The 144179-nt window shown below is 33.4% G+C and overlaps 3 protein-coding genes and 1 long non-coding RNA gene across 15 annotated transcripts; 1 reads left to right on the plus strand and 3 right to left on the minus strand.

Moving 5' to 3' along the window:
• Positions 1-7609: 7609 nt before the first annotated feature.
• On the minus strand, positions 7610-72824 carry LOC149989701 (uncharacterized). Its single transcript, XR_016501876.1, has 2 exons — positions 72664-72824; positions 7610-7778 (listed from the first exon to the last, which is right to left on the minus strand). It is a non-coding gene; the product is annotated as an uncharacterized LOC149989701 (long non-coding RNA).
• A 5436-nt stretch (positions 72825-78260) lies between these two features.
• LOC112278582 (glucose-1-phosphate adenylyltransferase large subunit 1) lies at positions 78261-82486 on the minus strand. Of its 4 annotated transcripts, none has more exons than XM_073532102.2 (6): positions 82345-82486; positions 80797-81139; positions 80392-80535; positions 79679-80179; positions 78939-79565; positions 78261-78822 (listed from the first exon to the last, which is right to left on the minus strand). In XM_073532102.2, the coding sequence occupies exons 2-6, from the start codon at positions 81061-81063 to the stop codon at positions 78721-78723; spliced, it is 1641 nt and encodes a 546-aa protein (XP_073388203.1). In that variant the 5' UTR covers positions 81064-81139; positions 82345-82486; the 3' UTR covers positions 78261-78720. The 4 variants fall into 4 exon arrangements, with proteins under 4 accessions (XP_073388203.1, XP_024367955.1, XP_024367954.1 ...); XM_024512187.3 differs by lacking the exon at positions 82345-82486 and adding an exon at positions 81541-82298 and having other exon boundaries at positions 80392-80529; XM_024512186.3 differs by lacking the exon at positions 82345-82486 and adding an exon at positions 81445-82295.
• A 26962-nt stretch (positions 82487-109448) lies between these two features.
• LOC112279180 (uncharacterized) lies at positions 109449-113505 on the minus strand. Of its 4 annotated transcripts, none has more exons than XM_024513373.2 (9): positions 113284-113505; positions 112613-112826; positions 112109-112320; positions 111561-111842; positions 111168-111290; positions 110798-110960; positions 110293-110519; positions 109928-109964; positions 109449-109664 (listed from the first exon to the last, which is right to left on the minus strand). In XM_024513373.2, exons 1-9 carry the CDS (start codon positions 113467-113469, stop codon positions 109540-109542), a joined length of 1569 nt encoding a protein of 522 aa, XP_024369141.1. In that variant the 5' UTR covers positions 113470-113505; the 3' UTR covers positions 109449-109539. The 4 variants fall into 4 exon arrangements, with proteins under 4 accessions (XP_024369141.1, XP_024369140.1, XP_090100575.1 ...); XM_024513372.2 differs by having other exon boundaries at positions 109449-109673; XM_090244449.1 differs by having other exon boundaries at positions 112613-112971.
• Positions 113506-120770: 7265 nt separating this feature from the next.
• LOC112275879 (putative arabinosyltransferase ARAD1) lies at positions 120771-126002 on the plus strand. 6 transcript variants are annotated; one of them, XM_090244455.1, is made up of 9 exons: positions 120771-121085; positions 121286-121363; positions 121756-121894; positions 122108-122193; positions 122538-123364; positions 123973-124067; positions 124246-124444; positions 124742-124837; positions 125079-126002. In XM_090244455.1, exons 5-9 carry the CDS (start codon positions 122804-122806, stop codon positions 125487-125489), a joined length of 1362 nt encoding a protein of 453 aa, XP_090100581.1. In that variant the 5' UTR covers positions 120771-121085; positions 121286-121363; positions 121756-121894; positions 122108-122193; positions 122538-122803; the 3' UTR covers positions 125490-126002. The 6 variants fall into 6 exon arrangements, with proteins under 6 accessions (XP_090100581.1, XP_090100594.1, XP_024362384.1 ...); XM_090244468.1 differs by lacking the exon at positions 121756-121894 and having other exon boundaries at positions 122538-123157; positions 123333-123364; XM_024506616.3 differs by lacking the exon at positions 121756-121894.
• Positions 126003-144179: the final 18177 nt, after the last annotated feature.

Below are 144179 nucleotides of genomic sequence, written 5' to 3' on the forward strand. Positions count from 1 at the left end.
GAAGTTGAGAGTGTTTTTGAGAGTTAAAACACTAGTTTGTTCACAAAGAAGGATTCTGTGATTTTAAGGCAGCAAAATCTTCTTGCTGATTTTGAGAGCATTAAGACTTCTTCCTACAATCTTTTTTGATACAAATCTTCCTATGACATGGCTTCAAGTGAAGGTGAAGGATTGAGACTTATTGAGAAGTTTAGAGGTGAGAATTTCTAACATTGGAAGGTAAAAATGGAACTTTTATTGGTGTCTTTGGATCTTTGGAATATTGTAGATGAAAGTGAAGAGGCCCCAAGAAAAGATGCTGATATGAAGGAGAAGAAGGAGTTCAAACGTCGTGAAAAGAAGACTTTTGGATTGATTGCAACTAATGTAGATGAAGCCAACTTCTCCCACATTATCTCTTGCAAAGGACTAGCAGAAGCATGGGAGACTCTTTGCAACATCTATAAGAGCAAAAACTTATCCAACATCATTTATACAAGGAAGAAGTCCTTCATTTTCAAGATAGAAGAAGGTGAAGACCTCATGGCTCATGTCAATAAGATAAAGGCTCTAGCAAACCAACTAGCAATTGTTGGCAAGCCTTTAAAAGAAAGTGATATTGTCATGACCTTGCTAATGAGCCTTCCCAAATCCTACAACTATCTTATTATAGCATTGGAGTCCATCAAGCTAAAAGAGCTTACAATGGACTATGTGACGACAAGACTTGCCCATGAAGTAACCAAAAAAAAAGAAAAAGAGCCTCAAAATAAAGATTCAGCATTCTACTCACGTCAAGGCAAAGGCAACTATTCAAATCAATGAGGTAATGTCAAATCTTACTTCATTTGTGGCAAAGTATGCTATTTTGCTCGAAATTGCTATAAAGGCAAAAAGATGGAGAAAGAGAATACAAATAGTATATAAGATGAGTTTGGAAGATAAGATTATATATTCATGGCAACAAATGGAACCTCTATGGCTCCCATGTCAAGATGGATTGTGAATTCAGATTGTTCCATGCATATGACACCTTATAAGTTTTCATTTGATACTTATGAGGCTATTCCAATATCAAACGTGGTGTTGGCAGATAGTGGTACATGTGAAGCCATTGGAATTGGCTCTATTATGGTGGAGGTGGTTGTAAATAGACAAACCAATAGAATCAGTCTCAAAAACGTCCTTCATGTACCTAAGATGAAGCAAAATCTATTTTTAGTGAATAAACTTGTAATAAAAGGTTTTAAAGTTCAATTTGACATGAATGGATGTTTTGTAAGAACATTGAGTGGAGAGAAGATCTTCAAAGGCTTGAAAGAGGGAAATTTGTACTACCTCATTTGTAAGAAGGTGAATGGAGTAGAGGTAGTATTATTTGCTAAGTTTACATCAAACTAAGACAAGTTGAATATATGGCATCGTCGCCTTGGCCATTTGAATGTGAAGAGCATGAGAGAGCTCAAGACTATGGTAAGTGGCTTAGATCTTAGGAATACAAGCCAAAATATAAAATAACTTGTATGTGAAGGATGCATTTAAGGCAAACAACAAAGGGCCTCATTTCCAAAGAGTGTAACAACACGTGCTATCAAATTACTGGAGATTGTCCATTCGGATGTATGTGGACCGATGAAAAATACAAGTATTGGAAGATCAAGGTATTTTCTCACTTTCATTGATGATTATTCAAGAAAGATTTTAATCTACATTCTTAAAGCCAAGAGTGAATGTTTTTGGAGGTTTAAGGAGTTTAAAGCACTTATTGAGAAACAAAGTGAATATAAGATGAAGGTGCTACATATGGACAATGGAGGTCAGTACATGTTTAAGCAATTTGATGTTTATTTGAAGAATGAAGGAATTGCTAGACAAACTACAACTCCATACACTCCACAACAAAATGGTGCTGTTGAAAGGACAAATCAAACCATTATAGAGATGACAAGGAGTATGCTTCATGTTCAAAACCTTGATTATGAGTTTTAGGCGGAAGTTGTGGTGAATGCAATGTATATAAGAAATAGGTGTCCAACAAGTCTTCTTGCATCAATGACACTACAAGAAGCTTGGAGTGGGAGACAATCTTGCATTTCTCATATGAGGACCTTTGGTTGCATTGCATATGTAAAAACACCAGATTCTATGAGGTCCAAACTTGATGCAAAAGATACAAAGTGTATATTTCTTGGTTATTGTGAAGGTACTAAGGCATATAGGCTAATGTACTTAGAAACCAAGAAGATCATCAAAAATTGTAATGTTGAATTTTTGGAGCATAAGAGTGCTTGTGAGCACTTGAAGATGTATCCAAGTGGGAGTAATGGTGTGTTTGTGGATATATCTTTGAATTCAAAAAAGAAACAAGAAGATGAAGATAATGAAGATGATAAAGATGAAAAGCCAAAGAAAGTTGAAAAGATGAAGGCTTTTATAATTGTTAGGACTAGCAATGAAAGAAATGAATATGTTGAAGATTAGGATGATGATAATGATGAAGAGTATCAATCATTGAGTGAGAAACGACAAGGTTTAAGAGAGAAGAAGGTTGGAAAAGAACAAGAAGTGCAACAAGGTAAATATTCTTCTATAAGTGAAAGGAGATATCTTTTGAGAGAAAGAAGGCAACGTTGTCGTGTTGTAACACGAGTATACAGTGAAAATAAAAAGAAAGGGGAATTTTATTAATATTCAATTACCTCGAATATTGGGAGCATCGACCAACTCCAGTACAAATACTGAGTGGTCAGGTTCAGTGACTCCGTTACAGTCAGCCGGGGCATACTGGAATGCCCCGTTCGATTCCAATAACGGGAGTCAGCAGGAAGAGAAGGACCAATTCACACGACGGGTTCGAGGAGCCAATTGGATCCAATTTCGATAAACCAATCCGGGTCCTCTTACCCAATATGAGACCTGTATTGGTGGGGCAACCCAATGCAGTCTAGTTACGGGAAATCCAGGTCTTACTACGGGTCTTAGCCAATCTGACGCGAGGACCAATTTGACCCAATTACGGGAACATCCAGGTTACTACGGGCATCTTTCTCAATATAGGACCTGAATTGGTCGGGCGACTCAATGTGGTCCCGATTACGGGATTCGATTCTGTTTCAGGCTGTCCTGTTCTCTGTGCCGTCTCAGGGAACGTTGTTTTCGGTAAATGGATTTCTTAAAGGTAAAAACGGAGGAGAAAGCTTGGCGGCGAGAGCCAATTTCGAATCCAAGTTGAGGTGAGAGCCAATTTCGGATCCAAGCTTGAGGTGGGAGCCAATTCCGGATCTAAGACGGAAGATTGAAGAAATTCAGAGGATAAGGTTAGGGGGGATATAGTTTTGGAGTGGTGTGGGTTTTTTTTTGAAGGGGAAATCGGGAGGGGGAAGCGAGTTTTTCAAGCTTTTGCAAGGTTACCTGTTTGGTTTTTTCATTGGAGGTTTTTGAAGATCAAGGGAATTAGAGAGAGGAGCTTCATGCTTCGGGTCGGGAAAGGAAAGACATAGAATTTGGATTTTTCTTCTTCGTAGAGTTTTGGGAAGACTGAGGCAATCGCTGCTGAAGTCAGTGTTGTAATGGTGAATTGGGATTTTTAAATGAAGTGGGTTTGAATACTCTTGACTGTTTTGTGAAATCGAGTTACGTCTGTGATTGAAGGATTAAAAGGGTGTCTATAGGATTGAGTATGCGGAATGAATGAAATTTACTGGATTAATCTAACAAGACAGTCAGTGGATACGAGATCGTAAGTACAAAGCAGTATTGAAGGTTAACAGTTTGGGTTGTACGGGGTTCTCTGTAACGTCTAGAGACCTACCGGCTGGGGCAAAAAGGACTTCGACAAGCAGTCGAAGAGTACCCGTATAGATTTACGGTACATTGTTGCAGTCGTTTATATTTCAGCAGTCAAAAACTGATAGACTGCTTGACTATCGGCGAATCTCCATACTACCTTCTACAGCCAGACGCCCGGCGCGTTCTCGAGCAGGAAAGCACGTAATACGACATAAGTAGTGAACCCGACGTGAAAGCTTGAGGTAGAAGGTATTGGATTTCGGTTGATTTTATCTTTATTTTTTATGGAAAACGAAAATAAAAATTTTGAAGGATTTTTGGGAGAAATTTCTGGTGGGGAGTCTTCTAAAGGACAAGGTATGCACATGGATCCGTCTATTGCTAGTTTGTTTCAAGCCTTCTCATTGTCAATGCAGCAACAGCAAAGCAATGATCGAAAGGAAGCTTTGGCAACCAAAGCATTGCAAGCAGTGGTCAATAAAATTGATCAATTTGATGGGAGGAATATTTCAAGGTATTTAAGATGTTATGTTCGTGAAATGGAATTAAATCGGGTTTCTGAGAAGAAAATGGTTGCACTATTTGGACTTGCCACGATACCGGAGATAAGGGACCACATTACATCGATTACGGATCGTTGTGGGAATTCATGGGAGGATTTTTCACATGCATTGAAAGACGAATATTTCTTGGAGGATGAAGATTGCGTTACTAAGAAGCTGTTTCTGGAATGGATTGAATGGCCCAATAAGAATTTGCAAGCAACAAAGCTACTAAGGGAATTTGAGAGGCAGTACTCTCAATTATCGAAGGTAGAAAAATTGACATTGGAGCCGAACAAAGTTGATCTATTTCTTCAAGCTGCTGATGGAGAATTGCAAGAGAAATTAGAACCCCTTCTTGAAGACAAAGAAGAAGATGAAGGATTGACAACGAAGTGGAAGAACGTTGAAGATGCGGTGGGGTTGCTTACAAAAAAAGAAAGGAGGAAGGATAGGAGCAATATTCCGAAAACAGTACAAGCACCCAAAGCTCCAGTATGTACTACACCACCGACAATGCCTACAGTTCAACCTTCGACATCCTTGTCAAAGAAAGCAGATATGGGTATGGAAGAAATTATACGAGGAATGCGAGATCTTCAAATCAAATTGGCAAGACTTGAAGAGAATACTTCTATAAACAATTCAAAGAATGTTTCAAAACAAGGATATGTACAAAGATGCATTTGGTGTGATGATGCTTCACACACTAGAAAAGATTGCAATGAATTTAATAATATGATACGGCAGGGAATTATTTGCTGGAAAGATGGGAAGATAGCATTGAAAGATAGGGAGGATCTTCTTCAAATCAATTTTGGCAAGGGAGGAATGAGAGCATAGGTTCAAGATTACTTAAAAGGGCATGAAACAGTAGCACGAGAAAGTGCAAGTTATGGTGCTAGAGTAGATGATGAAATTGGTGGAAGTACGGAAACTAGTGAGTTTTGGGCTTCTGCCGTTTCTACATTGCAAGAAGGGAAATTACCTCGAGAAGCGTTATTGAGAACTGCAGCTATAATACGAGGAAGAACACGTTGGGAGGATCCTGTTGAGTCTCTTTCAGTTCATGCATATATTGCTAAGAGCCAACATGAAGCTTTGATGGAAGAAAAAAGACGAGGAAATTTTGATGATACTAGAGAAGGAAATTCTTTTAAGAGGCAAACTCGAGGAGACAAGGCTCGGGAGGCAGCTTCACAAGAATTGCCTATAAAGGATACCTCAGCATCATTGGGAGAAATAACAACGGAGACAAAAGATAAGGGCAAATCAATTGCTTATAAGCTACTTTCTGACATTGAAGCGGCAACAAATTTGAAAGGGGTGTTGGAAGAACGTATATTAAACGCTAAGGTGGAATTCACATTGAAAGAAGTCTTGGAAATTGCAAAGAAGGAGTTTCATGATATTATCATTGACAGCATTAAGCGAAAGAGGCAATTAATGAGCGAAACTGGAATGAGTCATGCTATTGATGCAAGAATATGTAGAGATGAAGAAGGGGTTGATATTGATTACAAGCAACCAACAAATGAAAAGAATGGGTATAATCATTGAGTACGTTTCGAAGATTCTAGTGATAAGGGAATGGAAATTTTGAGCCATTATACTCGAAAGCATTGGGCAAGGGCAACTACCGAGGTATTGGTGAAGGTAGGAGATATAGAAGAACCAATAGTTGCCTTGGTGGACCATGGTTCTGAAATAAATCTCATGTCTAAAGATCTTTATAAGAAGCAAAAATGGCCAATTGATATGGAACATGGATGGGCAATATGAGCAGCTAATAACACACGAGGCGAATTATATGGAGCTTGTCCAGATGTCAAAATTCGGATTGGGGATGTTGCTACGGAGCAACATTTCTTCGTTCAAGATACAACGTCTTATCCGTTGATTTTAGGACAACCTTATATCACGGCAACACGGATGGAAACAAAGGTACTTGACGATGGTTCTGCTTATGCAAGGGTACGGAGCGAAGATGGGAGGAAAGCTGTACAATTTCTAACAGTACCTCCTAACCATGAACGGAATCGAGATAGGTTGAGGGAGAAACCATTGCCAAAGATTGTTGAAGGATTTAAGGATTTTGGGGAGGTACCACTGTAAAGCGAGATTATGGAGGTACAAAAGAGGAGGTACTCTCGCGAGATGAAGGTGCCTTTGATGCGAGTTTTATTGGTATATTGGAGAATGGAAATATTATGTATAAGAAAGTTGATGATTTTAAAAGAAAAGAAAAAAAAAGATTATATGATATTGAAGGACAGTTACGCAAGATAGGTACATTGCAAGATGATGAGAGGATTTTGGGTGTTTATGAAGAAAATGGGCTGGAAGATTCATTGGAATTGATTACATCTATTGGGTTAGGGGATAATGATAAGATTGTTGAGATTCATTCGAGAGAGGTTTATACCATGCTTGAATCTTTTCAAGCACTAGAAGTCACAGTAGAGACGAGATATAAAACGGCAGATAAGAAGGTAAAGCCTGTTGCCGGACCATTACCAGAGGATTCTAAAGAACAAATGGGAGAAGCATCAAAAGAAGCAAGTTTAAGAGATCCAATGAGTATTGGACATCAGTTTACTGAAGAGACTTTTGAAGAATTGAAGATTGGTTCTGATGGTTCTTTATTGCCGGAGGAAATTACTTGCTTCAAAAAGATGTTGGCTAAACAAGGTAGATCGTTTGCCTTCGAATCTCATGAAATTGGGTGTGTGGATCCAAATATTATAACACCTATGGTTATCTTCACTGTACCGCATGTACCTTGGAATGTAAGACCGATTCCAGTACCGAGGGCACATTTACCTAAATTGGTGGAACTATTGAAAGAAAAGATAAAGATGAAAATATTAGAACCTTCATTTGCGCCGTATTCTAGTCGATGGTTTACGGTACCTAAGAAGAATGGGTCACTGCGGTTTATTCAAGATATGCAGCCGATGAATGCTGTAACTGTCAGGAATGCAAGAATTGGACCTATTGTGGATGAATTTGCTGAGGCGTTTGCTGGAAGGGCGATCTATTCAATGGGTGATTTGTATTCAGGTTATGATCAGTTTCAACTTGCCGAAGGAAGTAGAGATATGACAACGATGAGGACACCGCTTGAGTTGGTTAGAATGTGCACTCTTCCTCAAGGTGCGACCAACTCAGTTGCGCATATGATGAATGGGATGAATAAGGTATTGAGAGATTTTATCCCGGAAAAGACTATGCCTTTTCTGGATGATGTTCCTATAAAAGGGTACAAAGAAGGAGACAAGGATGAAACTTTAGATACGAGGGGGTGTCACAGATATGTTGTTGATCATATACAAGATTGTGAAAAGATTTTAACTCGGCTTGGAGAAGTTCATCTTACATTATCGGGTATGAAGTCCGTATTTGGAGTGCGAGAGGTTGTAATTGTTGGACATTTATGCGGATCTTATGGAAGAAAACCAGATCCGACTAAAGTTGATGCAATTGGAAGGATGAAAGAGGATTGTGGTTCTTTAACAGAGGTTCGCAGGTTTTTGGGTGCATGTGTATTTTATCGAATCTGGATCCCTCATTATGCTCACATAGCGGATCCATTATATGAACTGTTACGCAAGGGTTACCGATTTGAATGGGAAAAAAGGCATATTCAGGCAATGCAAAGATTGAAGAAATTATTGATGTCACCTCCAATATTAAGGAAGGTTGATTATAAGTGCAATAGACCAGTGATTCTTACTGTAGACGCTAGTCCAATTGCCGTTGGATGGACTGTGGATCAAGATGATTCGAATGGGAGAAGATTTGCAGTTCGATTTGGGGCTAAAGTTTTAAGTATTCGTCAGCGTGTATATTCGCAAGTCAAAAGAGAACTTTGGAGAGTCGTTTCGGCTATGAAAGCTGAAAAGGACTATTTGATTGGAGCAGTAGTAGTAATTGAAACAGATTGCTTGCCATTGCTTGGAATGATTATTAACTGTTCAACGCCAGATTTTGCAATGTTGAGATGGATTGCTTATATTAAGTCACTAAATCCAGAATTTAAGCATATCATTGGAAAGGACAATTTAGTAGCAGACATGCTATCTCGAGCAAGATACGAGAGGGAGGACGAAATGGTTGAAGACATTGATGATGTCGGATTGAAATTCTATTCAATATCAAATCTCAACAGAGAAGACAAGCTATTTCTTGAAGAATCTTATGAAAGAGAATTATTGGATATTGGTCATTATTTGAATACCTTGTCTAAGTAGGGGAATTGGTCTACAGAAAAATTCAAACAAATAAGAAAAAAAGCATATGGATTTTTACTTCGAGATGGATTCTTATGGAAGAGACCGAAGAAAGGAATTGGGATGCCACAACGAGTGATAGGCAAAAGGGAAGAAAAACTAAAATTATTAAAGGAGTTTCATGATAGTTTATGGGCAGGGCATAGAGGAATCTGGGCTACTTTTGCTAAACTCAAAGAACGATATTGGTGGAAAAATATGTATCAAGATGTGCTCTCATTTGTAGAGTCATGTGAAATCTGTCAATCGTATTCTAATATCCGACATCGAGATAGTCTTCATCCTACGTATCCTCTGGCTATTCATTTTAAATGGGTTGTTGATTTGGTTATTATGCCGGTTGGGTTATGGCAGATGAGATATTTGGTTTTAGCTCGTGAAGATTTATCAAATCAAGTAGAACGAAGAGCATTGAGGAAAAAATCTACAGAGGGGATTTGTAGGTTTTTGTTTGAAGATGTCATTTGCCGCTACGGATGCGTAGGAAAAATCACTGCAGATTGTAGAGAATTAAATGCACAAGAAGCTCGTAAGTTCTTTGAAAGATGTGAAGTTAAACTATCACTTACTACTGCTTATAATCCGGAAGGGAATGCGAAAAGCGAACGCGGTCACCCGCCGATTGTGAAAGCATTGGTTAAAGCTTGTAATGGGAAGGTTAAAGAGTGGCCACGGCTTTTGTCATTTTCATTATGGGCTGATCGAACAACACATAGTTCGGTGACAGGATATATGCCAGTAGAACTTATGACAGGTCAAAAACCAATTATGCCGATTGAAGAAAAGGTACTTACTTGGAGTATGCTACCATGGGAAGATGGATTGACAAGAGAAGAACTTCTGCCTATGAGGATTCGACAATTGGAGCAAAGAACGGAAGATGTCCAGATAGCATTGGAAAGGTTTAAAAAAGCAAGGTTACAAAACAAGGCGCGATTCGATAAGCAACATCGATTGAGACCAAAAGCAATCGAGAAAGGTGACTGGGTACTTGTTTATGACAATAGTTTGGATAATCAACATAGTACTTTGCGGAAATTTTCAAAATGTTGGTTTGGACCATATGTTGTAACAACTGTTCATGATAATGCGACTTACTCATTACGGGAGTTAGATGGTACAAAATTGAAAATACCAATTGCAGGGAAGCGAGTAAAAATATTTAAATGAAGACATGCGAAGATGAATATGGAAGACCTTAATGAAGGTATAGAGATTCCGCAGCAAGAAGATGAAAGTGATATGGATAATGAAGGTGACGAAGACGAACTGGACAAAGACGTAGGGGATATATTCTGAATCTAACAGCAATTGGGTAAATTGGTGCATACCGAAGGATGCACAGGTTCAGAGGGGGTGGATGTCGTGTTGTAACACGAGTATACAGTGAAAATAAAAAGAAAGGGGAATTTTATTAATATTCAGTTATCTCGAATATTGGGAGCATCGACCAACTCCAGTACAAATACTGAGTGGTCAGGTTCAGTGACTCCGTTACAGTCAGCCGGAGCATACTGGAATGCCCCGTTCGATTCCAATAACGGGAGTCAGCAGGAAGAGAAGGACCAATTCACACGATGGGTTCGAGGAGCCAATTGGATCCAATTTCGATAAACCAATCCGAGTCCTCTTACCCAATATGAGACCTGTATTGGTGGGGCAACCCAATGCAGTCTAGTTACGAGAAATCCAGGTCTTACTACGAGTCTTAGCCAATCTGACGCGAGGACCAATTTGACCCAATTACGGGAACATCCAGGTTACTACGGGCATCTTTCTCAATATAGGACCTGAATTGGTCGGGCGACTCAATGTGGTCCCGATTACGGGGTTCGATTCTGTTTCAGGCTGTCTTGTTCTCTGTGCCGTCTCAGGGAACGTTGTTTTCGGTAAATGGATTTCTTAAAGGTAAAAACGGAGGAGAAAGCTTGGCGGCGAGAGCCAATTTCGAATCCAAGTTGAGGTGAGAGCCAATTTCGGATCCAAGCTTGAGGTGGGAGCCAATTCCGGATCTAAGACGGAAGATTGAAGAAATTCAGAGGATAAGGTTAGGGGGGATATAGTTTTGGAGTGGTGTGGGTTTTTTTTTGAAGGGGAAATCGGGAGGGGGAAGCGAGTTTTTCAAGCTTTTGCAAGGTTACCTGTTTGGTTTTTTCATTGGAGGTTTTTGAAGATCAAGGGAATTAGAGAGAGGAGCTTCATGCTTCGGGTCGGGAAAGGAAAGACATAGAATTTGGATTTTTCTTCTTCGTAGAGTTTTGGGAAGACTGAGGCAATCGCTGCTGAAGTCAGTGTTGTAATGGTGAATTGGGATTTTTAAATGAAGTGGGTTTGAATACTCTTGACTGTTTTGTGAAATCGAGTTACGTCTGTGATTGAAGGATTAAAAGGGTGTCTATAGGATTGAGTATGCGGAGTGAATGAAATTTACTGGGTTAATCTAACAAGACAGTCAGTGGATACGAGATCGTAAGTACAAAGCAGTATTGAAGGTTAACAGTTTGGGTTGTACGGGGTTCTCTGTAACGTCAAGAGACCTACCGACTGGGGCAAAAAGGACTTCGACAAGCAGTCGAAGAGTACCCGTATAGATTTACGGTACATTGTTGCAGTCGTTTATATTTCAGCAGTCAAAAACTGATAGACTGCTTGACTATTGGCGAATCTCCATACTACCTTCTACAGCCAGATGCCCGGCACGTTCTCGAGCAGGAAAGCACGTAATACTACAACGTGGCGAATGGTGGAAGAATTACATCTTCCGTCAAGTAAGTGAAGAACATGCAAATGTTGTTCTTCTTGCTGATCCATTATCTTTGTGTGATGTTATGAAGTATAAAGATGCAATCAAGTAGAAGAAGGCTATAGAAGAAGAGTATCAATCTCTTATGGACAATGGTACATGGAAATTAGTACGTCTTCCAACAAATCGATCTAATGTTGGTTGTAAGTAGGTGTTTAGAACTAAAAGAGATACAATAGGTGTGGTGGTGAGGCACAAGGTAAGATTTGTTGCCATAGGATACTCACAAGTTGTTGGAATTGATTTCAATGAGACTTATGCATCCATTGCAAAATTCACCACCATTAAGACCATTGTAGCAATCGGGGCAACAATGGATTTGGAAATACACCAAATGGATGTGAAGATAGCATTTTTGAATAGAAAATTGCAAGAAGACATCTACATGAACCAACTTCAAGGATTTGTACAAGAAGGTAAAGAAAATCTTGTATATAAATTGAAGAAATCCTTGTACGGATTGAAACAATCATCAAGGGTATGGTACCAATGAATTGACACATTCTTTGTTAATAAAGGGTTTGTGAGAAGTAAGGTTGATGATTCATTGTATGTGATGCAATCTAGAGAGTTCTTGCTGATTGTAATCCTTTATGTTGATGATTTGATCATCTTGGCTAAGAATATGGAAAAGATAGATTGGATGAAGACCAAATTAGATGAGAAATATGAGATAAGTGATTTGGAAGAGTTGTACTATTGCTTGAGAGTGGAATTTGTAAGAGATCATGGTAATAAGACCATTACAATGAGCCAAACCAAGTACATTGAAGAAGTGTTGAAACGATTCAACATGGAAGAATGCAAGCCCATTCAAACATCCTTGGAGGTAAATTTGAAGTTGATGAAGTTCACGAATGAGGAGTTTACAGAAGTTGAAGGTGAGATGCAAAGTCTTCCATATAAAGCAGCAGTAGGCTCACTCATGTATGCAATGGTGGCCACAAGAGTGGATCTTATATTTGCAATGAGTATTGTAAGCCAACACATGTCTAAGGTTGGATCAATGCATTGAAAAATAGTAAAAAAGATATTAAGGTACCTAAAAGGTACAAAAGACTTCAAATTGTGCCTTAGTGGTAAGAACATTGATTTATAAGGTTAATGTAATGCGGATTGGATTGAGAATGTAAATGATAGAAGATCTACAATGGAATATGTCTTCATCATTGGAGCAGGAGCCATTTCATGGAATTGCAAGAGACAACCTACTATTGCAAGATCAACGATGGAGGCAGAGTACATGGCAAGAAGTCATTGTACAATAGAGGCATGTTGGATAAGGCAACTCTTAGAAGATATTAGTCTAGTACAATTAGAAGCAACTCTAATTATGTGTGATAATCAAGAATGTCTTGTATTTGCCAAAAATCCAAAATACCACTCAAGAACTAAACACATTGATGTTCAACATCATTTCATATGAGAGAAGATTGAAGATAGAATAATAGGTATGAAGTATTGTGCTACAAATGATATGCTTGCTGATGTGTTTATAAAGACATTAATGAAGGATAGACATCATGACTTGATTCGAAGAATAGGATTAAAAGCCTTTTGAAAATTAGCAAAGTGGGAGTGTTGAAGATCAATAAGTTCTTACTTAGTTGCCACCACATGAAGATTAATCATAGTAAGTTGCTAATAGTCAAAAGGTAGCAAAGGATTAAAAGAAGTTACTATGGCAGCTGCTAAGGTTTTAAGATGGCGGTTAGGTTAAGATGAATTTAGATCTAGATCTAGATTGAAAGGATGAACGTGACTTTGGATGAAGTCTATGTAGTTGGGATGTAAACTCTACCTATAAGTAAAAGGTATTAGAAATAAGAGACATCTTTTTCCACACTTCTCTTAGACTACAATCCTTGTTGATGCTAAGTGTTTGTAGTTTTTAAACTTCTTTTTTTCTATAAATATTACTATATTGGATATAAAATAATTAATAATCATATCTAATAAAGATAAATAATCTATTTTTATAACTATTAATGTATCAATTAAATATTATTTTTTATTTTTTATAGCTATTACTATATTTCATAATTCTCTTTTAATTTGTACATATGCCATCCACCTATCTTTCAAAATCTTTATTCCAAATCTTATTATACATCATCTTATCCAATTGTCCAATTTATTTTTATTGGACTCACATCAACTGTTAATATCATTGGCCTTCCACATTCATAATTTACTTTCTTCAAAGTTAAAAGTGAAGAAAGTTCTTTCAATTTTTTTATAGTTTTCTTTGTTCTCCTTTCTATTGAAATGTTTGATTCTTTCATAACAATTCATACAATGGATCTGCTATATATGTAAAATGAAATATCTATATATGATAGAAAATACATGCTCTTAAAAACTTCAGACTTTTATTGTGTTTGCACATTCTTTCATATTTTTAATAATATCAATTTTTTTCATACTTGGCTTGCGTCTATATGATCCACACATGTGTCCTACTGTCAAAACTTCTTTTACTCCAAATATTGATTTTGTCTCCAATAAGGTTAAATAAACTTCTTCTAATCTTGTCAAAATATTCTTACAATCATCAATATGATCTGCGACAAACTTCTTATATTCCTTTGAATCCAATGCCTCATCTCTTTTTTCTTCTTTACATCTTTTAATTAGTATATTACTTTAAAAAGATATTATTATATTTAGAATAAATTTTCTTAATAACTTATGCATTCCATTCATTATGTGTACCATTGAATTTGTAGTTCTTTGTAATAATGTATACATTCTGACTAATCCTTATGGTGTCTTTATAGTTGTCAAATTCCTACTTTGTATTACCAATTGAAATTGATTATAACTTAAATAAATATCATCTATTGAATAGATAGCTCTTCCAAAAAATGCTTCTATAAATTCATCCACAATTGGACTTGAATCTATATTTCCACAAGTTGCATGTCTTGTATAAATCTCATTATTCTATTTTTTTTTGGTACTATAAACCATCAATTAGAATAAGGTGCTATAGACGGTTTCAAAATTTCTATTTTTATTTTTACATTAAATAAATCTATTAGCTTAGGTACTCTCAATATTAGAATTGGTTGCAAATTCCATGGTTTATGAAGAATAGTAAAAATAACCATAGGTGCTATAATACTTGGATCAATACATCTAATTTCATGTGCTTCAAATGCAAAAGCCTTTTGATATTGTCCAAACATATCTTTAAAATATTTTTTTTCATATTTTGTCAAAAATCTATTCTATTCAACATTTAATCCATCTAATGTAGCATCTATAAATTCATACCCTATCTTCTTAGGATTCCTTAAATTTGGTTGTGTAGATGCTCCACTTATCCTTTCTTCAAAATTTGATGGTAGTAACAAAGCCACTAATTTGACCTTTTATGCCATTGATTTATATTTAGTTTCAATATGTACTTCTTGGTAACTTAAATTTTCTATAAATACATGAAATTATCATAAAATTCTTTAGAAAATACATTAATAAGTCTATTCTCTCTTTTCAATCCATCTTACAATAAATAATTTAATTCTTCCATAGTATCTACAAATCCAACTTCTTCAAATGCTCTTAAAATAAATTCATTTTCAATTTAATTCTCTATTTATTTTTAATTTTTGTTCAATATTTTTAATATAATATTTTTTCATCTTCTTCATCTTGACAATAGTCTTAAAAGATAATACTTAATCTTGTGTCAACCCAATAAGTCCAATAGATAATATCTTCTTTTTTATACTTAGTAGAAGCATTTTTTTTTAATCCATTACAATCCTGCCTTACAATGGTATGTGGTAAAAACCCTCAAGGTCTTCAAATTTTTCATTTGATAATGGCTTCTCTCTAAACTTATCACAACTCTTTTCATGATTGGCAAAAATAATTAAAAATTAATTCTTTTCATCCTATCTTGACTTTTTATTTTTACGCAAGCTAAACTATCACCTATTACTTTTGTTTCTATTTGTGAAGAAATAATATATGCTTATTTCAATATAATAGGATATGTAGATATATCTTATACAAAGAAATTTTATTCATAAATAACATCTCCTATTGTTATTTTGATATTTAGACAAGCTCCATATAAATTTATTTTTAAATTATTTTCCGCTCTTATCATCCACTTGTGATTAATATCAATAGGCCATTTTCTTCTTTCATATAATTCTTTTGATATCAAATTGATTTCAAAACCATGATCAATCAACATTATAATTGGTTCTTCTAAATCTCCCAATTTTATCAAAATTTCCATAGTAGCTCTTGTCTAATGACTTTTAGAATAATGACTAGAAGCTTAAATTATATCTTTTCTTTTTGTAAATCTTATTCACAAAAAATCTCTAAAATTTTTCATTTCATCTTCTTCATCTTCATTGCTTTCCATTGCTCTTGTTCCTTTTGTATTTGATGCCATAGTATCTCCTATAGATTGCTAATTTTTTTTTATTAAATCAATAATAACTTCATAAAAGTTTTGCTTTGTAATTCTTAGAATTTCACCAATCATGAATTCAATCTTTCTACTTTAATTTTTTTCTTCCAATACATTCTTTAAATTTGTAGCAACTTCAATATTTTATTGTAATTTATAAGTAAGGCCTTTATTTTTTTTTCATAATATTTTTTTAAAGAAATTTACTTTTTTATCTTTGTATGCATAGGATCTTTTTGTTGTTATGCCTTTTCTCCCCTAGTAGTTCTTTTTGATGGCCCTTCATTATTTTCATCTCTTATTTGTTTTTTTTCTATTAATACTTTATGGTGACTCTTTACAATATGAGCATGAATCAATAATCCATCTACTAGATCATTCTACCTTATAATTTGCTTAATGTTATTTCCAACACACTTTAAATCATCTCTAGTAAAATTTCTTCTTTTAGTATAACTCATTGCATTTGACCACAAAGAATTAGATTTTTTTTTAAATTCTAGATTTATGCTTAAATATTTGCTTAGATTTGCTTCCACCCAATATGTTGATACTTCATTCTTTAAGATTATATACACTTTAAAAGCATCTTATATAAACATCTTCATTCTTCTTTTACAAAAAAAATTTTGTAGTTTTTTTCTACTCTCTTTTAAATGTATCATACCATCTTTAAAAAAAATAACTCTTTTATGTATTACCTTTGTAAAATCATCACATTCCCTTCTTGAATGATCTATGCTATCACATCACATGCACCAATGTATTATATCCCCCATTGCTCTTAAATTTTGTTTTGTAAATACTCTTGATGATTGTTTCTTTTTTTGAAGTTTTGTTAATTTTATTTGCAAGTCTTTCATCCTTCACATGATTTCATCAATATCCATTTCTTCTTTCTTTGATGTAGCTATTGAAGGCTGAATCATAGATGTAGGATGGATAATAGGTATTTTTACCTTAGATGCTTGCAATGGTCTTTGAATATCATCCTATCATTTTTCCTTTCTCTTTTTTCAAGCAATCATATTGTCTCTTCTACTTCTTTTTAATTTGATGTCAATTCTTCATCTTCTTTTTTATCTTCCAATAAGACTTCCAACTTTTCTTGTAACTCTGTATTAGCTACTTGAAGAAAAAGCTCCACTTAATTTTGCTCCAATAATTGTCTTTCTTTCTTTGATAAATAAGAATATTACTTTTTAAACTTCCTTAATAACTCTGTTGCTAGAAGATCCTTCTTTGGCCTTTCAATCTATTCAAAAAATGACTTCTTTGTAATCCTATCACTATCTTCTAAGAATTTTCTTAAATATTAAAAGATCTCCGGTGCAGTAGCTAGTTTAAATAATTGAACCATCTTCCTTTCTAGAACATGCTTCAATTGAAGCACCATCCATAGCTTCTCCTTCAACTTTCTTGTCTTCTTTTTTCATAATTTAAATAATTAAAGAAAACCAAATACCTTCTACTTCAAGCTTATCATATTGGATTCACCAAATATGTTATATTATGTAAATTCTTGCTTAAAAATACATTGGGCACTTAATTGTAGAAGGTAGAATGGAAATTATAATAACAAAAATTCTAATTTTAATAGAATATTAAATAAATTCTAACTAAGTCTTAATAATGCTAAATAAGCTTTAAATAAATTCAAAAGAAACCTTAAAAAAATTACAAAAGAAATAATAAGAAATCTTAAGAATTTCAAAAAAAATACATAATAAATCTTAAAAGATTTTCTAAAAAATCCTAAAGAAATAATAGAATAATCACAAATATATCTTAAATAAATCTCAATTAAGTCTTAATTTAATCCTAGTTGAAATCCTAATGGACTTCAATCAAATCCTAGACCAAATCCAAAATCCTAAGTAAATCCTAAATTCTACTCCAACTTTAAATCTTAACCAAATTTTAATCAAATCCTAAATCGTAATCTAATCCTAATCCTAAACAAAATCTTGACCAAAATCTAATCAATTCAATTTAAACTTAACATAATTTAGAACCTCAATATTTATTAATTAAAATATTTATCTTGATTAAAATTTTATATTCTTCTCAAAAATTAAATTAGCAACAATTATACAAAATTTGAAAATAATTGCAATTATCAAATAAAGAAAAAATCCTAAAAATTGCTAAAGTATTAGCTGGCTTCCTACTCTAAACTAAATGTTGAGTTTCTAGCACCAATATCTCTCTTTTAAACCATTCAACTATTCTCAAATTTTACATATGTATAGAAAATCAAGTCTATTATTTTTATGCATAATTTCTATTCCAATCCAACTAGTAAATTACTAAATATCTTAGAAATTCTAAGTACCTTTCAATGTCCAATCTTCAAGACCTCAACCTATTTGAAATTTAATAACCTTCAATTCAACTATTTGATCAAGCTCAAACTAATAGAATATACTTTAAACAACTATTTATATAATTTTTCAAAATTTAAATTATAGATCTATTATCAAACTTAAAAAATTCTCCTAAATGTAATATTTTTTATTTTATAAATTCTAAAATCATCCAAAATAACTGTGACTGTGTAAGGTTTTCACAAAATCATTATACATTTAAATCTCTCAAAATTAATATTTAAAAAAACTTTTTTAATTCTTTTTTAAAATTCCACTCTCTAATCTCCAAAAGAACTCTTAAATTTCTGTATGTACTCAATTTTGCACCTCAAAGTCTAAACTCGATCCAAGTTGATAACTTATCTTCTCCAAGTATCAAATTTTTCTCTTTTGAATTAATTTTTACTAAAATAAACTCCTAATTCTTTCCTACATATACTCATATTCTTGATTTTTCTAATCTATCTTATTTTGCCTTATTTATGGTCTTACAAAGTAAATAGAAGCCTACTTTATAAAAAGATAGTATTTACACCTTTAGTTTTACTTTCTTTTGAACTACTATCTATTTTCTAAGAAAATTTATTATAATATTTGAAATAAGATCTTCAATAATATAGTAATTTCTTCATCTTATTCATCTATTGGTTGTATTATATCACAACAATGTAGTAAAATAAGTTGAAAAGATCTTGTTGATGCTCTTTCAATTCATGCATATATTGCTAAGAACCAACATAAAGCCTTGATGGAAGAAAAGATACAAAGCAATTTTGATGAGATAAGGGAAGGAAATTCTTCTAAGAAGAAAACTTGAAGAAATAAGGCTTGTGAGGTGGCTTCACAAGAATTAATCACAAAAGATATGTCAATAATATTGAAAAAAAAAAAAAAACAAAAGAGATTAAAGATAAGGATAAATTGATAGCTTATAAACTAATCTATGATATTGAAGCAGTAATAAATTTAAAGGGAGTGTTGAAAGAACATGTATTAAATACTAAGATCGAATTTATATTGAAAGAGATTTTGAGAATTGTTAAGGAAGAATTTCATAATATCATTATTTATCATATTAAAATAAAGAAGCAATTAGTGGAAGAAATTGGATTCAATTATACTATATATAAAGAAGAAGAAGAAGAAGATGTATGTATATATAAAGAAGAAGAAGAAGAAGAAGAAGAAGAAGAAGACGAATTTGGTATTAATTGCAGCCAATTAGCAAGTGAGGGAAGTAGTCATAATTAAAGATTATATTGTGATGATCAAAGTAATAAAGATAAAGAGATTTTAAGACATTATATCCAAAAATATTGAGCTAAAGCAATAATAGAGGCATTGGTGAAGGTTAGAAATAGGGATGAGCTAGTTGTTGCTTTGATTGACTATAGTTTGAAGATAAATCTTATGTCTAAGGATCTTTATATGAAGCAAAGGTGGCTAATTGATATAGAGCATGGATAGACAGTATGAGTGTGAGTGTAAATTTCAGCCTTCTATCCAAATTATAAGATGGCCTCAATTAAAAATTGCTTGTAATAGGTAGTGTGAAGTGGAAGATGCAATGAACAAGAACAAAAGAAAAAACAACATAAACAAGTAAAAGGAATGTATACAAGCAAATACACACTCCAAAACTCGGTCATAGTTTATTTACGGAGTTTTTATCTATTAAAAAGTAAAAAATAAAAGTAAAAAGTATATTTTTAGAAAATTCATTCTTTAAGCTTTCCAATGATGTAAGAAACATATAAATCCAAATTACGATGAGTAAGTTATGTAGGTTTAAAAATAACAAGTAAATAAATAAAAGTTAAGTGGAAATGTTTTATCTCAAGGGTAACTTGCTTATAGGTCAAGAGTTCGAGCCTCACCAAAGCTCACATATAGTGTATATCAGTTGTCTGCAGAGGCCTTGAGGCCTTAGTCTTATTTTCCTACCTATACCCAAGGTGCTACAACCCATATGGAACTTGTACACCTTCCTTCCTACAAGGACTAGATTAGCTGCTAGTCCTCCTATTTTCTACTAGTAAAACTCATTTTTTTATATTTTTGACTTCACCATGGTATTTAAAAACATCCAATTAACTTGAGCACTAAATGTGGCCTTCAAATCTTACTCTCATTCTTTATAATGGCTTCCAAAGTGGTAAAACTTATTTTTACCAAGATCTTAAATATTGCTCTAAAAATTCCTAAAAATTTATAAATAAATTCTAAATAAATTCTGAAAAATCCTATAATGTTTCTATAATACTAATATCCATATAAAGCTATATTTTCCTACCTTCTTGATTTTTAATAATAATAAACATCAATTCAAATCCATTATAAATCCTATTTTTTATATCAATAACTAAAATGACATGAAATTCTTTCTCATGCTTCTTCTAACTACTAACATTTATAGTTTTTATAAATAGTACATATAGATAGAAGAAAAATATAAATATTGGTCTTAATAAATAATCTTTAATATTCAAAAATGAATAAAAATACTAAATCAACGAAGATAATTGCCACCAAGACTTACTAAGATTCCATCTCTACCACAAATATTTTAATTTTCTATTTTTCAAATGATTTCTATACTATTCATTATATATTATGATTTAAAGCATTTTCAGTGCATATTTTTATCTTAAAACAACAAATGAGTCAATTTTATGACTGTCACATAGCAACCATCTGGGACAACTTGTAAAGGAGAAGAACCTAGAATAGACCTTCTAAAATGCTATTGAATATAAAGAAGATTTTTCTATGGAAGTTCTTAACAACTATTCAAGATAAGAATGAGTGACTTGCTACTAATTTGAAGGAACTAAAGTAGGTATTATTTTATAGAATTAATCAAGGATGACAAAAAAATTAAATTTAACTTACGAATTGATGATTATATTTATATATATAAAAGAATTAGAGCTAAAAAAGTGATATTTTTAGATTCTTCTTTAATATGAGAGGATTTTACTATCAACCTTCTAAGGCATATATTGCCGTGAGGTGTTAAGGTTGGTCTTTTCTTGGACTAACACTAGCTCATTGAGATAGTCCATTTTTTCCAATCGGATTCAAACCCGAGGTAGTCACTTAAAAACCTCTTATCTGACCAACCCTTCTATACTCTTTGGATGTTTTCTAAGATATATTCTTACAATTTATAATAATTTATTATTTATTTATTTATTTATTTATTTATTTATTTATTTTATGAAAGTCTCTTCAAGTACTTGTCTCCTTCAGTTAGAATATCTCTAATTATTTGGTGAAGGAACTAAATTGAGAGGAAGACAAGATAATTGAATATAACTACAACTTATCTTGAAGTCCAATGTTTTAGGTGCTAAATTCTATCTGGTTTTGATAATTTGCCACTTAAAGAATTGAATATAGGTGAATTTGAAGATGAGCCATTTGACTTTGTATATGATAAAAATCAAACTCTATATTCTTTATATCTATTTCTAAATGTTTTGGTTGGAAATTTTTTGCCGTTGAGTGTTTGTAGCCAAATTGAATTGTTTGGAAAGACTTCTTTAATCAAATAGGTACCTAATCATACAATGTTATGATATAATACGACTATGTGGTGAAATTATAATCATAATTAAATTTTTAATTAATATCTAATTATCTTAGTTTAGTTATAATTTGAGGTATCTAAACATGGCTTTACTTTCTTATCTTAATAGTTAGTAGGTTACAGGTTAGTTAATAATTTTACCTTTTAGATTATAGAGATTCTTCTACTACCTTAAAAAGACCATAAATTGATAAAATCGAATTAGAAGAGGTAAATAATTAATATAATTGATACTAAGATTAAATTAAGAGTAGGATTGGACTAAAAAATCCTTAGGATATTATAGATTGATACTCGGGGATCGACCTTTTGTGAGACAGGGTTAAAATCAAACCACAAGCGACTAAAACGATGACCTAGGATAAAATAGGATTTCATTCAAAGATCAAAGGATAGTATTTGAGAGCTAGCTTCAAGTTCTTTTCAAAGGCATAACAATTGTTTTTGGAGGATTTTTTAAGAACTTAGCAATTATTGTTCAAAGTCAAGGTTTGTATTGGTGATTTTGATTTTATATAATATAATTAGAACTAGCAATTTTGGCTACTTTGTGCAATTGATGTAACATCTATAGTTGAAAATTTGGTACTATTGTTATGGACACAGAAATACAAACTCAAGATCTAACAAGAAGTTCAAGAAGAACTGGCAAGAATTAAATTAATCAGATGAATACAAGAACAACACCAGAGGTGTGAGCCACAGCTCCAAGAGATGTGTTGTCGAGACTGAAGAACTCTTCAGCCTTGATTCCAATATATACTCCTATTTACAAAGCTTCTCCAATAACTTCTACTAATTAGGAAGCTTCTAAAAGATTCCAGAGACTTGCTTCTAGAAGGTTCTAGAAACTTGTCTCTAGAAGGTTCTAAGGACTATGTCCCCTAACATCACCTCCTTCTTTAGCTTCGAGGTCTCTGAGAAGCAATATTATTGTTAATCCGTACGACTGCAAGAAAATGAAGATCTGTCGCATAACGTCTGCTATGAACTCCAACTATTATTCACGAGGTAAGTGATTCATCAGCCCTTAAAGCCAACGGTAGTGGCCCACTCCTTCAACTTTTGACCAAGCATGAACTTCTATGTCCTCATTGTGAAATTATCCTACAAAAATGCCTTCTGGCTGACCATCGTAAGCACGTTCGAACTCAAATACAATCACTAGTGATCGGTTACTCAGTATCCTTCGTCGTCATCATGGTATAGGCGATTCTTCATCTCGGGATCATCTTCATGAGCTAGTCAGTTGAAATAATCTGATTGGCATAGTATCTATCTCTTGGCTATCCATATCAGAAGACCAAACTATGGCTATTGAAAAAATTCTACTTTATCTTGGAGAAAATAACTACATCAACTGCGAATTTTAGTGGTGCTCTCCTCTTTTCTTATATTTTTGGATGAGCAAGCTTTAGAAAGAAGCTATCGTCGAACCGGCTTAGATTTATGAGGATGTTATTGATGAAACTTTTGTACCTTTTGCAGCGCATTGGCAAGATTTTCAGCTCGCTCCCACGTTCACTCGTTAATATCATAGCCGCACCAATGAACAAGATACTCCAACTTGCCCCACCTTCGCCGTGAATCCAATACCTTTTCAACCTCGTAATCCTCATGGTTCTCAATCTCAATACTAGGTGGCGGACATTGCACTCTTCCAAGAAAAGATGACTCTCGATAAGGCTCCAACAGAGAAATATGAAAGACTGGATATACCTTCATAGAAGCCGGTAATTTCAGATGATACGCCACTAGATTGATTTGCTTCAGGATGATAAATGGTCCCAATCTTCGATAGTACAACTTATCACATAGTCGCTTGGTCTTGATATTCCGTCAAAGAAGCCATGCTTTATCTCCAATTTTGAAAGTAGGTGCTTGATTCCGAAATCTATCTGTACACGCCTTGTAGGATTCTTGAGCGGATTGTAATTGAAGCTTCAACATATTTTGAAGCTCTGATAGTTGTTTCGCAAATCTTTAAGCTGCTGGATTGTTATTTGTTGACGAACTCAATAAATCAAGCTTCGGATGATACCCATAGTTAGAAAAGAATGGTGTGTATTGAGTTGATGCATGGAGGGTGTTGTTATATGCAAACTCGACTAGCGACAGATATGTGGTCCAATCATCTTGCTGATAGTTGATGCTGCATCTTAAGTATTGTTCCAAGACTTAGTTCACCCATTTCGTTTGGCCGTCAGTTTGAGGATGAAAAGTCGAAGAGAGCTTGATATCCACCTTTAGTATCTCAAAGAGAGATCTCCAAAACTTTGATATGAATTGGGTTCCTCGATCTGATATGATATCATTGGGTAGTCCATGATATCGATACACATTATGGAAAAAAAGCCTTGCTGCGACTTCATTGGACAATGTCTTCTTGCAAGGGACAAAGTGTGCCATCTTTGTAAGCCGATCTACCACGACAAAGATGCTGTCAAATGAGTTCGATGATGGCAGGTCCGTGATGAAGTCCATGGAAACTGAAGACCATGGTCAATGTGAAATCGGTAATAGCTATAGGAGTCCATAAGGGCGATGTCGAGGATTCTTGGATCTTGAACAGATGTCGCAAGAGATGACAAAATCTTTCACATCCTTCTACATTTGGGGCCACCAAAAATCTCGAGAAATAAGCTCCAAAGTCTTGTTGAATCCAAAATATCTTGCAGTTAGAAAATCGTGGCGAGATTGAAGAACTCGGAGTCGTGCTGGTCCTTTTGGGATATACAACTGCTCTTCAAAGTATAAAAGATCTCTCTCCACCTTGAACTTGTCGTCATTGGCATGCTACTTAATATCAATGGCTACTGAATCTTCAATGGTCACGGCACGTACCTAATTTAGGAAGTCAGCATCAATTGGCACAATAGTAGCACAAAGCTAAAATTTCTCTAGCTTCAACAATGTCATACATTGTTGATCAAACGCTGCTTCTCCAGCCTTTGATATAAGATACGATCTCCTCGATAAGGCATCAAATAGTCCTTGCTACTTTCCAGGTCGATAAGTGATAACAAAATCGAATCTAGATAGCAACATACTCCACCGAGCTTGACGTCGATTTAGAACTCGAGCCGACATGAAATACTCCAAATTCTTATGATCTGTATATATGGTCACTGGGTGTGCAGCTCCAAGAAAGTGACGCCATTCTTGGAAAGAATCCACTATAGCAAGAAGTTTCTTATCGTGGATCTCATAATTGATTTCAGCAGCAGAGAACTTTTGAGAATAGAATGCAACCAGATGGAGCTTCTTGTCTTCTTCCAAAGCAAAATCCGATGCATCAGTTTCTAAATGAAAGGCCTTTGTAAAGTCTGGATGTACTAAGATTGGAGCCGTAGTAAATGCGGTCTTCAGGTCTTAAAATTCTTATGATCTGTATATATGATCACTGGGTGTGCAGCTCAAAGAAAGTGACGCCATTCTTGCAAAGAATCCACTATAGCAAGAAGTTTCTTATCGTGGATCTCATAATTGATTTCAGCAACAGAGAACTTTTGAGAATAGAATGCAACCAGATGGAGCTTCTTGTCTTCTTCCAAAGCAAAATCCGATGCATCAGTTTTCAAATAAAAGGCCTTTGTAAAGTCTGGATGTACTAAGATTGGAGCCGTAGTAAATGCGGTCTTCAGGTCTTGAAACGCCTTCTTTGCTAGAGGTCTCTATTCCAGCTTATCCTTGCATGTCAACCGAGTGAGAGGAGCAGCAACTTGAGAGTAATTCTTGATGAAGATCCAATAGAAGTTGGTAAAATCAAGAAAGCATTGTACGTCTTTAACCGTCTTCGGAACCTCCCAAGACACGATTGCTTCCACCTTCTTGGGGTCCATATTCAAGCCTTCCGTAGTCGCAATGAATCCCAAAAACTCAATCTCTATTTGGTGAAATAAACACTTCTCCAACTTGGCATATAGTCCTCACTCGCATAGTTTCTCCAAGACCAAACGAACGTGCTTTTCATGCTCTTCCTCATTTTTGGAGAATATCAAAATATCATCCAAATAGATGAAAACAAAATCATCAAGGTGCTCTCGGAAAATGTCATTCATCATATATTGAAAGACCGTTGGAGCATTGGTAAGACCAAAGGGCATGACATTATACTCAAAATGGCCATACCTTGTATGGAACGCTGTCTTCCACTCATCTCCTTCCTTGATTCGTATGAGGTTGTAAGCTCCCCTTAGATCAATTTTTGTAAAGATCCTTGCATGTCCAAGTTGTTCTAAGAGACCAGAAATCAAGGGTAACGGATAACGATTCTTCTTTGTTACCTTGTTGAGGCCTCGATAGTCCATGCACATCCGCAATGAGCCATCTTTCTTCTTCACAAATAAGATGGGTGCTCCAGCTGACGATTTTGAATGACGGATAAAGTTCTTTGCTAAATTCTCGTCGATGTACTTCCGCAACTCTGCCAACTCTATCTGCGATAGATTGTAGATTAGGCCAAAAGGCGGTTGTGCTCTTTCCTGTAAGTCTATGGCACAATCATATGGTCAGTGTTTTGGTAGCATGTCGGCATTCTTCTTTTGAAACACGTCTTTAAATTCCTTATATTGCTCAGGTATACTTGTTGTCGAGATCTTCTCCTCAGTAGTTGGAGCCGCATAAATGACAAACGATGTGCCTTCCTTGGATGATCTTATAAATGTTCTTGCTCCAATGAATAAAGTTTTTTCTATTCGGGGTTTTCTACTAGGCTTGCTCTTGGGTGGTTTTGTGGGAAAGGTCATCTTTCACAACCTCCAATCTATGGATGAGTTATGCTTTTCCAACTAGAAAAGACCAAGAATAACAGGATTTGATGGGGTTCTAATAATATTAAAAATAATATGACTACTATGGCCCTTTAACGTCACTTCTATAGATTCTGATTCATGGGTAACACTACTAGACAATAAAGGTTGCTCATCTATGACCTCAACGTGAATAGGTTTGGATTTTTGTACTAAAGGGATCTTATGACGCTTTGCAAATTCTTCGTCTTAAAAACAAGCAGATGCTCCTGAATCTAATAATGCTAAGGTTCTCAGTTTTTGAGGGCCAATAAGCAAAAGGATCGTAAAACAAAGGGCAGGTTGAGTAGAAAGAAAGGAATCTGGTTGTTGTTGTGATATTTCATTGTTTAGCTGCACGGTTCCTATTGTGGCTGGACATCCTCATTTTCCAGAACAAACGTGCCCCTAGTCCTGACAATACGTCGATTTTGCTTCTTGGGGTTGTTTCCAACTTTGTGGCCTTCTTCATCGCAATACAAGCATAGACCTTCCTCCATGCGCTACTTTTTTTCTTCTAGAGTAAGGAATTTGACACGTACTGCATCAATTTGCATATCTTCTACCTCTGAATGTGAACTCACGCTACTTGTGGACATAATTGGGATGTGGCGAACCATATGTTGTCTTGAATGTTGGTCTTGGCGGTGTTGGAATAGGCGATTATCGCACTTCATAGCTTGGCTAATAGCTTCATTGAGCGTTTGCGGATCAGGAAGAGTTAATAGCAAATCCTTCACATCATCCCTTAAATCCCAATAGAATTGACTCATCAATGCTTCTTCGTCCCAATTGATATCGCATGCTAATTTCTTGAAGTCCGATGCATAGACTGATGTAGAGTGCATCTCTTGTCGTAGTGACCGGATCTTTGTTAAAGTCCATCGAACCTTGTCGTGTTGACCAAATACTTCCGCAAACGCCTCCAAAAAGATTTCAAAGTTGTTTAATATGGACGATCGTTTCTCAAACAAAGGAGCAAACCATGATAGAGCTTGTCTTGTAAGTAAGGTTCCAACAAGCCCAATACATGACTCCTCTGTTGGATAGCGTTCGGGCTGTAAAACTATTATCAACTTGATTTGATTGACGAATCCTCAAAACTTGAAATGCGTACCATCGAACTTGTCCGGAAGGCTAACTCGGGGCTCCTTATGTTATAGAACCAGCAGTGCTTCTCGAACCTGAGGCAAAGTTGCTTTTCCAAGTGCAGAAGTTTGAGGCTGGTGCAACCTAGATTGTGCCATCTCAGATGCTCCATCATTATGAAGCCTTCCTACGACTCCTTCAATCTCTGCAGTTCTTTGCGATAACGTAGTCAGGGCATTCATGATAGCATCCAATTTGGACTCCAAACTTTTCGTCATACTAATGTCTTGGCCTCCAACCATTTTTAGAGAAGGACAGAAATGACTCTACAAGAAGACAATATTGGTTTAGAGGAGGGTACTCTGCAATGCCTAAAATGCCTTAAGAGCTTCAAGAAAAGGGGTAATCCACTCTTTCCAAGAAGAATAAGACTCCAATATTATAATAAATGAAGTATCAGTTTAGAGGAGGGTAATCCACAACCTCTAAAATGCTAGTACACTTCCAAGCAGAGGGATAATCCGCACTCTAATCAAGAAGAAACTAGCTCTGATATCTGAGGTGAGTGAAGTCTCGACAAACTGTCTTGGACATAGAAATACAGACTCGAGATCTAACAAGAAGTTCAAGAAGAACTGGCAAAAACTAGATTAATCAGATGAATATAAGAACAATACTAAAGAGGTAAGTTAGAGCTCTAAGAGATGTATTGTCAAGACTGAAGAACTCTTCAGCCTCGATTCTAATATATACTCCTATTTAGGAAGCTTCTCCAGCAACTTCTACCAACTAAGAAGCTTCTAGAAGGATCCAGAAACTTGCTTCTAGAAGGTTCTAAAAACTTGTCTCTAGAAGGTTCTAAGGACTTTGTCTCTAACAACTATTTGAATTGTTGAGTGTACTAAGTATATACAAAATTTTGTGATAATATCATGGCATGGATTAGAAATATCTGGTTTTTAGCACAAGAGGGTTTTAGAAGTTGGCAGTTTGAGGTATGGTAGGGTTTCTATGATATCTGGAGATCTATTAGTTGAATCAATATGAAATTTGGCATGATATTGAAGGACTTGAAGATCAAACTATACACCAATTTTGAGTCAAAATTAACAGTTGAAAAGGAAGAAATCACTTTTGGAATTTTTGCTTCACTTTTCAATTTGGTGGCCAAGTAACATCAATGCACTTTTTGGAGGTTTTCTTACAATTTGAAAGTTGGATTGAACTAAAAATTCTTGAGCATATAGAAGACTTATATTGACAATAGCATGCAAAATTTTATATCAAGTGGATTATCGGATTGGATGTTACAGCTTATTAAAGCTCACTAATTAGGATTGGAGCTTACAAGAAAAATCTAAATTGCTTAAATATGAAAGAAACAAGGTAATTGGGATTTATATATAGTTAAGGCTACTAAGAAGAGTATTTTTAGCACTTTTGAATTAAAATTCAGATTATATTCTCCTTATATGGATAAAACCTATTAAGGTTTCTTAGATACTTGTAAAACACAACCTCAACTTCTATAGCTAGGTGTTCGATGCATTTCCAAGCAAGACAACACGTAATACAACAACGGCATCAACTTTTCTTAGAAAGTCTAATCTCCTAGCATCTTGTAAGAAGACCAACATTCTAAGTGTTAAGATTTTAATCTTGTATCGTTTGTCAAAGGTAATTTTTCTTTTCCTTTGAATTATCTTTGTAAATTGAGCACTTTATCTTTTGGCTTCATCTAGACCTTCTAATCATTCCAACCTATCAATTAAAGATTATTTGCTTGATAATATTTCTATCAAGGTAATACAAAGGAAAGGAATTTCAAATTCAATTCGTAAAATTACCTCTATGCTATAAACTAAGGAAAAAGAGGTTGCTTGGGTTCTTACTTTAAAGGTTTTTCTATAAGCCCATAAGGCTGCAAGAAGCTTTATATTCCAATCTCATTTCGATGTTGTCATTTTTTTTCTTGAGAATATTAACTAAGGTTTGGTTGATCCTTTTCGTATATCCATTAATTTGAAGGTGATAAGAGGTAGTTTTTCTATGATAAATTTTAAATTAATTAATTAAGTCTTCAATTATTTTATTTAAAAAATACTTATTTCTATCACTAATTAGAATTTTTAGACATCCAAATCTAGTGATGATCTGATCATAGACGAATTTTACAGCTTGCATAGCATTATTGGCTTTAACTGCCTTTGCCTCAGCCCACTTGGTCAAATATTCAGTTCCTACTACTATGTATTTCATACCACTAGTGGAATTAGGATGAATCTTTCTAATATAATTAATTCTCCATTTATCAAAAGAAACTAAAGGTAAAGACTCATAGATAGGAAGACTCATCTTTAAGTTATTTCTAGTATATCATTGATATGCATCACAGGCCTTGATATATCTATAGAAATCTTGGAATAATATAGACCAATAATAGCTAGCTCTAAGGATTTTTTGACCTATTAAGGTCTATGAAAAATGTCCCCCACATGCACTATTATAACATGCCGATAGAATGGTAGGAATTTCATTGCTCATCATCCACCTCCTTAATATCTCGTTGATTCTACGTCCATATAATTTGCCTCTAATTATAACAAAGTATCTACTATTGATTTTCACCTTCTTACATTCTATTTTAAAAGATTAGAAGGCAAGGCTTTGGTTGTCAAAAACTTGGTAATTAATTCATATCAAGTAAGAGCAGTTGAAACAATAAACAAGGTTTCATCTATTAAGGCATCATCAATCGAGGCTTCACTTATTTGTTTTGAAAACCTAGATAAATGTTCTACTTGCTTGTATATCTTTCTAAGCTTGTATTCCACTCTATAATCAAATTCTTCTAGTAGAAGCACCCATCTTACAAGTCTATTACTTAAATCAACCTTATTCATAAGGTACTTGATTGCCATGTAGTCTACAAAAAAATACCACTGGATTTAAGAGAAGGTAATGTCTAAACTTCTTAATAAAAAAAACCATGGCAAGGCATTCCCATTCCGTGGTAGTATAATTCTTCTCTGCAAGATTCAATTGCCTACTAACAAAGGCTATGGGATAGTCTTTGCTTCTCTCTCCACTTGGTTGACACAATGTGCTTCCTATGGCTACCGATGAAGTGCCACAAAGCACATAAAAGGGCAATGACCAATTGAAAGGTCTTAAGATAGAAAAAGTACTAAGTTTTTCTTTAAGGATATGAAATACCTCTTGGTATTTTTCACCCCATTCAAACTTTACATCTTTTTGTATTAGTTGAGTTATAGGCATGGATAGTGTAGCATAATCTTGTATGACTTATCGATACCACCATATATATTTCAATGTCTTTTGTATTTCTTTTATTATGGAAGGAGGTTTTAAGTCTATAATAACTTTGAACTTTTTTGGATCGGATTCTCTACTCTTTTTCGATACCACATATCCTAGTAGAACCTCCTTTTGAACTGCTAGGAATATTTTATCAGGATTTAGTACAATCCTGACCTTTTGAAAATATTGAAGACTAGCTCAGACACATTTCAAATATTTTGTCTTAGAAGATTGGGTGCTAAAGTCGTCAATGAATACTATCATTGACTTATATAGAAGGTCAGAGAAGGTATAGGACATGGCCCTTTGAAATGTCGCTAGAGCATTAATAAGTCCAAAAGGCATCACTATATAAATAAAAGTATCTTGTGGCATAGTGAAAGTAATTTTGTGATGATCTTCTTGAATTATGGATATTTGATTACATCCTGAATATCCATCCATAAATGTATAAAGTTTATGACTTGTCTCTTCTTCTAAAATAGTATTAATGAAAGAAAAAAGAAAATTATCTTTTTGAGTGCACTTGTTAAGTTTCCTGTAATCTATGCACACTCAAAGTTTTCCATTCTTCTTTTTGACTAAAACCATAGAAGAAACCCAATGTGTAATTTCCACAGGTTGAATAAATCCCGGTTGGAGGAGTTTTTCTAATTCTACCTTAACAATTAATTGTAGATTGGGATTCATTCTTCTTTCTTTTTGTCTCACAAGAATTGAATTGAGAAGAAGAGAGATTGTATGTTGGGCTACTTCTGGAGATATGCCCTTAAGATCTTTATAAGACCATATAAATACATTCCTATACTCCACAATTAAAGACTTATAACTTGTCAATTCATCCTCTGTCAATTGAATCCCTACTTTGATGAGTTTTGGATCCTATTTCTTCAAAGATATATCCATTAATTTATAATCAAGGTTGTCTACATGAGCTTGTTCTGTAGGACAATTATACTAATCATTTGGAATTTGTGGATAAATAACTATGTCATTTCCAGTTGTAAGACCACTAGAAGTTTGTTTAAATTATAAAGATGGAGTAAGGTTGCCTTTAACTATCAACTCATCTAATTTGTGAACTTAAGTGCTATCAAAGTTTAATCCAAAGACATCTTTAAAATTGATGTCATCTACCAAAGTTACTAAATTCACTTCTATTCATTGTTTTGCCAAATGGCAAAACTATCTATGAAGTTAATACTTACAACCTCATCTCTACTTGAAATAGGATGAGTTTTCAACCATTGGATGAATTCTCCATCATCTTCTCAATCGTATAGTCCTGGGTCCATACAACTTAATGGGGTAGGTTAGATTATACTAAAATAAGCTAATTTCTTTCTTCCTAAATTGGCAAATCTTACTTTTTTTTCTTTTAATTCATTCTATGGTTGTAGATTTAGAATCTCATCTTTTGAAGAGTGAAATAAAGTTTTTTCCAAAAATAATCCTTAAGATTGAATAAAGATTTTTGTGAGGTTTTCTCGTGGACTATAAATAATATGGGATTTTTTACTACTCCAATCAATCTTAGAACTTGCTGCCATTAATCATGGTCTACCTAAAAGCAATGGATATGAATTTTTGTTAGGATGCATATGTATAACATGGAATATGAGGGAATATTTTTCATCCCCTATTATCATCCTATAACCACTAATTTACCTCAAAGGAGTGTCTTGGCTTTGATTAGCCATATTAATCACATAGAGAGAGGGTCAAGTGATACTAAGTCCTAATTTTTCCATATTTTTTATTGGCATTATATTTAATCTACTTTCTATATCTACAATGGTATAAGGTATGATATTATCCACTATAGATACTTCTAACTCAATTGCCTTTACCTCTTATGCCACTTGAATCGTTCAAACATACGCTTAAAATTTTTTCTTTGACCTTTAATGTCTCTTAATAGGCAAGCCTATTTTAAAGACTTTTCTCATTATTGGAGAAACCTCCAATAATTGAGCAATAGTTATGTCAGCATTGATTTTGTTCAAGTCTTCTTATAAGTTATAAGACTTCCTTTGATTATTTTTTTTTTTTTTTTTGAGGGAATGAGATACCACCTTCTAGTTTAGGAATCCTAAGACCTTCACATTCTTCTATAGAGGAGAATTCTTCTACAAGAATTTTTTCTTTTTCTATCTTAATTTTTTGAGTGGTAGTAGATTCTAAATTATGGGACATTTTTCCTCCTTTCTTTTCATTATCTATTTCCTCTCTTATAACTTTGTTTAAATCAAAAAAATGAGGAGAGTCTTCTGAATTGTTCTCACTATCTATTGAGATAGGAGGAGGAGGAGGAGAATTGGTATATCTAGTATTTGTCATGACTGCCAAGGCTGGTAAATTAGGAAGTTCTTTATGCTTACAAGGTACTTCTTCATGAGAGATATAATGTGTGTGATAAAAAAAAGATTAGTCTCTAAGAACTTGAAAACCTTGTTCTTCAGTTAGTATTTCCAAATACTTTACATCTCGTGGATTTCTTCTTTCATTTTTTTGGACATATTGAGGTTGATCCATATTTAATAAAATAAATCTTCTCTCGGTGTTTAAACCTGAGGGAGGGTTTTGGATTTGATGATTATTATTATAATCATAGAATAGATTAGGAGGTCTTAAGGTATTATCCGGATTTGGATTTCTTACCTCCTTCAATTAGTCTTGGGCTTGATGTTGATAATTTCTTTGTACAAATTTTAAAAGAATTACCTTATCAAGTTGCCTATACATATTTGTAGGATGGTTTCTCCCACAATTTCCACATACTATCCTATTTTCTATCCAACAACTATTTAATAGATGTCTTTTGCCACAAAAGTGGTGTACCTCATATTGTTGTCATTGCAAGTTCTTAAAGCCATGGTTGGAATTTACTCGAGGTTGGAACTGGAAATTTGAACCTACCATACTTGATTTCTCTGAAGTAGAGCATATAATTATGGCCCTTCTTGATTTTTTTGGTGATTTTGCTTGTTTGAGAAAAATTATCTTGTATGCCATGATTGGCTATATTGAGTGCACCAAAGCCTTGAGGAGTGTCTATCAGATTCTATAGGAGGTGAGGATTGGTTTGGATTTTGACTCTTAATTTAAAGAGTCATTTATTCTTGCATAACCTTCATTTGTTAGGCAAGTTCATTTTTGAATCTCTATTGGCTTTGAAGACTTCATTCTTAAAGTCCTCCTTCCATCTATTCCTATCTTTTGGGTATGTCAATTCAGGAAGGTTGGGAGGCAATCTAATCTCTAAAGGTGTTGGATAGTGGTGTATAGGTAGAAATTGAGTTCTCTCAGTCTCATATGAATGTCTTTGGGAATTTCCTATGTTTAGGGCATGTATTGGGATGAAATTGGATATTCTATGATCTTCCTTCCTCCACATTTGTTCTTGCTAATTATTGATATTTTCAATCATTCGAGCTAATTTTTTGGCCTCTTTTAAATTATCTGATCTTTCCTTGAGGATCTCTTGAATTGTTCCTTCACTATTAAATCCTTGAAAAAAGAAATGAATGAGGATATTGTACGTGAGGAGAGTTTTCACAAATTTGGTTATTATAAGCTGAAATTATCGAATGTATTTAGTGATTTCTTCCCCTTTTCCTTGTCTCAAAGAAGAAAGGGCTATGAGGGTGTTGCTTTGCCCTACTTCTGGCCTAAAATTTTCTAAAAATGCTCTCATAAGTATGTCCCAATTCTTAAAGGTTTGAGAGGGATGGTTTCTATACCATTCATAAGCCCCATTCTTTAAGGTACTTGAAAACTACATAAGATAATAACCAGGATTGCTTATTAAATACGTCATGAGAAGTTCCATGAATCTCTCTACATGTGGCAATGGATCATCGTCTCTAGTTCCTTTAAATATAGAGAGGTTGTGGAACATAAGAGATGTTTGCAATTCCTCTGGAATTACAATGGACAAACCTCTTGGCTAAACCAAAGTATTTATAGGTATAGAATTTGAAGAGGCTTCTCTTCCGCAATCCATCAAAGGAGAACTAGGTCTTGACTCTTTTCCTTCTTGATTTATTCCTAGAAAAAAAATTAAGAGATCTCCAATCCAATCTTTCTTCTCCTACCACTTGATTAGGATTTAATTCCAATGGATTGATTATAAATATGTCTTAAGATGTTATAGGTAAATCTTGTTTGTCCAACCATTGGACCTCATTTCTTCTAAATTATGGCATGGATTTTTTAATAGCTTTCTCTAGGTTTTCAACGGATGGGACTAATTTAGGTTGTTTAGATCTAGTAGAATGGTACATCTTATATAACTATATATATAACATTCACCTAGACTCATAATTTAAACATATCTATCTTTACAAAATCTAATTAAAATATTTTGGCTCTTCCACCTACAACCCACTTACAATATCTTCCAACATGGAAGGAAAACAAAACAGAAACAACTGAAGGAAGAATGCTTACTTAAGTATCATTATAAGCAAGACTATTCTTTATTTTAATTATTATATGAAACTACTATTATGTAAGAGTGACCTTAAGCAATCTTAATTATCAAAAAGAAATTTTATACTGAGACAGCAAGGAGTTCAAGCTCTCATTTTTTCTTGTTTTTTCACAATAAGATACTTAAAGATTTACCTACTATAATAGTTAACAACAAAGATTATGTTACAAAAATAATTCCTTACAAATAGTTCACACAACATTGAAGAAGAATTCACCTCGCTGCATCTCCAGTCAACTTCTGACTTGTTAACAAATTTCTAGAATACGTAACTTCTCTCCTACTTGATCTTCACTAAACATTCTAGGTAAGGATTTGAGGTTTAAGGATAATAGATTAAAGGTTCTATCTACCTTCTCCCGTCTATATCTACAAGAGAGAATCAAGACTTATCTCTCTTGCGTCTTCTTCTTAGATTCTATCCTCCAACTCCTAGCTCCCGCTGTCATGTTGTAACACAACTATATGGTGAAAATATAAATGGAAAAGATTTATTAATTTTAGTCATCTTGGATGTTAGAAACAGTGGCCAATTCTAGTGCCAATATCCAGAGGCCAGTTAATGTCACCCCATTGCAAGCTGTACCACCAAATGTGACAACAGCGTATGTTCCACCGACGTCATCAAACTAAGTACCCTCCGTACCAACGGGACGGCTAGGATCATTTTCTAACCTTACATGGAACAAATTTAGTAGGTATATACTGGTGGACACACCCAATATGCCTGATGGGGGTACAAAAAGACCACTTCGTTGTTTCCATTGTAAACAGATTGGTCATTATGCTAGTAAATGTCCCAATTCCAAAGCCAGTGACAATTACACGCCAGTGTGTGGGAATAGCAAGCAGTTGGGGCATACTTATCAGCAATGTAATGCTCTATTCAATTTCAATAATCGGGATCAACAGATCCAAAGTCAGGAAAAAATTGAAGGGATAAATCGAGGTCCTCAAGATTCTCCAGAAAATCGGGTAGATTGAACCCGAGCCATTCTTATCAAGAGTCGGTGAAAAGAAAAAGGACCAATTCAATATTCGGGTGAGTTTGATGTGAAGAGCCAATTTGACCCAATTATGAGGATATGCAATCTAGATCCTAGTATGGGCCTCTTATCCAGTATGAGACTTCACTCGATTGTGCAATCCAATGAGGTCCCAAATACGGAGGCTTCGGTTCCATTTCAAGTTATTTCGTTCTCTATGCTATTTCAGGGAAACATCGTTTCTATGGAAAAATCCTCTTAGAGGTGGAAATTCCATGGAGGTGAGTCTGCTATTCCAATTCGGAGTCCAGGGCAGAAGAATAGGGGACCTCATAGAGTTAAAGGAGAGGAGAGGAAAATGAAGGAGGCATTGAGAGATTGGGATTTTGGAGTCAAAGAGCTAGCTTCAAGCTCCTTCAAAAGATATAGGATTGGGTTTCATAGGGTTTAGGAGGACTTTGTAATCGTTGCTCAAAGTCAGTGTTTGTATTGGTGAATTGGGTTTTTATAATAAAATAAAGGCTAGTATTCTTGACTATTTTACGAAATTAGAGAGACATCTGTGGTTGAAATTTTAGAGGTGTCTAGATGGTTGAGTATACTAAGTGCATGCAAAAATTTATGTTAATCTTATGGTATGGATAGAGGATATTTAATCATTAGTATAAAGAGGTATCAAAAGTTGGCATATTGAAGTTGTTTAGGGTTTTTGTAATATCTGAGATCTATCAACTAGAATAAGGTGAATTTTGACACAGTACGTCAAGGATTGAAAGTCGGAGCTGTACACAAAGTTTGAATGAGAATTAATGGTCAAAAAAGGAAAAATTGCAAGTTAAAGTTCATCATCAATCTACTAGGCGGTGGTCAAGGGATTTCAGCATAGATTTACAGTATTTTCTTATAATTTGTAAGTTGGATTGGATTGAACTTCTTGAGCATTTAGAAGACTTGTAAAGACACTAGTACTAGAAGTCTCACAACAATTGGATAGTCGGATTGAAAATTATAGCTTGTTGAGGCTCGTTGTCTATGGTTAAGATTTTAAAAAATAAACAAATAAAAATAAAAAAATAAAAAAGTAAAAATAAAAAATAAAAATAAAATAAAAATAAATGAAATAGAAATAAAAATAACAAATAACAAAAGAATCTGTGCTTATAATATCTAGAAGCTATTAAAAATAGTGTTCTAAGCACTTTGTATTGGGATTAAGCTTTTACATTGAAATCCGAAATAGTTTGTGTTTAGATAATTGAAATCCACTAGCCTACTTGGATACCTGTAAAACATCATTTTATCTTCCACAGTCAGATGTCCAGTGCATTCTCAAGCTAGATAGCACATAATACGACACCGCTCCTTGTATTCAAATAATTTTTTAAAATTTCAAAGAAAGAATAATTGACAAAGTTTAAGGACTTACTTGGTTGCAAGCTATTAATATTTTCTTTCTTTCTTCTTATGCTCCTTTTCTTCAAACCACAGTTTGTGTTAGCAAAATAAATTTGAAACTAAATAATTTTTATTAAAAATATACTCACCTTGGATTATGATTTGAATTTATTGGTCTTTTTTTTTTTTTTTTTTTTTTTTTTTTTACTTTTTCTAAATTCCTTCTATCTAATCTTTCTACTTATTTCTTTTTCTTGAATCTCTTCTTCTTTTATTGAAGAAGATTTTCTTGAATTCTTCTTAAGCTCCTTTTATACTACTTCTGTGAATAGAAGGGATATGAAGGGTGGAAAGAGTGATTAAATCTCCCTACCACTAGAAAAAGACCCTCCACTGGAAATTTATAAGGATGAAAAGAGATGGTACGAGGGGTGGAGGAAGTGATTAAATCTCCCTACCACTAGAAAAAGCCCTCAACTAGAAAATTTACAAGGAAAGAGAGTGATGAAACCTTGAAGATGAGCTCCACCTTTGATGCTTTAGAACTGATAACTAATCCTAAGAAAACCACCACATAAAGATAGTACTAACATTTAACTACTCAAATTCTACTTAAGATTAGAAATAATACTATTGCAAAGAAATAAATTAATGAATAAATAAAAAATATATTAACTAACTTCAATACATAAAATTATCTTGCATGAAAAAAATAAAATTAAATAAAATTAATTAATTAAAAAAATAAAAATAATAAAAATAATAATATTAATAAATAAAATTAAAATTAAGAAGTAATATAAAAAGATAAGATAGAATAGAAATAAAAAAAAGTAAAAATTAAATTAAGAGTTAAAAATCAAATAATATTAACTAAAAATTAATATAAAATTAAAAGTTAAAAGTAAAATTAATATTAATAGATTTTTTTATTAAAATAATTAATTTTTTTAATATTATTATTTTACTTTTAATTTTTATTGATTTCAATATTTTTATTTTTATTTTTATTTTATTTTTTTTATATTTTTAATTTAAGTTTAAATTTTTTTTTATAATTTAATATAATTAAGAAAAAAATTTAAAACATAAAGTTTAAAAGTATAACATAAAATCAATAATATAAATGAATGAAAAGATAGAAATCACTTACATCAATTGTATTTGACTTAAGGCAGCAATTTACTATTCCAAAAATCGCCAAAAATTTTGGAGATTTTTGGAGTAGTAAATTTTAGTTTTGATTTAATAGCACAAAATTTGCACCACTAAAATTTCAACTCGAAGGTTCTTCTACTCGAAATTTTTCAACATTAAATTTTTACCAAAAAGTAAGAAATCGTTAAAGTAAATGAAGGATAAGTTAGAAGGTAAAAGATATTATCTTAGATAAGTTGCTAATGGTCAAAGGACAGCAAAAAGATAAAGGAAAGTTACCAAGGTGGCGGCTAGGGTTATAGGTAGTAGCTAGGATTATAGATGGCAGCTAGAGTTATGGGTGGTGGCTAGGGTTTAAAGTGGTGGCTAGGTTAAGAAGAATCTAGAATTTAGTTAGATGAAAGTAAGATGAACGCTAATCAAAATGGATGTAACCTCTACCTATAAGTAAAGGATGATAGAAGTGAGAGGCATCTCATTCCATACTTCTCTTATATCTAACCATGCTGATTTCTACTCACTTGTGTCTTGCTTATTGTGTTTCTTCATTAGGTTATGGATCCACACACACTTTGTTGTGCTATTCAAGTAAGTTGAAGTCATTTACTAGTTGTTGTTTTTATGTAGAATAGATCTTATGGTGTTTGCCGATGTTAGAGATTGTATGATATAATCTTATGTTTTGACTTGTGGAGGTTTTGATTTGGGCCTTATAGATCTCTAACATCAGTTTGAAGGTTCTTATTTCCTAGGATTCAGTGATTAAGACCTTATATAAAGACCTTGATAGTGTCTTTAGTATTATAGTGAAAAAGTGAGTTTTATGAGTAGAAGAACTTAATAGTGAGGTTGATTGGATTTCACATACTTGTTAGAAGCTTCAAAAGTTGATTTGGAAGTGTTTGGAGTAAAAAAACATTCATTTCTTCATAAGAGGGCATTTTGAGATTTTGCTAGTACAAAATTGTTTTGGTGATTTTAAGCACATAGAGACTCCTTATCTTGATATTTTTTAATAGACCTCTTTTAAAACATGGCTTCAAGTAAGGATGAAGGTTTGAGAGTAATTGAGAAGTTTAGAGGTGACAATTTCTACCATTGGAAGGTCAAAATAGAGCTTTTGTTGGCATCTTTGGACCTTTGGGACATTGTAGATAAAAGTGAAGAGCCTCCAAGCACGCATGCTGATGCTAAAGAGAGGAAGGACTTCACAAGACGTGAAAAGAAGGCTTTTGGCACGATTGCCACTAATTTGGATGAAGCCAACTTTTCTCACATCATCTCTTGCAAAGGACCAGCGGAAGCATGGAAGACTCTTTGCAACATATATGACAGCAAGAACTTGTCCAATATCATCTTCACAAGGAGGAAATTCTTCACTTGCAAGATGAAAGAAGGTGAAGACCTCATGGCTCATATCAATAAGGTAAAGGCCCTTGCTAATCAACTTGCAATTATTAACAAGCCTTTAGAAGAGAGTGATATTGTCATGATCTTGCTTATGAGCCTTCCTGAGTCCTATAACTATCTCATTGTGGCATTGGAGTCCATCAAAGTAAAAGTACTCACAATGCATTATGTGACAACAAGACTTGCCCATAAAGTGACCAAGAGGAAAGAAAAAGAATTCCAAAATGAGGATTTGGCTCTCTTTTCAAGACAAGGCAAAGAGAGTCATTCTAACTAATATGGCAATGTGAGAACTTGCTTCATTTGTAGAAAACCAAGTCACTTTGCTCGAAATTACCACAAGGCTAAGAAACGAGATAGAGAAAGTGCAAACAATACTCGTGATGAATATGGAGGTGATGATTATGCATTCATGGTAAGTGAAGGCACTTCCATGGCTGCCATGTCTAAGTAAATCATTGATTCTTGTGCCACCAAGCACATGACTCCATACAAGTGCTCATTTGACACTTATAAAGAAATTTCAACAACAAATATCCTCATGGGAGATAATGGCATAGTACAAGCTATTAGAATAGATTCTATTATTATAGAGATTTTTGTGAAAGGCTAAACCAAGAAGATCAGATTAAAAGACGTCTTACATGTGCCAAAGATGAAGAAAAACCTCACCTTGGTGTGTAAACTTATTTTACATGGTTGTAAAGTGTAATTTGATAAGAATGGATATTTTGTGAAGATATTGAAAGAGATCATATTTCAAAGGGCTTTAGAGATGGCAACCTCTACTTCATGAAGTGTAAGAAGGTGAATGGAGTTAAAGTGGTGGCATTTGCTCAATTTCTTCAAGATCAAGACAAGTTTGGCATTTGGCATCAACACCTTGGTCATTTGAATGCCAAGAGTATGAAGGAGCTCCAATCTATGGTAAGTGGCTTAAATCTTGGTCATATAAGCGACAATACTATGACACTTGCTTGTGAAGGTTGTATTTAACGCAAACAACAAAGGGCCTCATTTCCAAGTGGAGTTGCAACACGTACAACCAAGTTATTGGAGATTGTCCATTCTGATGTTTGTGGACCTATGAAGATGCCATCAATAGGAGGTGTAAGGTATTTTGTCACATTCATTGATGATTTTTCAAGGAAGGTTTGGATTTTCATCCTCAAAGCAAAGAATGAGTATTTCACAAGGTTTAAGGAGTTTAAGGCACTTATGGAGAAGCAATGTGAATGCAAAATCAAGGTATTACGTACGGACAATGGAGGTGAGTATATGTCAAAGCAATTCAATGATTTCTTAAAGATGCATGGTATTGCAAGACAAACCTCTACTCCTTACACTCCATAACAAAATGGAGTTGCTGAAAGAGCAAATCAGACTGTTGTAGAGATGACAAGGAGTATACTTCATGGATAACACCTTGGACATGAGTTTTGGGCAGAAGCAATGGTGAATGCAGTGTATACAAGAAATAGGTGTCCAACAAGTGCACTTACATCAATGACGCCAAAAGAAGCTTGGAGTGGGAGAAAACCTTGTGTTTCTCATATGAAGACCTTTGAATGCATAGCATATGCAAAGATACCAGATTGTATGAGATCAAAATTTGATGCAAAAGGTACAAAATGTATGTTTGTTGAATATTGTGAAGGTAAAAAGGCTTATAGGCTCATGTATTTGGAGACTAAAAAGATCATCAAAAGTCATGATCTTGAGTTTTTGGAACACAAGAGTGCTTGTGAGCACTTGGAGATGTATCCAAGTGGGAGTAATGGTGTGTTTGTAGATACATCTTCAAATTCAGCAAAGAAAGAAGAAGACAAAGACAATGATGGTTGTAAAGGTAGAAATGAAGATGAAGAGGCAAAGAAGGTGGTTAAGAAGGCCTCTACAATTGCTAAGACTAGCAATGAAGAGCATGAAAATGTTGATGATAATGGAGATGAGGATTATAAATCTTTGAGTGAGAAAAGACTAACTTCAAAAAAATAGAAGGTTGAAAGTGACTATGGAGTGCAACAAGTTGAGTCTTCTTCAAATGAAAGGAGATATCCTTTGAGAAATAGAAAACAACGTAGTGAATGGTAGAAGGACCACATTTTTTCTCAAGTAAGTAAAGAACATGTCAATGTTGCACTTCTTGTTGATCTATTGAATTTATGTGATGCAATAAAGTCCACGGATGCTATGAAGTGGGAGAATGCTATGGAAGAAGAGTACAAATCACTCATAGACAATGGAACATGGAAATTGAATCAACTTCTACCAAATCGAGCTTCAATTGATTGTAAATGGATGTTTAGAATAAATAGGGATGTAATGGATAATATTGTAAGGTATAAGGTAAGATTAATTGCCAAAGGCTATTCACAAGTTGCTGGTGTTGATTTCAATGAAACTCTACTATTACTTTGGAGTGGAATTTGTGAGAGATGGAGTTAAAAAGATCATTACATTGAGCCAAAAGAAGTACATTGAAGAAGTGTTGAAACGGTTCAACATGGAGGAGTGCAAGTCCATTGGAACACCTTTGGAAGCAAATTTGAAGTTGATGAAGCTCACGGATGAGGAATTTGCTGAAGATGAAGAAGGAATGAAAGATGTTCCATACAAAGGAGTAGTAGGCTCACTTATGTATGCAATGGTTGGTACAAGGGTAGATCTTGCATATGAGGTGAGTGTTGTGAGTCAACACATGTCGAAGGCTGGACCAATTCATTGGGCAACCATTAAGAGGATCTTGAGGTACTTAAAAGGCACTTTGAACTTCAAATTGTGCCTTGGTGTCACGGACATACATATAATTACCTATATGAATAGATAAAAGTATGTAAAAGTAGATAAAAGTAGGTTAATTGTGTAATATCTTCTAGAGAAGCTTCTTAGAAGCTTCATAGACGCTGCTTTGACTTTATAGGAGTCTATAGTTGATTTTTAGGCTAGAAACTTGGTCAACAAGTTAGCCATGTGCCACACATGTTGGAAGCTTAAAGAATAAGCTAACTACGTGGTCCATCCATAGAAAACTTGCCTTGTAAGTCAAGGCATGTGTCCTACAAAGTCAACACATATTGGAGGTCCTATAGAACGTCGCCACGTAGCCCCTAGTTAGATAGTATATATAGAGGCAAGAGTGAAGCCCTCTTCACTCTTGTCAACTCCTTTCTTGCTTCTAGTCTAGTTTCAAGGGTCTCTAGTTTTCTTGTATTTTGGCAATAGCCATTCTAATTTCTTTCTTAATATATATATTTCTATTTTGTCCTATTTCTTTGAGAAAAGTCTCACTTACTCTTTAGCTTTCATCGAGTTCTTGTCCTTGACAGATTGACAAGAGTACACTTACAATATGAGAGCTTTGTCTTTTCTTGATTAAGAGTGGATTACCCCTTTTTCTTGATAAGACATAAGCGTATTAGAAGTTGCGGATTACCCTCTTTTAAACTGATATTGTTCTTAGTATTTTTTTTGTTATCAATTCCTCTCTTCTATTTGTTTTGAGCGTTATTAGATATCTTCTCTTTTCTAAGTGCTACTATGGCAGAGCTTGTTGAAATGAAGAGTGCAATGGCACAGATGCAAGAACAATTGAGGGAGTTAATGCTTGCGATGCATCAACTCAATTTACCACCACAAGGAGCAACAAGAATGGTAGGAAGTGAAGATATAGAGATGATTGGGGCTGCTTCAACATCTGCACCAAACCATGTCCCTTCTCCCAGAATGGAACACCTTTCGAGTGTTAGAGAACCGAGAGTTGCCTTGCCCGAGAAGTTTGATGGTACCAGATCCAAGTTTCGAGGATTCATCAATCAGGTCCAATTAGTGATTGAACTTCAACCCCAGAGCTATCCAACTCCAGGGTCACAAGTTAGATTCATTGGTACACTTCTTTCAGGTTCAGCATTGTCATGGTTTTCATCTTTTCTTGAACGACGAGATCCAATATTGGATAATCTGGAGGCTTTTTTGGCGGAGTTTCGATCCATGTTTGGAGAACATGATGCAATTCGTGTTGCAACCAACAAGATCCGTATTTTACGACAAGGCAATCGATCAGTAACATTATATGCTTCGCAATTTTGACAACTTGCAACTGATATCAAGTGGGATGATGCCGCACTTGTGAGTCAATTTCTCTACGGATTACAATATGAGGTAAAGAAATTGATGCTTAATTTACCTGATCCTCAAACATTGAGTCAAGCAATTGACTTTGCTGTGAAGTGCGACAATCGACTTTTTGAATTTCGATCCGAGAGTCACACAAGTAGGCCTCAACGTTACTACAATTCAATGGCAACACCGACGTCTCCTCAACACATACCTTCAGAAGTAGAGGATATGCAAATTGATGCGGTACGTTTGAAAACTCTTACTGAGCAAGAAAAGTCTCGTCGTCGACAAGAAGGATTGTGCTTATATTGTGGAGAACCTAAGCACACTGCTCAACATTGTCCAAAGAAGCGATGTAACTACAAAATGAGGAGTACGGCTGTCAAAGAAGACAGTATGTCAGAAAATGAGTACGTCCAGCTACAATAGGGACCGTGCGACTGGAATCTTGTACAACTTCTAATGAAGGTCCTATCCTCTCCTCAGAACCATCTCCTTGTTTTATAATAGATGTACGTTTAGGAACTAATAATTACAAAGCCTCTGCCTTGATAGATTCAGGAGCCTCAGCTTGTTTTTTAGATGAAGAATTTGCTAGATGTCATAGAATATCATTAATACAAAAAACTAAACCTGTACACGTAGAAGTCATAGATGGTCGTCCGTTGTCTTCTGGAGATGTAACTCACGAAACACTTCCTGTAGATGTAGTAATAAATGGTCATAGTAGTTGCGTAATTTTTAATATAATTAGATCTCCCTCTAATCCAATAATTTTAGGCTTATCATGGTTAGAAAAGTATAATCCTCGAATAGATTGGATTTCTCGTAAACTTGATTTTCCTCGGAGCATTAGTAACAGTTCTATTAATCAAGTAAAAAACCATGAGTCTAGTATAGTAAAACCCGCACTTATAGGTGCAAAAGCATTTATACACTCAGCAAAAGAAGGATCAACTTTTGCTATTTATGCTGCACCTATTTCTGAAAACGTAAAGACTTCAAGTGGCATTCCAAGTCAATATCAAGATTATCAAGACGTTTTTGAGAAAAAGAATGCAGATATTCTTCCTGAGCATCGCCCATACGATTGTTCAATCGATCTCAAGGAAGGAACTCAGCCACCATTTGGACCAATTTACAGTTTATCGCAAGATGAGTTGGCTGAACTCAAGACATATATTGACGAGAATTTAGCGAAGAATTTCATACGCCATTCAAAATCTCCAGCAGGAGCTCCAATTTTATTCGTAAAGAAAAAAGATGGATCTTTACGAATGTGTGTTGACTATCGAGGACTCAACAAGATCACAATCAAGAACAGGTATCCATTACCTTTGATATCAGGACTCCTTGACCAGTTAAATCAAGCTAAGATCTATACAAAAATAGATCTAAGAGGAGCATATAATCTAGTACGGATCAAAGAAGGAGATGAATGGAAGACTGCGTTTCGAACCAGGTACGGACACTTTGAATACAATGTCATGCCTTTTGGACTCACGAATGCACCAGCTGCTTTTCAACATCTCATGAATGATGTATTTCGTGAATTCTTAGACAATTTTGTCGTCTGCTACCTAGACGATATCCTGATTTATTCTAAGAATGTTGAAGAACATGAAATACATGTTCGTCAAGTATTACAAAAACTCAGAGATGCAGGATTGTACGCCAAGATGGAAAAGTGTGTATTTCACACTACTCAAGTTGACTTTTTAGGATACATCATTTCAAATGATGGTCTCATGATGGATTCTAAGAAAGTCCAAACAATCATGGATTGGAAGATTCCAAAGACTGTAAGAGATGTCCAATGTTTCTTGGGATTTGCCAATTACTATCGGATCTTCATCAAAGATTTCTCACGAGTTGCAGCTCCACTTACACGCTTGACTAGTAAAGATAAATTCCAATGGAATCAAGAAGCGGAAGCAGCATTTGAAGCCTTAAAGACATCGTTTGTCTCTGCACCAGTCTTATATCGTGTTGACTTTTCCAAGGTATTTTTTATGGAAACAGACACATCGGATTTTGCCTTGGGTGCAGTTTTATCACAAATGGGAACAGATGACAAACTTCATCTGATAGCTTTTCATTCAAGAAAATTCTCAGCAGCCGAGATCAATTATGAGATCCACGATAAAGAACTTCTTGCAATCGTGGATTCTTTTCAAGAATGGCGTCATTATCTAGAAGGTGCTTCTAGTCCAGTCACTGTGTATACAGATCACAAGAACCTCGAGTATTTCATGTCAGCACGCGTGTTGAATCGTCGTCAAGCTCGTTGGAGTATGTCTTTGTCAAGATTCGACTTCATTATCACTTATCGGCCAGGAAAACAACAAGGTTTGTCCGATGCCCTGTCTAGACGTTCTTATTTTGCACCAAAAGAAGGAGATGTAGCTTTTGAGCAACAAAGAACGGTCCTCTTGAAACCGGAGCAATTTCATCTCCGAGCAGTGAAATCAACACTGACTGTTGATTCAACTTTTCTCAAGCAAATCCAGTCCAGTATGTCCTCAGACCCTCTTGTTCATGATATCGAGAATAATTCTTCCAAGTCTCATGATTCTTCTAAGTTCGAGTTCAAGAATAATCTATTATATTTTGAAGGACGCCTATATGTTCCAGAAGGAAAAGCACGTTTGCGTGTTCTTCAAGCACGTCATGACTTTCTAGCAGCAGGTCACTTTGGATATAATAAGACTCTGGAACTCATATCAAGAGATTTTTGGTGGCCACAAATGTGGAAGTCAGTCAAAGACTTTGTACAATCATGTGATATTTGTTCAAGATCAAAAACTCCTCGTCATCGACTTTACGGACTTCTTCAGCCATTACCTATACCAGAACAACCATGGTCTTCTGTTTCTATGGATTTCATCACAGATCTTTCAAACTCAAGATCTTATGATTCTATATTTGTGATAGTAGATCGTTTCACCAAGATGGCACATTTTCTGCCATGTACAAAATCTATCACAGGTGAAGAAACAGCTAAGCTTTTCATTGATAATATCTATCGCTATCATGGATTACCTAAAGATATCATATCGGATAGGGGAACTCAATTTGTGTCGAGATTCTGGAGGACTCTTTTCAAGATTTTAAAAGTGGACATAAAGCTATCTTCAGCTTTCCATCCTCAAACTGATGGACAAACAGAGCACGTAAACCAAGTCTTGGAACAGTATTTAAGGTGTACCATCAACTACCAACAAGATGATTGGACAATCCTTCTGCCATTGGCAGAGTTTACTTATAATAATACGGTACATTCTTCCATGCAACAAACACCTTTCTTTGCCAATTATGGCTATCATCCACGACTTGATACTTTTGATTTTTCAAAAGTTGATAATCCTGCAGCAGAAGATATGGCAAATCGGTTGTCAGAGTTACATGCAATAATGAAGGCGCAGTTGAAGAAAGCTCAAGAACGACAAAAGATAAATGCAGATGTATATCGTAAAGAGCAACCACAACTCAACGTGGGTGATAAGGTATGGCTACTTCGTTGCAATATCAAGACCACTCGACCTTGTGACAAATTGGACTATCGTAGGCTTGGCCCCTTTTCTGTTTCTGAACAGATCAACCCAGTTGCATATCGGTTACATCTACCGGAGTCAATGAAGATCCATCCTGTATTCCACGTGTCTCTTCTTGAACCATATAAGACAGTGGATATACAAGGAAGAAGACAAATGCCATCGCCTCCTATAGAAGTAGATAATAATGAAGAATTTGAGGTGGAAGAGATATTAGACTCAAGGCGGCGCCGAAATAAGCTGGAATATCTTGTTCATTGGCGCGGATATGATATTAGTGAGCGCACATGGGAGCCATCCAGGAATCTAGCAAATGCATCAGCTAAAGTCAAAGTTTTTCATCAACGACATCCATCAAAACCAAGATGAAAACCTCTCTTATAAAAGAGACAAGATTGAGGCAAGATAACATTGAATTTCCTATCCTTGTTTGTAACTTCTTTGCATTTGTGACGCTAATTAGATGGAGAGCCAACAACCAGCGGATTCAACTCAAGATCCTTCGTTTGCTGACTTACCGGATGAGACATTGCGATTGTCACAACCTTCAAGACGACGCAATCGAGATGAAGACCCTCAAGAACGACATGTTCTTCCTCGAATAGATGGTGAGATACAACGCATTTGGTATCACGACCTTGGAAGAGATTCTCGATGTTTGGTGATATTATTGGAGATAGGAACGACTCCTGATGGTGTTTCAAATGTATTATTTGAAGGAAGTTATGAAGGCCTCAACAGTGATCAAATAACAGGGTGGTCTTCTCGCCCTGGAATGGGACACTATCGATGGCTAAGAGGACCCATCAACTATCTTCGAAGAGAACAAAGATCAGAGTATGTAGCAAATACAATTCGTCGCATATTAGATTTTCTCAATATATAATCACCGCTCCTCGTGGAACTCGTCCCTAGAAGGGTGGGTAATGTCACGGACATACATATAATTACCTATATGAATAGATAAAAGTATGTAAAAGTAGATAAAAGTAGGTTAATTGTGTAATATCTTCTAGAGAAGCTTCTTAGAAGCTTCATAGACGCTGCTTTGACTTTATAGGAGTCTATAGTTGACTTTTAGGCTAGAAACTTGGTCAACAAGTTAGCCATGTGCCACACATGTTGGAAGCTTAAAGAATAAGCTAACTACGTGGTCCATCCATAGAAAACTTGCCTTGTAAGCCAAGGCATGTGTCCTACAAAGTCAACACATATTGGAGGTCCTATAGAACGTCGCCACGTAGCCCCTAGTTAGATAGTATATATAGAGGCAAGAGTGAAGCCCTCTTCACTCTTGTCAACTCCTTTCTTGCTTCTAGTCTAGTTTCAAGGGTCTCTAGTTTTCTTGTATTTTGGCAATAGCCATTCTAATTTCTTTCTTAATATACATATTTCTATTTTGTCCTATTTCTTTGAGAAAAGTCTCACTTACTCTTTAGCTTTCATCGAGTTCTTGTCCTTGACACTTGGAGGTGATAGTATTACATTACATGGATATTATAATGTGGATTGGGCTTGAAATGCAAATGATAGAAGATCAACAACAGGATATATATTCTTTGTTGGAATGGGAGAAATTTCATGGAATTGCATATACAACCAATAATTGTAAGATCTACAATGGAGGTGGAATACATGGTAGCAAGTCATGGTGCAATGAAGACAAGTTTTAGAAGACATTGGACTTGTGCAATTGGAAGCAACTCCAATGAAGTGTGACAATCAAGGATGCCTTGCTTTTGCCAAGAATCCAAAGCATCATTCAAGGACAAAATACATTGACATTCAACATCACTTCATACTGGAGAAGATTGAGATGGGAGTAATTGACATGAAGTATTGTGCAACAAAAGACATGCTTGCTAATTTACTCACAAAAGCATTGGTGAAGGATAGACATTATAAATTAACAAAGGCATTAGGTTTATTAGCCTTTGACCAATAGCAAAGTAGGAGTGTTAAAGTAAATGGACGATAAGTTAGAAGGTAAAAGATATTATCTTAGATAAGTTATTAATAGTCAAAGGACAGAAAAAGGATGAAAAAAAGTTACCAAGGTGGTGGCTAGGATTATAGGTGGCAGCTAAGATTATAGGTGGCGGCTAGGGTTTAAAGTGGTGGCTAGGTTAAGAGGAATCTAGGATTTAGTTGGATGAAAGTAAGATGAACACTAATCAAAATGGATATAACCTCTACATATAAGTAAAGGGTGTCGGAAGTGAGAGGCATCTCATTCCACACTTCTCTTGTATCTAACCTTGCTGATTTCTACTAACTTGTGTCTTGATTATTGTGTTTCTTCAATAGAAATGATTTCTAAACATGAGGTACACAAAACTGCCAAGGCAGTGAATCCCTTTCTAGTCTGAAACTCACTGTAAAATTGTATCAATTCCAATTTGAACTTACAATAGCTTTTTGAAAAGCTAACATCAACATACACAACTTCAAAAAGTTTCACTATCAAATATGCAACACATGAAAACTGATCGATGATAACCTAAGAGCAACTTGGAGTATACAAAACTACCAAGGCATTAAATTCCCTTCTAATCAAAAATCCACTAAAAATTTAATTTTAGTCCAATTCAAACATGTAATAGCTTTTTAGAAATCTCACATCAAAATACACAATATCATAAAGTTTGAAGTTCAAACACACAACAAGTAAAAACTGATTGATGAAAAGCTGAGAGTAAATCAATAATCAACTCAACAATGAAATTTTTACTATCTTGTAAAGTAAGAAATATAAATGTTTTGGCTTTACTAATAAGGAAGAGATGTATAATACTTACCAATGATGAAGAGCTACTTGAATTGCTCACTCAAAGAAACTAAGTACAATCAATTACAACAAGCAACTTCACATCCACACACACCCATTAGAAGCACCATCACCTGACAAATGCACCAAAATATGAGTGTAAATTTTACCCCTCTACCCAAATTATAAGATGGCCTCAATTAAGAGTTGCTTGTAATAGGTAGTTTGAAGTGGAAGATGCAATGAACAAGAACAAAAGAAAAAACAACACAAACAAGTAAAAAGAATGTATACAAGCAAATACACACTCCAAAACTCGATCACAGTTTATTAATGGAGTTTTTATCCATTAAAAAGTAAAAAATAAAAATAAAAAGTATATTTTTAGGAAGTTAATTCTTTAAGCTTTCCAATGATGTAAGAAACATATAAATCCAAATTACGTTGAGTAAGTTATGTAGGTTTAAAAATAACAAGTAAATAAATAAAAGTTAAGTGGAAATGTTTTATCTCAAGGGTAACTTGCTTATAGGTCAAGAGTTCGAGCCTCACCAAAGCTCACATATAGTGTATATCAGTTGTCTACAGAGGCCTTGAGGCCTTAGTCTTATTTTCCTACCTATACCCAAGGTGCTACAACCCATATGGAACTTGTACACCTTCCTTCCTACAAGGACTAGACTAGCTGCTGGTCCTCCTATTTTCTACTAGTAAAACTCATTTTTTTATATTTTTGACTTCACCATGGTATTTAAAAACATCCAATTAACTTGGGCACTAAATGTGGCCTTCAAATCTTACTCTCATTCTTTATAATGGCTTCCAAAGTGGTAAAACTCGTTTTTACCAAGATCTTAAATATTACTCTAAAAATTCCTAAAAATTTATAAATAAATTCTAAATAAATTCTGAAAAATCCTATAATGTTTCTATAATACTAATATCCATATAAAGCTATATTTTCCTACCTTCTTGATTTTTAATAATAATAAGAAGCAATTCAAATCCAATATAAATCCTATTTTTTATATCAATAACTTAAATGACATGAGATTCTTTCTCATGCTTCTTCAACTACTAACATTTATAGTTTTTATAAATAGTAAATATAGATACAAGACCAATATAAATATTGGTCTTAATAAATAATCTTTAATATTCAAAAATTAATAAAAATACTAAATCAACGAAAATAATTGCCACCAAGACTTACTAAGATTCCATCTCTACCACTAACATTTTAATTTTCTATTTTTCAAAGAATTTCTATACTACTCATTATATCTTATAATTTAAAGCATTTTCAATGCATATTTTTATCCTAAAACAAAAAATGAGTCAATTTTATGATTCACAATATGCTTCAATCCATACTCAATTACAATTTTTATAAAAAAAATTACCTACAAAGATATTGGCATTTCTTATAAAATCCTTCAAGATGAGAATTTCATTGCTCTACTTGTATTTTGAAGTAGAAGATGTTGATCTTGTTTTCTTCACTCCATAGGATGAATCCAGTGCCACCATTGCATTAAAAAGGCTTCCATTAATTAGAAGAACTATTATCTCCCTTGAATTTGTTGAATTGGAGGAAATTTCAAAACTGTCATTCCTAAACTTCACTAAATCTTTTAAAAAACTATAATTCTTACACATTCTAAATCATGTGAAATATTTATAGATGAACTCATAGGCTTTTAGTCAATTCTCATAGCAGTGATTAGCAACATCTAAATTATTAAAATTAACTAAGTTGCTATTCTAACTTTTTAACTCTTATCTTTTTGGTTTTAATTAACCTAACTCTACAAATTAGGCTATAATTTAAACCATTAAGGTTGAAATTCTAAAAAAAATTTAAAAAATTAAATTTTTTTTATATAAACTTAGATCTTGTGCCACCAAACTTCTCAAGTAGGACAACTCTAGGTTTTTAAGTATTGAAAGGATGTTCCACCATATGAAAAGTATGAGTATAAAATTCATTCCTCAATCCAAATTATAAGATGGCCTCAATTAAGAGTTGCTTATAATTGGTGGTATGAAGTAGAAGTAGCAAAAATAAGGACAAAAGGAGCAAAATAAAAAAAATATAAGTGAAACAAATGCAATCAAGTAATTATACACTATAAAACTAGTTACACTCTGTTCATTGAATTTTTATCCAATAAATAATAAAAAAATAAATGTAAAAGTTATATTTTTAGATTTTTTTTTATATTTTTAATGGTGAAAGAAAAATATAAATCTAAGTTATTATAAGTAAGTTATGAAGGTTTAAAAATAAAAAGTAAATAAATAAGAAATTAAGTAAATAATTTTACCTCAAGTATAACTTGCTTAAGATGTCAAGAATTCGAGCCTCACCAAGGCTCACAAGTAGTATATATGGATTCTTAAGAGAGGCCACGAGGCCATAGTCTTATCTTCCTAACTACCTTCAAGGTGTTACAACTCATATGGGACTTGTGCACTTCCTATCTTACAATGACTATACTAATTACTGGTCCTCCTATTTTCTACTAGTAAAATCCATAATTTTATATTTTTGACTTCACCATCATAATTAAAAATACCCAATTAGCTTAAGAATGGTTAATGGCCTTTAAATCTTGCTCCATTTCTTCATAATGGCTTCCAAAGTGATAAAACTTATTTTTATCAAAGTCTTAAAAATTGATCTAAAAATTCCTAATTTTTTTAAATAAATTTTAAATATATTATAAAAAAATTTATAATGGTTCTATAATACTAATATCAGTTGAAGACTATAATTTCCTATCTTGATAATTATTATAGTAATAAAATTAATTTAAATCTACTATAAATCTTATTTTTTATAAAACTTACTAAAAAGACATGAGGTTCTTTTTCATGCTTCTTTTAACTACTAACTAAAATTTATATTTTTTCTTATAAATAAAGTGTATAGATAGAATACCAATATAAATATTGACTTTAGTAAATATACTTCAATACTTAATAATAAGTAAAAAAATACTAAACCAACTAAGATAATGGCCTCCAAGACTTATTAAGACTACAATTCTACAACTAACATCGTAATTTTCTATTTGTCTAAAGATTTTTATACTATTCACCATATATTGTGGTTCTAAGTACTCTAAATGCATCTTTTTATCTTAAAACAACTAGTGAGTCAATTTGATGATTCATAAGAAAGGACCTCATTTAGTGCACATGTTGAAGGAGCTCCAATCATATCTATATCTTCACTTCCTGCCATTTTTGTTGCTCCTTGTATATATAAACTGAGGTGCTGCATCACAAGCATTAACTCTTTTAATTGTTCTTGCATTTTTGTCATTTCACTCTTTATTTCAACAAGCTCTACTATGATAATACTTAGAAAAAAAATATCTAATATTACTTAAGACAAGTAAAATAGAGGACTTGAAAATAAAGAAGATGTTAAAAAAAATATTAATTTGAAAGAGGATAATCCACAACTTCTAATATACTTATGTCTTATCAAGAAAAACGAGTAATCTACTCTTAATCAAGAAAAGAAAAAGCTTTAATATTCATCAATCTGTTAAGAATATGAACTAAAAAAGATACATAAGCTTAAAAAATTTGTGTCAAAAGAAAAGTGAAAAAATAGAAATAAAGTAATATATATCTTAAATAGAAATTGAAGTGGCTATTGCCAAAAGATAAAGAAATTAGAGACTCTTGAATCTAGATTAGAAGCAAGAAAGAAATTGACAAGAATGAAGAGGGCTTCATTCTTGCCTCTATATATACTATCTCAGTACGAACTATGTGGCGATGTTCTATAAGACCTTTAATATATGTTGATTTTGTAAGATACATGCCTTAGCTTATAAGGTAAGTTTTTCATGTGTGCATTGTCAAACTATAAAAGCTAATAATATGTAAAAATTAATTAAAATATATTATATGTTAATAAATCTAGATGTATGTTAGAATGGCTAATAGATTAATTTAAAGAGAGTGGATTTAAGAAACTTTATTTTGAGTTTTATCTTTTTTGATTATAGCATTTAAAACAATTATAAGACCTAAATGTTTAATATAAAGCCTTGAGAGGAGATTAGAGCCTAAAGAAGAAAATCTTAACTAATAGGAGGCTTATTGGGAGGGATGAAAGCAAGGCATGGTTGGATGAAGGCAAGGAATGGGAAACTTCATTCCTATTGGTCGAAGGCCATGCCCAATGGGCTTCAAGGAGGCTGCCCGAGGCCTTATTAGGAATTAGGGTTTGTCTTTTGAATTCATTCGAGCTTTAGAGGCTAGAGTCAGCAAGTTTAGGAGTTTGGGTATAATTTGGATAAAGAGTTTGTGTGATTTCGAGTTTTTGTGAAGAAGATATAGGTGTTCAAAGTTAAGGTGTTAAATTTGTACCTACTGTCACTCTTTGAAGCATAACATATGCGTACGGAGAGAAATGAAAGATTGGCGACTGGAGTTGGAGATGATACTTTCTTGACTATACTTTACATATACTATTTGTTAAATTTCAAGTTTGGATGGAGTTATAGGGCACTGAAGACAGCACATATGATTCAAAGGTAATAAGTGAGTTATTTTATTGATAGTAATGGTTGAAGCCATATCTTGAGTTCTTGGACGAATTTTTGGCTCAAAATTTCTATAAGTGTGAGTTATTACGTTAAAAAGCTATAGATAAAAGTTTCACGATATTTGAATACTTATTTTGTGAGATATGAAGAAATTAGAACATGGATGTATATAAGCTAGGGTTTAAAGCTACTATTAGGATTTTAACAATATCTCAAGATCCATAACGAATTTATAGTTGAATCATTTTGTAGAAGTTTTTGAAAGTATATCAATACTTCATGAAAAATTTAGGATTGTTTGGATGGTTTGATCGTGAGATATGACCTGTTGAAGTTTGGAAAACATCTCTCATAAGGATATATAGGTTTTAAGATCTTTATCATACATTTGGATGTTTTCTTAGTACTTGGGCTTGTGTTTTGATGTAATTATCCAAAAAGAGAAAATATTTTACTTGGTATTTTTATATCTTAGACTTGATTGAGCATTTAGTAGCAGCGAAAAGTCCAACGCTTTCTTGAGGCAAATTCTCTCTACCCTGACAATGCCACATAGTTAGCTTTTTCTTCAAGGTACCAACATGTGTGGCATATGATTAACTTGTTGACTATATTTTTAACTTAAAAAACCAATTATAAACATCAATAAAGTCAAAGCAATATCTACAAAGCTTCTAAGAAGCTATTATAGAAGATATTATAGAATTAATCTATTTTTATCTACTTTTATCTAATCATATAGGTAATTATTGGTTTACATGTATATATCCATGATACATATATGTGGTGTAAAAATCCAAACCAAATATAGTGAGTGTGATGGTTACAAAGCTACAATCAAGGATGGTATTGTATATTTCAAGGAAGGTAGAATAAGACTCACATGGTCAAATAAACCTTTGAGAATTAATTTTAAAAAAAGTGGCATGAAAAGATTTGTAGAGGGATAAATACAAAAGAATAATACCATACAAGGATAAGGAGCTGAGTTTTATTCTATTATGGTTGAATAAAAAGTAATTAAGGCTAATTCTTTGCTAATTATAGAAGCTATGATCAAAAAAGCTGAAGATATCAAAAAAATAATTAAATATAATGATCTAATTGATTCTATTAGCATTAAAATATTTTTATATAAAAACACACATGATGATGATTTGCATGATATTATAGTTGAGGAAAAAAAAAGATAGAGCTATTTATGAAGAAGATATTATTAAGCTTGAAAATAAGAAGAAATCTCCAAAGAACAAACAAGCTTCTAAAGAAAAAAAATCAAAGAAGATACCTTCTTCTATTCATCATGGTAGTGCATCATTATCAAAAGAGTGGTGGGATAAGGACAAAGAGAAAGAAGAAGTTGACACAAGCAAGTCTAAAGGTAAGAATCCTACTTACAAGCTTTAATTTGATATTGAGACATCTATAGATATGAAAAGTATTTTAGAAGAGAAGATCTTAGATTCTAAAATTGAATTCACTCTAAAAAAAATTCTTGATATAGCCAAAAAGGATTTTCTTGAGTTGATTATTAATGAGATAAAGAAGAAGAAATAGATGAAAACTGAAGCTATTATGATAAAGGTATTACATATATGGATAACTATGGATGAAGAAGTAGAAATAAGATACATATTTATATAATTTATAATGCTAAAAATTGGAAGTAAGGTTGATATGGAAGATAAGGCTTTATTTAAATATGTTTAGATTATAAAAAGATATCAAATAGAATATATATTTTTTAAATCTACAAAGATAAAAAAAATTACACAAAAAACATGTGTAAACACTTATTCTAAACATGATAATGATGGAATAGGAAGTAACAGCTATTTAGTTTTTTATTAGACAAAAGCTATTATAAAGATGTATGTGAGGTTGACAGACTCTAAAGATCTAATTTTGGCCTTAATTGATTATGGATTTGAAATCAACATCATGTCAAGGCAGATATATGAAAAGAATAAATGACTAATTGATATCAATTATAGTTGGCTTATTAGAGCTGCAAACAACCAATAAGGTAATTTATAGGAAGCTTGTCTAGCTATAAAGATAAGAATTGAAGATGTGGAAGTTGATCAAAATTTCTTTATATAAAATTTTGCTACATATTTAATAATACTTAGTCAATCCTATATTATAGCTACTAAAATGGAGACTACAATCTTGAATGATGGTTCATATTATCCTAGGATTTGTAGTTGGCATAAAAGAAAGAGTGTACAATTTATTACTATAAAACTTATTCAAAAGAGATACAAAGAATAATTGAGAAGAATATCTTTAGAGCTGAAAAACAACTTTGTAGATTTCTAGAGAGCACCTTTGTAGAATGGAGATACATGGGTACAAATATATCATCTATAAATTCTAATGTAAATAACATGAGTTTTAGATTTTTAAACTTCATTAGTAATAGATTTGTAAGTATTCAAAAGATTAAAGATTTAAATTCTAAAGATAAAAGAGTAAAAAAATAAGAAAAAAATCTAAAAAGAGATGATTTAATTTCAAATGATGAAGCTATTGTTAGAATAATAGAAGAAATAGGTTTAGAAGATAATTTGATAAAAAATTTAGAAAATTTAGCTATAAGCATGGATAGAGATGCTATAGTAGAAATACACTCAAGAAGGACTTATGTAGAGTTAAAAGAGATGGTAGAAAATGACGGATTTGCTACAAGCTATGGATTAAAATATGAAGCCAAATTTCAAACTAAATATAAAACTCTGGAAAGAAAGGTAAAACTTGTAGCTACTCAATTACCAATTGATACTATAGAACATATTGAATAAGTAAATAAAGAGCCAAGATTAAGAAAGAAGCCCAAAATTAGACATCAAATTATTTTAAAATTATTACCTAAGTTGAAAATTATAGGAAGTGATTTCTTGATATCAATGGAAGAAAATATATTTCAATAGATGTTTATTGAATATGATAAGGCATTTGCCATAACTCCTAATGAAATTAGATGTGTGGATCTTAATATTATAATACCTATGGTAATCTTTACAATGCCACATGTTCAGTGGAATTTAAAGCCTATACCTGTACCTAGAGCTTTATTTCCAAAATTGATAGAATTATTAAAAGAGAAGGTGAAGGCTTTCAAAAGAAGAGATGGACGGTTCAAAATAGAAGACCTTAAAGAATTCTTATTTCATTATTTAGACTAAAAATATGAAGTAGAAGAACCTAAGAGTGATTCAAAGACATCTTAAGAAGAATAAAAGAAGTAGCACGTGGCACATATCGGAGGATGTACAAGTTTGAAAGGGATAGATATCATATTATAATTATTTATAATATATAAAAATTAATTAAAATAGATAATATATTTATAAGTATTGATATACTTTACAATAGTTAATAGATTAATTTAAAGAGAGTTGATATAAAAAAATTATTTTAGGATTTATCTATATTGATTATAGTATTTAAAATATATAGGATTTAGAGATTTAATATAAAATTTAAGGAGAATATTGGGCCTCAAAGATGAAGATTCAAACCTCTAAAAAGCTTATTTGGAGGGATGAAAGCAAGATAGAGATGGATGAAGGCTAAAAATAAAGTTCTTCATTCCTATTGATCAAAGGCCATATCCAATAGGCATTCAATAAGCTATCTGCGACCATAACAAGGATTTTGGTGATTCTAGAAAGTAAGAATTATAAAGCTTAAGGTTTGGGCTACAATTTGTATATAAATTTTAGAAGTTTTGGAATTAGAATGATGAAGTTATAGCCATTTGAAGTTAAGGTGTCTTTTTAAGATATAATATTACTAGTTTGAAGATCAAGAAGTTTTATGAAAGGTTTTGGTGATCAAAAGGTGTGGCTACAAGGATGATTTTAAAATCTACATCTTTTTTAAAAAAATTTGTGCATTTGGAGTTGGTATGAAGAAGTTATAGAATATTGAAGATAGCATATGTAATTCAAAGGCAATAAGTGAGTTGTTTTGTTAATAGAAATGGTTGGAGCCATATCTTGAGTTTTTGGACGAATTTTTGGCTCAAAATTTTTAAAAGTTTATATTATTAGGTTAAAAATCTATATATTAAAATTTTATAGTATTTAAATATTTATTTTATGAGATATAAAGAAATTTGTACATAGGTATATGTAAGTAAGGGTTTGAAGTTACTATTAGGATTTTGGCAATATTTGAAGATCCATAACAAATTTGGAGTTGAAATTTGTTGTAATAGTTGTTAAAAGTATATTAGTACTTCATGTATAATTTTGATTTCTTTGAATAGTCTAATCATGAGATATGAGCTATTGAAATTAGAAAAAAATTTACATTAAGAATATATAAGATTTTATAATATTTTTATCATATTTTTCATGATCTTTAATACTTATAACTTATGTAATGATTTAATTGCTCTTGTAGAGATAATTTTATATGTAAACTTGGTATTTTTTTAATTTTGAGGCTTAATTAAGTAATTAGTGACATCTAAAAGCCCAACGCTTTTTTAAGGCAAATTCTCTCTAATTTGACAATGTCACCACAAAATGAACATATTATGAACATAATCAAATAATATAAGGTATTGTTTGGATATCTATATAGAATCTACTCATACCTTATTTTTTTTTCTAATTTTTACTAAAATTCTAAATCTCCAAGTGGACAGAATAAAAATGTTGTAAAACATATATATATTTAATGGTAATACTCTATGGCCGTGGCTTTTTAAAAAATCCTGCTTGTTATCGAGTTTATAGCTTAGCAGCCTGCCACAAGGTAGCTCTACTAGAGTTTTTTAATTTTGAATATATTAGATAGTTAAAGCAGCCCATAGGCGCAAGATGTATTTTGTGGGGTGGTTTCTTGGACATAGTCCTTTGAAACAATGGCGATTTAATCTATAGTCTATTGGATATTCAATGCAAGACCAAAAATTTGCATTGTAAGTATCTTTTATTCTTTCTTTTAACTCTAAGGCTCATCTCTCAACCCTAATCCTAAACTTAATTACTTGAATAAAAAGTTAAAAAAAAATAAACAAAAAAAAAAAAAAAAAACTTATTAAAGATAAGCTACTTCTAAGCATCATTACATAAGTGAAAGATAACAAGAAAGGATCTTATACATATCTTTTTCATTCAACATAGTATGAATTATTGAACATGTACTTAGAAAGAATAATGCTTTAAAAAAAGTGTGATTCATTAAATAAAATATGTTAATAAAATAATTGAAAATATTTTAAGCAAATATCATATAGCATAATTGGCTACAAGTTGTATAGTCAATCCTAAATTAATTGTCCAAATACATTAGCTCTATTCTTCAAATGACGTGAGACTTGCTTTCTTTATTGGCTACTTATAAAATAGTATTCACATATTACATGTGAAATTTCTAACTTTGATAATTCAATCTCCCTTTGATATTTTGACAATTAATTTAGTCCAAAGTAGCTAAAGTAACTATATCATTTGTGCTATAGCTCATTAATTTCATATCTTTCTATGCTATTGATTTCATGCCTAAATTCAAATCTATTCATACTATTTGCTAAATCACAATATCTTATAAAGCTTATATTTCTTAGTTTATCTAAGATCTAATAATGTGAGCTAAAAGAAAAATTGAATTATATATATTTGCTATGGCTCCAATTGATATTAAACTTTTCTTAATAATTAGAATGTAAAGAATATTTGTCATGTTTATTCCTCCAAAATTGATTTTCTTAATAGATATGCCAATACCTTAAATATTATGATTCTCTCTCCTTATAGTTTTGATATTTTTTTGTACACTAATTCTTGTAAGTTAGCTAATATCATCTCTTATATCAATAGTATATGTAATTTCTCTAATATCCATGTATTAATATTGAAGGAGATTCACAAGTCAAGAAATTTGTATTAATGCTACATTAAGATTTTCTACTACATTAGTATATGAAAAATAAATTAACTGACCTCAACTTGACTTAGTTTGCACTAATGGACTCATTAAAGTAAAGCATTATGTTATAATATGCTTTGATTGTCTACAATTTTAGTAGATGATTGAACTTCTCTAAAATCTCTTTCTCAACATGCTGTCACGGCCATAATCATGTAAGCTAATAATTACATATAGAAATAGGTAGAAATAAGTAAAAGTAGATAAAAGTAAGTTAATTCTATAATATTTAATATAGAAGCTTCCTAGAAACTTCCTAGATGCTGCTTTGACTTCATAGGTGTCTTTAATTGACTTTTTGGATTAGAAACGTGGTCAACAAGTTGGCCATGTGCCACACATGTTGTTAGCTTGAAGATCAAGCTAACTATGTGGCCCACACGTAGAAAAACTTGCCTTGTAAGTCAAGGCATGTGTCCTACAAAGTCAACACATATTGGAGGTCCTATAGAATGTCGCCACGTAGCCCCTAGTTAGATAGTATATATAGAGACAAGAGTGAAGGCTTCTTCACTCTTGTCAACTCTTTTCTTGCTTCTAATCCAGGTTCAAGAGTCTTTAGTTTCTTGTCTTGTGGCAATAGCCATTCCAGTTTCCTTTTAATATACCTACTTGTTTATATTTTGACTTATTATATCGAGATAGCCTTTTTGTGTATATTTTCCCTCATCGAGTCTTTGTCCTTGACAGATTGACAAGAGTACACTTACAATATCAGAGCTTTGTTTTTCTTGAGTGAGAGTGGATTACCCCTTTCTCTTGACAAGACATAAGCGTATTAGAAGTTTACGGATTACCCACTTCTAAACTGATATTGTTCTTAGTATCTTCTTTGTTATCAAGTCTTTCTTTTCTTTTGTCTTGAGTAGTATCAAACAAATTTTTCTTCTTAGTGTCATTATGGCAGAGCTTGTTGAAATGAAGAGTACAATGGCACAAATGCAAGAGCAAATGAGGGAGTTAATGCTTGCGATGCATCAACTCAATTCACCAACATAAGAAAGAACAAGAATAGCAGAAAGTGAGGATATAGAGATGATCGGAGCTGCTTCAACATCTACAACAAATCACGTTCCTTCTCCAATTGTACAACACCCTGTAAGCACTAGAGAACCAAGAATTACCTTACCCAAGAAATTTGATGGTACGAGATCTAAGTTTCGAGGGTTCATCAATCAAGTACAATTGGCAATTGAACTTCAACCGCAAAGCTATCCAACTCCAGGATCACAAGTCAGGTTTATTGGCACTCTACTTTCTGGTTCTGCATTATCATGGTTTTCGTCTTTTTTTGAACAATGAAATCCAATATTAGACAATTTGGAAGCTTTTTTGGCGGAGTTTCGATCTATATATGGTGAACACGATGCGACTCGTATTGCAACAAATAAGATCCGAATTCTACGATAAGAAAATCGCTCAGTAACAATGTATGCTTCACAATTTTGACAACTTGCAATTGACATCAAGTGGGATGATGCTGCACTCATTAGTCAATTTCTTTATGGATTGCAATACGAAGTAAAGAAATTGATGCTCAACTTACCTGATCCTCAAACTTTGAGTCAAGCAATCGATTTTGCGATAAAATGTGATAATCGACTTTTCGAATTTCGATCTGAGAATCATTCAAGGGAACCTCAACGTTATTACTCAATGGCAACATCAACATCTTTGCCAAACATACATTCGGAAGTAGAAGACATGCAAATTGACACGGTACATTTTAAACCCCTAACTAAGCAAGAAAAGATTCGTCATCGTCAAGAAGGATTATGTTTATATTGCGGAGAACCTAAGCACACTGCTCAACATTGTCCAAAGAAGCGACGCAACTATAAAATGAGGGGTACGACGATCAAAGAAAACAACATGTCGGAAAACGGATTCATCCAGCTATAATAGGGACCATGCAGCTGGAACCTTGTACAATTCCTAATGAAGGTCCTATCCTCTCCTCAGAACCCTCTCCTTGTTTTATAATAGACTTATATTTAGGACCTAAGAATTACAAAGCCTCTGCTTTATTAGATTCAGGAGCCTCAGCATGTTTTTTAGATGAACAATTTGTTAAAAGTCGTAAAATACCTTTTGTACAGAAACCTAAACCAGTACATGTAGAAGTCATAGATGGTCGTCCCCTGTCTTCTGGAGATGTCACTCATGAAATTCATCTTATAAAAGTAACAATAGACGGTCATGATAGCTACATAGCTTTTAACATAATTAAATCTCCGTCCAATCCAGTTATTTTAGGTTTATCTTGGCTAGAAAAATATAACCCTCGAATAGATTGGAATTTGCATAAACTTGACTTTTCCCAGAGCGTTATTAATAGTTCTACTAACCAAGTAAAAAATTATAAGTCTAGTATAGTAGAACCCGTACTGATAGGTACAAAAGCATTTATACATGCAGCAAAAGAAGGATCAACTTTTGCTATTTATGCTGCACCTATTTCTGAAAACGTAAAGACTTCAAGTGGCATTCCAAGTCAATATCAGGATTATCAAGACATTTTTGAAAAAAAGAATGCAGATATTCTTCCTGAGCATCGCCCATATGATTGTTCAATCGACCTCAAGGAAGGAACTCAGCCACCATTTGGACCAATTTACAGTTTATTGCAAGATGAGATGGCTGAACTCAAGACATATATTGACGAGAATTTAGCGAAGAATTTCATACGCCATTCAAAATCTCCAGCAGGAGCTCCAATTCTATTCGTAAAGAAAAAAGATGGATCTTTACGAATGTGTGTTGATTATCGAGGACTCAACAAGATCACAATCAAGAACAGGTATCCATTACCTTTGATATCAGGACTCCTTGACTAGTTGAATCAAGCTAAGATCTATACAAAAATAGATCTAAGAGGAGCATATAATCTAGTACGGATCAAAGAAGGAGATGAATGGAAGACTGTGTTTCGAACCAGGTATGGACATTTCGAATATAATGTCATGCCCTTTGGACTCACGAATGCACCAACTGCTTTTCAACATCTCATGAATGATGTATTTCGTGAATTCTTAGACAATTTTGTCGTCTGCTATCTAGACGATATTTTGATCTATTCTAAGAACGTCGAAGAACATGAAATATATATTCGTCAAGTATTACAAAAACTTAGAGATGCAGGATTGTACGCCAAGATGGAAAAGTGTGTATTTCACACTACTCAAGTTGACTTTTTAGGATACATCATTTCAAATGATGGTCTCATGATGGATTCTAAGAAAGTCCAAACAATCATGGATTGGAAGATTCCAAGGACGGTAAAAGATGTCCAATGTTTCTTGGGATTTGCCAATTACTATCAGATCTTCATCAAAGATTTCTCACGAGTTGCAGCTCCACTTACACGCTTGTCTAGTAAAGATAAATTTCAATGGAATCAAGAAGCGGAAGCAGCATTTGAAGCCTTGAAGACATCGTTTGTCTCTGCACCAGTCTTATATCGTGTTGACTTTTCCAAGGTATTTTTTATGGAAACAGACACATCGGATTTTGCCTTGGGTGCAGTTTTATCACAAATGGGAACAGATGACAAACTTCATCTGATAGCTTTTCATTCAAGAAAATTCTCAGCAGCCGAGATCAATTATGAGATCCACGATAAAGAACTTCTTGCGATCGTGGATTCCTTTCAAGAATGGCGTCATTATCTAGAAGGCGCTTCTAGTCCAGTCACTGTGTATACAGATCACAAGAACCTCGAGTATTTCATGTCAACACGTGTGTTGAATCGTCGTGAAGCTCGTTGGAGTATGTCTTTGTCAAGATTCGAGTTCATTATCACTTATCGGCCAGGAAAACAACAAGGTTTGTCTGATGCCCTATTTAGACGTTCTTATTTTGCACCAAAAGAAGGAGATGCAGCTTTTGAGCAACAAAGAACGGTCCTCTTGAAACCGGAGCAATTTCATCTCCGAGCAATGAAATCAACATTGACTGTTGATTCAACTTTTCTCAAGCAAATCCAGTCCAGTATGTCCTCAGACCCTCTTGTTTATGATATCGAGAATAATTCTTCCAAGTCTCAAAATCCTTCTAAGTTCGAGTTCAAGAATAATCTATTAAATTTTGAAAGACGCCTATATGTTCCAAAAGGAGAAGCACGTTTACGTGTTCTTCAAGCACATCATGACTTTCCAGCAGCAGGGCACTTTGGATATAATAAGACTTTGGAACTCATATCAAGAGATTTTTGGTGGCCACAAATGTGGAAGTCAGTCAAAGATTTTGTACAATCATGTAAAATTTGTTCAAGATCAAAAACTCCTCGTCATTGACCTTACGGACTTCTTCAGCCATTACCTATACCAGAACAACCATGGTCTTCTGTTTCTATGGATTTCATCACAGATCTTCCAAACTCAAGATCTTATGATTCTATATTTGTGATAGTAGATCATTTCACCAAGATGGCACACTTTGTGCCATGTACAAAATCTATCACAGGTGAAGAAACAGCTAAGCTTTTCATTGATAATATCTATCGCTATCATGGATTACCTAAAGATATCATATCGGATAAGGGAACTCAATTTGTGTCAAGATTCTGGAGGACCCTTTTCAAGATTTTAAAAGTGGACATAAAGCTATCTTCGGCTTTCCATCCTCAAACTGATGGACAAACAGAGCGTGTAAACCAAGTCTTGGAGCAGTATTTAAGGTGTACTATCAACTACCAACAAGATGATTGGATAACCCTTCTGCCATTGGCAGAGTTTACTTATAATAATACGGTACATTCTTCCATGCAACAAACACCTTTCTTTGCCAATTATGGCTATCATCCACGACTTGATACTTTTGATTTTTCAAAAGTTGATAATCCTGCAGCAGAAGATATGGCAAATCGGTTGTCAGAGTTACATGCAATAATGAAGACACAATTGAAGGAAGCTCAAGAACGAAAAAAAATAAATGCAGATCTATATCGTAAGGAGCAACCACAACTCAACGTGGGTGATAAGGTATGGCTACTTCGTCGTAATATCAAGACTACTCGACCTTGTGACAAGTTGGACTATCGTAGGCTTGGCCCCTTTTCTGTTTCTGAACAGATCAACCCAGTTGCATATCGATTACATCTACCGGAGTCAATGAAGATCCATCCTGTATTCCACGTGTCTCTTCTTGAACCATATAAGACAGTGGATATACAAGGAAGAAGACAAATGCCACCGCCTCCTATAGAAGTAGATAATAATGAAGAATTTGAGGTGGAAGAGATATTAGACTCAAGGCGGCACCGAAATAAGCTGGAATATCTTGTTCATTGGCGCGGATATGATATTAGTGAACGCACATGGGAGCCATCCAGGAATCTAGCAAATGCATCAGCTAAAGTCAAAGTTTTTCATCAACGACATCCATCGAAACCAAGATGAAAATCTCTCTTATAAAAGAGACAAGATTGAGACAAGATAACATTCAATTTCCTATCCTTGTTTGTAACTTCTTTGCATTTGCGACGCTAATTAGATGGAGAGCCAACAACCAGTGGATTCAACTCAAGAACCTTCGTTTGCTGACCTGCTGGACGAGACATTACGATTGTCACAACCTTCAAGACGACGCAATCGAGATGAACATCTTCAAGAACGACATGTTCTTCCTCGAATAGATGGTGAAATACAACACGTTTGGTATCACGATTTGGGAAGGGACTCCCGATGTTTGGTAATTTTGCTAGAGGTAGGAACAACTCCTGATGGTGTTCCAAATACTCTATTCGAAGGAAGTTACGAAGGCCTCAACAATGATCAAATAACTGGGTGGTCTTCCCGCCCTGGTATGGGACACTACCCATGGTTGAGAGGCCCTATCAATCATCTTCGAAGAGAACAGAGATCAGAGTATATGGCGAATACAATTCGTCGTATCATAGATTTCCTCAACATATGATGACCGCTCTTCGTGGAACTCATCTCTAGAAGAGGGGGTAATGTCACGGCCATAATCATGTAAGCTAATAATTACATATAGAAATAGGTAGAAATAAGTAAAAGTAGATAAAAGTAAGTTAATTCTATAATATTTAATATAGAAGCTTCCTAGAAACTTCCTAGATGTTGCTTTGACTTCATAGGTGTCTTTAATTGACTTTTTGGATTAGAAACGTGGTCAACAAGTTGGCCATGTGCCACACATGTTGTTAGCTTGAAGATCAAGCTAACTATGTGGCCCACACGTAGAAAAACTTGCCTTGTAAGTCAAAGCATGTGTCCTACAAAGTCAACACATATTGGAGGTCCTATAGAACGTCGCCACGTAGCCCCTAATTAGATAGTATATATAGAGACAAGAGTGAAGGCTTCTTCACTCTTGTCAACTCCTTTCTTGCTTTTAGTCCAGGTTCAAGAGTCTTTAGTTTCTTGTCTTGTGGCAATAGCCATTCCAGTTTCCTTTTAATATACCTACTTATTTATATTTTGACTTATTATATCGAGATAGCCTTTTTGTGTATATTTTCCCTCATCGAGTCTTTGTCCTTGACACATGCCTAGGCTCTTTCTAAAGTATTGGCTCCTTCCTTCATAGTCTCCTCATCTTTTATCTTTGCAATTTGGAAGCCTACTCCTCAAAGTTGTATTCCATTATATTATTGATACTATATTAGTAGTTGAATAGTTTGATTAAAGTGTGCTCCTAAGACCTCTTCATCTCTAAATTGGAATGTCTTCTATACTTGATGTATTGGTTTAGTGAGTAATTTGACTATTAATTGATAAAAACTGAAAATTGTGTATAAGTTGCTTAAGGTTTGAACAATTCTTTTGAAGTTCATTAATAAGCCATCGAGTAGAAGTTGATAGATGCTTATATTTTGACTTGATTCTTCTATGGACATTAGTTGATTCTTCACATTTGTAGCCTTGTTGTTATATTCTTCTATTGATCCAACTTTTAATATCTTCAGTGTGTGAAGTTGGTTACTTAGCATCAACAATTGAGACTAGTTTTTGGATTCAAACTTTTGATGTAAACCATCTTAAGCAAATATTAGATCCATGAAATTTGCTACAAATTCTAGTAAATTATAAACTACTTATAGTTGTATTCCAAATAGTGATAAGTTTTTTTCTTTCTTCATCAAGTACTTAGTATAGTAAGTTTCTAAAACAACTAATAAGTAGTTGGCAGATTATATATGATTCTATGTAAGGTCTAAAACACTCTTTCTTATCAATATCACTTTCAACTTTAACTGTCAAATATAATAGTTATTGGTACCAACTAGTTTGTTTGCTTCTCCTATTGACATGCTATAATAGCTTCTTGAACTTATAATCATGATATTCTAAGGATTGGAGCAAGACTTATTTGTCAATTGTTGTGCTAAAGAAAAACAATCACTTTTCTATTATCTCAACATACTCAATGTTCTATGAACATTTCTCACTAAACTTAGACAAAACTTGCTATAGTACAAAATGGTGGTCTAATACCATATTATCAGTAAACCCTCTCTCAGACTTCTAAAGTTGAAAAGTAAGTACCGAGGAACAATATTTTGAAATACATACAAGAGGTTCACTTGTTAGGAGTGAACACGTGTCTTTCGGTGACAATGAGCTACTACTGGATGGCATCCGCTGACGGTGAGAGCACAAAGCCAATAGAATCATCATAATGCTAATTCTAAATGAACTATAATATACGGTGTCGTATTACGTGCTTTCCTACTCCAGAATGCGCCAGGCGTCTGGCTGTAGAAGGTAGTATGGAGATTTGCCGATAGTCAAGCAGTCTATCAGTTTTTGACTGTTGGAATATAAACGACTGCAACAATGTACCGTAAATCTATACGGGTGCTCTTCGACTGCTTGTCGAAGTCCTTTTTGCCCCAGCCGGTAGGTCTCTAGACGTTACAGAGAACCCCGTACAACCCAAACTGTTAACCTTCAATACTGCTTTGTACTTACGATCTTGTATCCACTGACTGTCTTGTTAGATTAACCCAATAAATTTCATTCACTCCGCATACTCAATCCTATAGACACCCTTTTAATCCTTCAATCACAGACGTAACTCGATTTCACAAAACAGTCAAGAGTATTCAAACCCACTTCATTTAAAAATCTCGATTCACCATTACAACACTGACTTCAGCAGCGATTGCCTCAGTCTTCCCAAAAACTCTACGAAGAAGAAAAATCCAAATTCTATGTCTTTCCTTCCCCGACCCGAAGCATGAAGCTCCTCTCTCTAATTCCCTTGATCTTCAAAAAAACCTCCAATGAAAACCAAACTGGTAACCTTGCAAAAACTTGAAAACTCCCTCCCCCCCCCCCCGATTTCCCCTCAAAAAAAACCCTCCCCCCTCCAAAACTATATCCCCCCCTAACCTTATCCTCTGAATTTCTTCAATCTTCCGTCTTAGATCCGGAATTGGCTCCCACCTCAAGCTTGGATCCGAAATTGGCTCTCACCTCAACTTGGATTCGAAATTGGCTCTCGCCGCCAAGCTTTCTCCTCCGTTTTTACCTTTAAGAAATCCATTTATCGAAAACAACGTTCCCTGAGACGGCACAGAGAACAGGACAGCCTGAAACAGAATCGAACCCCGTAATCGGGACCACATTGAGTCGCCCGACCAATTCAGGTCCTATATTGGTAAAGATGCCCGTAGTAACCTGGATGTTCCCGTAATTGGGTCAAATTGGTCTTCGCGTCAGATTGGCTAAGACCCGTAGTAAGATCTGGATTTCCCGTAACTAGACAGCATTGGGTTGCCTCACCAATACAGGTCTCATATTGGGTAAGAGGACCCGGATTGGTTTATCGAAATTGGATCCAATTGGCTCCTCGAACCCGTCGTGTGAATTGGTCCTTCTCTTCTTGCTGACTCCCGTTATTGGAATCGAATGGAGCATTTCAGTATGCCCCGGCTGACTGTAACGGAGTCACTGAACCTGACCACTCAATATTTGTACTCGAGTTGATTGATGCTTCCAATATTCAAGGTAACTGAATATTAATAAAATTCCCCTTTCTTTTTATTTTCACTGTATACTCGTGTTACAACACGACATCCACCCCCTCTGAACCTGTGCATCCTCCGGTATGCACCAATTTACCCAATTGCTGTTTGATTCAGAATATATCCCCTACGTCTTTGTCCAGTTCGTCTTCGTCACCTTCATTATCCATATCACTTTCATCTTCTTGCTGCGGAATCTCTGTACCTTCATTAAGGTCTTCCATATTCATCTCTGCGTGTCTTCGTTTAAATATTTTTACTCTCTTCCCTGCAATTGGTATTTTCAATTTTGTACCATCTAACTCCCGTAATGAGTAAGTCGCATTATCATGAACAGTTGTTACAACATATGGTCCAAACCAACGTTTTGAAAATTTCCGCAAAGTACTATGTTGATTATCCAGACTATTGTCATAAACAAGTACCCAGTCACCTTCCTCGATTGCTTTTGGTCTCAATTGATGTTGCTTATCGAATCGCGCCTTGTTTTGTAACCTTGCTCTTTTTAACCTTTCCAATGCTATCTGCACATCTTCCGTTCTTTGCTCCAATTGTCGAATCCTAATAGCAAGAAGTTCTTCTCTTGTCAATCCATCTTCCCATTGTAGCATACTCCAAGTAAGTACCTTTTCTTCAATCGGCATAATTGGTTTTTGACCTGTCATAAGTTCTACTGGCATATATCCTGTCACCGAACTATGTGTTGTTCGATCAGCCCATAATGCAAATGACAAAAGCCGTGGCCACTCTTTAACCTTCCCATTACAAGCTTTAACCAATGCTTTCACAATCGGCGGGTGACCGCGTTTGCTTTTTACATTCCCTTCCGGATTATAAGCAATAGTCAGTGATAGTTTAACTCCACATTTTTCAAAGAACTTACGAGCTTCTTATGCATTTAATTCTCCACGATCTGCAGTGATTTTTCCTATGCATCCGTAGCGGCAAATGACATCTTCAAACAAAAACCTACAAATCCCCTCTGTAGATTTTTTCCTCAATGCTCTTCCTTCTACTTGATTTGATAAATCTTCACGAGCTAAAACCAAATATCTCATCTGCCATAACCCAACTGGCATAATAACCAAATCAACAATCCATTTAAAATGAATAGCCAGAGGATACGTAGGATGAAGACCATCTCGATGTCGGATATTAGAATACGATTGACAGATTTCACATGACTCTACAAATGAGAGCACATCTCAATACATATTTTTCCACCAATATCGTTCCTTGAGTTTAGCAAAAGTAGCCCAGATTCCTCTATGCCCTGCCCATAAACTATCATGAAACTCCTTTAATAATTTTAGTTTTTCTTCCCTTTTGCCTATCACTCGTTGTGGCATCCCAATTCCTTTCTTCGGTCTCTTCCATAAGAATCCATCTCGAAGTAAAAATCCATATGCTTTTTTTCTTATTTGTTTGAATTTTTCTGTAGACCAATTCCCCTACTTAGACAAGGTATTCAAATAATGACCAATATCCAATAATTCTCCTTCATAAGATTCTTCAAGAAATAGCTTGTCTTCTCTGTTGAGATTTGATATTGAATAGAATTTCAATCCGACATCATCAATGTCTTCAACCATTTTGTCCTCCCTCTCGTATCTTGCTCGAGATAGCATGTCTGCTACTAAATTGTCCTTTCCAGTGATATGCTTAAATTCTGGATTTAGTGACTTAATATAAGCAATCCATCTCAACATTGCAATATCTGGTGTTGAACAGTTAATAATCATTCCAAGCAATGGCAAGCAATCTGTTTCAATTACTACTACTGCTCCAATCAAATAGTCCTTTTCAGCTTTCATAGCCGAAACGACTCCCCAAAGTTCTCTTTTGACTTGCGAATATGCACGCTGACGAATACTTAAAACTTTAGCCCCAAATCGAACTGCAAATCTACTCCCATTCGAATCATCTTGACCCACAGCCCATCCAACGGCAATTGGACTAGCGTCTACAGTAAGAATCACTGGTCTATTGCACTTATAATCAACCTTCCTCAATATTGGAGGTGACATCAAAAATTTCTTCAATCTTTGCATTGCCTGAATATGCCTTTCTTCTCATTTAAATCGGTAACCCTTGCGTAACAGTTCATATAATAGATCCGCTATGTGAGCATAATGAGGGATCCAGATTCGATAAAATACACATGCACCCAAAAACCTGCGAACCTCTGTTAAAGAACCACAATCCTCTTTCATCCTTCCAATTGCATCAACTTTAGTCGGATCTGGTTTTCTTCCGTAAGATCCACATAAATGTCCAACAATTACAACCTCTCGCACTCCAAATACGGACTTCATACCCGATAATGTAAGATGAACTTCTCCAAGCCGAGTTAAAATCTTTTCACAATCTTGTATATGATCAACAACATATCTGCGACACCCCCTCGTATCTAAAGTTTCATCCTTGTCTCCTTCTTTGCACCCTTTTATAGGAACATCATCCAGAAAAGGCATAGTCTTTTTCAGGATAAAATATCTCAATACCTTATTCATCCCATTCATCATATGCGCAACTGAGTTGGTCGCGCCTTGAGGAAGAGTGCACATTCTAACCAACCCAAGCGGTGTCCTCATCGTTGTCATATCTCTACTTCCTTCGGCAAGTTGAAACTGATCATAACCTGAATACAAATCACCCATTGAATAGATCGCCCTTCCAGCAAACGCCTCAGCAAATTCATCCACAATAGGTCCAATTCCTGCATTCCTGACAGTTACAGCATTCACCGGCTGCATATCTTGAATAAACCGCAGTGACCCATTCTTCTTAGGTACCGTAAACCATCGACTAGAATACGGCACAAATGAAGGTTCTAATATTTTCATCTTTATCTTTTCTTTCAATAGTTCCACCAATTTAGGTAAATGTGCCCTCGGTACTGGAATCGGTCTTACATTCCAAGGTACATGCGGTACAGTGAAGATAACCATAGGTGTTATAATATTTGGATCCACACACCCAATTTCATGAGATTCGAAGGCAAACGATCTACCTTGTTTAGCCAACATCTTTTTGAAGCAAGTAATTTCCTCCGGCAATAAAGAACCATCAGAACCAATCTTCAATTCTTCAAAAGTCTCTTCAGTAAACTGATGTCCAATACTCATTGGATCTCTTAAACTTGCTTCTTTTGATGCTTCTCCCATTTGTTCTTTAGAATCCTCTGGTAATGGTCCGGCAACAGGCTTTACCTTCTTATCTGCCGTTTTATATCTCGTCTCTACTGTGACTTCTAGTGCTTGAAAAGATTCAAGCATGGTATAAACCTCTCTCGAATGAATCTCAACAATCTTATCATTATCCCCTAACCCAATAGATGTAATCAATTCCAATGAATCTTCCAGTCCATTTTCTTCATAAACACCCAAAATCCTCTCATCATCTTGCAATGTACCTATCTTGCGTAACTGTCCTTCAATATCATATAATCTTTTTCTTTCTTTTCTTTTAAAATCATCAACTTTCTTATACATAATATTTCCATTCTCCAATATACCAATAAAACTCGCATCAAAGGCACCTTCATCTCGCGAGAGTACCTCCTCTTTTGTACCTCCATAATCTCGCTTTACAGTGGTACCTCCCCAAAATCCTTAAATCCTTCAACAATCTTTGGCAATGGTTTCTCCCTCAACCTATCTCGATTCCGTTCATGGTTAGGAGGTACTGTTAGAAATTGTACAGCTTTCCTCCCATCTTCGCTCCGTACCCTTGCATAAGCAGAACCATCGTCAAGTACCTTTGTTTCCATCCGTGTTGCCGTGATATAAGGTTGTCCTAAAATCAACGGATAAGACGTTGTATCTTGAACGAAGAAATGTTGCTCCGTAGCAACATCCCCAATCCGAATTTTGACATCTGGACAAGCTCCATATAATTCGCCTCGTGTGTTATTAGCTGCTCGTATTGCCCATCCATGTTCCATATCAATTGGCCATTTTTGCTTCTTATAAAGATCTTTAGACATGAGATTTATTTCAGAACCATGGTCCACCAAGGCAACTATTGGTTCTTCTATATCTCCTACCTTCACCAATACCTCGGTAGTTGCCCTTGCCCAATGCTTTCGAGTATAATGGCTCAAAGTTTCCATTTCCTTGTCACTAGAATCTTCGAAATGTACTCGCTGATTATACCCATTCTTTTCATTTGTTGGTTACTTGTAACCAATATCAACCCCTTCTTCATCTCTACATATTCTTGCATCAATAGCATGACTCATTCCAGTTTCGCTCATTAATTGCCTCTTTCGCTTAATGCTGTCAATGATAACATCATGAAACTCCTTCTTTACAATTTCCAAGACTTCTTTCAATGTGAATTCCACCTTAGCGTTTAATATACGTTCTTCCAACACCCCTTTCAAATTTGTTGCCGCTTCAATGTCAGAAAGTAGCTTATAAGCAATTGATTTGCCCTTATCTTTTGTCTCCGTTGTTATTTCTCCCAATGATGCTGAGGTATCCTTTACAGGCAATTCTTGTGAAGCTGCCTCCCGAGCCTTGTCTCCTCGAGTTTGCCTCTTAAAAGAATTTCCTTCTCTAGTATCATCAAAATTTCCTCGTCTTTTTTCTTCCATCAAAGCTTCATCTTGGCTCTTAGCAATATATGCATGAACTGAAAGAGACTCAACAGGATCCTCCCAACCTGTTCTTCCTCGTATTGTAGCTGCAGTTCTCAATAACGCTTCTCGAGGTAATTTCCCTTCTTGCAATGTAGAAACGGCAGAAGCCCAAAACTCACTAGTTTCCGTACTTCCACCAATTTCATCATCTACTCTAGCACCATAACTTGCACTTTCTCGTACTACTGTTTCATGCTCTTTTAAGTAATCTTGAACCAATGCTCTCATTCTTCCCTTGCCAAAATTGGTTTGAAGAAGATCCTCCCTATCTTTCAATGCTATCTTCCCATCTTTCCAGCAAATAATTCCCTGCCGTATCATATTATTAAATTCATTGCAATCTTTTCTAGTGTGTGAAGCATCATCACACCAAATGCATCTTTGTACATATCCTTGTTTTGAAACATTCTTCGAATTGTTTATAGAAGTATTCTCTTCAAGTCTTGCTAATTTGATTTGAAGATCTCGCATTCCTCGTATAATTTCTTCCATACCCATATCTGCTTTCTTTGACAAGGATGTCGAAGGTTGAACTGTAGGCATTGTCGGTGGTGTTGTACGTACTGGAGCTTTGGGTGCTTGTACTGTTTTCGAAATATTGCTCCTATCCTTCCTCCTTTCTTTTTTTGTAAGCAACCCCACCGCATCTTCAACGTTCTTCCACTTCGTTGTCAATCCTTCATCTTCTTCTTTGTCTCCAAGAAGGGGTTCTAATTTCTCTTGCAATTCTCCATCAGCAGCTTGAAGAAATAGATCAACTTTGTTCGGCTCCAATGTCAATTTTTCTACCTTCGATAATTGAGAGTACTGCCTCTCAAATTCCCTTAGTAGCTCTGTTGCTTGCAAAATTCTTATTGGGCCGTTCAATCCATCCCAGAAACAGCTTCTTAGTAACGCGATCAGCATCTTCCAAGAAATATTCGTCTTTCAATGCATGTGAAAAACCTCCCATGAATTCCCACAACGATCCGTAATCGATGTAATGTGGTCCCTTATCTCCGGTATCGTGGCAAGTCCAAATAGTGCAACCATTTTCTTCTCAGAAACCCGATTTAATTCCATTTCACGAACATAACATCTTAAATACCTTGAAATATTCCTCCCATCAAATTGATCAATTTTATTGACCACTGCTTGCAATGCTTTGGTTGCCAAAGCTTCCTTTCGATCATTGCTTTGCTGTTGCTGCATTGACAATGAGAAGGCTTGAAACAAACTAGCAATAGACGGATCCATGTGCATACCTTGTCCTTTAGAAGACTCCCCACCAGAAACTTCTCCCAAAAATCCTTCAAAATTTTTATTTTCGTTTTCCATAAAAATAAAGATAAAATCAACCGAAATCCAATACCTTCTACCTCAAGCTTTCACGTCGGGTTCACCACTTATGTCGTATTACGTGCTTTCCTGCTCGAGAATGCGCCGGGCGTCTGGCTGTAGAAGGTAGTATGGAGATTCACCGATAGTCAAGCAGTCTATCAGTTTTTGACTGCTAGAATATAAACGATTGCAACAATGTACCGTAAATCTATACGGGTGCTCTTCGACTGCTTGTCGAAGTCCTTTTTGCCCCAGCCGGTAGGTCTCTAGACGTTACAGAGAACCCCGTACAACCCAAACTGTTAACCTTCAATACTGCTTTGTACTTACGATCTTGTATCCATTGACTGTCTTGTTAGATTAACCCAATAAATTTCATTCACTCCGCATACTCAATCCTATAGACACCCTTTTAATCCTTCAATCACAGACGTAACTCGATTTCACAAAACAGTCAAGAGTATTCAAACCCACTTCATTTAAAAATCCCGATTCACCATTACAACACTGACTTCAGCAGCGATTGCCTCAGTCTTCCCAAAAACTCTACGAAGAAGAAAAATCCAAATTCTATGTCTTTCCTTCCCCGACCCGAAGCATGAAGCTCCTCTCTCTAATTCCCTTGATCTTCAAAAAAACCTCCAATGAAAACCGAACTGGTAACCTTGCAAAAACTTGAAAACTCCCTCCCCCCCCCCCCCGATTTCCCCTCAAAAAAAACCCTCACCACTCCAAAACTATATCCCCCCCTAACCTTATCCTCTGAATTTCTTCAATCTTCCGTCTTAGATCCAGAATTGGCTCCCACCTCAAGCTTGGATCCGAAATTGGCTCTCACCTCAACTTGGATTCGAAATTGGCTCTCGCCGCCAAGCTTTCTCCTCCGTTTTTACCTTTAAGAAATCCATTTATCGAAAACAACGTTCCCTGAGACGGCACAGAGAACAGGACAGCCTGAAATAGAATCGAACCCCGTAATCGGGACCACATTGAGTCGCCCGACCAATTCAGGTCCTATATTGGTAAAGATGCCCGTAGTAACCTGGATGTTCCCGTAATTGGGTCAAATTGGTCTTCGCGTCAGATTGGCTAAGACCCGTAGTAAGATCTGGATTTCCCGTAACTAGACTGCATTGGGTTGCCCCACCAATACAGGTCTCATATTGGGTAAGAGGACCCGGATTGGATTATCGAAATTGGATCCAATTGGCTCCTCGAACCCGTCGTGTGAATTGGTCCTTCTCTTCTTGCTGACTCCCGTTATTGAAATCGAATGGAGCATTTCAGTATGCCCCGGCTGACTATAACGGAGTGACTGAACCTGACCACTCAATATTTGTACTCGAGTTGATCGATGCTCCCAATATTCAAGGTAACTGAATATTAATAAAATTCCCCTTTCTTTTTATTTTCACTGTATACTCGTGTTACAACACGACAACGGTCGATTGTAATCTGTTGAATTCTTGTGGTAACCTGTCGCAGGCAGTTCTCAACACTGTTTTCTGTTACACAATACAAACATGCTCATTAAGATTCTCACCTTTTAGTTCCAGAGGATTGTGAGATATTAGATGGCTGAGTAGATTTCGGCTTTGTGAGGATTTGCTGCAGAGCTGGGTCTTGTCTGAATGGCAAGAACAGATCCATAACGCAATGACTCAACAGCAAAATTCTCCGAGATGCGAATCAAGACGAAATCACTTGCACGATACAATTGTGTGCAACAAACAAGATAAACTCTTCAGTCCACTACATTTTCTGTTCCATGAAGCATTGCAATACAGTTGAACAAAGAATTACAGGCTCACTGAAACACAATTACCAAGACAAGCAAGAAAATATAAAAGCGTAGTTTGAGTTTGTCTTTAAAGCATGTCCCTAGTGACGAAACTACATCGAGGCAAGTACATTTCTTTAAATTAATAAATATATTATACAAATCGTAATATATGCTGACGCTCACGCTATACACTCCAAAATTGATGACGTTACTCACCTAATCTTAGGATTTAATCCTGGTATCACATGAAATCGCTCTAAATCGATTAGCAAACTTTGTACATTTGATTGTGGTCCCAAGGAGAGCTGCATTTGCAACCCTAATTCTACGTCCACCAACAACGCGGTCGGCAGAGAATCCTCGGAAAAAAAAAAAAAAAAAACGTCACGGCGAGCTTAGAAGCTCGGATGCATTGAGTAAGCGGCTTGTCCCCTCCAATGGTCGTGGGATCTATGAAGCAACAGCTCAGCAATGCAGTTGATGCACGGCAGTTATCCCTGACATTTTACTTCATACAGTGACGGGTTGGTTACGATTAAACAAATTGCTCGATCAGGAATTAGATCTCGGCTCGTTTAGATGACAGTTCCGTTCTGAATTACGGCGTTCTTGCATATCACTGTGATACCAGAGCGAATGTAAAAACCTTCATCCGGTCGCGCAGCTTCGAATACATTCTGCACAGAAACGAATTTAGAAATTAGGGGTTGCACGTAACAAAACTCGAGATCTGTGACGAGCTTGAAAGCTTTTAGACAGGAACGGACAAGGAAATTGGAATTAGTGTGCTTACATCAGTGTTAGCAATAACGACATTGCTGCCGATCCGAGCATTCTTGTCGACAATGCAGTTCCTGAGCTTGGTGTTGGCGCCAATGCCCAGAGGCACTTTTCCTTCTTCTTGCAATGCAGAGGCTTCAGGATCAGTTTCGTAGAAATCGGCACCCATGATCATAGCCCTCTTCACGTCACACCCAGACTCAAGCCGAGACCGGATACCGATAACCGAATTCTCAACGCTGCAATCTCTCAAGAAACATCCGTGGGATACAATCGAATCCTTCACTCTGCACCTCTCGATCTTGGTTGGGGGCAGGTAACGTGCAGAGGTGTAGGTCGGTTTCGCAGCGTCGTAGAAGCTAAATTTGGAGTCCGGCGATGTTAGCGCCAAATTGGCGTCGAAAAAGGACTTGATAGTTCCAATGTCTTCCCAGTAGTCATTGAAAAGGTAAGCGTGGACATAAAATTCCTTCGCTGCCTGGGGGATAATCTCGGAACCAAAGTCATTGGCAAGTGGGTACCGCCACTTGAGAAGCTTGGAGAGTACACTCTTCTTGAACACGTAGATGCCCATGGATGCAATGTATGGCTTCTTCTTCGCTTCATCGGGGGACAGACCCAACACTGTGGTGTCCACTTGCTACACAATCAACCGACGCAATAGCGTCAGCAGCAATTGAATACATATTTCCCATTATATTACAAAATTTATAAACTATGTTCAGAGAAGTAGTTGAGAAGAGGATTGCTCACCATGGACTGCAATTCATCACCCTTCGGCTTCTCGTTGAAGTAGTGGATTCTACCCTTGTCGTTAATCTTCATCAGTCCGTAATCAGAGGCCCGGCTATCGTCCATTGGTACACAAGAAACGGTAATATCAGCTCCAGAGTCTTTGTGCTTCTGCACGAAATCTTCATAATCCATGCGGTAGAGGTGATCACCAGATAGAATCACCACTTCCTCTACGTCCTTGTTCTTGGCGTCCTCCAACAACCACAGGTATTGTCTCACGGCGTCCGCAGTGCCTCCAAACCACTTGTCACCACCGAATCCAGGCCTCTGTGCGGCAGCCAAAACCTCCACGTATCCGTCTCCAAAGCTGCTGCCATTTCCAAGGTTGTATGTGCGAGAAAGGTGGCGATTGAGCGAGGTGGAATTGAACTGCGTAAGAACGTAGATCTTGTTGATTCCGCTGTTGATGCAGTTGCTCATCGGCACATCAATCAGTCGGTAGGCGCCGCCGAGCGGCACCTAATTACAGATACAAACTCAATTGATCAGTTGGGTCCCATCACAGAGAAATTGTGAACAAGCCCTCTACTACAGATCTCAATTCGCACCAAAAGGTGTTACATTTTCAGCCAGCCGTTAATTAAACCCTTAGTAAAGTTTCAAGTGTTAAAATTTAAGTAACCCATGTGCGACTCAGCTAAAACGATCGAGATGGAGAGAGCGTTGCTAACCGCTGGCTTGGCACGGCGGAGAGTAAGGGGGTTGAGGCGGGTGCCGGCGCCTCCACCCAGAATGATAGAAAACACTTTCTTCATGTTCACTTGCGACTTCGGAGTCTTTACCTCTCTCTCCCGAGTTATTTGCTCTTGCTGGAACTAAAACAAACACCCAAGTCAAGATCAGATTGTCATCATTTGATCTCACGAAGATTTCGATCGGCCCCTGGATAGACGTACAGAAACTGAACTGACTCCGGCGATTTTTCACCGTAAGACGGACTCGTCGATTACAACGTTCATGCTGTAAAACGAAATTCACCAATCTGGGACTGATTTTACAGCCGCAAATGCAATCGCGGAAGCAAACTAGTGAAAATGAATTCAAAGTTGCAAGCTTACGCAGCAGAGTGTAATTACCAGAGTCTCAATAGGACGTTCGGCCAAGACAGCTGAGACACTGAGTGTGTTGGACTTGGATCTGGCGGCGGTAGCGGGTCTGGGGCAAGTATTACCCCTGAGACGCAAACTGTTAACACCAGGAGCAAGGAAACCTGCTGAAGAAAGCTTTCCACGCCCCTTGAATCCAGACCGCAAGCAGGAGTCAACACCCCAAAATGCTTCCTGGCGAGACGGCCTCGTCAAGGTGCAGTAACTTGTGGAGGCGATAATTCCGGTTGCAGCCATTGCAGCAAGTTACTCTACCTTCAGTCTTCGCAAGATCTGCGAATCGGATTACAGGCTGACCTCAATGACACTCGACCTGCATAACAAAACGACAAGCATTGATTCAGAATCCTCCCGTTGGCCTCGATTGGCGATTCCACATCTAGATGTGGAATCTTCCAACATAAAAACCATTTCCTGCAACCGCTAAAAAACCTGAGGACACATTCTTCGCCCTGATCCGATCTCTCATGTATGATCACAGAATGTATGCAGAAAACCATTCATGTCGACTCAATCTAGAAGATCACAGTTGCCTCTGATCGGCAATGCCACGGTGGTGTTCAATCAAGACAAAGAATGCGAAAGCATTACGAGATCCGCTAAGCAGGATGACCAAACCTCCAGAACCGGCACAACGACGCCGTCAACAAGCTCAAGGAGGCCCATGAGTCGCAACAAACACTTAAACCTTTGCGATTCCTCCAGAGCACATACCTTCGCAACTGAAGAGCCACTGAGAAAGACAACAGCACTTCACACTGTGCTGGCGGTGCAACTCTAACGATCGATCAGCAAACTTAAGTAATGTCAATCTCCTTCCCCTACTTCCTCTCTCACTCTCTCACTCTCTCTCTCCCCTCCCTAACGAAGTCAGTTGATGCGGATGGCAATGCAGCACATCTCAGTCTCTAATTCCCTTTCTAGTAGTCGGCTGCACTGGAATTCAGTGCTGGACGAATATCTCCGGTTCGTAAGAGCTGCTTCAGTTCTGTTCTATTAATACCCAGGTACAGTCAAGAGCAAGTGTGTAAGCGAGCGCAGCCCCTTAGTGGATGATCATCACCCAATTGGGATCCCCTTTTCTCAGCAAACCTCCAAAACCCACCTCTCTCCACGCCCCCTCAAAATTCACGAATGGGGTTTTATATTGCGAGACTATTTTCCACCGTGAGATTTTTCCACACAACTGTCCTTCCACTTTCCCCCCGAATATTTGCCCCATCTTCACTCGCCTGCCACCTCTCCACTCTCAACCTACCGCTCTTCCTTCCTTTCTTCCCCGCTCGTTTACTCATTGCCAGTAACTACGGAGCAATATCATTCATTCTCATAAAACAAATGCGACTAATTCCGAAACCACGATGTCGAAGAAGATACACTGTGACGCGTTGCCAGAAACCCTCCCACTTTGCGTAATCTTTCATGTATTTTCCTGATTTTAGTTGAGAGCGTGGCGACGGTTTGATGTCCATCAGATTCGAGGTAAAAATAAAAACATCCAGAGCTCGAGATTTTTACACGATTTCTGGTGGCATGGAATGGCGCAGAGGTGGGGCCTGGAAAGAGGCTGCGAAAGGCCTTTTCACCATCCTGCCTCTTGCGCAAAATGGCTGGGGGGTCAGATCTTTACAGTCTCGTGTGGATGAATGGAATGCAGCACGAAGTTTATTTGGATGCATTTACGTTTGGTAGATGATTGTTTGGCAGCAGTTGAGATCCGGGCAGGTGGTGTCCATTCAGCAGCGTGGCATTCCGAGCAGACGGCAAAATTTTAAACGGTGTCAGAGAGACCAAGTGCACGACTCTGTTTTATTGTGAAAAGACACAAGAGCTGTTCTCATTAGCACGCTTCGGCGAAACTGGGCCCAAAAGCCCTAATCACACGGAGAATGGGTGTTATTTTAAAAACGGCAATAGGGGTTTTAATAAAGAGGGGCTTGGGAGATTGGGATTAATGCAAACAACCCATGACCAGAACAATGGTGAATATCAATATTTTCCCGGTTTTCAGCTCCCCCTTCTAATGTTGGCCCTGCTTCGACCTAGCGCCGCCACACGTGCACGATTCACGGTTGCATACACGCTAAGCCACATTTAGCTTCTGCAAAATCCTTGTATCGACGCTCGATTGATGAATAGATGAATATCAAATCCCACGATCCAATATGGATGAAGTTGTGTCATCCATCCGTTGTGTGAAGTATGAGCATTCACCCATGCTGCAAAGCGCTGCTGACTTGGCAGCGGGCAGAGCTGGTGGAGCCCACTGGGGTTCAGCCAGGTGGGACGCCAAGTGGGATCGGCGTGGTACACGTCGGACGGGGTTGTAATTGAGGGACGTGTCTAGGCATGGGCTCACAGTGATCGTGAGATCGAAACCGACCAATTACAACTCCGGGTCCCAAATAAAGGCATGAATATGGGAACAGAGCGGGGAAGGCCTGATCTCACCCATCCAAATCTGGGCTTGAACCAATGACTTGCACCAAAGCAACATGGTGCGTTTTAAATAATTGACAACACTTAATTCTCAAGTGACCTTTAATTACCATGTTGTACCAAATGGGTTAGTGCTTTAAAATCCCAGACGTGGGATTTTGATCTTGTCTATTATAGAAAAAATAGCAAAATGGTAACCTTGTTGATTCAATTCTACAATACTATGATGATCATTGAGGAAAGGTTCAAGAAACAAGTTTGTGTTGATTTAATTAAAAGTTTCCGTGTAAAAAATGGCTCTTTAGCAGTCATTGTTCATATGTGTGATAATAAAAATATTTAGATGGCGTGGCAATCGCTTTTCTAAATACACTCTTTCCACCATGTTGCGTGTATATATATATATATATATATATATATATTCTCTTGTTTTCTGTTTTACATATTTTATTATTCACAGTCAATGAGATTGCTTTACACATGAAAATCAAAAAATTGTAACTGAATATAGTCACTTTTTAAATTGAAGTATGACTCAACGTTCAAGCATGTTCATTGAAATGTACTTTGTATTTTATTTTTCAAATCACCAAATCACAAGCTGCAAAATGAAATATTTGTTGCAAACAATTCTGAACGTTCAGTGAAAAAAATTTAGGTTTGTGTTTTAGTTTGTTCTACATGATAAAGAAGGCTTATATATATATATATATATATACATATGTGTGTGTGTGTTTAATGATTTTGTAAATTAGTCAATAATCAAGTCATGTCAAAAATATCTTTATATGTTCAAATTTTAAGAACATGCCATTGGTCACTACTTCAATTAGAAAAAAATAAAAAGTGCTTTAATGAAAACATTGCTATAATTTTTTAACACATTCAATAGAAATAAAAATTTGATATTGGATGATTGAAGATCTAATTATGAGAGCATTCTTAAATATTTAAACTCTTCAAAATCAATTGAAAAAACAAAATATTAACACTAAAAAGATGCTGGAGACTTTTGGATTGAGGAATGACTTCTTCAGACGTGGAAAATTATTACATTAAAAAAAAAAAAAAAAAAAAAAACCCAAAAACCCAAAAACCCAAAAACCCCAAAAACTAAAAGTAAAAGTAATTTTGAACCATGAATAATTTAGAGATATAGTTGTTGAAACTAATAATAATTCACTTGCATTCAAGTTATATATATATATATATATATATATATATATATAATACATACAAACATACTATCCCAAACATCGATACATATGACATTTATTCAATCACACATTAGAAGCATGAAAATGAATAAAGAATGAAGAATGAAATTCAAGTATACAATATAATGTATAGTTGTTATTGTGAATGATTGTATATAAAACTAATACATGAAATTCATAAAATAAATATCATCATCTCGTTTTTATATTATTTTTATATTTTATGGTTTACTACACAGTGCCATATTCAGTATAAAAAATATAAATATTGTCACTTTTCAGTCTAGAAGCATGATTTGTTTTTAAAACAGTGTTTTACAATGTTACAAATTGTTACTTGGATTTTACATGAAGATACTTTAAAAAAAACATGTGTATCCTTAGTTTTATTAATCAGCACATAAAATTATTCTAAAAATTAAAATAACGCCCAACATGGCTTAACTGAAGGAACATTATATGGTGTTAAGTGATTTAAAGTTACACTTACATTCTAATTATAGGTCAAATTATTATTATTATTGTTTTCTGTTTTTTTAAGGTTTGAACTTACTATTAAAGTGTTATTTTAATAACTTATTACAGACTTTTTGGTTCAGTAGTATTTCATTGAAACACAAAACTTTGTGCTGCAAAGACAGGTTTAAAGGATTGATTCTATTTCTTTATTAAACACTTAGTTGCAATATTAGGTGTACATTTTTCTATTTGATAGAAAGATTGGACTTGGACATTATTGACACTGTGACAAAACTCTAAAAACTTTTTTCAAGAATATTCAATTTTGTGCATTAATGTTTCTTTAAAAACACATCAAAACTATAGTCTTTCGACAAGTCAATTTGAATGTATATCTTCAACTCAATATACATCATATTATATCTTCAAAGAGTTTATATTTTATTATGTCTTAAGTAGAAACTGAATACAATAAATTTTGTTTCATGAGACACAAAAAGAATACAAATATTATGTTCTTTTCACTTTAAAATACATAAATTTTGACAAGTAATAAATTAACTAGAACATATAAGTATGAGATTATTAAATTGTCATATTTGGACAAACTCTTAATGATAATGTGCCAAATTCCTTTGACATAATAATTAACCATTCAACTTCATATAAATTCATACTAATAAATCCTAATAATACCATGAATATTGTAGAATTTAAAAGAATTCAAAATGATATTTGACATTTTATAGTGTTTAGTATTTACACAATATACATACAGATACATATCTTTAAAATTAATTTCAAGGTATTTCTAAAAATATTTATATAAAAATTTTAAAATGGCCTAAAACAAAAAGATATCTAACCATCAAAATTTTAACTATGGTTAATTTTTTTGTTTTAAATTCACTTGTTTATATTCTTCACAATCCAATCAAAACATTTTGATGTCTAAAAAAAATAAAAACCTTATCAAGGAAGTAATTGTGATATATATATATATATATATATATATATTTTTGATTGAGTCGAATCTAATTTTTATATCACAATATTTGATTATAATTCCTATATCCATGTATGTAAATGTGAGAATATATATATATATATATATATATATATGTACCATACAAAAATTTGTTTGTGAATTTTAAAAAAATTTTAATTTAGTGAAATTTAAAAATGCATTCTTTAATAGAAATTATACTAACATCGAAAGTTTTGCTACAGATGTCACAAAAAAATATATAATTTGCATATACAATAGCTTTTAGTTAAATATGTAGAAAAGAAAGTACCCATTAAGCATAGTGTAATATCCAGCACGACTGTTCAAAAGACCATGTACATGCACTCTGTTTACATTACTGCAAATGAAAGAACCCTGAATCTTTAGTTGGGGACGCTTCTTTTCATCTCAATTTTAGTCACCAGAAAGCAAAATGTAACACAAAATCACGAAATTAGTGTGTTATTAAAACACAATTAAAATCTCGACACAAACAATGGCGACGTCGGACGAATGAAATTAGGGCTTGGCGGCGGAGGGGGCAGCAGCAAATACTCCATCGAAGTCCCACATTGTGCCACCTGCCATTTAGGAAATAGTGCCAAGGTGGCGCTCCAATCCAAGCTGGCATATCCCCATCCTACCCCCACGAACAAGCGCGATTTTCCCGCCGCCACCTTGTCATTCCCCTCCAGCCCAATCACAGGGCCACGTTGGATGTGAATGCTTACCAGATGAATTTCTAATAACAATTGAAGAGGCGGCACTGCTTTAGCAGCAGCCCTAATCAAAGCCCCCCCCCCCCCTCCCACTCCCCCCTCCCTATGACCCCCCCAATTTGAGCCCCAGCTCAAGAAGAATAGCGCCACCTACATCAATTAATTTATTCTGAATGGTATCAGGTGATGTTTTATGCTCTGATTCGTCTTCTCTTGCATTTAATTCTGAGCAAAACATTGCTAGAATCACCCAGACCTTTTTCCCGCCGTATTTCCACGTGGCCGATTTTCCACTTCATCTCCCTCTAACTGGATGGGATCCCTTGAAATGATCGGTATACGTCATAATATATCTGCTGGAATCAGTGCCACGTGGACTAATTAATATTGGTATTAAGTGCTGCATATGGGCAGGAATTTGCCGCGTTATTTCTATTGTCTAGATGGCGACGGATCATTGGATTTCTGTTTCAGACATTCTCGTTGACGTGGAAAAAGCGTTAACACGGCATGGGTGACGTGGGCAGAAGTTAATTCTTGGAGATGAATTTTCTCATTCATCAATAAGTTTATTCATTCATTCATGTTGCTGGTTCGGAATCTGAACGACGGAAGAGATTGACGGGCATCTCTTTTCGTTCGTTGCTTGAGCAGGTACCGTGTGAATCGACAGCCGAAATTGGGATGGTACCCTGTGGACTAAATCCAGTCACTGTAGACCAAACTTTAGTATAAACGTATGTTGTTGGTTAACTTTAGTACCTTTACTATTTAAAAAAGGTTATTGGAATTGCTTTTTTGGGTGTTTGAGGATTCGTTTACATTCACTTTCTTCTCGAAGAGCAAGAATCATATGAATTGATTTAATAAGAACTATTTGAATAATATGAATAACTTAAAAAATCCTGTTTAACTATAACTTTTCAAATTATAATTGTATTTATATGATAAATGTTTTTAAAAATAATGTTGGCACCAACCTTCAATTTTCTATAAGTAAAGAAACAATGACCCAATTGACCCAATGGACTCTTAATGGGACGTGCATATGTGGTGCACCAATATCTAACTTATTGTCAGAGTTTTAAATTAAGCAGGTTTTAACAAGTGCTTACTTTGTTATTTAAAACCACGTATCTTCTTAGTTATATAAATCTTAAATTAGTAAAAATGTGTTTATGAAAAAGTAGATTAGGGGGTATTTTAAATGCTTTCCAGAAGTTATTAACTAATTGGTTTATAATCTTGCCATAAGCACTTCTCTGGAGAAATGAAAAGGAAATGATTCAGATCCTCGTGCAATCTTGCTTAAAGATATCAGGGTAGATATTTCTTTGTTTATATTTTGGGTCTAATTCTTTAATTAGGAGTACCACGTAGGTTTTTAGTAGATATTATTTTTGTGCATTTTTACTATAATTTATTTTGTGAGTACGTACATTAGTGGTTATGAATAGACAATGCATTAAAAATAGATTAAAAATGTACTCATTCGCTTTGGCCTTTAAAGGAAGCATTAAGGGCACTCCAAATCATGTTTACTTCTTTTCTTAGTTCATGTTAATCTCTTTTACATATATATATTTTTATTAGCATGGCCATTCTAATACCTTGCCATGTTTAAATATAATCAATCTTTGACTTCACTCTTTCATTTTCTTTTGTATGCAATTATTGGTGTGTACATTGAATTGATAAACTAAATACTCAATGCTAAGTAGAAACACACTGTATCAGTAGAACTTTGAAGAATTAATACTAAAAACAAAAGTTTTTATCATATAATAAGTTTAAGCTTGAATACATCAATTAGACTTAATAGTAACAAACGTTCACATTTGGATTGATAGAGATCCATATAGTTTACATTAAAAAAAACTTCCAAGACGATGAAGCCAAAAAAATTATTTTTAATAATGAAACAAAAAAATAATAATTAAAAGTTTTGGTGGCATGATGTTAAGGTAGTTATATCAAAATCAGATGGCATGACGTAATTATGTGTAATTTTGTTACATTTCACATTAACATACATGATGTCCATGTTTTAAATTTTCCTTTTGCCCACCCAAAGTTCAAAGTGCTGTTGCACACTAATATGCACTGTTGATTGTTTTTGTTTTTGTTTTCCTTCACAATTGCCTGCACTGCTCCACTAATCCAATTAACTTCGCCAAGTCCTGTTCAATTAATTTATATTACTGCAATTTTTTTTGGTTTTGGTTTTGGTTATTTATTTCTTTCTTTATTTATTATTTGCATATACTTGTGTTGCAGTGGATTGTTTTCTATTCCAACTGACTTCAAAAGATATCCACATTGACATGGAGTTGAAAGTTCAGTTGTGTAATGTATACAAATTTGTATTCAACATTCACAGTTTTTTTTTTTTTTTTTTTTTTTTTTTTTTTTGTTGCTTTTTGGTTGATAAGAAACAGAAAATAATTATTATAGTGATTAGGAACAATTAGTCCAGGGCTATTAAATTCCAGGGGCCTAATAAAGTCATGTAGACAATATTTCATAAGGGATGGCTGAGCAGTGGCTGCCGGAGCAGGAAAAGAAGCCACAGGCATTTGAAATTGATTACCAGGGCAATTTCTACAACCCTCTTGATTATTTTATATTATTTTGATTTAGATTTTCTGTTATTGATTTTTTTAATGTTGATGCCTAGTTTGGGAGTTTAAAAATTGTTTTAATCTCCTTGGGAACTAGTCAAGTCTTGTCACTTCAAAAGTTTGTTTCAAAGCATGCAACAAAATGTGCTTGAAATGTGCTTCTTGAGAATGAAAGAGAAGATTGAAAACAGAAAATGAAGACAAACATTTACAAGTGCAAAATTTGTAACAAATTAGATGTGTTTGTTGATGGGTTCTATTTGTGGGATAGAACAAACATGTTTGATTACTCTTAACATGTAGTACTGTGGCAACATTTGTAGTGAAGATTTTGAATGCTTTATTTATTGATTGATTAATTAATTAATTTTTTTAAAGATTTTTTTACATAGTTTCTTTCATCAGAAACAATTATGAACTGCTGATTAAATTGTGAAAAAATGTTTTCACAAGTAAAACCAGATTGATATTGATTAGTTATAAACGGAATATTTATAAGATGTCATTTGTATACACACATGTTATGTTATTGATAAATTTTTAAACAAAGAAATGTTATTTTAAATTTTAAATTTTTTTCAAATTTATATTCGGTACTAAAGAAACATATGAAGTTGCTTACTGCACTGTGGAGTATAAATTTATATTTTCACAACATCCAAAAACATATGCTATTATTTCTATTTATTTGATTCTCAAAAATTTATTATAACACACTTTTATTAATTATGAACCTAAAAACTTGGTTAGAACTTGGTTAGAACTTATTTAATACAATTCAAGAAAAATTATGGGCAGTATTTAATAATTGTGGAAAAAAAAAAAAACAGAAAATCAACAATTCAACAAACCTATTTTTATCCATATATATATATATATATATACATTCCTCTAAGTTGAAAGACCTTCTATTTTATTTTTTCAAATCATCAAAATATATAATAATGAATAAATATAAAATATTTATTACAACATATAAAAATATAATTTAAGTTTTCTTAAGAAAATGTACCTATTATAATAATCATTGTTATTATTATTTATTTTAAAAGTATCTTTGCATACTTCTTCAATTACTTATTTTCCAATTTTAGAGTTTATTTGCATCAACTATATTTTGTTGTTGGTTGTACTAAAATAAATTAGACTTGACATTATTGTTTAAGAATTTGATCGAATATTATTCAAAAACATCTCTTATTAAAATTATTACAAAAATTAAAATGATATAGATTTAATTTTCCTTTCACTTCATGGTTTTTATTAAAGCTTACATTTAAAAATAAATTATTTTAAATAATACTTTTTCTATAAGTTGTCAAGGACAAGAACATGATAAAAGACAAATAAACAAGTAAAACTTCTCTCATAAAAAGATGAAAAAATAGAAATAACTTGATATATATATATATATATATATATATATATATATATATATATATATATATATATATAAAGAAAGAAATTGGAATGGCTATTGCCAAAAGCCAAGAAAACTAGAGACCCTTGAAACTAGATTAGAAGCAAGAAAGGAGTTGACAAAACTGAAGAAGGCTTCACTCTTATCTCTACATATACTATCTAACTAGGGACTACATGGTGACGTTCTATAGTACCTCCAATATGTGTTGACTTTGTAGGACACATACCTTGACTTACAAGGTAAGTTTTTCTACATGTGGGCTACATAGTTAGCTTGATCTTCAAGCTATCAACATGTGTGGCACATGGCCTACTTGTTGACCACGTTTCTAATCCTAAAAGTCAATTAAAGACACCTATGAAGTCAAAGCAGCATCTATGAAGCTTCTAGGAAGCTTCTATATTAAAAACTATAGAATTAACTTACTTTTACCTACTTTTACCTACTTTTATTTACTTCCACATATTTGTATATGTAATTACTAACTTAAATGAGTATGTCCGTGACATTACCCCCCCTTCTAGGGACGAATTCCATGAGGAGCGATCGTCATATGTTGAGGAAATCTATGATGCAATGAATTATATTCGCTACATACTCTGATCATTGTTCTCTTCGAAGATGATTGATAGGACCTCTCAACCATCAGTAGTGTCCCATATCAGGGCGGGAAGACCACCCAGTTATTTGGTCATTGTTGAGGCCTTCATAACTTCCTTCGAATAGAACATTTGGAACACCATCAGGAGTTGTTCCTACCTCTAGCAAAATCACCAAACATCGGGAGTCCCTTCTCAAATCGTGATACCAAATGCATTGTATCTCGCCATCTATTCGAGAAAGAACATGTCGTTCTTGATGATCTTCATCTCGATTGCGTCGTCTTGAAGGTTGTGACAATCGTAATGTCTCGTCCGGTAGGTTAGCAAATGAAGGCTCTTGAGTCGAATCCAGTGGTTGTTGGTTCTCCATCTCCTGAGCGTCACAACTACAAACAAGCTACAAACAAGAATTGAAAGTAGAATGTTATCTTACCTAGATGTTGTTTCTTTTATAAAGAAGATTTTCATCTTGATTTTGATGGATGTCATCGATGAAAAGCCTCCTCCCCCTTTGCTGCATTTGCAAGATTCTTTATTGGCTCCCATGTGCATTCACTAATATCATATCTAAGTCAATCGACAAGATATTTTAATTTATTTTGGCGCCGCCTTGAATCTAAGACTTCTTCTACTTCAAACTCTTCATTATTGTTCACTTCTATAGGAGGAGGTAGAGCTTGTCGTCTTCTTGGTATGTCCACTGTCTTGTATGGTTCAAGAAGGAACACATGGAATATTGAATGGATTTTCATTGACTCCGGTAGATGTAAACGATATGAACCTGGATTGATTTGTACAAAAATAGAAAATGGTCTAGGTCTTTGATAGTCCAACTTGTCACAAGGACGAGTGGTCTTGATATGAAGACGAAGTAGTCATACCTTATCACCCAAGAGGAATGGTGGTTGTTCCTTTTGATAGACATCCCCGTTGACCTTTTGTTGTTCTTGAGCCTCTTTTAATTGTGCCTTCATCGTTGCATGTAGCTCTGATAAATGAATCGCTAAATCTTTCATAGCAGGATTATCAACTTTTGAAAAATCAAAAGTATCAAGTCGTGGATGATAACCATAATTAACAAGAAAAGGTGTTTGTTTTGTAGAAGAATGTACCGATGTCGTATTAAGTACTTTTTTGCTCGAGAATGCGTCGGGCGTCTGGCTGTAGAAGGTAGTATGGAGATTCGCCAATAGTCAAGTAGTCTATCAATTTTTGACTGCTGGAATATTATCGACTGCAATAATACATCGTAAATCTATACAGATGCCCTTCGACTACTTGTCAAAGTCATTTTTGCCCCAGCGGGTAGGTCTCTAGACGTTACAGAGAACCCCGAACAACCCAAACTGTTAATCTTCAATACGGCTTTGTACTTACGATCTTGTATCCATTGACTGTCTTGTAAGATTAACCCAATAAATTTCATTCACTCCACATACTCAATCCTATAGACACCCTTTTAACTCTTCATCACAGACATAACTCGATTTCACAAAATAGTCAAGAGTAATCAAACCCACTTCATTAAAAATTTTGATTCACCATTACAACACTGACTTCAGCAACGATTGCCTCAGTCTTCCTAAAATCCTATGAAGAAAAAAAACCCAATTCTCTGTCTTCTTTCTCCGCCCGAAGCATGAAGCTAGCTCTCCCCGATCCTTACAAAAAAACTCCTCCCAAAAACTATTCTCTCTCCAAACCTTATCCTCTGAATTTCTTCAATCTTCCGTCTTGGATCCAGAATTGGCTCCCACCGTCAGAGCTTAGATCCAAAATTGGCTCTCGCCATCAACGCTAAGATCCAAAATTGGCTCTCGTCGTCAAAGCTTTTTTCTTCGTTTTTACCTTTAAGAGATCCTTTTACCGAAAACAATGTTCCCTGAAACGGCACAGAGAACAGGACAGCCTGAAACAGAATCAAAAACCCGTAATCGGGACCACATTGAGTCGCCCGACCAATTCAGGTCTCATATTGGATAAGAGTCCAGTAGTAAGACCCGGATTTTTCTATAATTAGACTGCATTGGATTACCCGACCAATTCAGGTCTCATATTGGATAAGAGGACCCGGATTTGATTCTCGAAATTAGATTGCATTAGGTTGCCCGACCAATTCAGGTTTCATATTGCATAAGAAGACCCGGATTAGATTCTCAAAATTGGATCCAATTGGCTCTTCGAACCAGGCTCATCCGTCGCGTGAATTGGTCCTTTTCCTTCTTGTTGACTCTCGTTATTGGAATCGAACGGAGCATTTCAATATGCCCTGGCTGACTGTAACGGGGTGACTGAACTTGACCACTCAGTATTTGCACTGGAGTTGGTAGTTGCTTCCAATATTCGAGGTAACTGAACATTAATAAAAGTCCCCTTTCTTTATATTTTCACGGTATACTCGTGTTGCAACACGACATCCACCCCCTCTGAATCTGTGCATCCTCTGGTATGCACCAATTTACCCAATTCCTGTTTGATTCAGAATATATCCTCTACGTCTTTGTCTAGTTCGTCTTCCTCACATTCATTATCCAAATCACTTTCATCTTCTTGCTGCGGAATCTCTATACCTTCAATAAGGTCTTCCATATTCATCTCTGCGTGTCTTCATTTAAATATTTTTACTCGCTTCCCTGCAATTGGTATTTTCAATTTTGTACCATCTAACTCCCGTAATGAATAAGTCGCATTATCATGAACAGTTGTTACTACATATGGTCCAAACCAATGTTTTGAAAATTTCCGCAAAATACTATGTTGATTATCCAGACTATTGTCATAAACAAGTACCCAGTCACCTTCCTTGATTGCTTTTGGTCTCAATCGATGTTGCTTATCAAATCGTGCCTTGTTTTGTAACCTTGCTCTTTTTAACCTTCTCAATGCTATCTGGACATCTTCCGTTCTTTGCTCCAATTGTCGATTTCTAATAGCCAGAAGTTCTTCTCTTGTCAATCCATCTTCCCATGGTAGCATACTCCAAGTAAGTACCTTTTCTTCAATCGACATAATTGGTTTTTGACCTATCATAAGTTCTACTGGCATATATCCTATCACCGAACTATGTGTTGTTCGATCAGCCCATAATGCAAATGACAAAAGCCGTGGCTACTCTTTAACTTTCCCACTACAAGCTTTAACCAATGCTTTCATAATCGGTGGGTGACCGCGTTCGCTTTTTGCATTCCCTTCCGGATTATAAGCAGTAGTCAGTGATAGTTTAACTTCACATCTTTCAAAGAACTTACGAGCTTCTTGTGCATTTAATTCTCTACAATCTGTAGTGATTTTTCCTACGCATCCGTAGCGGCAAATGACATCTTCAAACAAAAACCTACAAATCCCCTCTGTAGATTTTTTCCTCAATGCTCTTCCTTCTACTTGATTTGATAAATCTTCACGAGCTAAAACCAAATATCTCATCTGCCATAACCCAACTGGCATAATAACCAAATCAACAATCCATTTAAAATGAATAGCCAGAGGATACGTAGGATGAAGACCATCTCGATGTCGGATATTAGAATACGATTGACAGATTTCACATGACTCTACAAATGAGAGCACATCTCAATACATATTTTTCCACCAATATCGTTCCTTGAGTTTAGCAAAAGTAGCCCAGATTCCTCTATGCCCTGCCCATAAACTATCATGAAACTCCTTTAATAATTTTAGTTTTTCTTCCCTTTTGCCTATCACTCGTTGTGGCATCCCAATTCCTTTCTTCGGTCTCTTCCATAAGAATCCATCTCGAAGTAAAAATCCATATGCTTTTTTTCTTATTTGTTTGAATTTTTCTGTAGACCAATTCCCCTACTTAGACAAGGTATTCAAATAATGACCAATATCCAATAATTCTCCTTCATAAGATTCTTCAAGAAATAGCTTGTCTTCTCTGTTGAGATTTGATATTGAATAGAATTTCAATCCGACATCATCAATGTCTTCAACCATTTCGTCCTCCCTCTCGTATCTTGCTCGAGATAGCATGTCTGCTACTAAATTGTCCTTTCCAGTGATATGCTTAAATTCTGGATTTAGTGACTTAATATAAGCAATCCATCTCAACATTGCAATATCTGGTGTTGAACAGTTAATAATCATTCCAAGCAATGGCAAGCAATCTGTTTCAATTACTACTACTGCCCCAATCAAATAGTCCTTTTCAGCTTTCATAGTCGAAACGACTCCCCAAAGTTCTCTTTTGACTTGCGAATATGCACGCTGACGAATACTTAAAACTTAGCCCCAAATCGAATTGCAAATCTACTCCTATTTGAATCATATTGACCCACAGCCCATCCAATGGCAATTGGACTAGCATCCACAGTAAGAATCACTGGTCTATTGCACTTATAATCAACCTTCCTCAATATTGGAGGTGACATCAATAATTTCTTCAATCTTTGCATTGCCTGAATATGCCTTTCTTCCCATTTAAATCGGTAACCCTTGCATAACAGTTCATACAATGGATCTGCTATGTGAGCATAATGAGGGATCCAGATTCGATAAAATACACATGCACCCAAAAACCTGGGAACCTTTGTTAAAGAATCACAATCCTCTTTCATCCTTTCAATTGCATCAGCTTTAGTCGGATTTGGTTTTCTTCCGTAAGATCCACATAAATGTCCAACAATCACAACCTCTCGTACTCCAAATACGGACTTCATACCCGATAATGTAAGATGAACTTCTCCAAGCCGAGTTAAAATCTTTTCACAATCTTGTATATGATCAACAACATATTTGCGACACCCCCTCGTATCTAAAGTTTCATCCTTGTCTCCTTCTCAGCACCCTTTTATAGGAACATCATCCAGAAAAGATATAGTCTTTTCCGGAATAAAATCTCTCAATACCTTATTCATCCCATTCATCATATGCGCAACTGAGTTGGTCGCGCCGAGAGGAAGAGTGCACATTCTAACCAACCCAAGCGGTGTCCTCATCGTTGTCATATCTCTACTTCCTTCGGCAAGTTGAAACTGATCATAACCTGAATACAAATCACCCATTAAATAGATCGCCCTTCCAGCAAACGCCTCAGCAAATTCATCCACAATAGGTCCAATTCCTGCATTCCTGACAGTTACAGCATTCACCGGCTGCATATCTTGAATAAACCGCAATGACCCATTCTTCTTAGGTACCGTAAACCATCGACTAGAATACGGCGCAAATGAAGGTTCTAATATTTTCATCTTTATCTTTTCTTTCAATAGTTCCACCAATTTAGGTAAATGTGCCCTCGGTACTGGAATCGGTCTTACATTCCAAGGTACATACGGTACAGTGAAGATAACCATAGGTGTTATAATATTTGGATCCACACACCCAATTTCATGAGATTCGAAGGCAAACGATCTACCTTGTTTAGCCAACATCTTTTTGAAGCAAGTAATTTCCTCCAGCAATAAAGAACCATCAGAACCAATCTTAAATTCTTCAAAAGTCTCTTTAGTAAACTGATATCCAATACTCATAGGATCTCTTAAACTTGCTTCTTTTGATGCTTCTCCTATTTGTTCTTTAGAATCCTCTGGTAATGGTCCGGCAACAGGCTTTACCTTCTTATCTGCCGTTTTATATCTCGTCTCTACTGTGACTTCTAGTGCTTGAAAAGATTCAAGTACGCTATGAATCTCTCTTGAATGAATCTCAATAATCTTATCATTATCCCCTAACCCAATAGATGTAATCAATTCCAATGAATCTTCCAGTCCATTTTCTTCATAAACACCTAAAATCCTCTCATCATCTTGCAATGTACCTAACTTGCGTAATTGTCCTTCAATATCATATAATCTTTTTTTTTTTCTTTTCTTTTAAAATCATCAACTTTCTTATACATAATATTTCCATTTTCCAATATACCAATAAAACTCGCATCAAAGGCACCTTCATCTCGCGAGAGTACCTCCTCTTTTGTACCTCCATAATCTCGCTTTACAGTGGTACCTCCCCAAAATCCTTAAATCTTTCAACAATCTTTGGCAATGGTTTCTCCCTCAACCTATCTCGATTCCGTTCATGGTTAGGAGGTACTGTTAGAAATTGTACAGCTTTCCTCCCATCTTCGCTTCGTACCCTTGCATAAGCAGAACCATCATCAAGTACTTTTATTTCCATCCGTATTGCTGTAATATAATGTTGTCCTAAAATCAATGGATAAGACGTTGTATCTTGAACAAAGAAATGTTACTCCGTCGCAACATCCCCAATCCGAATTTTGACATCTGGACAAGCTCCTTATAATTCGCCCCGTGTGTTATTAGTTGCTCGAATTGCCCATCTAGTTTCCATATCAATTGGCCATCTTTGCTTCTTATAAAGATCTTTAGACATGAGATTTATTTCAGAACCGTGGTCGACTAAAGCAACTATTGGTTCTTCTATATCTCCTACTTTCACCAATACCTCAATAGTTGCCCTTGCCCAATGCTTTCGAGTATAATGGCTCAAAGTTTCCATTTTCTTGTCACTAGAATCTTCGAAACGTACTCGTTGATTATACCCATTCTTTTCATTTGTTGGTTGCTTGTAACCAATATCAACCTCTTCTCCATCTTTATATATTCTTGCATCAATAGCATGACTCATTCCAGTTTTACCCATTAATTGCCTCTTTCGCTTAATGCTGTCAATGATAACATCATGAAACTCCTTCTTTGCAATTCCCAAGACTTCTTTCAATGTGAATTCCACCTTAGCATTTAATATACGTTCTTCCAACATCCCTTTCAAATTTGTTGCCGCTTCAATGTCAGAAAGTAGCTTATAAGCAATTGATTTGCCTTTATCTTTTGTCTCTTTTGTTTTTTCTCCCAATGATGCTGAGGTATCCTTAACAGGCAATTCTTGTGAAGCGGCCTCCTGAGCCTTGTCTCTTTGAGTTTGCCTCTTAAAAGAATTTCCTTCTCTAGTATCATCAAAATTTCTTCGTCTCTTTTCTTCCATCAAAGCTTCTTGTTGGTTCTTAGCAATATATGCATGAACTGAAAGAGACTCAACAGGATCCTCCCAACCTGTTCTACCTCGTATTGTAGCTGCAGTCTTCAATAATGCTTCTCGAGGTAATTTCCCTTCTTGCATTGTAGAAACGGCAGAAGCCCAAAACTCACTAGTTTCCGTACTTCCACCAATTTCATCATCTACTCTAGCACCATAACTTGCACTTTCTCGTGCTGCTGTTTCATGCTCTTTTAGGTAATCTTGAACCAATGCTCTCATTCCTCCCTTGCCAAAATTGGTTTGAAGAAGATCCTCCCTATCTTTCAATGCTATCTTCCCATCTTTCCAGCAAATAATTCCCTGCCGTATCATATTATTAAATTCTTTGCAATCTTTTCTAGTGTGTGAAGTATCATCACACCAAATGCATCTTTGTACATATCCTTGTTTTGAAACATTCTTCGAATTGTTTGTAGAAGTATTCTCTTCAAGTACAACCAATTTGATTTGAAGATCTCGCATTCCTCGTATAATTTCTTCCATACCCATATCTGCTTTCTTTGACAAGGATGTCGAAGGTTGAACTGTAGGCATTGTCGGTGGTGTTGTACGTACTGGAGCTTTGGGTGCTTGTACTGTTTTCGGAATATTGCTCCTATCCTTCCTCCTTTCTTTTTTTGTAAGCAACCCCACCGCATCTTCAACGTTCTTCCACTTCGTTGTCAATCCTTCATCTTCTTCTTTGTCTTCAAGAAGGGGTTCTAATTTCTCTTGCAATTCTCCATCAGCAGCTTGAAGAAATAGATCAACTTTGTTCGGCTCCAATGTCAATTTTTCTACCTTCGACAATTGAGAGTTCTGCCTCTCAAATTCCCTTAGTAGCTCTGTTGCTTGCAAATTCTTATTGGGCCATTCAATCCATTCCAGAAACAGCTTCTTAGTAACGCAATCATCATCCTCGAAGAAATATTCGTCTTTCAATGCATGTGAAAAAACCTCCCATGAATTCCCATAACGATCCGTAATCGATGTAATGTGGTCTCTTATCTCCGGTATCGTGGCAAGTCCAAATAGTGCAACCATTTTCTTCTCAGAAACTCGATTTAATTCCATTTCACGAACATAACATCTTAAATACCTTGAAATATTCCTCCCATCAAATTGATCAATTTTATTGACCACTGCTTGCAATGCTTTGGTTGCCAAAGCTTCCTTTCAATCATTACTTTGCTGTTGCTGCATTGACAATGAGAAGGCTTGAAACATACTAGCAATAGACGGATCCATGTGCATACCTTGTCCTTTAGAAGAATCCTCACCAGAAACTCCTCCCAAAAATCCTTCAAAATTTTTATTTTCGTTTTCCATAAAATAAAGATAAAATCAACCGAAATCCAATATCTTCCACCTCAAGCTTTCATGTCGGGTTCACCACTTTTTTCGTATTACATGCTTTCTTGCTCGAGAATGCGCCGGGCGTCTGGCTGTAGAAGGTAGTATGGAGATTCGCCAATAGTCAAGCAGTCTATCAGTTTTTGACTGCTGGAATATTATCGACTGCAACAATACACCGTAAATCTATACTGATGCCCTTCGACTACTTGTCAAAGTCCTTTTTGCCCCAGCGGGTAGGTCTCTAGATGTTACAGAGAACCCCGAACAACCCAAACTGTTAATCTTCAATACTGCTTTGTACTTACGATCTTGTATCCATTGACTGTCTTGTTAGATTAACCCAATAAATTTCATTCACTCCGCATACTCAATCCTATAGACACCCTTTTAACTCTTCATCACAGACATAACTCGATTTCACAAAACAGTCAAGAGTAATCAAACCCACTTCATTAAAAATCTCGATTCACCATTACAACACTGACTTCAGCAACGATTGCCTCAGTCTTCCTAAAACCCTATGAAGAAAAAAAAACCCAATTCTCTGTCTTCTTTCCCCACCCGAAGCATGAAGCTAGCTCTCCCCGATCCTTACAAAAAAACTCCTCCTAAAAACTATTCTCTCTCGAAACCTTATCCTCTGAATTTCTTCAATCTTCCATCTTGGATCCGGAATTGGCTTCCACTGTCAGAGCTTAGATCCAAAATTGGCTCTCGCCATCAAGGCTAAGATCCGAAATTGGCTCTTGCCGTCAGAGCTTTTTTCCCCATTTTTACCTTTAAGAGATCTTTTTATCGAAAACAATGTTCCCTGAAACGGCACAGAGAACAGGACAGCCTGAAACAGAATCGAAAATCCATAATCGGGACCACATTGAGTCGCCCGACCAATTCAGGTCTCATATTGGATAAGAGTTCAGTAATAAGACCCGGATTTTTCTATAATTAGACTGCATTGGGTTGCCCGACCGATTCAGGTCTCATATTGGATAAGAGGATCCGGATTGGATTCTCGAAATTAGATTGCATTAGGTTGCCCGACCAATTCAGGTCTCATATTGGGTAAGAGGACCTGGATTGGATTCTCAAAATTGGATCCAATTGGCTCTTCGAGCCAGGCTCACCCGTCGCGTGAATTGGTCCTTTTCCTTCTTGTTGACTCCCGTTATTGGAATCGAATGGAGCATTTCAGTATGCCCCGGTTGACTGTAATGGGGTGACTGAACCTGGCCACTCAGTATTTGTACTGGAGTTGGTCGTTGCTTCCAATATTCGAGGTAGCTGAACATTAATAAAAGTCCCCTTTCTTTATATTTTTACAGTATACTCGTGTTACAACACGACACCATGTTATTGTAAGCAAACTCTGCCAATGGCAAAAGAATTCTCTAATCATCTTGTTGGTAGTTAATGGTACATCTTGAATATTGCTCCAAAACTTAATTAACATGCTCCGTTTGTCTATCAGTTTGAGGATGGAATGTCGAAGATAGTTTTATATTCACTTTTAGAATCTTGAAAAGAGTTCGCCAAAATCTTGTTACAAAGTGAGTTCCCCTATTTGATATAATATTCTTGGGTAATCCATGATAGCAATAGATATTGTCGAAAAAGAGCTTAGCTATTTCTTCACCTGTGATAGATTTTGTACATGATACAAAATGTGCCATCTTGGTAAAATGATCTACTATCACAAATATAGAGTCATAAGAACCTGAGATTGGAAGATCCGTGATGAAGTCCATAGAAACAGAAGACCATGGTTGTTCTGGAATGGATAATGGCTGAAGAAGTCCAAAAGGTCGATGATGAGGAGTTTTTGATCTTGAGCAAATATCACATGATTGTACAAAAACTTTGACTGCCTTCGACATTTCAGGCCACCAAAAATCCCTAGATATCAGCTCCAAAGTCTTATTATATTCAAAATGTCATGTTGCTCGGAAGTCGTGACGAGCTTGAAGAATACGTAAATGTGCTTTTCCTTCTGGAATATATAAGTGTCCTTCGAAATAGAGTAGGTTGTTCTTGAATTCAAATTTAGAGGAATCATAACATTTAGAAGAATTATTCTTGATATCATGAACAAGAGGGTCCGAAGACATACTTAATTAGACTTACTTCAGAAAAGTTAAATCAACAGTCAATATTGATTTTATTGCTCGAAGATGAAATTGCTCAAGCTTTAAGAGAATCATTCTTTGTTGCTCAAAAGCTGCATCTCCTTCTTTTGGTGCAAGATAAGAACGTCTAGACAAGACATCGGACAAACCTTATTATTTTTCTCGCTGATAAGTGATGATGAACTCGAATCTTGATAAAGACATGCTTCAACTAGCTTGACGATGATTTAATATGCATGCTGACATAAAATACTCGAGGTTCTTGTGATCCATATATACGATGACTGGATTATAAGCGCCTTCTAGATAATGATGCCATTCTTGAAAAGAATCCATGATTGCAAGAAGTTCTTTGATGTGGATCTCATAATTGATTTCTGCTGCTCAAAATTTTCTTGAATGAAAGGCTACTGGATGAAGTTTGTCATCTGTTCCTATTTGTGATAAAATCGCACCCAAAGCAAAGTCTGATGCATTTTTTTCTATAACGAATGCTTTGGAAAAATCAACACAATACAAGATTGGTGCAGAAACAAACGCTATCTTCAAAGATTCAAAAGCCACTTCCGCTTCTTGATTTCATTGGAGTTTGTCTTTATAAGTCAAACGTGTAAGTGGAGCTGCAACTTGAGAGAAGTCCTTGATGAAGATTCGATAGTAGTTGGCAAATCCCAAAAAACATTAGACATCTCTTACCGTTTTTGGGATCTTCCAATCTATAATAGTTTGAACTTTCTTAGGATCCATCATAAGTCCATTATTTGAAATGATGTAGCTAAGAAATTGACTTAAGTAGTGTGGAATACACACTTTTCTATCTTGGCATAGAGTCCTGCCTCTCTTAATTTTTGTAACACATGACGAACATGAAGTTCATATTCTTCTGGATTCTTAGAATAGATTAAGATGTCGTCTACATAATAGACTATAAAATCGTCCAAAAACTCTCAAAAAATATCATTCATTAGATGTTGAAAAGCTGCTGGTACATTTGTAAGTCCAAAAGGCATGACGTTGTATTCAAAATGTCCATACCTAGTTCAAAATGTAGTCTTCCATTCATCTCCTTCTTTGATGCGTACTAGATTGTATGCTCCCTAGAGATCTATTTTTGTATAGATCTTAGCTTGATTTAGCTGATCAAGAAGTCTAGATATTAAAGGTAGTGGATACCTGTTTTTGATGGTAATCTTGTTGAGTCCTTGATAATCAACACACATCCGCAATGATCCATCTTTTTTCTTCACAAATAGAATTGGAGCTCCTATTGGAGATTTAAAATGGTGTATGAAATTTTTGGCTAGATTTTCTTCAATATACTCCTTGAGTTCAGTCAACTCATTTTAAAAAAAATCTATAGATTGGTTCGAATGGTGGTTGTGCTCCTTCTTGAAGGTCAATTGAGCAATCATAAGAATGATGTTCCGGGAATATATATGCATTCTTTTTTTTCGAATACATCTTGAAATTCTTGATATTGGCTTGGAATGCTACTTGAAGTCTTTCCACCTGTAGAAACAGATGTGGCATAAATAATATATGGTGATTCTTTCATAGCAGCATGTAAGAAAGCTTTTGCACATATAAATATGGGTTTAATTGAACTGGAATTATGACTCTCTACTTGATTAACTACACTATTAATTATACTTTTAGAAAAAGTAAGAGTTCGGGAAATCCAATCTATTTGACGGTTGTATTTTTCTAACCACGATAAACCTAAAATGGTTGGATTAGATGAAGATCTAATGATATTAAATACTACAAAGCTATTATGACCATTGATTATTAATTCTATAAGAAGGATTTTGTCAGTAATATCTCCAGAAGACAATCGACGACCATCTATGACTTCTACATGAACAGGTTTAGTTTTCTTTACTAAAGATATGCTATGTCTTTTAGTAAATTCTTCATCTAAGAAACACGTCGGGGCTCTTGAATCTAAGAAGGCAAAGGCTTTGTAATGATTAGGTCCTAAAATAATATTTATCGAAAAACAAAGAGAGGGCTCTGAGGAGAGGATAGGATCTTTATTAGATGTTGTGTAAGGTTCCAGCCGCACGGTCCCTATTGTAGCTGGACAAACTCGTTTTCTGACATATTGTCTTCTTTCACAACCATACTCCTCATTTTGTAATTGCGTCATTTCTTTGGACAATGTTGAGCAGTGTGCTTTGGTTCTCCACAATATAATCATAATCTTTCTTCATGACGACGAGTCTTTTCTTGCTTAGTAAGAGATTTGAAACGTACTGCATCAATTTGCATATCTTCTACTTTCAAATGTATGTGTTGAAGAGGTGTTGGTGTTGCCATTGAATTATAGTAATGTTGAGGTCTACTTGTACGGTTCTCAGATCGAAATTCGAAAAGGCGATTGTTGCACTTCACAACAAAGTCAATTGCTTGACTCAATGTTTGAGGATCAGGTAAGTTGAGCATTAATTTTTTTACCTCATATTATAATCCGTTGAAAAATTGGCTAATAAGTGCAGTATCATCCCACTTGATATCAGTTATAAGTTGTCAAAATTGTGAAGCGTACAACGTTACCTATCAATTATCTTTTCGTAAAATATGGATCTTATTGGTTGCAATACGAATTGTATCATGTTCTCTATACATGGATCAAAACTCCGCTAGAAAAGCCTCTAGATTATCCAATATTGGATCTTATCGTTCAAGAAAAGATGAAAACCACGATAGTGTTGAACCTGAAAGAAGCGTACCAATGAATCTAACTTGCGATCTTGGAGTTAGATAGCTTTGGAATTGAAGTTCAATCACAAGTTACACTTGATTGATAAATCCTCGAAACTTGGATCTGGTGCCATCAAACTTCTTGGGTAGGACAATTCTTGGTTCTCTAACATTTGAAGGACATTCCACTATAGGAAGGACATTCCACTATAGGAAAAAAGACATGGTTTGATGCAGATGTTGAAGCAGCTCCAACTATTTCTATATCTTCACTTCCTGCCAATCTTATTGCTCCTTGTGGTGGTAAATTGAGTTGATGCATTGAAAGCATTAATTTCCTCAATTGCTCTTGCATTTGTGCCATTGCACTCTTCATTTCAACAAGTTCTGCCATGATAACACTTAAAAAAGAGAAGATGTCTAATATTGCTCAAGACAAATAGAAGAGAGGACTTGAGAATAAAGAAAATACTAAGGACAATATCAGTTTAGAAGAGGGTAATCCGCAACTTCTAATATGCTTATATCTTATCAAGAAAAAGGAGTAATCCACTCTTAATCAATTTTAGACAAAGCTTTGATATTGTAGGTGTACTCTTGTCAATCTGTCAAAGACAAGAACATGATAAAAGACAAGTAAACAAGTAAAACTTCTCTCATAGAAAGGTGAAAAAATAGAAATAACTTGATATATATATTAAGAAAGAAACTAGAATGGCTATTGCCAAAAGCCAAGAAAACTAGAGACCCTTGAAACTAGACTAGAAGTAAGAAAGAAATTGACAAGAGTGAAGAAGGCTTCACTCTTGTCTCTTTATATACTATCTAACTAGGAACTACGTGGTGACGTTCTATAGGACCTCCAATATGTGTTGACTTTGTAGGACATATGCCTTGACTTACAAGGCAAGTTTTTCTATGTGTAGGCCACATAGTTAGTTTGATCTTCAAGCTAACAACATGTGTGGCACATGGCCAACTTGTCGACCACGTTTTTAATCCAAAAAGTCAATTAAAGACACCTATGAAGTCAAAGCAGCATCTATGAAGCTTCTAGGAAGCTTTCATATTAAATATTATAGAATCAACTTATTTTTACTTACTTTTACTTACTTCCACCTATTTGTATATGTAATTACTAGCTTCCATGAGTATGTCCGTGACATAAGTATAGATATATGTTAATATTATTATCAATGTATTTGAATGTAATGAAGCCTTGTTTTTGTCTTTTTATTAAATTATTTCTTTTACTTGGTTAATAAGATTGTAGTTCTTATCCTTTATTTTCATAGCTTGCTCTAGAAAATTAATCAAGTAATAGATTGTAGTATTTCAAATATTAAATTTGATTGAGGTTCTTAAAGTATTTTAAAAATTGAATTATTTTACTTATTTTGTAATCTTAGTTTTATTTTATTTATTAAAAAGTTATTTAATAAAAATTTGCTTCTCATCTAATTCCTTGCATAATAAATTATATTTATCTATTTTTCTTATAATGATACTTGTAATTATATAATTTTTTATTCTTATTTTTGCTACTTATCTTCAATTACCTATATGCTATAAGTTTTAAAATAAGATATATAAGTTTTTACATATTTATGTTATGCTATTGTAAATGATAGATATTAATGGTTGTTAGTAGTTCCTTTAATATTAAAATATATAACAATTATAATTACTTTTAAAAATCATCATAAGATTTTATTTATACATTACAATATGTTGCTTTAGTTTGATCATTTAATCATTGGTAAATGATAAATATCCAAAAAAATTCAAGAATATGCATTCTTTATATTACCTATATATATATATATATAATACAAACTAACAAATGTTGAATTATTGTTGTTGATAATATACTAATTAATTATACTTAAAGCATAAAATTATCAAATAATCAAATTTTAACTTATTTTATTATATTAATTTAATTATTCATAATTTCTATTTAAATATGTTATAAATTTATATATTTTTCTATAAATATATATATATTCTATATTCAAAAAATATATATTTAATAATATTTTATTTATAATATATGTATTATTTAAAATAGAATAAAAGTAAACTAATTTTTATAAAAATATTCAATCTTTAAAATAATTGATATATTAAATATATGAAATAAAATAGAATTAAAAGTAAAAGTATGTAGTTTTTAAATTTTGGGATAGTTGATATAAATATTAGACCAACTAAGGTTGAACCATCATTAGAAGAAATTCAACCTAAGCAAGGGCCGTCCCTCTTGCATGTTGAAATGCTTGTTGTCTATGAAATTTAGTGCTTGTTGCCTTTTTATACTTTTTCAAAACTTTGCTGCCTTTTATTTGCAAGACGCCTCCTTGTTCCAACTCCATCATGCTCTCTTTTTCGCCTTTGTTGCTTGCTAGCCATAAATAAATGTTGCCTTCAAAGCTTAAGCTTATTTTATCATCAATTATTGTGTCGAGATTTTCAATTAGAGTAGAGTCTTACTCCTTTGAGTGCTAATTTTTATGATGTTTATATGATATAAATCCCAAATAATTATAAAATTCTTGCAGAGTGCTGCTATTTGAGGTGAATTCAAATGTAACCAAATAACATTTCTTAGATGTGAGATTTTTAACTGTAATTCACAATAACATATAATCTGGATCTAAGAATCCATCACAAAATATATTAGATTTCATTTGAAGCAAATTCATACCCTATAGACATTGCATACTTGCTAGTGAGAGCAATTCAATTAAATCATGAGTCCTTAAAATTTCGATATTGCAAGTCATGTGTCAAGTAGATAGCTACATATGTGTGGCCAATTTGCTTACTTTGGTGATAGCAGATATTATATCATAGAATAATAGCCTCAAAGGAGGCACCATTGTGAGATATCATAAAGGATGTATCCTCTAAAGTTTAAATTACATTGTCACAGTACAAATTGTGTCAACTTCGCAGATGGAGATGAAAAGGTCCATTTGTTGGTAAAACTTTTGATGTATGCTCACAGTTGTCATTTGGCTACTTTTTTGTATTGGTATAATTTTTATGATCGGCTGGTTTAATTTTCATTTTTAAATATTTTTAAATATTTTTAAATATAGTTGATTTGTTCATAATCAAATTTATGAAATCATAGACTATGCCATTTTAATAAATGTTGCCTTCATTAAAAATTTGATTTTGAAGGCAACATTTATTAAAATGGCATAGTCTATGGAGGGACATGTGCCACTCACTAAGTGGCTAGGCTTGTTTGTTATACAAATGTTAAAAAGACACAATATAAAATTCCATTTCATACTCAGAAGTTTATTTTGTGTTTAAATTAAATATTTGTAAGATGGCCAATTTCTTGGCATAATATTTGATTGGCTTCCAAGAAAAAAAATATTTATTTTTAGTTTTAATTTTTTATATTTTAAAATATATAAAATTTAAAATGGTTATAAATATTAAATAATAATATTTTGATGAATAATAAACTTTTCTGTTATATTTAAATTTGAATACATTAATAATAATTGTTTAAGTTTAAAATTTCTAATCATGTGATTTTAGTATAAATAAAAAAGCATTCTAAATTATATATATATATATATATATATATATACATATATATGCATGTAATTGTATATAAAACTTGTAGAAAATTAGCTATTTTATTTTCTTTAAATTAATAACTTTTAAAGTCAAACATTAAAAACTATTATTTTTTATTTTTTGTTAAATACAAAAACATATCTAAACACATTTTAAAGAAGATTTTATTTCTGAATTATATTTTTATAATGAATAAAATGTAAATTAAAGTATTAAAAATATTTAAAAACTAAAAAAACTAAAAAATTCTAAAACTAAAATCTTATTAAGTATTTCATACATTTGTAAAAAATTCAAAAATTGCAGTCATTTATTAGACTTAAAATATTGTTCAAAATACTATTTTTGTTAGGTAAAATAAAATTAAGAAATGTGAACCATGTTTGAAGCAAAATATGTATTGATAAATTTAATGATGTCCCTATTCTTGGCTCTAAATATATTAGCAAACAAAAAACTATACAACGAATTTGGATAAACTACATTATTAGTTTAACAAGTGTCCAAGTTGTGAGATGTTTCTATAATATCTTCATATATTAAAGAAGTTATATAATAACTTGGTGCATCACTAAGTAGTTATATATTCTATTGCATCCTTAGATATGGCTTAAGATTCTTAATTCCACTAAGTTGAACATAGATGATGTTTGATTAATAATTAAATTTACAATTATCTTATTCATCTTTTCCAAAAGACAAAATAAATTGTTATTGATTGTCTTAGGATTTGGATAATTCAAAATTTTGAAATAGGTTGATGGTAATCATTTATAAACCAATTTAAACAATAGTCACCCACTGATACCTTAAATCCAATCTAATAGTCCAACAATGGTATGGATAAAAGTTAATATTAATCCGTAAATTTATAATTTTATCAATACCGCTTTGACAGATTTTTCACCTTCAAAGATAGCAGATTCATCCTTGTCGTTATGTTCAGAATCTTTTGGCATGTCGGCTGTCCATGTCATCCAACTACTGGAGATTAAATTGCTAATGTGCAAGGAGTACATCCACATTCTTCAGGTATAATGTTCTGGAAATATTGGTCAGAAACCTTCGTTGTGGTTATAATAAAACCGAAAGTAATAGGATCTAGTAGACCACCAGGAGGTTATTACCGGACATGACAAGGATTAACAACTTTATCTAAATGCATATCGCGTAATTCGCAAAGACACTCTATATGCACATTATGACTAAAAGCACAAGTTAACTAAACGAGCAAGTCCTAATTCGTTAATATCTGTGATTTATGAATTGTACTTTTCAAAACATCATGATATACAGGGCAAGCTATAAGGTTATCTTATGACATATTGCTGTGTCATACAGCCACAATATAATTCAAGCATGTTTCAGAGACATTTTGATGAAATGTGACATGATTACAAGTTTATGATTGGCACAAGTCTGTAGCGACAGTGCGTTAAATTATTCCAAAATGACTTGAATGCGATCCCCAGCAGGGTCATTGAAATCAGCTAGAACAGATTCACCTTCTAATTTACTCCCCAAGTTGATTTGAGCTTTTTCCAGGATAAGCTGAAGATCCAAGCCTGCAACAGCTTCACAGGGAAAAAAAAACTTCATCAACACATTATCACTATACTAGAATCCAGCCACCTAGTTCGTGCTAGAAGTATACTCAACGTAAACAACGAGCCGTCTCTATCCCGGCTCCCAACCACCTCAAAATATTTCATGCCAGAAAAGCTCTTCAAATAGCACAAAATGTTAAACATGAAACAAAAATTGACAAATCTCTATCGAACTTGATGTTCAGATATTTGCATTTTCTGCAAGAAGCAAGAATATTTACCTGGAATAGCGCTTGAAAAACCTTCCAAAAATCCAGCCTGTAGATAGTTCATATAATGGAAACTTCATTAATAAGGTAGAAAATAAAAAATCTTCTCCAGATTGGTCTGAAACAAATAATTGTGACTTCAATTCCCATTTTGAATTATTAGTGAGTGGTAAATATAAAAGCATATCAATTAATGAGTGTTGGAATGTGATGACAACGCATGGGAAGTAATCGAAATGTTTCTTTAACAACGTACATTTTGGAACAATCAAAGAAGAAATCTCTTCATACAGTCCGCATAATTGTATGGAACGACACGAAGTACTGCATCACAAAGTAAGAGAATTTGTATCAAATCGCAGGGTTCAACGACTCACCGGGATTGAGACGTTAAGTTTCACAGTGCCATCTTTGCCAGTAACTTTAATACGGAGAGTACGTGACCACATTCCTGCAATGGTACTGCGCATACTTCTTGGACTAAAGCTTTCAACAACTTCTGCCACTCTGGAACTAGGATCTTTGCTACTTTCTCCGTCTGGTATCACCAAGTCCGGAACAACAGCAGTAGATTGCTCATTACTAGATGTCACTGACGCGTTTGCTGGAAAATATGAAAAAGAGTCACATGAAGTTAGTTTTCATGTTTCCATAGTGACAACAGCCAAAACTAAGCTGGGCAATGTGAGAACCCGCGACATGAAGCATATTGAACTACTGGCGGTCTCGTGGAGCCTACACGTCCATATTTCAGACCTCACTACATGCCGTGGGAGATTTGTTCATAGACACAGCAATAACCCTTGACTTCAGAATTTTGTTCGAACAAGTGGCAGAAACTTTTCAGTAAAGACAGATACGTAAATAACAAAGTTGGCTAACCTGGCATGCGACTATAAGATGAATTCTTGGTCGAAGATCCAGTAGAGTACCGAGCCTCCTCTTCATAATATTTTGGAAATCCTACAATATCTTTGACTGTTTCAAAAGAGGGAAGTAAACTAGGAGGCGGAAGACGCCCACTCTTCAATGCTGCTAGTGCATCCTGCCAGAACAGCACACATAAGTGATGCTTACTATCATGTAACAGAAATGTTTGCATGTGAATTTCTCACGCAAATCACCAACAGCTTGAGACGGACAACACCTATGAGAAGTAATAAGTTTGTTCCTTAGCAGATATATACAACGAAAATGCTGAATTTTTTTAGTACTTGGCTGTATCAAAAATTTGTTTGCCAAGGGCTAGTACCTGCATTGCGCGGATGGAGACTCCCACTAAAGACAGAGGGTACGCTACGATTTTGAATCCAATATCTTCAAGCTCTAAAGGTGAAAGTATGGGTGTTTTGCCGCCTCCCTCCAACATGTTGGCCTGCACAGAAAAAACGAAACTTAATTGGATCGAACACGTAGATTACCTTCACAGATAAAGAATAAGAAGAGATTCGCAGACCTGGAAATAAGGCACTAGAGCCAAATCCGAAAAATATAACACTAGACTTACTGATTACAGGCCTGCAGATAAGTCTGGAGATGTTACAGAGTTACCTAATGATCAATTAGAGAAAATGCTAACGATTATGCAAAAACTTCACTGATATTTGAACACGTGTGCATGCTTAAATCAATAAAAATACAATACCATTTTATGCACTCCTGGTGCAACTTTGCAAAAAGCTTGCATCTCACTCCGAGATGCCAAAGCATCAATAAAAACTGCGTCAGCCCCAGCGTTTGCAAATGCTTGCACTCGCCAGAGAGCTTCCTCTAAAGATACTGCTTGGCGGGCATCACTACGGGCCACGATGACGATGTCAGATCCTGCCTCTTTTCGCGCATCTACAGCCGCACGTATCCTCATCACTGCTTCATCTCTTGAAACCACGCTGCGGCCTTTTGTGTGACCGCAGGCCTTAGGTGAGACCTGCTCGCCCACTTTTGATGATCAATTTACCAAAAAATTTCACTCTTACCGAGATTGTTTAAAGTTTTTACAGTAAACATGAATTTCGAGCACAGTTCGCGCATTTTAACATCTGTGGCCCAACCACACAAGGTCAAAGTCCAGAACCAGCCTTGCTCTACCCAAAAACAAAGAGGATGAGTTTTTCACCCTTACAATGTAGTGATGCCTGCAAAACTATTGAGCGACCACAATGAACTAACAAAAGCGATTATGTACAGTAGCACCTGATCTTCAAGAAGTAGCCCAGCAAATCCAGCCTGAATATAGCCTTTTACTGTCCGTTTCACATTAAGGGCGTTCCCGTAGCCTGTATCTGCGTCTCCAATAACAGGAAACTTCACTGCTGCATTAATCATACGACCTTGGTCCACCATCTCCTCGTAAGATATCAGACCTGCATCTGGAGCTGCTAATCTCGCCGCTGACACAGAGAAACCTAGTTGGTCGCAATTCAAGTTGCTCCCAAATTAGCGACTTAATTAACAGTCTGCTATAATATTCAATAATCTAAATGCTATTTGAAGATGAAGAGAAATCGGTAAGAAACACAAATGATACTTGCAACCAGTAGATGTTCAATGACAAGGCCATAAGATAACGTTAAAAGCTAGAAAGAGTGGCACGTCACAAATTCAGAGGCTATGGCCATCACCTTAAGCACAGCAAAACAATTCATATTCTATGAGCTCCCAGGATTGAGTAAATCTACAAGTGAACAGAGGTCCTACCGCTCATAAAAGTGATGTCGAATCCAGCTTTCTCCACAAGGCTCGCACTCAAAGCATCATAACACGCTGGCGCTTGACGAATCCCTGGCTGTTCTAATAACCTACGCAAATTCGCTGCACGCGATTCTGATACTGGAAAACTGACTTTCTCTGAGGAAGCCCTCACGATCAAAGGCTTCTTGCGGTCTTGTCCCCATGATACGTTCTGCAGTGTCTGAAATCCGTCCCAAGTACATGACAACAATCCATGAACAACGGGTTCCATGTGAACGGTCAATGTGCTTCCACCCTCACATCCAGTCTAAAACATGGTGGAGTGCCACTCGAAAAATTTCCGCCGTATCTGTTTCAATTGACCTCTTCACCAAAATCACCAACATTTCCAATCAAGCGGCTTCAGTTTCGCAGCTCAAAAAATCCGGCCATCAGCTACAGGATCGAAGAATCTCAACAAAAATCTAGATAGTTTCTCCCTTATATAAGTTAATGCTAACGACGCCAACACTTTACGCCTCATCCATAGACATTTCACAAAAGACGAGGCACAATCACATTTCCACTCAGCCTCAGTTTACAAATCCGATCGCTCTACCTCATATCCTGTTAAGACAAGAAACTCTCAGTACAACCGCATGATCAAAGGATTCCTCTATTCCATTCAAAACACTCACCGATTCGAAATGTGCCTTCCTGACCCCACAACGATCATGTTCCAATGTCCCGCTCCTGCCATAGCGTACACCAGAGTAGCGGCATTCCATCCGGCCGCAACGCGACCTCTCCAGACGCTGGCAGGGCAGCAGCGCCCCCGCGGCTCCTCCGCCCCAGGCTCCCTGCATTGCACCGCTCACGTCCATAGCCGGAGAGAAATGAAGCAACACAACAAAAGACGAAGGAAAACCAGCAATCCGGAATTGGGAGCTGGATGCATAAAAATCCAAAAACCCCAGCCAGGGGAAAATCTGAACCCCAGGAACCTTCGTGGAACTAGTTCATCAAGGGGGCTTCGTTGTTATGGTCGCTTTCGCTTGTCCCGTTTCCTTCTACTTTATCATGCTTAATCAGAAAAGCCCCCGCCCAATTGCAGTCCTGCTGCTTATTTGAAATATCCATTCTCGAGATTTTTCTTTCTTCACAAGTTGATTGTGAATTAGTTTTATTATTGTATCATGGAGGAAAACGTGTTCTCATGCACAAAATGTGCTTCAACAAGCACAATTGACAAGGTCGAGGACATAATCTAGATTGAATATTAAATAGAATATGCTAGAAACGAATGATTTTTTATTTATTTTTATATATCCATAGAAGCAATTCAAGCAGTATTTTTTTATATTCTATTTTTATTATTTTTTCTATTTAAAAATCTAATTTTTTTTATATAAAATTTTATTATAATTTTTTGCTTCAGTGTATGTATTTCTTAATTTGTTATTTTTTGTAATCTATTTTTAAGTTCAGCGTATTGTACAATAACGGAATATGTATTTGTAACTGTGATAATCCTGGCTATTTATACATATATTTTTTTTAGATAGGAAAAGTAATATAAAACTTTTAAAATAGAAAATATTTGTAGAAATGAAGTACATATCAACAACAAGGGTTATTTCTATTGTTTTTATTTTGTTCTTAAAAATAATTTTATGCAAAAAAATAATCATTTATAAATATATGAAGCAAAATAATAAAAAAAGAAAAAGAGAACTGATAGGTGGACACTCCCCTTTTATCGTATGGACAACCCTCAAGCCATGCATCTCCACAAGAAATAATTGGTTTTGATTTTAAATAAGATAAATTTAATAATTTATTTAACATTGATAAATAATAAAAACAATTAAATATGGTCTTTCATGTTTTATATTTTAAAATAAAATTTAAAAAAATCCTAAATAAAAGAATTGAAGGCTAAGATAATGTAGAGATATATAATAATAATGGATAAGGATATATCAAAAATTGGTATTAAAATAATAAGTATAACAAGAATTATAATTTTTTTATTTCTTTCATTTCTTTTAATTTTAAGAAGTGTATATACTACAATGTATGTCAAAAGAAAGAGGGTCTTAAAGCAATTAAAATTGGAAGTGTCTATTTAGCATTTTTTTTTTTTAAATATCTTATAATAAATAAGATTTATGAGTCAAAAATTAAGTAACATCAAAAAGTAATATTAAAAAATAATACAGAAAAATATGCTTTATCTAAAATAATGCACATAAAAATAGTTTGTAGTTTAAAACTCGAATAATTTGATATTTGCAATACAAAAGAAATCTTAAATATTTTAATAGATTGAATAATTTTTTAAAATTTTAATTGTATTACAAATTATTTTTAATATGTTATTTTTTATATTATATTTCTTTCGATCAATATGTTGTTCAAATCTCTATCATATAAAAGCAAAATTACCAAAACAAATATCAGTATATAAAAATGAAAGCTAAATATTAAAATCATTTATTTTTATTTTATGCTATTTTATTGTCAATAAGTAATCTTCGATCTAGATTGATATTATATATATATTACGACTGATAGTTATATTTATTAGAATATTTATTTGGATAAGTAGAACTAAAAAGAAGTAAGTAAAAATAGATTAAATTGTTGATGTTTTATTGGAAAGCTTCCTAAAAGCTTTGTACACTTTACATATAATTGTAAGTAATTGGTAAGTTGACAACTTGGCCAACAAGCTGGCCACATATTGCACATTTAGCTACTTATATTAGAAGTTGGTCACATGGCACATATATTGGAAACTTAACCTACAATTTAGACACATGTCCTCTGAGTTGAACATATGTCATATGGCCTATAAGACATTGCTATATAATTCTTTTATAAATATTATATATCAAAGTAAGAGTGACGCCTTCTTCACTCTAATCAATACGTTTTTTACATTCTATCTTTCTAGTCCTTTTGTATTTGACAATAACTATTCTAATTTCGATTCTTTATTTGTCTTTTAGTTGTCTTTTCTTCTTCTTTTTTTTCATTTTTTTTTTCATTTTTTTTTTTTTTTTGGTGATATAAGAGTATTATTTATTAGTGCTTATAAAATTCTTAAATGGTTTTTATATTTTTATCAATGAGAAAATTACTTCAATCTATTTTAGTATATATTAAAATCTAATTCTTCTTCTATTTGAAATTCTTAACTATTATTTATTTCAATAAGATATAGTAATATTTTTTTTCTTCTTTTTACATGCTAATTGTATAAGAAGATAAAATAAGATAAATATATTAAATCTCTATTAATTTGGTATTTATGATCAATTTATAATTAAATTAATTTGATTTTTTAAAGATTAAAACTTTAGCTATTTATATCTATATCTACATTTTATTTACTTTTATAAATTAATTGTATGAATAAATTAAAAACTTAATAAAATTTCTTATTATAATATATATATAATATTAATTATAAAATTTTATAAATAATTTAACTTCTTACATAGTCTTAGAAGTTATTCAATTTAAAAGAAATATATGAATAATTTATTAATTTATTCACTTTTTATTATTTTTAATCATAATTTTAAAATATCTATTTCAAAACTTTGCTATACTTGTTTGAAATACATATTTTTTTCAACTTTATATGTAAACATAAATCATTTATTTTCTAAAATAAAATACTAATAAGTTATTTATATTCCTTTTTATTATTTGAATAAATATAAATATTGTTTAAATAATAAAAAATATAAGTTTTTAATTTTTTTAAACAATTATTTAAAAAATCTATAAAACCAAATGAAAATATCATAAAATCAAAATACATGGTATTATATTCAAATATCCAAAATTATTTTGAAATAATTATATGTAATTTGTATTTTTTTATGTACAATAGTATATTAATATATAATGCAACTTATATTAATTTTTAATTTTTCTAAATATAAAATATATAAATAAATAAATTCTTATAAATAGTTATTAATTTTATAATAATTTATACATATTTACTAGAACTTAATTTTTATTTATTTCTTTACTTATTTTTTTAAGATTTGAATCAACATATTGTTTTCTTAATAGATAATATGCTAATAGGTGGATTGTAAAATTAGTCTACATAAAGGTTGAATTCCATATAAAAATTAATTTATTATTATTAAATACAATATTTATTTAAGGTATTTAGATGTTTTTTTAAATAAAACTTAATTTGTTGTAATATGACTTTAAAGTGTTATTAGAAGCCTTACTTGGTTAAAAGAAAAATATTTTTTAATAACGAACGAATTTATAAATTTTTATGATTTAAATGAATTTTCTTTATTTAACATATATTTATGTAATTTTTTTCAAAAAAGATAAAATATTATATTATTATTTCAAAAAATATATAAAAAATATTAAGGTTACAAAATAATTTATTTATTTGAAGAATATACATTAAAAAACATAGTATTTTTTAAATAAAATAAAATAATTTATAATTTAATAATGATAAATTTTGGTATATAATACATAGTATTATTTATATTAATTTAATAATCTAATTTATTAAATGATATATTTGGAAGATAATAATTAATAATTATAATATTTAGACATATTAGTTTATTATTAGGTTTAAAAAATATAATGTGATATTTAATAAATTATTAATTAATAAAAAAGTATGTGACTCAGATCCTAAATTTGTAACTATTAACTTGATTTATAAAATAAGAAGATAATTTTAATAACAACCTTTTTAAGGTAATGTTGTATAATTTTCTAATTACTTTGCTCTTATTGACACAAACATACATAATAACACTAGTATTTATTTAGATAAGAACAATTAGGTAGAAGTAGGTAAATTTGCTAATGTCTTGTAGAAAAGCTTTTTAGAAGCTTCATAGACACAAATTTGACTTTTCATATATTCATACGTGATTGATAGGTTGAAAACTTCGCCAATGAGTTTTGCCATGTGTCTCACATGTTGATAACTTGTTTTTCAAATTTACTTCTTGTTGTACAAGTTTGTCATGTGACACACATGTTGGAAACTTGCCTTGCAAGTTAGATATATGCCTTATAAGTTGGATATGAGTCAAATGACCTATAGAATGTTGTTATATTGTTTTTCAATTAGATAATATATATAGGCAAGAATGAGGCCTTCCTCCCTCTCATCATGTTTACTTTTGCTTCTAATCTAGTTTGAAGAGTCTAAAGCTTTCTTATCTTTGGCAATAGCCATTCCAATATCTTCTTGAATATACATATTTTTTCATTCCTTCTATGTCATTTCTTTTTAAGACACATCATGTGCATTTAATTACATTCTTTTAGTTCTTCTTGTTGACAATTATTATATCTAGACAAAGTTGTGTTATAGATATAGATAAGGATAATTCTTACCTTTTTTAATAACATTGAATACTAAGTTTAAGTTTTTTTTCATATAAGTATAAGATTTTTTAATAATATAAAGTATTTTTTTATATTCAAGATAATTAAATTATAAAATACTAATCTATATTTCTTATATTTATAATTATATATTTTTACACTTTTAAGTCATTTCATTGAAATAATAAATTTTAAAATTATGAATGCATTAAAAAAAAATTAAAAATAAAAGAGTAATTTATTACATTTAATAGATTTTTTATTTTCAAAAAATAAATCACTGATTATATTTTAGAAGAAATGAGTGGTAATTTCTTTATATTATATTATAATTTTTAAACATATGTAAGTTGATAAGTGTAACATCATCATATTAAATACTTATTGATAAATTTTAAAGCTTAAATGGACATAAAGCAAATTTTTTGTTACAAGAACCAAATATTATTGCTGAGAAGTTGCATTTTGTTTATTATGCATCAAACAAAACTATGCTAGAAATATATCAAATTTACGTAATGTTAAAATTTAATGCTCTAAATCAGTAAGAATATGAACAAAATTAAACTCAAAAGTAGTATTTTTATATATCCTAATTCAGTATAAATTGAAAAAAATAAATTTAATGCCTAAGTTGAATTAAAAATACTAATACATTGTTAGTAAATCTTCAAAAATTAGATCTAAATTTGATAAGGGTCTTAGGTAGATTAAAAAAATATGCATCTTTAATGGATGCAATTATTTTTTTATGCTGATTTTCAACTATAATACTTAAATGATATTTTATATCTGTTAAAAATGTCTTATTATTTTTACATATCTTCAAATATATATGTATATACAGTAAATAACAAAGTTAACACAATAAACTTGTCAATTTTTTAAAGACTCTTGCTAATTTTTCTATACATTAAAAAAATTAAAATAATATTCAAATTCATATAAGAAATAGAAACTAAAAAATATTATATATATATATATATATATATATATATATGTGTGTGTGTGTGTGTGTGTCTTAAAAGATGCTAATTTCTAACTTCTAGATCACTTTGATATTTTAAAATATTTACTATTTATTAAAAACACAAAAAATAATAAAATATATGCTAGTCTAATTGTATGTTAATTATGTTAATCTGATAGAATTAATCTTTGTATATATATTTTTTAAAAATAAAAATAAAAATAGTTTTTTCTTAAGAATAGACAATATTATAATTTCTATTGTTTAATACAAAAAGAGTGAAGATTATATAACAAAGATTTAAGTGTGAAAGATATATTAACAAGATTAAATATGGCATTGATTTTTACAGTCATATGTAATAGCAAACAAGAAGGTAATATGGAAGTTTTCTACAAACCGTAACACTTGCTTGTCAAACATCCAAGTCAAATATTTAAAATGATTTTTCTTTTAATGTCAACTAAATATTAAGTACAAACATGTCTATCAAAAATGATGTTTTATTGTCAAGAATTTACTAAAAACAATTGCAAATAATTTATATGATAGTTATATATATATATATATATATATATATATATTTGTGTAAAACATATTATAAATCCATCAAATCTTATATTAAAATATAATAACTAATTTTTTAATGAACATAAAGTACATATATATATACCAATTTTGATGCATTAATATTATTAAATAAATAATTATTATAAATCACTATACATTTTTAGAATAATTTGTAATAACACATGAGATTAATTATGTAGTTTTGTTTTTATTATGTCTCGATATAATTATATATTTTTTATTATTTTGTTTAGGATTTTATTTTACACGATTATTTTATTTTTTAAAAATAAATTTCGGACTTGGAATTGATCTATTGATAGAATATATCATAATTGAATAATCATCGTTTTGATAAATATTTTATTTTAATTTATTTATAAATTTAGACAACAAAATATATGCTGTCAAGTAAAGTGTAATAATTATAAGTATTTAACAATAGAGTATCAACTCTAATTCTTAATTGATAACTAAATCAAAAGATAAACCAAACATCATCTCAACTAATGTTTATACTTGTTTTTTGTGGCATTTCTTAAAAACAAAATTGTACAAAATACTATATGTTTTAAAAATTACATTGAATTTTCTTTATGCATATTAAGATTTTGCAAAAAACGCTTTCAAGTTATTAATTATTTCATATATAAGTTCTAATTCAACATGCAAGATAGACTTAAAGTAATTTTTTAAGTATATATTTATTAATATTATTCATGAATTCCAGTTATTATTTATGATAGGCAAACAAAATTTTAATTAACTAAAATATTATTGGTGTAATCACATAATAACTAAATATAAAAAATCACTAATTTATTTTATTAAAAAAATTGTGTAACTCTGAAATAAAGAATAAGAAGTATTTTCAATTATATATATATATATACCATTGTTTATACCTTTCAAGACAGGCGAAAATTAAAAATCTCAATGGTTTAAGATCGCTGAAATGTCGTGTTCACTTCTCAAAATCCCAAAACATACACAGCTTTGGAAATAAAGGATTTGTAAGAAAATTATGACGAAACGATATGTGATAAGTATTATATTGTTTTCAAAACAAATAAGTAATTGAGGGAGGCGAAGTTGATTTTTCGGAACTGTACTGTTGCTTGCGAGAGTGAGTGTATGGGAGAAGGTGGACCACAAGCCCATGTTGACGACAATGCTGCTTGTGGCTCAGCCGAGGTTTATATTCTGTACTTCGATCCAATTCACTCATTTCTTGTCCGTAGCCTTTTGCGAGTCCGTGTTGTGCGGCGACAGGGAGGGGCACATAAAACCTGCTCCAGGATGCTGGAGCACCTGTCTGTTGTGACTTGTGTGTGTGACTTGTGTGTGTGACTTGTGTAAGACTAAGTTACTTCCACTTTCCTGTTCTGCTCTGCTCTGCTCCGAGATTGCATCGTCCTTTCTGAGCATCAATCATCTCCTGTAGCGAGTTTGGCGATTTTCGTCACTTCCACGATTCATCGCTCGGCGCAGTGGCCGTAGGGGTTGAAAGCCTTTCGGTGGCGTCACAGTGGACGGATGGAAGACCTTTGTGAGGTAAGGGATCGCGCAGAGGTCGGATTTGACTGCTCGACTGAGAAACGATTGTGATTTGGATTCCGAGATTGTCTCGCGTGTCTAAATTGGTGCTGCTAGATTAGGTTGTACTGCATTTGTGTACATGTCTTGCTCTAAGTGGAGGTTCGGGCGGGAGCTGCGAATACATACTAGACTCTTTGTCGTGTTAACGTGCTCAGGAGTTGGATGCTCTGGAGTTGGATCTTTTGCCCGTTTCCTTTCTTTGATGTAGACGAGCAAGTCGACCTTGGTAGAAGGTGATCATTCTCGAGTGTTTGCGATTGACATGTTTACTGTGTTTAAGACTCATAGAGAGCTTGTTGTACTGCATTGCCGAGGGAATTTTGGTTTTGGAAGTCGTTCGAATGACGGGAGCCAACTTCTTAAACACAGCTCTGCAAGCGTGACAATTTCTAGAATAATTAGCTTAATTGCTGACGCTTACTGTCCCTGTTATTATAAGTTTCATGTGCACACGCATCTGAGACATAAACTTAGGTTGGTGTTGAGAAAATTTATTTTTCTTGTGCTGCTGGCGATGATTAGCAGGCCTGGGCAAAGTCGCAAAACGAATTCTAGAAATAAGATAGACATCTGCAAAATTTCTTGGAAATGGTTGTTCATCGACTCCTTTCGCATCGGTTTGCAGTGTAATTGTGAGGTCTTCTGGAGTTGAAGTTAGTCGGGCCTGCGTTGTTGAGCATTTGAAATCTCCCTGGTTTATTGTAGAGCTCACACTTGGAACACAGGTTTCTGTGACCGTTCCCATTTTAGACCAGCGAATAGAAGTAAGTACCTATTCTTCAGTGCTAGGCAGTAATTGTCTTTCACGATCATTACAAGAATCTAAAGATGAGAATGCTTATTCTTGGCAAGCTGCCTAAAGCTCATATGAAGCTCTGAATGCCGATTACATTAAAAGGCTGCTCAGGGTCTCTTCCCCTTCCTGCACTTTCCTGCGAAATGAATTTAACCTTATGTTTGTGTTCTTGACTGTGAAGAGGACTATGATGAAATGTCTGTTGCCTGAAGTCCATCTCACGCCCTTGCCATGTGTTACTTCAAGTATGAGATTTCTGCTATCCAGGTACTCAAAATCATTTCAATGTGAGCATCATATTTTACGTGCAGCGTAGCTATTCAGTAAAGGTTGATATATATATATATATATATATATATATATATATATATATATATATATATATTATATTTTAATCTTAAACGGTAGCTTATCACATATTGAATACCTATTCAGAGAGGAACATGCTTTGCTAGATTGCATGTTTGACGAGATATTTATTTATGAATTTTCATGTGATTTGGGATGGATCTACTGTGCGGACTCATGAGGGGCCAATTTCAGTTTCAAGCTACATAGAGAATAGACCCACCTGTATGATTTAAATGTGATGCGATTCGTTTGTTGTGCAGAGGACGAGTATGGCAGGTGTGCAATGATCTGATTGATAGGATGGCAGGAGAAAGAAATCAGCTTATCATTCTAGGAAGTTTACAAAGGTTTTTGTTTAGACAAGTTGCTTTTAGAGTAACTCAACTTTTCGTTCATCGTTCAAGACTACAGTGAGATGCTCGTGGCACATGCAAGTGTTGGAATCAGTTTTGGCGGGTGCTGATATTATCTAGGATATATTCAAAAGCTTTAAGAACTTGCAGGTTTTTGCTGACTGCAAGCTAACATGGTCAGATATGGCGGGAAGCTCGCTGTATACGGGATTGTGGTACTATGCATCACTGCATTACTTGTTGGGCTTGCAATGTTGATTCCCGATGAGATCGCACATTATTATGGTCAATTTAGCGAATTTTCCCAGGGTGATGCAAATAAACCTAGCTGGTTCTTATGGTCACTCCCTAGGAAATCGGACGACGGATCTATTACCCGATTGAAGAGGAGCTGCTCTCATCCCCTCAAGGTCTACATGTACGATATTCCTCGAAAGTTCAATTTCGGTCTAATGACAATGGACAACAAGAATGAAGATCTGCCTTGGGGAAATCATGCCGCACCCCCTTGGTCACAGCAATGGGAGGTGAATAAGCAACACAGTGTAGAGTACTGGATGACGGTGTACTTACTAGATGGTTGGGATCGTAAGGATGGTAGGAGGGCTGCTATTAGAGTGAGGGATCCATATCAAGCTGACGTTTTCTTTGTGCCGTTCTTTGCATCCCTCTCCTTCAATAACTATGGTTATGGCATGGAAGGCCCTGGAGCAGAGTTGGACAAGAACCTCCAAGTAAGATCCGACATCTATGCATGAGTTCCTATGACCTTTGGTACGTGTATAACCTAACCTTTGTTTAGTCGATTTCGGAAAATGATGACCACATCAGGTGCGCGAATGAGTGAAAGGTGTTTCTGCAACATGATTCTGTTCAGATGTTTTGTCGATTTTCGAATCCGTTGGAATGGATGCACAGACTTTAGGTCGTTTCTATTTCATTTTATTTTCGCAGGTCAACCAGGACACAGGTATTTGAGTTAGCGTGTAGTTGCGTACAATACCTCTGGTCAGAAACCCTTCGACTAGTTCCAGTCCTTCAGACTGAACATAAAAAACTTGTTCTCTCTGTCCTATTTTTATCAGTAAGAGTGGCAAACTGCAGATATTCCAGTGCTCTTTGTCTTAATCTTGTTTCAATCAATTGAAGCAATGATTATACTGGAGCGTTTGGATGGGTTTAAGTACTCGATTTGTACGTGGCTCAAGCCGAAAGAGTTAGGTCATTGTAAAATTTTGTTCAAGTTCTACCACTGTTAATTAACATTTGCTGGTTAAATTCTGTATAACGTAACCAAGGCACGTTCTCAGTTTTAGTGGTGCGTATTTGTTCATTTATGTAGGAGTGTGTAGTGAACATCTTATTGAATTCGAAGTGGTGGAAAGCTTCTCAAGGCCGCGATCATGTCATCGTCCTCCATCACCCCAACGCTTTCAGGTTATTTTGCGCTGCCACTCATGATTGTTTATGTCATCCACTTTTGTATAGCCTTATGTGCCACTGTTACACTCAGTTGCGTTATGAGCAGTGCGATTTGGTAGGTTTCCTGGGACAACCTAATTTTGACTCTTATGAGACTCTTAATTTGCTGATATTTTGATTGGTGAACATGCAGACACTATCGCCATCTACTTAATTCATCAATGTTGATAGTTGCCGATTTTGGGAGATTTTCAACAGATGTTGCTTGCCTGCAGAAAGACATCGTGGCTCCTTATGAACATGTTGTGCAATCGTATGTTGATGACCACTCTAATTCATTTTCTCAACGTCACATTCTTCTTTACTTTCAAGGAAGAATACATCGCAAAGCTGTAAGTAATTCATGTTCCCCTGCTTTTATTTTCAATCTTGTGCTCCTTGTATGCTCATCCATTGAATAATTTTGAAGCAACACAGTTGTTGCCACCTCTCATTGCTCACAGCTACATAGGTTTTCAGAAAACAATTAGTGTTGCTCGGTATTACATATTGTACAAGTTTCCATACATGAAACGATGTAGGATTTACCTTCAAGGTCGCGGTTGTAGTGTTTGATTCAAAATCAGCTCTATGAGTCTTGGTATGTCAAGATTCGTGCATCTGTTACTAAGACTGTATAACTCTCACAGGATGGGATTGTGCGGGCAAAGCTAGCGAAGGCGTTGATGAATGAAAAGGATGTGCATTACATGGACAGCGAAGCCTCTTCCGAAGCTCTTGCAGAGGTAAGTCTTTTTACATCCTCTTACTCATGATCCATTCTTTGCTTATTTATTGAATTGTGTATACACGATTTATTCCTGAATCCACGACTCAAAGTATCAAGATTAAGCTTCAAATTGGTTGGTCTGTGTAAACTGATCTGATTTAGATGTTTAGTTGTAACCTATCTAACCACATGATCATTCCTCTTCGATCCTAAATTCCATGCCTTGTGATTGCTGATATAAGTTTTGAACCTGGTAGGCAACCAGTGGTATGCGATCTTCGCGCTTCTGTCTTCATCCAGCAGGAGATACGCCTTCAAGTTGTCGCCTATTTGATGCAATTGTTAGTCACTGTGTTCCTGTCATAGTCAGTGACAGAATTGAACTTCCTTTTGAGGACGACATAGATTACAACGAATTTTCTTTATTCTTCTCGTCTGAAGAGGCGGTGAGGCCGCAATACTTGCTCCGCATTTTGAGAGGCATCAATGAAACAAAATGGACACAGATGTGGACGAAGTTGAAGGCAGTCTCTCACCACTTCGAGTTCCAACACCCAGCTAAGAAGGACGATGCTGTTAACATGATCTTTAAGCAGGTGCAACGTAAGCTGCCATCGATGAAACTTGCTGCCCACCGCTCAGAGCGTCTGCAAATAGAAGACTGGTAGTAAAATTTTAGTTGAATTTCGAGAACCAAATCAATGTTGTACTAAACTCAAAATACAGGTGGAAAAGCTCAGCCATATGTGACGTGTGAGGAGTGTTTTCACTTGCATGTCTCCAGCTCTGTATTCAAATGCTTTTTCACCTTTATTTTGAAGTAGGGAACTGAATGAAACGTCGTAATGGTTCGCCTACGGAGCATGCTCTCTCTACTATCAGTCTCTCGCTATAGACACTCTTAGCACATTCCTAAATCTTATTATCTAAACTAGTTTTCAGCAAATGAAATTCAGGGAGGTTATGAAAGTCCACTATAGTTATTTTCTGCATTGCTTTTTGGCGTAAATCAAGTGAACATTGGCCTAGGGTTCGGGGTTCATGCATCTCCACTCTGCATCTAGTTCACAATGTAAATTACGTGCTGCGGTGGGAGGCAGGATTTGCACATATTCTAAATTGTAATGTGTAGGTTGGCATGCTTCCAACTGCAACGGTGGGCAAATTTTTGTTAGTGAGAATTATCGTGTTCTGAGTGTTGCACTTGAACGATAGAATTGTGTACTAAGCCAGGAATCTGATTGAAGCTGGTGTGGATGGATAGCGAGTAGGTATGGGCTTAGAATCTATCTGCACAACGCTGGAGATTTGCGGCCCCAGGGGGCAAAGTACATCCTCATACATGCGGGGTGATATAGTATTCCAATAAATCAGTTCTCCTCTGTACTTCCTTTTTGAGTCCTGTAAATTGTGTCGTTTTCTACTTATTAACCAACGGTGAATTAGAAAACGATGTGCAGGAAGTTAACGTGATCAGGAACCATTATTAACAGAGCTTTACAGTCCATTGTAATGGCGTTGAGTTAAAAATTGTTCGTATATTATCACCTAGAGCATGACGAATGCTGGGACTTGCTTTGTCAAGACTGCTGCAGTAGCTGTATCTTCTGGTTCATGACCTACAGCTCCTCTGGATTTTCTTTCCAGCTCGATGGCCTTAGGTATGGAATTGCTGTTCTTTCTGGAACAATTCTATCAAACGAAGGCGGCCATGAATGTGTTTATTCCGAAGTTGTTTATTTTTAGTGTGGTTTTATCTTTCAGTCTCCAACTTCTCTACTGCACTATCTGTGTGTTGGCTTTATCAGGAAGTTGTGAAACTCAAAAGTTGAAAGGAAGTTCAGACTTCGGAAGTAATGATGAAGGGTTGTAATGCCCACAATCGTGAAGACACAGTATGTTTGAAGATTGTACGAGTATCAATCTCTGTAGATGGTCAAGAGTTATTGCTGCGATATGCCCTTGCACTTAGCAAGGTGTCAACCAGGGTTTACAAGAGTATCTTCTTTTGAAAGTTATGGTTTGGATTTTACACGTGGAGCAGTGGCTCTCAGTACTTCGGTCTGGAGCTAATTGGTACACCGGCTGGAAGCTTTCTGAAACGAAGCTTATGTACTTGACAAATCAACCACATCTGACCTGGACCAGAGAAATTCACTTCTTGAGCTTATTCGAGCATGTATCCGAGCGTGTAAGCGGATGACAGCAATGCAGGGGCATTGCAACGCCCACAGGGCGTCCCTGTTGCTATGTTAACCGAAACCCTCACGGAAACGAACTCTGTCCGTTTGTTGAATCGCTTTTTGAGACAATGTTTATACAGGTCGGTCATAATCAGATACATTATATTCTGTACTACAGTACTATATGTATTGATTCTCTCTTGCAGTACAAAGACGTTAGATTTGAAGAAGGTCAGTTGCCATGTTCTTGAGTATAAGTTAACATGGTAGCAGAGCCTGGTGTGTCAGGTTCACAACAGATGATATAGAGTATGAAAAGTGAGTGCTGCTCCTTGATAGATTGACAGATAGGACTGAAGAGAGAAGGAAGAAAGAGAGATTAGCAGGCCTCTTACTTGAAAATAAGACGCGGTCGTCTTCATTGCTTTTACCTTTTGTTCACGTCTCTCTTTTTTCAAAATTTCTGGAATTTAGATAATAATAGCAAACTAGATTCAGAACTAATTCATTAACTAATTAGATTCAGAACTAATTCATGAAGAGCTACAAACATTAGAATGTAATGCCAACTCATTTGCTACAAATCATGATATTAGAACATGCAATAAGCAAATTGATTGTGGCTACTTATGCATATCTGTACCTTAGAGAACATAAAGCAGTGCTAGACCTTAAAGTTTGTAGGACTATTTTCTAAGCTATGAATAATCAAAGTATCAAAATTAATGTCTGTGGTCAAATATTATATATTTATTCACAAAAATGTACAAATTCCAAAAATTTATAAAATAAGCTAATTTTGGTGTTTTAGCAATTTCTAAAAATAAGAAGGCTTAGAAATTAGTGAGACGTTGCTTCTAAGAGAAGTAAAGAAAACTATGGCAAAATTAAATATGTCTAGTTTAAATCTTGGAGGGACTCTTATTAATTTTTTACTATTTGTGGAGTTTGAAGACAAGGGCAGTTTAACATATTGCATGATTGTGGGAAATGATAGAAAACATCATTGATCCACTAGATATTCTATAAAATCATGAAGGTGGTGTATTTACAAATTTTTGGTTTTAAAGGTGGAAAGATACAACACAAGAAGCATTGATTTTAGCAATTAATAATGATCTAATTGACAAAGAAATTGTCCATATAGATCCAACAATAACATGGATAATACTTGAAGCTTTGCATTAAGTAAGATATTTAAATCAAATACTTATGGTTATGAGTCAGTTCTAATCTATCTAGTTGTTTGATGGAGATTAGATAAAAAAACTACTTGAAGAAGGCCAAAAAGCTGAAGAATCTGCTATTAAGTGTAAAAAAGATTGTATCTAATAGATTGCTTATTTAATTTATTTAAAATAGCCTTTTCAAAGCTATAAAAGTACCATTCAAACCATCGTACTTCCAACCAAAAGTTGTCAATGTCATCAAAGAAACAACCAAAGGCAATATTGAAAATATAAAAGATAAGGCTATTTTAGAGGATATTAAATAGTCTTTTCAAGACAAGGTTTTCTAACTAAACTACCTCAAATTTGTTACAATTGTGAGCAATTTGGATATTTAGGAAGAAACTGCAAAAATCCAAATATTAAATTATTTAACTAATATGCACTTGAGTCAACATATGCAAACTCTATAAGATTTTTTGATACAATACTATCAAAATATTGGAGTGGTTGTAAGCATGATTATGGGCCTTGGTATTTAGATAGTAGTACTTCAAGTTAGATAACAAATGAAAGTAGCAATTTAAACCAAAATCACAAAAGAGCTTCCAATATTTAGAAAGCTAAAATTAAAAGGAGTAAGTCTCATACTATAAAAGAACTAGTTTAACCATTTTTAAAACCAATTCTAAAAAAATTAAATTAATAAATATAAAGAATGTACCAAGTATGAGAAATAATTTAATTTTAATAGGATTGATTTTTGACCTTAGAAACATAATAATATTCTCAGATTGCTATTGTTGAATATTATACAAATTTTATAAATAATACATGGTTGCAATAAGAATATAAGATCCATCAAGTAGATTATATTATTTTGATGAGTCATTTGAAAAAAAAAATTGTGGAGTATAAAGATAAAGCTATACTTTGACACAAGTACTATACATACTTTAGTTATTTTGGATTGAGTCATTTATTAAAGTATAACAAAGTTAATAGACTTCTAAAAATTAATCCATATGACAAAGCATGTAATTTTTTTCTATCAAGAAGATAATATAAAAAAAACCTCTTATAGAAAAAAAATAATAATAATAATAAATAAATAGAGTAAAAAAAATAAAGAAATATTTATTTAGACTTAATAAGTTCCATATATTAGATCTACTTAGATAGATTATAATATATTTTAGTACTTACAAATAATGTTTTACAAATAGCTAGATATTTATTTTTGATAGTAAAAGCAAACCCTTCAAAAAATTCTAATAATTTAAAGAGTGAATAGAAGCAACAACAAGAAATAATATGAAATATTTTAAACAAATAAAGAAGGAAAGTATATCTTATTAAAATTTATAAGTTATTGCTCAGAACAAGGAATAAAGATAGTGATAACTCAAGCTGCCACATTTCAATAATACAATATCTCAAAAAGAATAAACAAGATTTTGATTGAATGAGAAAGAAGATTGTTACAAGAATGCAAGCTACTGCTATCTTTATGGCTGGAGGCAATTCTAGTTGCAAATTACTAGGTGAATTAAAGTTCAACACATGCTAACATCATAATAAGTCTAAAAGAAATTTATTCATGTAATAAATCAAGCATTAGTAATCTAAGGATATTTGGTTGTCTTACATATGTGCATATTTTGAAAGAAAATAGAAAAAAAGATAGATAATAGAATCTAATTATGATTATTTTTGGACTATAATATTAAAAATAAAATATATAAATTATTGATCTAATAAAGTATAAGTTTATTATCATTTGATATATAGTATGTAATAAGGATAATGTATTGATATCTCAAAGAAGTTAAAACAAGGTATTACTATCTTAAAGAAGATAAGAACATATATAAGATCTATTTTTAGAAATACAACCACTTTAATATAAGTCAGATTTAGAGCATCAACTCAAAATTCAAAATAGAATTGAATCATCTAAAAAATTGTAGTGAAGTACATATTCTTCTATAATTTAAAAATATACTATTATTACCAAAAATAAAATTTTTTTTTTATAGAAATAATTCAATGAGACTACTACTTATAAAAAAATAAAATGAATTAGTTGACAAATCCTACCTAGCTTTAAATTAATGCTTATCCAAAGTCCTATAAGATTATCAATTGTTTTTAATCAAAGATACTAGAAGAATTTCTTAATTTTTTTAATATTTTAAAAGATGACTAATAGATGTTAAATATAAACAAATAAAATATTTTCATCTTTTAATTTAAAAAAATTACCAAAAAACTAAATGATTATTGATAGAAAATTATAAATAGATATAATAAATACAAAGTAGATATTTAAGATCAAATAGCGATTAAATGCTAAAATTATTAAATCAAAAGTAAGACTTATTATTGGAGGATTTATACAAATTAGTAGGATAATTTTTGATGATATCTTCTTATCTATAGAAAGATGATCAAGAATTTGAACTGTTTTAGTATTAATAATTCAAAATCACTAAAAATTATAAAAAATGGACATCATAAAAACTATTTTAAATTAAAAAATAAAAAAGATGTATATATGGAGACCTTAGAGGATTTTCTAAAAATCATAGATTCAACTTAGATATATAAGCTTGATTGTGTATTTTATAAATTAAAACAAGCTCTAAAAAATTTATATAAGAAAATTTATGTATAGCTACAAAGTTAAGACTTGATAAGAAGAAAATTAAAATTAAATATATTTTTAAATTAAGAATAGAAAAAAATCATAATATTATTTATATAGATGTTTGGATAGTTTCTTGTGATATTTAAAAAAAATGATAAAATTCAAGAAAATTTGTACAAAGAATTTAAAATAATTGATCTACAGATAGGTCAAAACTATTTGAGTGTAGAATTTAAATATCATTCATCAAAGATTATATTTTAAATAAGTCAAAATGTGATTCCTATAGGCTTTCTACAGATTCTAAAATTATCCTTCAAAAATACATTAAAACATCCAAAGTAGATCTTTAAATGTATATGTTTATTTAAATTTTTTTTATAAATGAGACAAATATAAGACCAAATATTTATTATGTCAAAAATATACTAAGTCAATACTTAAACAATCATAAATTGGCTCACATTTACGCATCTAAACAAATCCTATAATATTTTACTGGAACATTAAACTATAGACTATTATCCTCTTGAAATAAATATTTTTAGCTTTTTATCTTTATAAATAAAAAATAAAAACATGCCACTAATTCTCAAAGATCCACATCAAGATTTTTATAGAAGATTAGAAATTCAAGCATTTAATGGAGAAGCAAATTAAAACATATAATTCTGTATCAACTATGAAAATAGAATATATTTTTTTGAGTAATACAATAAAAGATATTTTTTTAATTTAAAACTACTATTGATAGAATTAAAAAAAAGATTCAAAATTTTACTCAATTGTTGATACATAATTAATTATATATTAAGCTGATAAGTAATTTAGTACAACACTCAAAGACCAAGTATGTATATTTTTATAAAGAGAAGTTTCAAGTAAAAAAAGTACATATTACTTATATCTATAGAGTTTCAAAAATTTTATTTCTTAAAAAAAAAAAAAATTATTTTAGTATATAGAAAAAAATATTTAATATAAAGATATAATAGCTAATTAAATGCAATATAGTTGTATTAATGAGATAATATCTTAATTAGACAGAAATTTAATCCTAATTTAATTAAAAATGTGCCATTTATTGATCCAAAGAGCCTTTTTAATTGATATATTTTTAAAATTTGGAGTCTTTGGATTCTTTTTATTTTGTCAATCATACAACCATCTTGACAAGGTCTATTTAGTCTTAATAAAAAAATCTTAGTCTAAAAGTTACTCAACTTTAGGAATATCAATGATTATGTGATTTCTATACCATCTTTGAAACAATGTTAATAACCAATAAACCATATTATTAAGCTCTGAACTAAAATAAACCTCTACTAATTAGAAGTTTATTTTATTTCACAACAAGTGAATTAATTATGAAAATCTTAGAAATTCTATCTTTTATTTAAATTTTAATCAATTCACTCTTATCTTCTTCAAATTATCTAAGTGTGAAATAAATAAATCTCTTCTACTTGGATATTTATCTAATTCACAATAAGTGAATTAACTATGCAAGTTTCATAAGTTATAGCTCTTATTTAAATCTTGATTAAATCATTCTTTAATCTTCTTTAATACTTAAGTAATCAAGATCAACTTCTACTAGTAATTCATACTTATAATAATAATTCTTCTACAAAATACATGAACAAAAAATTCCTCTCTTAATTCTTTATTTATTTATTTTATTTTATTTTAGTTTTATATCAATTTCTATCTATTATCAAAAAATTTATCTAATTATTTGCAATATTTATTTATAATTTATCATCCATATATAATCTAAGTTCATTCCAAGATTTTTATTTAATTTGATTCTAATTTATCTTGAATTGAGTCTTCATCCAACATTCATTCATATAAATCTTTAACTTAATTACATTCTAATCTACTTTGTCTAATTTGATAATCTTTCTAATTAAGAACTTCTACACCTATTTGTTAGCAAGCTCTTTCTTATCTTCTACCGCCTTAAGTGTCATAAACTCCATACCTTTCAAGTAGCACTGAGCTCACTTGAATAAATTTTGTGTAAAATCTTTTGTAACTAGCAATTTCTTTATATTCTTCATACTTAGAATCCATGCATGATGTGCTTCAGGATCAACCTGACCTTGAACTTCTCCATGCTCACCCACTTGTCTGCCTTGGCAATAATAGTCATCAATGATGTATACAAAAAATTCGCAAGTGATCCTTCATGTACCAAAAATCTCACAAAAAAATTTTCCATGCTATTATGGCAACAATACACTCCACTCCTCAAAATAAAAATATTGCAATAGTTAGTTACAATATTTTCTCTATAGCTTCCAAAGCCCAAATATCATTCCAAGAGCAAAATAAAATTATCGTCAAGATCCACATAATAGGTGACAACCACTACCTCAAAACCAACTGCCTTAGCAACCAACATTGATTTTAAGCTAGGCAATATCAACTAAGAATAGAACAAAAAAAAAAAAAATGAAGGCATCTCAAGTATCACCTTTTTTAGCAACCACTTATCAAGTTAAACACCATAACCAACCATTATTGTCATGTAATAACATAGTCATTAGATAAAAGAAGAAAGAAAGTATTCTTTTAGAAAAGAGCTTAATTATAAAGATATAATAGAAAAATAGGCAAGTAATAAAATCTTATAGTGTTAAAATTGCTTTTTATAAAAATAGATTCTTTTTACTTTGTATAGCTATGAATAAGATAGAATAAGGTAGATTAAAAAAATAAATGATATAAGCATATATGAAAAAAAAATAGAAGTTGATTCTAGTAAAAATTGCCTTAAGAAAATAAGAATTCATATCCAGAGAGGATGAGTTATCAACCATGGTTGAAATCAGACCTAGATGTACAAATCAAGCACCTACACTATTTTTATAGTTCTTTTGTTAATTGGAGAGTGAGACTTAAGAATAAACTTAAGAAGAGAGTTTTAAGAATTTATTTTATGTATCTTTGGATAAATATTGAGGTTTTAAGGGATTTTCAAAGTCAAATATGTATTTAATAGGTTTATATTTTAAAAAATAAAAATATATTTAAAAATTTTAGCATTTTATAAATTTTGTAGTAGATTTACAGGTAGAATTTTTTTAATTTGTTATTATATTTGTTGAAAATATGTATAAAAAATTTGAGATCAATCAAGTAGTTAGATTGAAAAGTATGAGAGTTTTTGTAGATTATGATTTTAGATAATTAGAATTTAATATTAGCAAGGAATTTTGTAATCTGGCAATATCTACTAATTTTATTGAAGTAAAATTTTGAGAGAAAAATTTAGACTTAAATATCTTTACACAATTCAATTTTTGGAGCAATTGAATGATTAAGAAAAGAAAAATCTTTGTTGAAAGATCAACATTTAAGTCAAAGAAGAAAGCAGCTTTTCTTAAAATTAATATGTCTAATATTTCTCAAATTTTGTATATTTGATAATTACTTGTTAATTGAAATTTGAATAAAATTTTAGTTAAGATAAATATTTCAATTAATACATATTGAGGTTTCAAATAGCTATATTAATTAGATATGATTTTCTTAGGATTTTTTTTGGAATTAATCAGGATTTGTTTAGAATTTAGGATTTAATTTTAGTTTAGTCTAATATTACAATTTAAAATTTTATTAAGATTTCAATAAGATTTGATCTAGGATTTGATTAAGATTTATTAAAATTTAATTATAATTTGATCTAGGATTTGATTAAGATTCATTAATATTTCAATTAGAATTAAATTTAAATTTTATTAGAATTATTTTAAGATTCTATTTTTAATATTTTAAAATAATTATTTTATTTTATTAAAATATTTAATTTATAATAATTATTTAAAATTATTCCTATTTTAAAAAAATATTTGTATATTTTTTAAGGATTTTCTTATTATTATTTTTTGAAATTAATTTATGACTTCTTTGTATTTCTTTTGTAACTAATTTTAAATTTAATTTGGATTGGTTAATTTTTTATTATAGTTATTAAAGATTACATAAAATTTATTTAAGACTCTATTAAATTTGGTAGAATTTTTGTTACATTTCTATTTACCTTCTACAATTAGATACCTAACACATTCCTAAGCAAGCATACACATAATACAACACCACTCTACTACACAAGAGGAATCCTTGATGCTTAATGGAATGTAATAAATAAAATAAAATAAAATAAAATAAAACCAATATAAAAATACAACGATGACCATAGCACCAAATAAGAGCTTCATGTTGTCAAGGACATAAACCTCAAAAAAAAAAAAAAAAAAAAAAATCCTTCATACATTCTTCTATCATTCAACAGAAGTAGAAAGTCACTCAAAGATGATATGGTATTAAACTAGAATGAATATTGCTAAAGACAAGAAGACTAGAAAGTCTTGAAATAAGACCAAAGACTAGAAAGGTATTGATAAGAATGAAGAAGGTTTCATTCTTGCCTCTATATATACTCTTAATTAAGAACTAAGTGGAAATATCCTATAGGACCTTGACTTACCAAGACATGTATCTAAACTTGCAAAGCAAGTTTTTTATATATACGCCATATAGCTAAATTGTTTCATAAGCTACTAATATGTGGTTAATAACCTATTAGTAGCATATAAAATATGTGGTTAACCAAGTTTTTAACCTATAAATACATTTAAAGTCAAAGCAATATCTATAAAGCTTTTAGGAAGCTTTTCTAAAAGGTATTATGAAATTAATCTACTTTTATTTATTTTTATTTACTTTTATTTAATCATATAGATATTTATTAAAATATATATGTATATTTGTGACATTAGCTCTTTTTCTAGGAACAAGTTCCATGAAGAGCACTCATCATATCTTGATGAAATCTAAGATGTAACAAATTATATTTGTCACATACTTTGAACTTTTTTTTCTTCAAAGATGGTTAACAGGTCCTCTTAGCCATTGATAGTATCCCATACTAGGGCAAAAAGATCACCCTCTTATTTGATTGTTATTGAGGCATTTGTAATTTCTTTCAAATAAAACATTTACAACACCATCAAAAGTTGTTCCTACTTCTAATAAAACCACCAAACATTGGGAGTTGCTTCCAAGATCATGATATCAAATATGTTATATCTTTCCATCTATTCAAAGAAGGAAATGTTGTTCTTAAAGATCTTCATCTCAATTATGTCGTCTTGAAGGTTGTAGCAATTATAATGTCTCATCTAATAAGTCAATAAGTGAAAGCTCTTGAATTGAATCTACTAGTTTTTTGATTCTCCATTTTTTTAGCTTCACAAATATAGAGAAGCTATAAAGAAAGATAGAAGATAAAATTCTAATTTTTTTGAATCTTGTTTCTTTTATGGAAAAGATTTGCTATTCTTTATCTTGATTTTGATAGATGTTGTCAATGAAAAGCTTCAATTCTCTTTATTCTATTTACAAGTTTCTTTGCTGGCTCCTATGTATATTCACTAATATCATATCTATGCTAATGAATAAGATATTTCAACCTATTTTGGCACCCTCTTGAATCCAAGACTTCTTCTCCCTCAAACTCTTGATTATTGTCCACTTCTATAGGATGAGGTAGCATTTACCTTCTTCTGAAGATATTCACTATCTTATATGGCTTAAGAAGAGACACATGATATACATGATGGATCTTCATAGACTTTGATAGATATAATTAATAAGAAATATGATTGATTTCTTAAGAAATACAAAAAGGTCTAAGCAAATGATAGTCCAACTTATCACAATAATGAGTAGTCTTGATATTGCAACAAAGCAATCATACCTTATCACCTATGTTGAATTGTAGTTCTTTGTGATAAGTATTTGCATTAATCATTTGTTGTTCTTGAGTTCTCTTTAACTGCACCTTCATTATTGCATGTAGCTTTAATAAAGAATTTTTCAAATCTTTTATTCTAAGATTATTAACTTTTGAAAAGTCAAAAATATCAAATTATAGATGATAATCATAATTAGAAAAAAAGTGTATTTTTTGAATATAAGAATGTATTGAATTATTATACGTAAACTCTGCAAAAGATAAAAGATTTTTTCAATCATCTTAATGATAGTTGATGGTATACCTCAAATGTTGTTTCAAAATTTGATTTGCTCATTTTATTTATCCATGAGTTTAAAGATAAAAATTTAAAGATAGCTTTATATCCATCTTTAAAATCTTGAAAAGGATTCTCTAAAATCTTGATATAATATCTTAAGGCAATCTATGATAGCTTTAAATATTATTAAGAAAAAGCTGAGCCATTTCTTTACTTCTGATGGATTTTATACATGGTACAAAATATGCCTTCTTAATAAAACAATCTACTACTATGAATATAAAATCATACAAACCTAAGACTAAAAGTTCCACAATAAAATCCATAAAAATAGAAGTTCATAATTGTTCTAAAATAGGTTGTGGTTGAAGAAGTCTATAAGATCAATGGCGAGGAGTTTTGGATCTTGAACAAATATTTCATGATTGTACAAAGTCTTTAATTTCCTTCTATATTTATGGCCACAAAAAATCTATTAATATTAGCTCTAAATTCTTATTCTATCTAAAATATCTAATTGCTAGAAAGTCATGACAAGTTTGAAGAACGCTTAATTTTGCGTTGTCTTTTGAAATGTATAATTGTTGCTCAAAATAAAATAGTTTGTTCTTGAACTCAAACTTGGAAATACCATGAGATTTAAAAAAATTATTCTTGATATTATGGACAAAAAGATCACAGGATATACATAATTTAATTTGCTTGACAAAGATTGAATCAATAGTCAATGTTGATTTTATTACTCAAAGGTGAAATTACTCTTGTTTGAAGAGAATCATTCTTTCTTAATCAAACAATACATTTTTTTTTTGGTAGAAGATAAGAACATTTAGAAAGTCCATCTAACAAACCTTATTATTTTCTAGATTAATAAATGATCTTGAAATCAAATCTTCATATAGACATGCACTAATAATTTAGGCGACAATTCAAAATATGTACTGACATGAAGTACTTGAGATTATTATGATTTTTATATATAGTGACTAGATTCAAGGCGCCTTCTAGATAATGATACTATTCTTGAAATAAATCCATAATTATAAGAAATACTTTGTCATGGATCTTATAATTAACCACAAATACTGAAAAAAAATTGGAACAAAAAGCTACTGGATGGAGTTTGTCATCTGCTCCCATTTGTAGCAATATTGCATCCAAGGCAAAGTTTGATGTATCAATTTTTAAGAAAAATGTCTCAAAGAAGTCAATTCAATATAAAATTAATAGACAAATATATATTTTTTAAAGCATCAAATAATACTTTGGCTTCTTTGTTTAATTCAAGTTTGTCTTTACAAATTAAACATATAAGTGGAGTTACAATTTGAAAAAAATTCTTGATAAAGATCTAATAGTAATTGAAAAAGCTTAAAAAATATTATACATCTTTTATTGTTTTTAGAATCTTCTAGTCTATAATAATTTGAAACTTTTTAGATCCATCATTAGGCTTTTGTTGGAAATAATATATCCCAAGAAATCAACTTGAGTAGTGTAGAATATATACTTTTTTAATTTGGCATATAATCTTGTATCTCTAAAATTTTGTAATACATAACAAATGTGAACTTCATGCTCTTCTATGTTCTTAGAATAGATTAAAATGTCATTCAAATAACAAAAAAAAAATCATCAAAAAACTCATGAAAGAAATTATTTATTAGTTGTTGAAAAACAACCAATGTATTCATGAGTCCAAAAGGCATGACATTATATTCAAAATATCCATACCTTGTTTGAAATGTAGTTTTTCATTCATCTCTTTCTTTAATGTATACCAAATTATATGCTCTTTGTAGATTTATTTTTATATAGATCTTTGCTTGATTGAATTGATCAAAAAGTCTTGAAATTAAAGATAGAAGATACCTATTTTTATTGCTAATCTTATTGAATCTTTATTAATCTACACACATCTACACAAACTCATCTTTTTTCTTCACAAATAAGATAGGAGCCTTGGTTGGAGATTTAGAATGGCGTATAAAATTCTTAGCCAAGTTCTCATGAATGTATTCTTTGAGTGTAGCCAATTTATTTTGTCATAGGCTATAGATTGATCCAAATAGTGGTTGATTCTTTTGTAAAGATTGATGGAACAAACATAAGGATGATATTCTAAAAAAATATTTATATTTTATTTTAAAAAACATCTTAGAAATCTTAATATTGACTAAGAATACTGCTTGACGTCTTTCCACCATCAAAAATGGATGTAGCATATATAGCAAAAGATGACCCTTCTTTTGTAGTATGCATGAAAGTTCTTATACCTAGTAATAAGGATTTGGATGTACTAGACTTCTATATTTTTAGTTGACAAATGAAATTTTAGATTAAACTACTAAAAAAATTAAAGTTACAAGAAATCTAATCTATTTGAAGATTATATTTTTTTAATCAAAATAATCCTAAAATAACTAGACTAAATGGAGATCTTTTTATATTAAATATTACTATTCTATTATGATCTTTAATTGATACATCTAAAAAAACAGTCTCATGCATAATTGTGAGCAACAAGAACTTGATGAAAGTAAATAAATAAATATAAAAAAATAAAAATAAAGAAGTATGTATATTAAAAAGAAATTGAAATAGCTATTGCCAAAAGACAAGAAAATTAGAGACTCTTGAATTTAGTCTAGAAGCAAGAAAGGAATTGATAAGAATGAAAAGGGCTTTATTCTTGCCTCTATATGTACTATTTGATTAGGATCTATGTGGAAATATTCTATAGGACCTCTAATATGTATTGGCTTTACATGACACATGCCTTAACTTATAAGGCAAGTTTTTTATGTGTGTGCCACATAGTTAGCTTGTCCTTCAAGCTATCAAAATATGTGGCACATGGCTAACTTATTGATTACATTTTTAACTTAAAAAATCAATTATAGACACTTATGAAGTCAAAGTAATGTCTATGAAGCTTTTAGAAAGCTTCTATAAAAGATATTATGGAAATAATTTATTTTTATATATTTTTATCTAATTATATAAGTAATTATTGGTTTAAATGTATATGTCCTTGACATTACTATCTCTTCTTGGGTCAAGTTCTACAAATTGCAATCATCATATTGAAGAAATCGAAGATGTGATGAATTGTATTTGCCACATATTTTGATCTTTATTCTCTTCAAAAATAGTTGATAGGCCCTCTCAACCATTGATAGTATCTCATACTAAGGCAGAAAGTCCACTCAGTTATTTGATTTTTATTGAGGCCTTTATAACTTCCTTCAAAATAACACATTTGAAACACAATTAGGACTTGTTTCTACCTCTAATAAAATCACCAAATATCAGGAGTCTCTTCTAAGGTTGTGATATCAAACATGTTGTATCGTACTATCTATTTGATGAAGAACATGTTATTCTTGAGGATCTTCATCTCAATTGCATTGTCTTGAAGGTTGTGATAATCACAATATCTCATCAAACAGGTTTGTAAAAGAATGCTCTTGAGTCAAATCTGCTGGTTGTTGGTTCTCCATCTCTTTAGTATCATAAATATAAAGAAGCTATAACAAAAATAGAAAATAAAATGTTATTTTGCCAAAATTTTGTTTCTTTTATAGGAAAGATTTTCATCTTATTTTTGATAGATGTCATTGATGAAAAACTTCCACTTTCTTTGTTGCATTTAGAAGTTTCTTTGCTGGCTCTCATGTATGTTCATTAATATCATATTTACACTAATGAATAAGATTTTTTATCCTATTTTGGTGTTGCCTTAGATCTATAACTTCTTCTACTTCAAATTCTACATTATTGTCTATTTCTATAAGAGGAAGTGGCACTAGTCTTTTTCTTAGTATGTTTACTATCTTGTATGGTTTAAGAAGAAATACGAGGAATACATGATGGATCTTCATTGATTCCAGCAGGTAAAATCGATATACAATTGGATTGATTTGTTTGGAACTATAAAAAAGTCTATGCCTGTAGTAGTCCATTTTGTCACAAAGACAAGTAGTCTTGATATTACAATGAAGTAACTATACCTTGTCATCCACGTTGAATTATTATCATTCTTTTTAATAGACATATCTATTGATCTTTTGTTGCTCTTGAACTTTCTTTAATTGTGTCTTTATTGTTGAATGTAGCTCTGACAAACAATTTGTTAAATCTTTTGCCACAAGATTATCAACTATTGAAAAGTCAAAACTATCAAGTCATGGATAATAACCATAATTGACAAAAAAAGGTGTTAATTATATAGAAAAATACATCATATTATTATAAGCAAACTCTACCAATGGCAAAAGATTTTTTTGATTATTTTGTTGATAATTAATTATATACCTTAAATATTGATCTAAAAATTAGTTTACACATTCCATCTATCTATCAGTTTGAAAATAAAATGTCGAAGATACCTTTATATATATCTTTAAAATCTTAAAAATAATTCTCTAAAATCTTGATACAAATTGAGTCTTTCAATTAGATATAATATCCTTGAATAATTTATGATATCGATAGATATTATCAAGAAAAAGCTTAGCTATTTTTTTACTTGAGACAAATTTTGTACATAATACAAAATGTGCCATCTTTATAAAACAATCTACTATCATAAATATAGAATCATATAAATTTGAGACTTGAAGATCTGTCATAAAATCCATAGAAATAAAAGACCATGGTTGTTTTGAAATAAATAATGGTTGAAGAAGTCTATAAGGTCGATGATAGAGAGTTTTTGATCTTGAGCAATCATTACATGATTGAACAAAATCTATAACTGCCTTCCACATTTGTGGCTACTAAAAATCTCTAGATATCAGTTCTAAAGTCTTATTGTATTCAAAATGTTCAATTGCTAGAAAATTGTGGCATGCTTGAGGAACATATAAATATGCTTCTTCTTTTGAGATATATAGGCAACTTTTGAAATATAGTAGGTTATTTTTGAATTTGAATTTGAAATCATCATGAGACTTACAATAAAGATTCTTAATATTATGAATAAGAAGATGGAAAAACATACTTGATTGAATTTGTTTGAAAAAGTTTGAATCAACAATCAATGTTGATTTTATTATTCAAAGATGAAAATGCTTGGACTTCAAAAAAATCATTTTTTGATGATCAAAAGATACACTTCTTTCTTTTGATACAAGATAAGAATATCTAGATAAGATTTTTTATAAACCTTATTATTTTCAAGTCAATATGTGATTTTGAAATCAAATCTTAATAAAGACATGCTCCAACAGACTTAGTGATGATTCAAAACATGTGTTGGCATGAACTACTTGAGATTCTTATGATTTGTATATATGATGACTGGGCTAGAAGTACATTCTAAATAATGATACTATTTTTGAAAAGAATTCACTATTACAAGAAGTTCTTTATCGTGGATCTCATAGTTAAACTAAGTTGTTAAAAATTTCTTATAATGAAAAGCTATTAGATGAAGTTTATTATCTATTTTTATTTATAATAATACAATACCTAAAGTAAAGTTTGATACATCTCTTTTCATAAAAAAATACCTTAGAGAAGTCAACATGCTATAAGATTGATGCAAAAACAAAAGCTATCTTTAAAGTTTCAAATGCTAATTTTACTTCTTAATTACACTCAAGTTTGTCTTTACAAGTCAAATGTGTAAGTAGAACTGTAACTCAAGAAAAGTCCTTGATGAAAATCTGATAGTAATTGGTAAATTCCAAGAAATATTAGACATCTCATATTATTTTTGAGATCTTCTAATCCATAATAGTTTAAACTTTCTTAGGATCCATCATAAGTCCATCATTTGAAATGATATAACCTAAGAAGTCAACTTGAATAGTATAGAATATACATTTTTTCTATCTTGGCATAGAATCTTATATTTCTTAATTTTTGTAATACATGAAAAATATGAAGTTCATGTTCTTTTATATTCTTTGAATAAATCAAGATGTCATCTAGATAACAAATAATAAAATCGTCTAAATTTTTTTAAAAAACATCATTCATAAAATATTGAAAAGCTATTAATATATTTATAAGTCTAAAAAGCATGACATTATATTCAAAATATATATACCATATTCCAAATGTAGTCTTTCATTCATCTCTTTTTTTAATGCATACTAGATTGTATACTCCTCGTAGATCTATTTTTGTATAGATCTTAGTTTCATTCAACTAATCAAGAAGTCTAAATATTAAAGGTAGTGGATACGTATTCTTGATGGTGATCTTATTGAGTCTTTGATAATCACCTTACATCCACAATATTCTATCTTTTTTCTTCAAAAATAGAATTGAGGTTCTTGCTAGAGATTTGGAATGGTATATGAAGTTCTTAGCTAGATTCTCTTCAATATACTCCTTGAATTTAGCCAATTCATTTTGTGATAAATTATAGATTAAATCACGGACATACAACTGATGAAGGTTTATAAAGATTCTATGAGATTTTAGAAGGTTCTAAAAAGATTCTTGTAGATATTAGAAGGTTCAAAAAGATTTTAGAAGATTCTAGTAGATTCTAAGAAGGTTTCAAAAGGTTCTAGTAGATTCTAAGAAAATTCTAAAAGATCATAGGAGATCTTGGAAGATTTTAGGAGGCTTTAGATGATTTAAGAAGTTTCCAAAGAAGAATCTTAGGCTTGCTTTGTTTTCAAGCATCATAAAAACTTCTCAAGAAGCTTTCTAGGACCTAATATATGTAGGAGTTAAGGTTAAGGGGATCCTCAGTCTTGAAAACTCACTTCTTGTAGTCTAGCTAGTACCTTCTTGTATTGTATCTAGTTATTATTCTAATTTCAAGTTAATTCTATTTCTTGGTCTTGAATCCTTGTCTTGTATATGGTCCCTAACAGTTTGTCAAGACTACCATAAAATAATATTAGAATTTTGATCTTTCTTGATAGAGAGTGGATTATCCTGCTTTTTAGAAGTACTATAGCATTCTAGAGGTTGTGGATTACCGTCTCTTATACTAATATTTTTCTTTTCTTAATATTCTTTTGGATTTTTTTTAATACTGTAGATTAGGTTTTTTCCTTTGAATACATGTGTTTCTCTAATTTTTAATAGTAAAAGGTAAAAAAATCAATATAAAAAATTTCAAAGAAATTAAGTTAGATTCTATTATTAATACTCTTCAAGTATTGAAGATTAGGACAAAGACTTTGTCAAAGCAAAATGGAGAACTATATATGACCATACATAATGGTGAAAGAACCAAAGTGCTTCAACTACTTCATCAAATGACAATTGAGATTCCAAATTCTCAAATAACCATATTTCCTTCAACAAACATGGGAGGTGCATCTATTCAACGCAATGA

Source organism: Physcomitrium patens, chromosome 2, assembly GCF_059467195.1.
Source record: "Physcomitrium patens ecotype Gransden chromosome 2, ASM5946719v1, whole genome shotgun sequence".
In the NCBI taxonomy this organism is placed as follows: Eukaryota; Viridiplantae; Streptophyta; class Bryopsida; order Funariales; family Funariaceae; genus Physcomitrium; species Physcomitrium patens.

What these genes read in the sequence shown, in the direction of transcription:
- LOC112279180 (XM_024513372.2), bottom strand. Translation starts at nt 113,469, where the DNA reads ATGGACGTGAGCGGTGCAATGCAGGGAGCCTGGGGCGGAGGAGCCGCG. An exon ending in CACCAGGAGTGCATAAAATG is followed by an intron (nt 111,291 to 111,560) that starts GTATTGTATTTT and finishes TTTTCTGTGCAG; the next exon opens with GCCAACATGTTGGAGGGAGG. An exon ending in ATCTTATAGTCGCATGCCAG is followed by an intron (nt 110,520 to 110,797) that starts GTTAGCCAACTT and finishes CATATTTTCCAG; the next exon opens with CAAACGCGTCAGTGACATCT.
- LOC112278582 (XM_073532102.2), bottom strand. Translation starts at nt 81,063, where the DNA reads ATGGCTGCAACCGGAATTATCGCCTCCACAAGTTACTGCACCTTGACG. An exon ending in AACGTCCTATTGAGACTCTG is followed by an intron (nt 80,536 to 80,796) that starts GTAATTACACTC and finishes TGTTTGTTTTAG; the next exon opens with TTCCAGCAAGAGCAAATAAC. An exon ending in TCGTTATTGCTAACACTGAT is followed by an intron (nt 78,823 to 78,938) that starts GTAAGCACACTA and finishes GTTTCTGTGCAG; the next exon opens with AATGTATTCGAAGCTGCGCG.
- LOC112275879 (XM_090244455.1), top strand. Translation starts at nt 122,804, where the DNA reads ATGGTCAGATATGGCGGGAAGCTCGCTGTATACGGGATTGTGGTACTA. An exon ending in CATCACCCCAACGCTTTCAG is followed by an intron (nt 124,068 to 124,245) that starts GTTATTTTGCGC and finishes GTGAACATGCAG; the next exon opens with ACACTATCGCCATCTACTTA. An exon ending in GAAGAATACATCGCAAAGCT is followed by an intron (nt 124,445 to 124,741) that starts GTAAGTAATTCA and finishes TAACTCTCACAG; the next exon opens with GATGGGATTGTGCGGGCAAA.